Source organism: Pseudochaenichthys georgianus, chromosome 24 (genome assembly GCF_902827115.2).
Source record: "Pseudochaenichthys georgianus chromosome 24, fPseGeo1.2, whole genome shotgun sequence".
NCBI classification, from domain to species: Eukaryota; Metazoa; Chordata; class Actinopteri; order Perciformes; family Channichthyidae; genus Pseudochaenichthys; species Pseudochaenichthys georgianus.
The window spans coordinates 17839801-17958887 of record NC_047526.1 but is presented as its reverse complement, the minus strand read 5'-3'; the positions used below and the strand labels follow the sequence as shown (position 1 = coordinate 17958887).

The 119087-nt window shown below is 41.8% G+C and overlaps 2 protein-coding genes across 12 annotated transcripts in view; both read left to right on the top strand.

The window, feature by feature from the left end:
- The first annotated feature begins 11028 nt into the window (after window positions 1-11028).
- epb41l2 (erythrocyte membrane protein band 4.1 like 2) lies at window positions 11029-73374 on the top strand. Of its 10 annotated transcripts, none has more exons than XM_034075758.2 (25): window positions 11036-11183; window positions 30428-30654; window positions 31242-31421; window positions 32677-32940; window positions 43300-43404; window positions 43634-43676; window positions 48538-48613; window positions 50256-50352; window positions 50593-50717; window positions 50922-51009; window positions 52992-53144; window positions 54393-54490; window positions 55774-55946; window positions 56772-56848; window positions 60829-60879; window positions 61020-61052; window positions 63899-64069; window positions 64584-64724; window positions 66805-66876; window positions 67297-67842; window positions 68979-69107; window positions 69390-69488; window positions 70255-70335; window positions 71697-71811; window positions 73284-73374. In XM_034075758.2, the coding sequence occupies exons 2-24, from the start codon at window positions 30442-30444 to the stop codon at window positions 71799-71801; spliced, it is 3120 nt and encodes a 1039-aa protein (XP_033931649.1). In that variant the 5' UTR covers window positions 11036-11183; window positions 30428-30441; the 3' UTR covers window positions 71802-71811; window positions 73284-73374. The 10 variants fall into 10 exon arrangements, with proteins under 10 accessions (XP_033931658.1, XP_033931660.1, XP_033931654.1 ...); XM_034075760.2 differs by lacking the exon at window positions 11036-11183 and adding an exon at window positions 25123-25378; XM_034075769.2 differs by lacking the exon at window positions 67297-67842 and having other exon boundaries at window positions 11034-11183.
- A 34997-nt stretch (window positions 73375-108371) lies between these two features.
- tmem244 (transmembrane protein 244) overlaps window positions 108372-119087 on the top strand; it is a 62378-nt gene continuing 51662 nt past the window's right edge. For both annotated transcript variants that reach the window (XM_071201981.1, XM_071201980.1), the window contains exon 1: window positions 108372-108515. The gene's annotated coding sequence lies outside the window, so the exon portion shown is untranslated. The remainder of the gene's footprint in view (window positions 108516-119087) is intronic.

Here is a 119087-nt window from a genome sequence, read left to right as displayed (position 1 = left end):
CTGTGCGCGCGCTTTATGTAGTCGCCAGTTTAAACAAGCACGCGCACCTCGGGGAAGCCCTTAGTTATTGGAAGCCTGCACAAGCTCATGAGGACATTTAATAGCATAAACACTATACATAATGCTACCGTGACAGATATTATCTAGACTTTTAAAGTTACATTTCACGGAGATAGGTATGCTATGATAAATATTTAACATAGACAGGTGTTATCAGTCGTGTAATAATGTGGTGAAGTAGGCGGCCTATAGGCTACATTGGGTATAGGTGATTTTAGCCGGGCCGTTCATTTAACAGTTATTTTTAGCCGGGCCGCTGATTGGTCGTGCTTTTTACAGTAGCCTACTAGCCTACGGCTTCCACAGATGAAATGTTATGGATGTGTTGTCAAATCACTTACGATATTCATTGCTATCGGGATGTTAAGAGCATTCCATGGAAAATAACAACAAATGTATCTCGAGCCGGTTTCTCAAACGTACCTACCCCACCTTTAAGTACTAGGCTACTTAGTAGGCCTAGTAAAGTTTACATTAACATATCGATTTGCGGTTATTGTCAATACCGGTATTGCTATCCAAATAATGAATCCATTATTTGCCCCTGGGCCTGAGTAATGAAAGAAAAACACTTTTTACTAATAATTTAATTAGCAAGATGTAGTTTAGCGAATACTAATGTTTGAAACCATAGAAGAAAATGGATGAACAAAAATCCCCCTCAAGTTGTTTCTCCTCCATTTGGTAATGCAATTGTTACTTTTTATGTGAGACAATATCTATAACTGAAATATATTTAAGAAGGCCGATGTTGTTGAATTAATGTGCCGGTGTTTTGTTCCTTTTGTCCATCATTTAAAATGTGTACTTAAGGCAGCACAGTCAATTACGGAATCAGTGTTTTACTCCGCTCTCGCAATTGTTTTACGCTCAGTGTCCGAAAGAGAATTGCTTCTCAACTTATTCTTCCGATTATGAACTATTGTGATATTGTCTACCAAAATGCACATAAATCAGATCTTGCTCCACTCAACATAGCCTGCAACAGACTATGCAGATTTGTTCTTGGTTGTCCTTTTCGTACACATCACTGCACAATGTATAACCAACTTAAATGGCCTTCTTTAAATGTAAGAAGACACGTGCATTGGCTTCAGCTGATATTTAAATGCATTTATCTTAACTATCCCCCTTATTTAAAGCAGTATTTTGTACCCTACTCACCAATTCATCAAGTTAGACATTCTGTTCAGATGTATTTCTCTGTCCCCTCTGATTGGCAGAAGAGTGTTCATGTTTAAAGCCCCAACTGACTGGAATACTTTACCTGCTGCTATTAGATCTCTTGCATCATTGGGTATATTTAAACATGCATTGTTATCTCACTTTCAACTGGTCTGTTGTTATTAACTGATATTGATGAAACTGATTTGCTTGACTGTCTCAAATTGTAATGATTGTGTGCATTGCTTGAATTTCACTTAACATACTGTACCGTATGTGGTTTGTCTTGTGTGTCATGTTTTGCATTTTGTCTTTTTGTTTATGTATGTCTGTACGTTGTTGCTATTGTCGGGACCCCCTTGAAAACGAGATGGTGCATCTCAAGGGGTTTATCCCAATGAATAAAATGTCATTATGGCTGGAAATAGTTTGGGAAGGCCACATAAAAGGATTTGCTTCTAAAGAGGTCCTCAGATAACTCATGAGGGCGAGATATGGCCTTGCTCAGGTGTGGATGTAGACCTTTTGACTCAAGAAACACTTCAAGGACGGACACACCTCTTCAATATTGTACTGTAGATATGTGTTAGTGATTTGTGTAGTGGTTCACTTGGTGTTGTTTCCCAATAAATCAAGATTCAATCTTTGTTGTGGATGTTGCAACAATGGATGAGCTTGTAACCATGGATACTGGAAGATGAGATGGGTGGTTGCAGAACAAATCTTTGAGAGTTCTTCCAGCTTTTAAGATGATTTATTAAAAAAAACTGAAACAAAACTGAACTATTTACTGGAAATATCCACCTTTGGAAATAATGAATCATTTAAGTTTATAATGCAGTCAGAGCATTTTAAGGAATTGCATTGCCTCTGTTTGCAGAATGTTTAATAATCAAACTTCAATCAAACTGAATGTGATGGAAACTTGGAAACTACCAGAAAAACGATTTTAAAGTTGTCAGTTTAACGCTGTCAGAAAGTATAAATATTATAACATTGATAGTCAAAGTCATGTCAAACATTTGTGAAGTAATACACACTGTTACGTTTTGACATTATCCAACAACATCAACGTTCTTAAAATGTAATTTCATAACGTTTTAAGTCAGTTACAGGACCATCTAATGACTCGTGTCAGGGATTCCTACAAGTATAATCAGCTACAGTATTTAATAGGCGTGAGATGAGCTTCCTCTTAGCTTTCTTTGTATGAAATACACCAAATTCCTAACATTTTTCTGTTAAGTTTTGACATGACTATGTGGGAAAGAGATGCAAAAGAATGGGAAACCAAGTAAGAACACATGATCTACAAGGCTCTTCAGACAGAAAATAACCTTTACTAAGATCATCTGCTTTTTTCCCAAACATACAACATTTATTTCAGAATTAATAGTTGTACACTGTGCCCACATGCATTACATTACATGTTACTTGACGCTTTTATCCAAAGCGACTTGCATCAATACAATCCCCACAGGAGCAATTTGGGGTAAAGTGTCTTGACCAGGGACACAACGACATGCTGACTGCAGTGGGGTTTGAACCTGAACCTGATCACAACACCAACGCCCTAAGCCATTGCGCCACAGCCTCCCCACATGCAGTGAGAGTTTAGTTTTTCTGTCATGGATTCAGAAGATACTTCCTTTAATGCGAAGAGGAGCTGCTGTCCTCTAGTGGTTTCTCAGTATTATAGATCATAGGCACTGCCACTATATTTACCACTGCACAGAGCTTTTGTAAAAATGGAATAAAGAAAATACAATATGCATCATTCTTAAATTGGCCATTTTTTATATATATATAATATATATATATTTCAAAAAGTACAGCTTTATGGTATGTATTTCTACACGGTGATATTGCTACACTGAAAAAAGTGAAACGTTGACTTTAATTCAATTCATTATGTCAACATATTTCACATAACTGTAAGTTGAAAGCAATAAAGTTAAGTTTTAATAACGTTTTTTATACGTTCAACTCATACAATTATGTGGAACCTGTTGACAAAATACATCAAATTAAAGACAATGCTTGCTACAAGGTTTTTATAATGTACTATACTTTAAAATATGTATGCACTTCTTTCAGGTACCAGAACATAACTGTTCTATATATATGTTTCTATATGTAAAACCTCCTAAGCATTTATTTTTTCCATTTTAGTTGGTAATTTATGTGTATTATAGTTCTGACTGAAAATGCTCTCAATTACCAGTTTCGAATACATAACATCGTACAACACATGACAACACAGAGTCATTTTAGGAGCAGTTCATCGTTTGTGGGTGTGAGTAACTGGTCAGTTTCCATACTCACACATGTGATCACGAAATACAAACACAAACCTTGTGTATTTTTCTGCTTGAGGCTTCTTAAGTCAAGGCACACCTATGACTATACTCCACACACACACACACACACACACACACACACACACACACACACACACACACACACACACACACACACACACACACACACACACACACAAACACACACACACACACACACACACACACACACACACACACACACACACACACACACACACACACACACTAACACACACACACACACACACACACACAGACACACACACACACACACACACACACACACACACACACACACACACACACACACACACACACACACACACACACCCAGTGTCACTTATTCAAGTACACACACCGCTGAAACCTTTAATACATAAGTTGTTTCCGTCTGATCACCTTACCCAAAGTGATAAGGTGGAGGCATAAAAAACTCTCTATCAATATCTTGTCTCTTCAAGCAATATACTACATAATCGCTCTGTTTCTCATTAATATGTTCTTCCTCTTTGTTCTTTACTTCCTTAGCTGACACATGATCCTGGAGTGTAGAGTTACAACATTGAAAGACTCAAGAAGAAGAGACAGAGAGGGAGGGGAGGGGGGGCTGATTGTTGATATTACATTAAACAAACAGGTGTGAAGTAAGAGAAGTATTTGTTCAGTATCTTGGTATTTGTTCGACACTCATTAACGTACAAGAGAAGAGGAGTAATATAAGGAAATGCTCACTGCAGTCGAGCAGCTTGGCTACCGACTAGTTGTCAGGTAACAGAGAGTTGTATGTATTTATGTGTATTTTTTACAAGTATTATGTATTTTAAAGCATGTGCATGTCTCTAGCCTGGGTGTCTACATTTGTGCATGTGTCTGGCTATCTTTGCAGGCAATTGTTGAATATAATATTTTCAAAATGTAGAATGTGTTCAGATAATAGCACAGAAATAGTTTTGTCCATAAAGTAATACTAAATACCACTTAGTTTGCAGCTTTAATGTTCATTAGCAGTAATGTGTCAGACATAATGCACAATAAGTTTCTCTTTCACCCGTGAGATAAGGCGGTTTGCATTCCAGCCTGCATGTGTGGTGACGGTTTCAGTATATTTCTGTTGAACATGATTTCCCAGATATACATTTCCTCCATCATAGTGGTGTCTGAAGTAATACATGACAGTTTAATACATGTTTTGCTTCCGCATATTGTGGTTTGTATGTGCATAATTTTTGCAGAGAAAAACAAGCACACAAAGCCTCTTTGCCACACCTTCATTATGTAAATAGTCAAATTAAATATATTTAAGGAGACTTATTTGATAGGCTGATTAAAATCATCTCAAAGGCTTCTCTCAAGTAAAATATTTTGATCGTGTCTACTTCAATGACAACGTTTGTTAATTTGTTGCATACCCCAGCAGAAGAATGATCTCACTTTTAAAATTGTGGATAATTTTTTTTTTAAGTACGAGGAATGAAAAATAAGGGTGCGTTCACACCTGCCTTGTATAGTCCGGTTGAATCGAACCCTGGTGCGTTTAGCCGCTTGGTGCGGTTCATTTGGGTCGGTGTGAACGCAGTCCGAGACCTCTGAAGTGAACTAAACAACCGAACTCTGGTCCGCTAAAATAGGTGGTCTCGGAGCGCTTGCTTGCGAACTCTGGAGCGGTGCATTGCTGGTGTGAACGCAGTCCGCACCAAAACATAGGAAGCGCAGTATTTACGTGTCACAAGAACGCGGATATCTTCAAAAATCTTTAGCGAAAGAGTCTTTCAAGACATCCGCGGTTGTTTAGTTAAAGAGTAAAGAAGAATTAAGTGTTGAACAGTGTCGTGTAAAGTAAACATTCTCCGTCAGCTACATAAAAGTAAGAACACTTGTCGTCGGTGAAACACCCCTCCTCTGCAGAACGTCTCTCATGGATAAGCAGGAAAAGAACACAGACAGGCTGATCAGGAGCCCGACGTGAAGCGGAGGGATCTAGATCGGCATGAAGGTGTTCTTTTCCCCACAATGACCGCGCTGCTGCACATTATGCCGCTTATTATACGGCCACATTCTCAACAAAGTAACGACATGACTCCCAATATTAATTGAAATGCTTTTGTGGATTTAGAAAATTATTTTATTGATTTAAAAAATAGTCGTATGTATTTAAATGTACATGCATCCGCTAAGAAAAATAGTCCGTTGTTACTGTTTGAACTAACGTAGCAACGGCAGGAACTGCTTCGATAGCGTTTTTGAAGAGCTTTTTGATTACAGATTTGAAAATCGTTGCTTGCTTTAAAAGTAGCACAATTCATTATGTCAAACCTTGGGAAGTATCTAGATATCCCTGCCCTAATGCCAAAGTAACTGGCAACTGAATATGTGTCGCCGTCTGACCTATGTTTGGACCGCTGCGTAAAAAGGAGGGTTTCTGCCCGTTACTTCTCCGCTGTTTTCTTGTCAGTTAGTTTCAGCCAAACTGTATACAGTTAAATCGAACGGACCGTGGCGGAGGCTCCGCTAGAAATTGCCGGGATTTGCGTTTGTACCCCCTTAATGTCTGACCAATGGTTGAACAGCATTTCCGTGCACATGACTTGTGTTTAAAGTGTATAGTCCCTTTGAGTTTTTGCCAGTGTGAACGCAAACCGAACCTTCTGAAAAATGAAACAATGTAACAAACTGTGGTCTGGTGCGCACCAGAGAGCGGACTATTAGGTGTGAACACACCCTAAGAAAATATGACAACAAGTCCTCCAACTCATACGATCAAATGGGCAGATTGTTCAGGTCCTTATTACGACCAAATATGTCGTTTGTTCAAGCGCTTAATACGTCCTATAATTACGTTTAATTAAGTTTTCGCCCATAGTGCTCCAGTTGAATGCTAACGTTACAGATGGTCGTTTATTCACAAATAACCCTCTCTGTAAAATCCTAAATTGTAGGATAGTTTGGCCATTAAAACACTTTTTGATTAGATTTCTAGCGAGAAGTGCATATTGTACTTTTAGAATCCATGTCCAGTCGATATGTAGGATCTATAGTTGGATAGATATTACGAAGATGATTTGAGGTATGCGGCAGCCTCCATGTAAAGTTACGGGTTGAAAACAGTATTTCCGGTCTCGACGTTTTCATAATAAAACCAATGATCAAATGATTTAATAGTGATATCTGCAGTACTCATCAACTAAAAAACATCAGTTTATCCTTGTTAATTATACGACATGTATTGGTTTAAATTGTGTACAATGCTTTTGTGTTTTTCCCCTTTTTGGAAGTCATCACATAACGGCATTGTAATACGCGGTTCGGCTGCATTACATATTACATATCTGCCGTAGATATTTATTTATAGAGCCCTGATCAGAAGACCTTTTGACACACTGTAAGACATGCCGCCAAAACTGAATACGTGACGTGGATCATAAATATATCAGTAATTAAACAATATCTTCCATTTCTTTTTACACAATACGTCTCCTTGCAGTATCAACACTAATTCGGTTGACTTTTATATTTGATCCAATTGGTAGATAGGTTATATTTACACCATAACGTTGCACAGCTGATAAAAAGGGATTTTTGTAGTTTTTAAAGATATTATTTATTTACTACCTTTCCAACTCCTCATGCAGTTGACTGTTACAGGTCTATACAGGTTCATGGTACAATGCATAAGCTTCAAATCGAGTGACTGAAACTGCCTTTACCGTTCTGTTTTAATTTCAGAATAAAGTTAATAGTCATATTATGTTTGATATTATTACGTTTTAATAACTACACCACTGTTTTTTTTAACCCGCACCGCCTAGTGGTTAAAGCACGTTATTGCATTTTGTTGTTGAATACGTTTTATTTGATGAAAACATTTAAATATTAAGAGTAGCCTACATAACAAATTGGGGGAAAGTAGAAGGCATGATAGAAATATAGAATAGAAAATATCAAGAAGATACTGTGATCTCTACAATAAAACAGTTTAGTGCAGGACGTCCAGAGATATTAACAGGAGGATGTGCAAAACAGACAAACTAATAAGGCTTTATTTAAACATTAAAGAATACTTTAAGTTAAGGTCTTCTTTTGAATAAGAAAAAAACGTTGGGGTTATCCACAGATAAATATGAAGTCTGACAAAGTACTTAACGTCCAATATATTGCATAGTTTATTTTGGCACTTGACAATCACCTCCCCTGAATTTGAGTCAGGTGTAACTAAAGTCTGATTTAAGGGTTGTTTATATTTCACATCATTAATCAGAATCTGCAAAGTATCTACAATTAATGTAGTGGAGTAAAAATACCAGGTTAACCTCTGAATTGTTGGAGTAGAACAAAGTAGTATGCTGCTGTAACAAAAACATTTCCCAACTTGGGATCAATAAAGTATATCTTATCTTATCTTAAGATGATCGATGGCTACTGCCATATTTGCAAAACATGCCCCTGAACCTTGACAAATGCATGTTTCAGGCTTATCAATTCACAACAGGAGGGGTCACAGACATAAGACCAGCTGTTAAATAAAGCTCTTCTGACCTTAGGTGTCATGTGGGTATATTAATTCACCCACATGGAGCTGTTCTGGACCCGTCCAATTCCAGTTTTGGAAAGTCTGCCGGGGTTCAATATTGTGTAATTAACAAGGATAAACTGATGTTTTTTAGTGGATGAGTAATGCAAATATCACTGTGTAATCATTTGACAGTTAGGGGAATATATCCGGTTTTATTATGAAAACTTCGAGACCGGAAAAACTGTTTTCACCCACCACGCTAACTTTACATGGAAGTTGCATGTACCTTATCCTAGCGAGACCTCAAATTATCTTCGTAATATCTATCAAACTATAGATCTTACACATCGACTGGACGTGGATTCTAAGAGTACACTTCTCGCCAGAAATCGAATCAAAAAGCATTTTAATGGCCAAACTATTCCACAATTTAGAATTTTCAAGAGAGGGTTATTTGTGAATAAACGTCCCTCCGGAGCGTTTGCAATGAACGGTCCGGGAGAATGTTGTTTCTTACACGACCACTAGAGCACCTCTAGTGGTCGTGTAGTGGTCGTGTAAGAAACAACATACACTTTAAAACGTGTCTCTGGGTCGTAATAAGGGCATGAACAATCGGCCTATATGGTCGTTCTTTGTATGAGGACAGGCTGAAATATGAATAAAAACATGATTGTTTTTGGTACCCTCACTGTAGAGCAATATTACCTTATAATCTTCAAATATAATTCAACAATCTCTAAAATCTCATATCAAATAGCCCAGGCGGATAATACGTTTCTATTTATATTGCAATCACAAATAATTCAATAAATTTCAATCTCTGAAAGACTTCTACAAAATCCAATAACTCATTTTTGGCTGCAATCAACATAGCAAAAAGAGTGCAGATCACCTAGTTTAAGCATAACTTGATATGATCGTTTTTGGAACAATGCAGGGTAAGGGCTGAATTCTTGTGCTGTTCTCTGGTCAGGGTGAGAGAATGACTGAGCAATATCCTCTGATCAGGGCCCAGAGTTGGCAGGACTGCAGCTGGTCCAGTGGGCAATGTTTCGCTGTCCAGATGGCTGTGTCAGGGTAATTCCCCTCAGAAGGGCTGGCCACTAATCCTCCAGAGAATCTGTACTGGCTTGATCTCATGCCTGCATGGGAACCCGCACGGCCAGCCTATACTGAAGAACGCTGATAGCCAAGCCTGTTTAGCTTATCGACACTAGCACAATCTGTTGGTTAAAGTAAAGACACTCGGCGTTAAGAATAAGGCAACTGTTGAGAGGTTACTGTAGGGAAAAGCAGGAGGCGGAGAGACACGCTTTAGCGGAGAAGGGAGAGATCTTAGATCAGGCTGATTAGGTGATGAGCCAAGACTTATTCTCAGAGTGGGAACTATTTCTGCAGTATGGGACCTTTGACTATCAGGTACACCTTTCTGATTTCATGGCTTGTTTTGTATGATATTAAATATTAGGAAAAACATGCAGAAGCTCTGTGGACCTCATATTTCTGTCAGTACTGTCTTTGTTGTGACTACATGTTATAGCTTGTGAATAGAAGAGAAGAATAGTAGAATAAAAACAGTTGGAAATGGTATACCCATATACTCATTGATGAAAGTTAAGTTCATGTGGTTTTGAGTCACAAAAAACATACAGGTTGGAAAATATAAGCCACTTATTGATCAGAATTTTTAGCATTTATTCAGTTCTCTTTATCCTGCTTTGGAGATGCCACATTTATCAGCATTAATCATTTGATATTATTCTCTAGGCAGGCACCATGTGTTGATCTTATCATGATCCAAAGTGAGACTGATAAAAGGTCAAGCTGTTCTCCGCGTGTCCTCCTCAGCAGCTTGCAATTCAATTTAAGGACTGGTGAGGTCAAAGGGTCGAAGACTTCAGAAACAGACGGAGGAGACCTTAATTCACTTAGCCATGCATTATTTCTGTGATTAAATGTTCTAGCGTGGGTGTGTTTCCTTTAACTCCCCCTACAACAGCCAGTAAAATGTATTTCATCAATATAATGTTATTAGATAAGTCTATATGTTGATCTCTCATTACTTAAGTTTGGTTATAAAACAGATTTAGAGAAAGCAACCTTAGCATACTTAAAATAAACATGTTGATAGACCAATGGTTGAAAGAAATATCTGATTGTCTGTTCTGCTTGTCTCCATTTTTCTATGTTTGTGTGTCTCTACTGGCCTCTCTGCTGGACACTACTAATGGTGAGTCCACTGAAATAAGCCTTTTGTGTGAATAATGTGATTCTTTCTACTTACAAATTATCCTTTTCTTTCATGATTTTATTTTCACTCACTCAACGTTCTCTTGTAGTTGATTGTGTTATTGTATACATTGATGTTGTTCTTAGTGGTTGTTTACTCCTCCTGTGCATGTCAAATCTCCACGCTCCCTTACGCTATAAGCTTATTACTTGAGCTTCCCTAATCTGGGTGTGGGTATATACAGTATGCAATACGTGTGTGTGTGTGTGTGTGTGTGTGTGTGTGTGTGTGTGTGTGTGTGTGTGTGTGTGTGTGTGTGTGTGTGTGTGTGTGTGTGCGCCATTTAAGTGCCTTAAGTTATACAATGACTAATGTGTCCGTTGTGTGTAAGTAAACCCTCAACTTGTTATTTTAAATAATACAAATATGACCAGCTCTTGAGATCACACATTTTCTATTCTAATTTTGGGCCTTAAAATGTAAAACAAATAAAAACATTCAACCTCACTATAGTGCAGTGCTGCTATTCGTCCTCTAGAGGGGGCTGTCCCGCCACGCTAGTACTGCCACATCTGCATCAAACCTCCCTCCAAATCAAATGGACAGCGATGGCGACCAATCACATCTTAGATTCTAATACCGTGGCCACTCTGAGCCAATGAGAGACCGCTAAAATATATTTTTCACTGTAAGGGGCGGGTCTTGGGGATGATGGACACGTCTGCTTTGAGCCCAAGCCAGATTTTCGGTGGGGACTGTAGTGGAGATTTTTGCAGGCTGAGATAGTGGGACGTACGTTATTTTTTGGAGGAGAACAGAGTGAGAGGCCACGTTTGGAAAAGTTCTCAACACGCATCGTTGAAAAATACAACAGGTAACGTTCAATTTGACCACCTTTTTTAAATCACGTGATATATACATCAGCAACCGCGGCTGCTTTAATGCTGGTCGGGTATTTAAAGGGGTTACATGTCTATTTAGTTGCATTTAATAGGACTAGCTGCTCAACCTGTACCCACAAACACATTACCCAAAGCAGTTTTTTGAAAATGGTCAAGCAAACGGCATGTTTGCCAATCAAATCCGTTATCTGGAGTCGCAGTCATACCTCCGATATAATGTTCTTCATGGCGCCTATCTTCCTCCACATTACCCCATCACCTAAACTACTTTCATGTGCCGCGCCGTATAACGCTCAGATGGTTTTTATGTGGGTAGCATTAAAGATTGCGTGGAAACCCTTAGTACAAAACCAGCGTAAATGGCATGTTTAAAAGTCATTTTGAAAATGAATAGACCTCGTTACGTTGCTAGTGATGCCTGTATTTCCTGGTGTAGGTGAATCCCTCCGCTATGTTACGTTACCGTTGGCGGTAATGATGCTAAACGTTTGAAGACTATTCAAACATCCGTCCCTTCCGTTTTTCTGGGATAAAGACACACATGTGTTGAGAATGACGACATTATTTGATTTAAAGCCGTTTTATCGACTGTGTTCGTCGTGTTCCCTTGTGTTTAAACGGTGTTTCCGCCAGTAGTAAAGTTAGTATCACGGGAACACGTTGTTTTATGGTTTAACTGTTTTCCAAGGAATCATTCTGGAAAGTGGTTCTCTCAGATGTCTGGGAAATGCAGTCTGGTTTGTTTTCGGGATTTAAATATGTTTTAGTCCCATGTGGGGCTGTGGCAACCAAGGCATTCTTGAATTTCAAAAAAGAACATTAATCTAAATGATGGTTGTGTAAATATTCTTGTTATATTATTAATATCCATTCTCAATGAGTTTTTTATGTATTTAAAAGTTAAGGCCATGACAACCCATACCAACTTATCAGAGCCAAAACTGAGGTGGTTGTTACTTTTTGCTTGACAAAAATCCATAAAAGATAATAATCAATTTATTCACATATGAACACAGAAAAGGGATCCTTTTTTGTTTAATTTTTAAGTGAACATTTTCGACCACCATTGACCATTTAAACTGTTGTCCAAACTCATGTGAAGAAAGAGATGTAAAGCATACCATGCTTGGTACATTCCTTTTGAAAATTATTGATTTTATTGGCTTAAAATGGATTTTTGAACCTTCTAAAGTTTTAGTATTGTTGGATCTGCCTTACCACATTTTCTCCAGAATGTTCATCTCATGCTTTTAATACTATTTGAACTTTGTGTGCATTCAGAATTTAACATGTGCGTGGATTTCCCAGACAGAGCCTTTAGAAGTCATACTTTGTCTGACAGATGGCAAAGGTTCAAATAGTTCACAGGCTGATATGCAAACTGACAAACATACTGGACTGAGCTGAGATTGTGCTGCTGACGTGGAACTTGGCTAACACATCTGTTACATCCTAAAATTCAATTTTGCTGAACATAATCAATGTCTGTGTTGTGCCACAGATTTAATCCAAATGTACTACTAAAGCCATTTGTCTTCTTATTATGCATACATACAACTTGATGAACTAGCTGGGTGCTATTTGCAATTCAGAGTTGAATGTGTCTAGTGCCACCCACTTTTAGTTTTTTTTCGTCTGGGAAAGGAAGATGGTTAGATAGAAATGGAGGACTTCAGGGCAGGGACAATGTCATGGACATGTGGTGCATGTGGGACTTCAGAATCAGATATGGTCATGGTTTATTTTATGTCATTGTAACCAATGCATTGGAGGCTTCCCAAAAATAATTAGCGCAAAACAAACACCTGGTCCCATTTGTCATCAATTGGCAAAGTACATAACCTCTGTTTACCTTTGCATTATCACATATTCTGATGTGATGGAAATACACTACACAACAGGACATTTTCCCTACATATGTTTACGCATGTGTGTTTTTTTATATATGACAAGACTATAATCTGTATGCAAAAACCCCATACCATCTAAAGCTCTCTAAGAGCTGGGGGGAAGTGTGTAGGATTGAACAAGTTACATAACAGTCATCATCCACTAAGCTTACCAGTGACTGTACATTGACGACAAAATGAGTATACCCACCGGTTTACTTTTAATGGACCAATCACTTGGTTTGGTAAACTATAAGGGAAATCCAGCAGTGAATGCTGTTGTGTTTTTCCTGCCAGGCCCTCTCTCTGTGTAGTTTTTATCTATAGTGTCATCATCAGTACCATCATGTTTATTCTCAGACTCTCAGGATGAGTAGAACAGTGGCAGCTCTGTCAAAGCCACTAATGAGAAGCCCTAATTGGGTGTTCTGGTTAGAGTATCCGCTCATTAAAGCTGGATGGAACTAACTCTGTGTTAGCCAGAATGAATGCATGAATCTGTTTAAAAAAACTTAATATGACCATTGTTCATTTCCAGTCATATTTGGATCTGAGTTATTTCCTGTGATATGGTTCTTTCCAATTTCACAAAACTGGGGTGCTCTAGCAATGGAAATTAAAGTCTTTATAATTGATCAAAACCCTGTGACAATGTGGCAGTGGTACCAGGTGATACTTTGGACCTTAAACAAGTGTATTAATAGCTAAGAATAGTCTTCCCTAGGTGTTGTGCTTCAACTGTGATGAAAAAACACAAATCTGTCACTTCCCCCTAAGGGGAAAGTAAAAGTAAATCATGCTTCTTTTATTTTCCTTTTTCATATTTTGTGCAGGTGCAGTACTCCATTTGTACCTTTCTGTCTATCTCACCTTTTGGGAGTTTAAAGGACAGGTTGGTGATTCACAAGGCAACACACAAATGAAAGTAGAGGAGTGCCACAAGCAGAAAGGACGGAAAACACATACAAGCATGGAGGAAGCGAGTGAGAGTCGTACACAAGGGGGGGAAAAGAGAGGCTGAGTGAGAGCGACGGAGAGAGTGAGAGATATTGCTTAACCATTCGGAAAGGCTATGGGAACATCCCTGAGTGTGTGTTTGTGTGTGACCCTGTCGGTTCAACAGGAGCATAACACGTCACATCAACTCAGGCACACACAGATAGCCCTACTGTCCCACATTGGGCGAAGAGTACTGGAAAGAAACATACAAACAAACAAACATCTCTCAAATGTTTCTTTCTGAGTAAGATTTCCAGTTGTGTAGATTAGCAGAATGTATCCCCATGTTCTCCTCTATTAAGGCGGTTTTAATTCTATAATCACAATACAACACGCTCCTCTCCTCCATGATTGTCGCCACAACATCAGTCACAACAATGACTAAAGGTGGACATATTCTACAGTGTAGCAGTGGGCCGTGACCGGCGGGTGTAAGCCTAGAGCTTTCAGGGTTCTGCGAGTCCAGCGGGCGCCACAGGACTCGAATTCACGCAGAGAAGATCAGAGGGGCGCGCATGAATGGAAACTGTAATGCAATGTTCAGCTTATTACCGCTAGAGAGACAGTGGGGAGAAGGAGAGCAGGGGGAGAGGGTAAGGTGGGGTGAGTGAAAGGAGGTTAGAGATGAAGAGGACGTGGGTGATGGAGGGGAGGGATGTAAGAGGGTCAGCTAAATGTCAAAAAAACTGAAATGTCGAAACAAGAGGTAGTGAACACTGTATTCAAAGATCCTTTAAGTGAGGAATTAGAATTGTGTTGAAGCAACAAGCGAAAGTCTTTTCTGGAAGACTAAAAGTCATATTGTTGTTGTTTAAAGGGTCTATTAGAGAAGAATAGAAACCCCTTGAGTTGAAAGGTAAAATGTTACACAAGAGAGGGATAAAGAGAGCGCACACTGCTTTCCCCCAGCAAGTGCCCAGCTCTGAAAGAAGCGATAGAATAAAAAAACAAGGGAGAGAGCGTGGGCCTGTGGCTTTGGCAGGGGGCCAGAGGTGGTTAGAAACAGATTAATCAGCATAGGCTCACATTCTCACACAGAGGCTGAACAGAGCAGGACGAGCCTTCATCTTTGAATGCCACTTCTTTGGGAGGAACAAGAGGCAATGTTTGCTAATGTATTATATTTTATAATACTCATGTCTGATCCCACTCAGTCTTTGTACTGTGAAGTAGTGTCAAATCTCTAGCTTTGATAAAGAAAACATTGAAGCCTTCTTTGATACCACAGGAACAACTTGACACAACAATGTGGGCAAAACTTTTTTGGGGGGGGCGGAGAATGAGTATTGAAACCAGAACCAATATGTTTTGAAAAATATGTACGTTTGCAAATATTTGCAAGTTCAGAAGATCAAGATATTCCTCTCAATGTGATAAACAAAACTACTTCTCCTAGCAACATCAACCTTCCCTAGAAATCCAAATCTATACAACAATGGAAAAGAGCACCAAAAATGGGCCTACATAATTATGTCAAAAATAAAGGAATACACATTGTATACTCCAAAAAAACATCTTAAAAGCCAACACCAAAGGGTCCAACTTACTGTTTTCATTATTTATGAATCATTTAGTCTAGATAAATGATAGCAAATAGAGACAATTCTCCATTATAAAGTCACTGTGTTGGAATCATTCATTTAGCCAGGGCTCGACATTATAAATGGCCCGGAAGCACTATTTAGACACCCCGGGCCAGCATAACGTACTTTCCACTTGCCCGCTCGGGCCACTAACAATATTGTTTTAAAAAAAATGTTTCCTGTGGTATTGGTATTTTGACTTGCAATTTTGTTAAATTGTTTTGTTTATTAACGTTACAACATAGCGTTTCGTGAGTCGCTTGTCGTTGTTGGGAGAAAAGCAAACAGCTGTTTGCTGCGGAGTGCAGCGCGAGCAGGCTCCCGTGAGCGGGAGCGCGCTCCTTCACTACAGACTATCTCGCGCCACCTAACCATTCGCAAAAATGTTTTTAATACCAGCGGTAACTGGCCAAGCGCCGTGCAAAAAACAATCTTCAAATAAAAAAAAGTCACCGGAGGAGTTAAAGCCTGTGGAGAAATCCCATTGCTTTTTGTCGAGGGAACCAGCAGCTTACTTCCTGGTTTTAGGACCCGTCACTGGCTGCACCTCTCTATATGATGCCAATATAAACAAGGTCTTCTGTCGGCTCTGTACTGTACATCAATTCCGACCTATGCTGACAAGTAAGTGAAGAGTAGACAATATAAAGGTATTGGCTATAGGGAAATGTCCCAGCAGTTTAGGATAATTAAGGATCTAATCTAATCTATAGCCATTACATTTCTAACTCCTAATGACAGGAAGGCAGAAAGCGCATTATACAAATAATAATACTCATAATAGCAGCATTTTTTTAACAATGACCACAATATCATTATTTTAATAAACCAAATATGAACAATTGAGGAAAATGAGGAAGAACTGATTGTTCAAATGTTGTAGTACAAGTAGTAATGTAGCTGGTGCATAAATTATTGCAACAAATGTGTTAATTTTCTTCATTATTAGTCGATTTTTTTGGACGAATGCTCCGGGCCAGTGGTTACAATGGTGGGGCCAGTGATAATACAATTCCACCGGCCCGGAAGGACAGTGGCTTTTTACCCTTAATGGCTACCCCTGATTTAGCGTTTCATTAATTTGAACCATTAAGTTACCGTATTCATTATGTGTCAACCATTCATTGGAGTGTCACAATAACAGGGGAAGGCTTGAGAGGAGAAGAAGTGAGGAGCACAGAGGAGGGGGGATACCAGGGCAAAGAGGAAGGGATGAGGGGAGGAAACGGAAGTGAGAGGAGAGGAGTGTCTGGGGATTACGAGGGTGAGAGGGAGTGCAGAGCAACTAACTTCTTCTCATTAGTAGCCTTTGAGAGACTCAGACGTTTGGAAAAATACCTTGGAAAGGGTGTAAAGTACCCTGTGAACTTTGTGTTTGTTTGTTGAGGGGGGGTGGCAGATTTAGGGTCAATAGACGGTGTTTCCCACAGCTCGAAACTGAGAATAACTATCAAGTTACCCCAGTTGGAAAACAAGGAGAGGGGGTGGGACATGTGTGGGGAAACCTCCAAAACATATGTGAATTGTACTTGTTCAGATTGATAATAAACATGACTTTACGGATGTTTTCCACTCTGTCACTTCCTGTCTTTATTTTGACCGGTTCTTTGTGATAAACACACAGATACCGAGACGTATGTAGGGCTAAAAATGAGAACTGGAGATAGAGAGAAGGATTAACCGAGTGAAACAGGAGAAGGGGTTTGAAGTTGCCCCCTTTGCCGCACTTCCTGTTTCCTGGTTTTGGGTCAGAGGTTGGCGGTCTGGGATTAGCTGATACTGGGGGTTTAAATAATCTGTCTGGTCCTGTATTGACCTAATGGGAAGAGCCAGTTGCTGCAACATATTTCACTTGGTGACGTGTGAGTGTGCGTCTGGACTTTAGAGTCCTCTCCTCACGGCAATTGGGAAAACAGGATGATGTCCTAGAAACGAGGACATCTCACTGCATTCACAAGGGGGCTGTCTAATTTTAGAGTTGAGGGTCAAGGGTAGTATTTAGAAAATTAATGTCAGGCAGTTCTGCGTGTGGAGGGCTTTAATTGTCTTTAAAGAGCAAGTGCTGCTGACTATGCTTAATGCTTGTTGCAGTGTATCCACTGTTACGAACGGCGGGATATCTCTCCCAGCTTAGACGCGGTTTGATTGGCTACGGCTTCAGCTGTCAGATTTTGGGAAACGGGATTTGATTGGCTGGCGCTGGCTACTCCGGCATCTCAGGCGACAGAAGTTGAACATTGTTCAACTTCTGTCGCCTGAGACGGACCGCTCTGCTACCCACAATTCAGTTCGGCGAAAAAGCGCGGCTACGTGACGTCACCCCATTGAAAGTGAATGGGCAGATTGGAGCTTTCAACGCTTTCGACGCTGTCGACGCTGTAGTGTAGACGGGCCGTTACTGATATTAGGCTGGATCAGTGTTTCCGCCAGACCAGGGCTGAGAGGGCGTCCACCCCGAGAGCGTGCGTGACGTCACGTCTTGTCACGTGACTTGAATTTTGGATTGAGCCGCCCCTTATAGATACTAGCACCCCCCGTCAAGGCTCGCCGGCAGTACACTTTCCATCACAGGAACACGCTTTTCTGGCATCGAAAATAATCCCACCAGACTCCTTTGTCCCTCCAACAGAGGGATGTCCTTGTCCTTTTTCGTCATTTCAAGCGATTAAAAACTCTCAATCTTCTCTCGAATTATTTATTTTTTTGGACGGCAAGACAAACGCTGGACTGGATGATGAAGGTAAACATGATATCAAGATACCATGCGTAGACCAATTTTAAATTAAACCCATCTGCGCCAGAGCTAGGGTTAAGTGACATGGAGAAAATACATTTCTTAAATATTTGTAACCAAATTCTTGATATTGATATTGTGAAGAACTTTAAGGGTTGACTATTGGTACTTATTAACCCTAACATTCACACAATGAGATGTTGATCAATCAATCAATCAATCAATCAATCAATCAATCAATCAATCAATCAATCAATCAATCAATCAATCAATGTTTATTTATATAGCCCAATATCACAAATGTTACATTTGTCTCAGTGGTCTTCACAGTGTGTACAGAATATCAGTATGACAATGTTGATGATGTATAATCATCAGTAATGTTGATTTAAGTGGCTAAATGAAAACAATAGAATAGTTTTAACTGTTTTCTTGGTTCAGAAAAGTACATCACTTTACTATAATGAAGCCTTTAAGACGGGGGTCTCCAACCTTTCTTCATCTGAGAGCTACTTTGAAAAAATGAAAGTGGCCAAGAGCTACTTGCATCACATCGCTTACATTTATTCACATGGCACTCATCAGTTGAATTAAGCTATACTTTTGTATACGTGTGAAATTGCAATCATAAATCTTAACTTCACACCAAGGTCCAAGAAAACGAAAATGTATCACATATTATTATGGCCCACATATTAAGTACATCACTGAGAATTCACATAAATGTGCTTAATCTCCACTTTACAAGCTATGGCACTTATGGTAAAATAAGTGCATTCACTCTTTTTTACAGTTAGTGAGATGAATGGCGCTGCATGGAGTCCACCATAGGTGTATGCTGAAGTGTAACTACTTAGGTTCACTCTAATAGTCGTTTAAATGTTCAGTCGGTCTTGTTCTGTATTTAGATTTCATGACATTCATGTCAGAAAAAGCTGCTTCAAAAAGGTCTATAGAACAGAACCAAATAAAGCAGACTGCAGTGCAGTGCTGCTTGGTGAATGTTCTCATCGTTTTCTGGGTCTACAAGGCTCCAGAAATGTTGTGAGTTTTGCTGAGACTTAAGCTGAACATGATTTTGGAGATTTATAACCTCCATCTCCACAGGATTCACACTGAACAGTTCAGCCATCTTCTTCTTCCTTTCTTCCTTCTTCTTCTTCTTCTTCTTCTCTTCTTCTTCTTCTTCTTCTTCTTCTTCTTCTTCTTCTCTTCTCTTCTTCTTCTTTCTTCTTCTTCTTCTTCTTCTTCTTCTTCTTCTCTTCTTCTTCTTCTTCTTCTTCTTCTTCTTCTTCTTCTTCTTCTTCGTCTTCTTCTTCTTCTTCTTCTTCTTCTTCTTCGTCTTGACATTAAATTATAAACCATAATAAATCAATTGTATAGGTCTAGCCTCCCTATATCTGTGTGTGAAATTGCTCCATCCTCAAAAACAAAAAACTAATACTTCTGCAGTCTAGTTGCAGCTTAGCAACGGTCTTCTGTTAAAAAAGGGAGTATTTACAACAGCATTATAAAAACAAAAATAGTGCATGTGGGTGCACACTTATTCTCTGTCTTACTGTTACATAAATCCAATGAATGTATGAGATTAAGTTAGCTTCATCATATCGCAATCAGTGATTAAGTGAATAATACAGTTTCTATCGGGTCACTATCAGCCTGTCATTCATTATTTTCAGGGAGGGGGCGGGTTTGGTGGAACGGAGAGGAGACGGTGATCGCGGAAGCTTTCCTCCCGCCTTCACAAACTTTACACAAGTATTTATCAACTGAAAATAGCAAGAGGACATTCATACTCTGCAATCCAAGACTTGATTAAATCCACCAAAAACCTGACATGACGATAACGAGTGTTTTTCAAAAAACACAAATCCCTCCCTGTGTGTCTCTGAGCCGCAGCGACGCGGCCTGATTCAGAGCGGGTCATTCTGCCGTTGGTTCTGACTGGTGTTGCTGGAGAAAGCAGACTGCTCCGTGTGTGGTGTTGCTGTGCCGCTGTCACGTCTGTTCCTGACCTGTTGATCTCTGCGTCACCGACCAATTTGATATTCGTGTAATTCTAAAATCAAACAGCGTTATTGTCCAGCCGCGGCTGAAAAATCAAGAATCAACCTTACAACACTATAATCGATAATCGAGCGGCAAGCTACTGAAAAGCTGCCCGACGTGTTGGAGAGCCCTGCTTTAAGACGTAGAAAAGACACCACAAGATGATTTTTTTTAACTCATTATATATATGTGATATCAAAACATTGCCCCGCCCTAGCCTGAGGATGCTATTCCCTAGCGTCGTGTGTATCAAGTTGCCTTTTGGCAGCTGTAGTAAGGAGCCACGATGCCAATTAAGTCATTTGTTTTGCCGTGGCACCTGTTGTTATCACCCTCTATGGGATGTGCGTTGTCATAGTAACACCACACCCACGGCTGTCTCTGGTACTCGAGAGATCACGCCGAGCGACACGTTTTCACCACGAGATTTCGCCGTCTTTGTTTCTTCTTTCACTCGCTTCCTCTTTCTCTCTTCTCAGCTAATGCCTCTCTTCTTTCCCGTCTTTCTCACTCCCTCTTTCTCTCTCACGTACACACAGCAAACAGTATCTCCTCTCATGCACTCCTGTGACCCGCCCATACTCTCACCCGCACACACAGTCATTCACAGAGACAGGGCAGTTGCGCCTGACTGCTTTAATCGCTGAATAGGGGTGTTTAGTTACTAACAATGGTAGTTATGAGCTTACCCATTATTGTCTCACACACACACACACACACACACACACACACACACACACACACACACACACACACACACACACACACACACACACACACACACACACACACACACACACACACACACACACACACACACACACACACTTGCATACGCACAGAAAGAGAGATACTTAAACATTACAAGATAGGGTTTATAAAATATGTTTTAGTTTTCACCATTCTGTCGCCTACAATTTCCGCAGATTCACATCTGTTTTCATTTTAGGACATGCTAACAAAGTTAAATGATGTAGAGCCAGTAAAGTAAGTTAACTGTAAAGTCATGAATATTCATTAATGTAGCATATATAAAGAATGGAGCATCCTCGCATTTTCTTGAGAGTAAAAAGTCATTTTCTTGACATTATTTTGGAGGTGACAATAGCAGTTATGAGCTGACAGTAATGATACGGTACAAAAGTAATGACATAGTATTGGTCATTTAAACACCACGAGGTGACAATTCATTTAAGATGAGCTCAAACTGAAGGCAGCAAAAAGGTAAGTGTTCTTTACGGGCGGGGACGTTTTTGTTCGGTGTAGCTGCGAGAGACAGACAGCGATGGAGAAGAGATGAGTAGATAGGCAGGCAGACACTCAAACATACACAGGGATTATCCTTTGTGTAATCCTCAGTGTGAGGGTCAGAGTGCAGTGTAGGGACAGACAGACATGTTGAAAATGTTCACACCAACATCCTGTGTGTGTAAATGCGTGAATTACAATCCCATATCTGATGTGGTTATCATTAGTTTCGCTTGTGTGTGTTTACATGCTATGGAATCCGTTTGTGTGTGTGTTGGTCATTGCCTCGCAGACGGGCAGATCGTACAAGAGAACAGCACAGATTAGGATTCTGCACTCTGCCTGTACGCGTGTGGTTATTTGAAAACCAAACTGGGGCTCAGTGACCGTCAGCTGTTGGACCGCACTGGGCGAAACAGTTTGAAAAGCTGTTGGCTTGTTGCATCACTGTTTACGTTCGGGAGGTCCCAGTGTGATCTGCTGGATTGGATTCCTTTTCATTCATTAGTTTCAGCTGAATGAAGACCATTACATTTATAATGCTTAGTTTATTTGATGCCATTGCACCCCGTGCACACCAGTTGTCAGAAACAACCTTTGTAGCGCCATTAAAACACTTAACTGTTTAACAAATACAACATTGGATCAAGTGAACCATGGGGTGAAGTATGGGTATGTAGAGTATGGGCGGGTCACAGGAGTGCAAACAGTAATTAACTGACAGTAAGCATTGCAGCTTTAGGGTTAAATGGTTATGTTGCATTTATTTCAACACAGTTTTTCATGTAGAATTAAATCAGAATACTTTTTTCCTGGGGAAATTGGTTTTGGAATATTTGCTCCATAATTGAATAAAATCAAAAGCTAAAATGGAAGTTAAAGTTAAAATGTGCATTTCAAAAGATAGAATAATTAAAAAAAACACAAATATTTATTTAAACATAAGTAGGATCTGTACTGTAAAAAAAAGAATACAAATAGATTTATAAACCTAATATATATATATATATATATATAATATATATTTGAGTAAAAACAAGCACATTTGACTATTTATTACAACAATATAAGAAGTGGTTTATCCAGTAAAACGACAACCTCAAAGTTTTAATATTATTGTCAGTTTTTTATGCTTCTCTTGGGCTGTTGTGACACGAGGTGGAAACTATAGCTACACATTTTAAGTGTTCAAAACAAACATCCTTTGAACATATATGTAATTTGTAATTGAATGGGGAAGCACCCCTGTCTTCAGTGGGTGTTGTCCCTCAGCGAGGTTTGGGGGGAGGGGGGTGCAGTTCCTCATGTCCTGCCTCTAATATCTACTGTATTGGATGTGGTTTGAAATGGGTTTAGGCACGGTAATAATCCCCATTGTCACTTCCGCGCTCGTCCACTAATCTGTATTTTTGCTCTGGTAATCTCTTGTCTCCATGGGGATTTATTGTTGTAGTCTATGCCGTTGCCATGGAAACCAGTTCCTCCCCTCCTTGCCCCGTTCCGCCCCTAAGAGTTGGGTGGGCGGGTATGGATATTGTTTTTGTATTTTTTTATTGGACAGCTGTCATATGCCCTTTATCCGTTTGGTAAAAAGAACATAGATGTCAAAAACAACATTTTTGACTTTTGCACTCACTCCTGTGACGGTTCCTCCATAACATGTTATCTCCCGGGCTCAGGCTGGTTCAGGAAGTTGTTGTTGCTAGGACGACAACCCCTAAAGAGCCAGACAGACGGCAATAAAGTTGTAAGTAGCCAAGCTTTAGTGCTTGTGTCTGTGCACGATGGTGGTTGTGAGGGGTGGGGCTCAAACTTTTCTTCACCTCCTTCCCAATCATCTCGAAATGTAATTAAATCCGTTCCAAAGAAAAAAAAGGCTGTAAAAAAAGTTTTTCTAAAATCTAATTATTTTCCAAAACTCAAATGTTTGTGTCATAAATAAAACACCATGGAAATTATTAGATTCCTAATTAGCGCACATATTATTTGTTATCAGTATCTCTGTTATCAGAAAGGTTGTTGAATCGTGTAACTAATATTATATATTAATTTGATGGCTGAAAAATTGGGATTGTTAAAAATAAGAATTATATCAATCTTTGCTTGTATGGTATATTTTCCGCTTTTTTTAACCTTTAAATTTGAACCCAAAAAATTGAATTACAAATATCTACATCATAGGGCTGCTCAATTAATCGTATTTTAATTGCAATTACGATTATGGCGTGCAACGATTACGAAAACAACGTAATCGAAATAAAACGATTTTCTTTTTCTTATTTTTTTTTTCTTCAATTTTTAATTTTTTATTATTGGTTTTTCAGTTGAATTATACTTAACATTAAGGGTAATCAACTGTTAAAAGCATACTGTTCACATTTTTTTCTCTCCAATAAATTGACGTTGAAGTTTCAGGAAAAAAGATTTGCTGACTTTTTGTCCTGATCCATTTCTAGAAAAACCTGTCTGAAAATGAGCTGATCAGATTTTGGCCACATGATGATGTTATAATGATTTGTGGGCTTGTGTAACCATTAGCAAATAACCAACCAAGGTAACCCCCCCCCCCCCCCCCTTATCACCTGAATCTCCTCCGAGAGCACCATTGTGTTCTTTTTAACCAAACATCTCTCAGAGGGGCGTGGGGAGTGGCTCCTTATTTTCATCTAAAGTAACAGACAGAGAATCAGCACTTTTGAAACAGGGCTGAAACAGAGGGGTTTATGGGATGCTACAATGCATGATCTGTTTGGTGTTTGGAGCCAAACACTTCAGAGACATGTTTGTATTTATCTGAGACCTGTAATATATTGATGAAAACAGTGTAATAGGGGACCTTTAAACACAGCTGTGTTTATTTGGGGCTAGGTCTACCTTCTGTGTTGTGACCATCCTAATATGTATTTGTTATCGTCCCGTACCTTTTCCATCCTCAAGACCTGAAGTTCAAGCCCTGTTGAGGGATGAAAACAAACTGCATTTGGAAATGAGGACATGGACTCATTGGGGGAATCTGTACAAGTGTATATAAAAGACAGCACTCTAGCCACGGGCAGTTTGAACCAAATAGAATATCTGGCCACGGCATCTTCTCTGGTGATTGTTTAAGAGGTCTCTGTTTAATTGATATACTTGTTTTTGTTTTACTAATGATGTCTATCCTCAGAAGAATGACATTGCAAAAGATGAGAAGCCAGTGGGGTAATACTAATGACTCTGTGTTGTAGAGATGCTTCTGAAACATAGTCCATTAGCACTCTGGCACAGTAGGTGTGGTTTCTCTCCTTCGCCTTTCTCCTTCATCCATCCTTCTTTCACCTCTCGCTGTCTCTCTTCCTCCAGCACTCCCTGAGCCTCCGCTTCTCTCTTTCACACTCCCCCCACCCTCTACTTCTCTGCCCTTGTTTCTGTGAGCGAACGTCCCGAGGGGAAGCAGAGCTCCGAGGGAGAGACGAGAGAGGGAGGATGGGAGAGAGAAAATGGCAATGATAATTTGTAGGGCAGGCATTTTCTAAGATGTGGGAAGTGAGTAAGGCAGATGTAGGCAAAAGGAGAGAGAAGAAGAGTGAAAGAAAGTGAGGACTATTGGAAGGGAAAGTGGTGTAAAGAATAGAGACGAAAGAAAAGGAGTTACAGGAATAAGAGCGCAACAGAAGCAACGATAGGTAAGGACATTAGTTTGGTGTCCATCAGTTTGTTTAATCATTCATTCACCTCTTATTCTGACTAACAGAACCGGTGGTAAAGTGATGGGTTTAGTGTCTTGTGGCGGTCATGTGCTAAGGCTGTTTGTAGTGTACTTACAGCAGGTGAAATTTGCAGCAAGAAAACCTCATATTCTAATCGAGTCAAACAAATAATAACATTAAAGAATACTAACTACAACTAAAATATATAGTGATGGCTGCTTTGATGTAGCAATTATGTACGTTTACAAATGATAAGATGAGTAAATACCTTAAGATATGCTAAGTGAGAGGAACAGATATAAAGAAAGATCGGTGTTGAGAGTGAGTGTCTGACTTTGTGTGTGTAATGACTCTGCAGGCTTCTCTCTGCCTGTTTAGACAACTGCTGCTAATTGACGGTGTAATAGTGCAGGGCTCGCCTAAAACAAAGACATACTTTCTTGATGATACAAGAAAACATCTGTTAACCTCTTTCATACAGAAGTGAGTTTATGACGCAGGTCTGCTAAAATCACGTTTAACCCATTCATATGACCAGTGGTGAAAAAAGTACTCAAATCCTTTACTTAAATCAAAAGTATTAATACAACAGTAATACCAAAAAAGTATAATACCGGAGTATTATCAGCAAAATATATCAAATATAAAGGTATTCCTTATTCAAAATGTGTGTTATTCTGGTAGAATATATATATTTTTTACAATTGCATGTCAACGTTGTTTAATATAGTAATGTTTCAATACTTTCTCTACTACTGTGAATATAATATATAGATCATATAATCACATCATGTTATGGGATGTAGTTGAGCAAAACTATAAAGAAGTAGGTGATAGAAATATTCAAGACAAGTTCATGAAAATTATACTTAAATACAGTACTTGAGTAAATGTACTTAGTTACTTTCCACCACTGCATAGTACTGTCAAATATAAAAGCACTGTCATGACTACCATCCCCCATGAAGGACTTGCATTAGATGTTATGCAGACTATTTTACGATGTATATATGAAGAGAGAGCGTGTAATAATGTCACTGCTATTGTTTTAATGGACTGTGGGAAGAAGAGAGACAGAGGAGGGGGTTTAGGGGGAGATGATGTGAGTGGACGATTGAATGGGGGCCCGGAAGGAAGGGATTGAGAGAGAGATGAGTGCAGAGATTTAGTGAGGCACCCTGGGCTGGAGAGTGGAAGATAGAAAGAGAGGAGAGGGTGAGTTCTAAAGTTGTGAGGGAGATAAACAAGGCTCCCCGTTTTACAGACAGAGGGGCCGGTTTGAAGAGGAGGCCGTGACGAACGTCTTGCAGAAAGCTGCACTCTGATGCCAACTCGCACAAACACTCACAGATACACTGCTGGCTAGTCCATTGAGAAACAGGGTGTCCCTGAGGAGGGGAGCTGCAGTATGGATGGTGACTACTGAAGGGTCGAAGGAGCGCATTGGGCGTGACCCCAATCCTCATAAATAGGGAGAAGAATATGCTCAAATTGATTAATAATGTATTCAGATCGCCTGCGCACTCTTAATACTTCCAAATGATTGCTCTTTTAAAGCTTGTGTAACAGTGTCATCATGCCTGCACTGTACACAGCTATCCCCAACTGTATTGAAACATGTTATACAATGCATTGAGTATACATGTTATTGATTTTCATAATTAAAGCTCCAATAGTGCAAAAATATTGTAAATAATGTTTAATTGATGTCAAATACGTTAAAAAAATTAAAGATATATAATAATGCATGTCAGTTTATTGACATAATAATGAATCTGCCAAAACATTGGCTTTTGTACAAAATAGGTAATATTTCAATCTATGTTTGTATATATTATTTTTTACCTTTTTTCTTTAAAGGTCCCTCTGTAAATGTAACCCATTAAAAGAGCATTTACATTTTTTTTTACTTACCATAGTTTAATATTTCCCAAAAGATGCAACTGCTGTTTACAGTGAGGGAACAGCGCTACACTTGGGTCAATGACTCAGCAGAATTCAGCAGAGCCATTCAAAATCATCCATGAAATGTAAATAAACAGATGTGCGAAGTAAAGATATTTCTCTCTCAAAGCGTTAGCCTGCTGCTGGTACTAGACTGAAAGTAAAATAATCAATGAAGTCAATAGGATTCATCCTGTGGGGATCATGAATGATTTTAGCAAATGCTAATCCATCTTAAAGTATTCAAGTGTGCACCAACATAACGAACGCAATCATCTTCTGACCTAGAGGCGGATGTGTCCATCCTTAAATTGGAGAAATCCCCAAATGCATCTGTGACCTGATTTTAGGTAAACATCATTCTTAAGAACCAGAGGGCTTAGTGCTGATTGCTGTTTGTTGTGTTTTATCACTAAGATTCCCTCCTGAAAAACGATGGTATTTGTTTTTTTTCTCCTCATCTGCAAAAGAACACACTTATATTGCCTGTCTGACATTTGCACACCTCTCTCTCTCCATCCCTTCCTCCCCACCCTGCCTCATTAGCCGATCATGCGTAAGGAGACCTGTTCTCTTTTGACTCCCCTCCTCCACCCCCCCCCCCCCCACCCCCCCCCCCCCACCACTGGTGTGTGTGTGTGTGTGTGTGTGTGTGTGTGTGTGTGTGTGTGTGTGTGTGTGTGTGTGTGTGTGTGTGTGTGTGTGTGTGTGTGTGTGTGTGTGTGTGTGTGTGTGTGTGTGTGTGTGTGTGTGTGTGTGTGTGTGTGTGTGTGTGTCCTATTGAAGGTGGCAAGGCATAAAAGAGAAAGTGGGAGACGGTCAGAAAGTAAAATACAGACGACGTAATGAATAAGGGAATTAGAGGAGAGGGCCAGAGAGACAATGATTCAGAAGGAATTGAAAGGACAGTGGATGACACTGACTCAATAGAGTATGAAAGAATCATGCTTAACCCTCAACCTGAAGGCACTCGTGTGGAAACTCAATCAAAAACACTTAAAAGCAGACTGTGTGTAATGTATGTAGGTGGACTCCCTTAGCGGGCAGGTTTGCATATTCTGACCTTGTCTTCCCCTCAAGACCCAATTGCACGGGTCAACTAGTGTTATATCATAAAATTAGTGTCACGCCAAATGACGCATTGAGAGGGTGTGTGTGGACAGCACTGCCAAAGATATTTGGGTTGAAGAGTGTGTGTGTGTGTGTGTGTGTGTTGACCACAGCTGCAGGGTCAAAACAATGACTCGCATATAAAGAATTGAGTCATTTCCCCTCTTTCACTCTGTGTGTGTGTGTGTGTGTGTGTGTGTGTGTGTGTGTGTGTGTGTGTGTGTGTGTGTGTGTGTGTGTGTGTGTGTGTGTGTGTGTGTGTGTGTGTGTGTGTGTGTGTGTGTGTGTGTGTGTGTGTGTGACACTCCTTGTAACCAGCTGCTGACCCAGATGAAACTCGTTGTGACATCATGACATCCTCAGCTCTTGTGTTGTTGTGTTCTTGTGTAAAAAGAGCGAACAACAGCTAATGTTTCAAACTGCCATGAGCTCAGGTGCAAACAGCTGTGAACTAGAAGGCTGCATTGAAAAACTGATAAAACTGCCATAGATTTAATACATGTGTTATAGGGATCGACCGATATGGCTTTTTCAAGGCCGATACCGATACCGATTATTAGTAATCAAGGAGACCGATAACCGATATTTGGAACCGATATACATTTGCAGTAAAATCAGAAAATCTTGGTGTCAAAATGTAAAATAACACAAACTCCAACACAACTCAACACATGCATTTAAGCATATATATTATGTTTAATTAACTTTTAAACATCTTACAACTGGTTTCCTCTCTGTGCCCTTTTCTTTAGTGCAGTCATCTGCAATGAGTTAGAGAGACAATAAGTGGGGCTGCAGGCTGACATGCTTAACTAACAATAATGCTTAATTTATTATATCTTTCTATCTAGCATAAAATCCCATTAAGCTGCTTGCAACTGCAAAACACTAGTGCTAGCTAATGTTTTGCAAACTATTAAAAGTGAGGCTATTACAGTAGACCTAACGTTAGTCTAGTAGCCTCACTTCTAATATTTTGCTAAACATTTGCTAGATACATGTTGGCTAGCTAATGAGCTTCATATATCAACCTGAAAAACTGCGAGACTCCACTCGCAGCCCCTCCCCCCCACCCCACCTACTCCGCTGTGAGACGCTGCACACACCCCCAACTCTGACTGACTTCCCGCGTCCCTGTGTAACTGGGAAACTGATAGAATTGGATCATAAGATCGTGCTGTTTTTGCAACTTCAGCATAGGGGATTGGGATGTTTATTGAATTTCGGTTTAACACATGTATGGCTCTGCCGCTCAGCGCTGCTGCTTGCTTCAGTCTGTGTCTGGCGTTCTTTCGCACCTGCCTGTAATCTGAGAAGGTCCCGCCTCTCTGGCTGGCTCCCGCCCGGAAAATCTTCAGTAATAGCCTATCAGATAGCGCTGTGGGCGGGACATTGCTCGTGTACACAGAGTAGTGACTGCAGCCAGAGAAACGGCCGCATCAGAGCCAAAGTTTTATCGGCAATTTGATGAAAAAAAGGCCGATACCGATAATCGGTCAAATGCGGAATATCGGCCCCGATTATCGGTATAGACCACTATTATATATATTATATATTGTCTTTATCTTCCATCCTGTCTTCCTTCCATTTGAAGGGAAACATTGACAGCTCGGTAAAGAAAGAGACCATGTGGCTCATTTATAAAATATAGTCCAGACTCAAATGGAAGTTGGGTGACATAAAATATTTATATTTGTGCCAAATTCAGTGGAGCAGTCTGATTTTTCTCCATCTCTCTGTGATATACTGTACCAGTAGCCCAAAGAAAGTGATATCATTATACTAAGTATAAAATAAATATTGGAAAAACATGTATTTTTTAAATACATTTTCACTTTGGGCATATATTACAGATCCAAGTAAAGTAGATCTATGTATTATTCCTGATAAAAGTCTTAGTTTTTATCATTCTTTGTCCTGTAATACTTCAAATCTAATGCTTGTCCATCGCTCTCCTTCCTCGCTCTGCAGGTTGACGTGTCACCATGACGACAGAAGCGGGCTCTGAGACAGAGGTGAAGGAGAAAGCCGAAGAGTCAGCCGCTCAGACTGACCAATCGGAGAAGGCCTCAGAAGAAGCTCCGGAAGTAACTGCCGCCGAGGGAGAGGAGAAGGAAAAAGAGAAGGAGAAAGACGGGAAGGAGGGAAAAGGAATAGCTCGATACCTGCCAACATGGCTTAAGAAGCAGAAGTCTCAGGTAAAACCCTTACATACACCTTCTACACTTTACTATGGCTTTATCTTCTAAAATGTACTTCATTGAAGATAGCATGGCAAGATATCGCTTTACAATGTTTTCTTTTTCCATTGGATTTTAAAATACTTTTCGTGTTTTTGTTCAGCAGTATCATCTCCACACATCACTTTTAGACATTTTGAAGCACAAAAACAATTGTCAGAAGTAAATAACAAACGTAATGCCATAAACAAACCACATCCAATCACAAAGCTTCTTGTCACCAACACTGGACTGAAGGCAAACTGGTGGTGGCGTGATGATTAGTTGGCTTTTTTGTCACTTTTAATGAGGTAAACCCCTTTTTTAAGACAGGCAAACGCTTCAGAAATGTACGAGTGTGGTATTTACTGACATGAGTTATGTCCTAAAAACACAACATGAACATTTCGTTAGCTTATGTTACCGTTATTTCATTCATTTTATCTGGATGATAGAACCCAGAAGTTCTACAATGCTAACTCATTCCCGGATTACAGACTCATTCCGGCACACCTATATTTTGTTGGGTTTTAAATGTCACTTTTTTTCTCCCCTTACCCTCAAAGACCTCCCCGAGCAAGGAGGAGCCAACCAACGGGGAAAGCGATAGCAAGGACGCACAGGAAGAGGACGGGCCTGTCCCAGCAGTGAACGGTCACGCAGAGGAAGAGAACGAGGCAGTAAAGTCGGACCAAGTGAAGGAAAAAGAAGTAGAATCTCATTCCACAGCCAGCGCAGACACCGAGGTACGGCTCATACGTAGCAATAAGTAAGGGGTCTCTATCTAGTCTGCATGCAAGATCACACATGGTACAAGTTTTGGTTGAGGCATGATCTCTCACAATTTATTCTCCCAAAATATTGGTTATTAAACAACATGGATAAGGTTAGAACTGTGGAAGCAAAATGACAAACTAAACAAAAACATCAAATATATTTCAAACAAAAACAGTTATTTACAGCAAAAATACCCTGTACTTGTTGATAAAGTTACTTTTTTTTAGCTTCATGCGTAATAATTGGAATGTAAAATGGGATTATTAATACTACTTTAATATCTGTAAACTGGATATAAAGATAAAACCAGCAGCAGGCTATCGTAGCTTAGCATAAAGAATGGAAACGGGGGGAAACAGTTAGCCTGGCTCTGTCCAACTATAACAAAATCCACCTTGCCACCAATTTAAATCACACCTATTTAGATTTTATTTGTGCAAAAAAATAAATGAATAGGTAAGCGGCTATTGTAGTTCTAAGGGGGTTAATGTTGATTTCCAATGTCAATATGAGAATATGCACTGCTGACAGGTTGCACATAATCATAGATGTTAATGTGCCACACACAGTACGCTGGTGAATGGTACTTTGCCTAAACAAATGTCTTCCTTTGTCAGTCAGACATATTGCTGCTGACACACACTCTCATTTTTAGATTTAACAATAAGCCAGTGTTGATATGATGTTAGTCAAATAGCATCTCACACAATAGCAGGTACGCTGACAAACTCACAGCAGCACAGTCCATCTGTTTAAAACTGTTGCTCGGCCAAGGAGAGAGAGACACACACACACACACACACACACACACACACACACACACACACACACACACACACACACACACACACACACACACACACACACACACACACACACGGAGCCATTCTCCCTCTTACACACGTGCACACGTAAACTGTTCCATCCAGTGATCACATTAAGCCACCCAGGCCCACCCAGTGACATCAACATTTCAGTAATCAGGCCAAAAGGAACGCCTGCAGATTCAGATTAGAAAAAGGAGAGTGATAGAGAGAGCAGTACTCTTTCCTACTTAGTTTTGAACAAACGGTCACATTTTATATGATTTTTCTTTTACCACGAAGCAAAAAGTGGCTTTTGTATAGAAGATGGAGTGGGTTTTTCAGTGGGAAACCATGTGTGTATCTGTTTTAACACAATTTATCTCCTTTTTTTACTTTGCAAATCGCTATTTCCTTCAAGCCTGCAAAGGAGGAGAAGCTGGAAGAGAGTGCTGAGAAAAGTCCCGAGGAGACCGCAGTGACAGAAGAAGGAGAGGGAGCGGAGGAGGAGAAGAAGGAGCAGGAAGGAGAAGGTGAAGCACAGGGAGGAGAAGAAGGAGGAGGAGAGGAGGCCCATACATCTATTTTCCAGTCTCCTCTTCGACTGGTGAGGAAGAACAAGATGAAGCTGGCGGTGTGTCGCGTGACGCTCCTGGACGGGACAGACTTCACCTGCGAGGTGGAGGTAAGACTCCACATTTCTTTGTTGATAGTCGCAACGTAGAGCATAAACATGGAGCAGAACAGAAGATGGGGAAGGTTTACTATTGGATAATATCTGCAGATTCTGAGCTGGTTTAAAATGTTTTATTGAGAAGAGTTGGATTCTCAGCATGCATGGCCTCAAGAGAAGTAACCTCCTTTTTAACTAGGGATGCTCCGATCGCCAATTTTGAGGCCGATACCGATCGCCGATACCGATCGCCGATCCGATCGAGTGGGCGTGGCCTATGGGGGTCTTCCATTTAAAGTGATGTTTAAAACTCAGTTAATGGGGCTCATTCACTGGCACTTCCACAAACAACAACCAATATAATTATTACATTAAAATGAAGTACATTATCCAAGTTTACATTAACTTTGGATAAGAACACGGGAGAAATGAGCGGAAATGCTCTCTCTCTCCCCCGCTCTCCTCTCTCCCCCCCTCTCTCCTGACAGCCTGTCAGTATCTCCTGCAGCTCACTGATCCAGTAATGAGTGACCCGACAGTGAAGAATAAACATATTTATAACTAGTTTAGCTTCTTCCAGAGGTAGATAAAATAGCTAAGTGTGTTAGATCTAACTCTTGTGTGTTTCGCTCCGCTCACCGGTCCGTCACAGCGGGCGGAGCTGCAGGATTTCTGCTTCACACACTCAATCAATCAATGTTTATTTATATAGCCCAATATCACAAATGTTACATTTGTCTCAGTGGTCTTCACAGTGTGTACAGAATATCAGTATGACAATATGACACCCTCTGTCCTTAGACCCTCACATCGTACAAGGAAAAACTTCCGGAGAAATACCGCTATTGCACTGTCTTTTTCGGACACCTTAAAATAATGCCAGACTGGTGAAGCCATTTTGGCGAGCTTGTTTTGCCGCGCACAGAGAAAAGTGTCATGTATTTTAAGTTCTGTAGCCAAATTATTTACACACCACATCTTTCTACTCCAGTTTTCTTTCTGCTCATCTCTCAGCCTTTGGTCGATGACTAGTAGGGTTGGGTATCGTTTGAATTTCCACGATTCCGATTCCGATTCCGATTCTACTTTTCGATTCCGGTTCTTAACGGTTCTCGATTCCGATTCTTTGAGGGGCAGGGTAAAAAAATGATACATGCTTCTTCCACCAAAAAAATTACATTTATTCGAGAAACTTTTACACAGGTTAGTTTAAAGTAATATTCACATTAATCAGTCTGTTTATATTCACTGCTATGTAACTTTAACCTGAGAACCACTGAAGCTACAACAGTGCAACAGTCCAACTTTTAAAAACAGTTCTTGTTGAGAAAAACAAGCATATCTGCCTTCTCAGGCATACCGGGAAGAAATGTTTGAACATTTTGAAGTAAAATGCTTCAATCTGGTGCACACGCAGAATTACTAGAGACTAGATCTAGGGGGTACAACTCTAAACACCCATATGAAAAAGATCGGTTTACATTTTAATAATTAAATAACAAATAGCCTACATGTAACGCATTTTATTTTTGTTGTTCATTCATATCTTATTTTACTATTTTATTTATGCATATTTTTTTATCTCTCCAGTTTAAAACGATATGTCTGGTTTACTGTCCTATAGTATACATTGGAATGATTTCAAACCTGTTTTATCCCAATAATTATAAAGGAGTGCCTTGGAAATATGTGTTTACATAAATTGTGATCAAAACGTTTGAGACCCACTGAGATAACTTAGACTAAAGTGAACTATCTAAACACTCAGAGTCCTTTACCTCACTGAGCTGAAGTTATTAGCCTCTCAGTCTGACTGGAGAGGACTCTCCCTCCACATCATTGTAGAAACATCTTCTTCGGTTAGAGCAGCTAGCACCAGATGCTAATAACAACAGCGCCGGTTCCAGTGCACCCTCCCCTTCTCCCTCGCTCACGCGCACTTTGGCTGTGAGCTGCGGTTGCCAGATAAGCCAACATCCCTCATTTTCATCACTTGCAGCGCCCATCGTACAGGGCAAATGAAAAGTGTAACCGGGATGAAAAGGGTGTTACATTTACTTAATTATGAATGTTGTTACATCAAGACCGAAAATTAGGATGAGCACCAACGGTCAAAACATTTATTTTTTCTCCAAGAGCTGTCAGCGCAACGCCTCCACAGATCTGGCGCCCTAGGCGAAGATTTATAATGCCAGTGCGACAGGCCGGCCCTGGTCTCAGGTTACACTGTAGGAAATGTAGATACAACGCTACATTTCCCGCCCCGCTGCAGTCATGCAGTAGGCTACGGAGAGCGGCGAGAAACATTTCCTCAGGAATCGAAAAGCGGAACCGAAATTCACATTTCTAAATGATGCCGTTGGAATCAAAATGTTGGAACCGGTTCCGAACCGGTTCTCGGTACCCAACCCTAATGACTAGTGAGGCCTACTTTTTCCTCTTTCATAAACTGATCAAAAAGTATTGTGATTGGTGGTTTGCTGTGCATGCAGAGCCAGCATGTCACTCACAAGAAATGTACTACAATATTAGTTATGGTCAATGACAGTGGCGAGCCGTGACTTTTATACCTAGGCCCTCTGACCCCCCCTCTTCCCTCAAAAAAAAAAAAAAAAAAAAAGTTATTGCGTCACTGCGTATACTTCAGCGGAATATCAAAACAACGGCCCGCCCGGGGTGCAAAACGCATCAATGAAAGCGACCCTCTACCACACAAAACAACACCTGTAAATAGCCCAATTTGTGTTCTTTGAAATTGAAAAGGATATTGCATTGTGTTTGTTACTTTCGTTGCAGTTGTATGTCTTAAGTGTAATTTGGCATGCTTTTATTTTGAAGGCGAGTTTACGCTGTTGACAGGAAGTTGTTGTTGCTATGGAAACAAGAAAAGCTTCACAGCGGGCGAAACTTGTCATAAAGTCTGTGATAATAAAACCCACCCATTTAGAGGGAAAATATGATTGGTCAATTGTACTGTCATTTGACATTACTCTCTCATTCAGTTACTATAGCTGGCCCACTGTGAATTTACAGCAGGACCACCAATCAGCTCCTGTCTTCACAGTAACTCGCAGAGGCAGATTTGAAAGATTTTTTTTTTTAATTAAATCAAGTTATTTTGGTAAAACTAATGAAAAATATAACAAAAAAAATATTTAAAAAAAAAAATATTTATATATGAATGTTAAAGCAGCCTTTCCACATTTATATTTTTAGATCATTATTGGATGTTAGTTCATGCATCTACATGCTACCACTAGCGCAGATAATGAAGAACAACAAAATAAGTTACCATTGCTATGCAGATGACACACAAATGTACGTAACAATTTCACCAGGAGACTATGCTCCAATTCAAACACTGAGTAAGTGCATTGAACAAATCAATGACTGAATGTGTCAGAACTTTCTCCAATTAAACACAGATAAAACTGAGGTAATGGTTTTTGGAGCCAAGGCAGAACGTATAAAAGTTAGCGCTGAGCTTCAGTCTGCAATGTTCAAAACAACAGATAAAGCCAGAAATCTAGGTGTAGTCATGGACTCTGACCTGAGTTTCAACAGTCACATTAAAACAGTTACTAAATCAGCCTACTATCACCTAAAGAACATATCTAGGATTAAAAGACTAATGTCACAGCAGGATTTGGAAAAACGTGTCCATGCTTTTATCTTCAGTAGACTGGACTACTGCAATGGTGTCTTTGCAGGTCTCACTAAAAAATCAATTGGAAAGCTTCAGCTAATTCAGAACGCTGCTGCTCGAGTCCTCACTAACACTAAGAAAGTGGATCACATCACTCCTGTCTTTACACTGGCTTCCTGTGTGTCAAAGAATAGATTTCAAAATACTGCTGCTGGTTTATAAAGCTTTGAATGGTTTAGGCCCAAAATTCATTTCTGATCTTCTGCTAATTTATGAACCATCCAGATCTCTCAGGTCTTCAGGGACTGGTCAGCTTCCTGTCCCCAGAGTCAGAACTAAACATGGTAAAGCAGCGTTCAGTTATTATGCTCCAAATATCTGGAACAAACTCCCAGAAACCTGCAGGTCCGCTGCAACTCTGACTACTTTTAAATCCAGGCTGAAGACTTTTCTTTTTGTCGCTGCTTTTAATTGAACTATTCATATCTTAAACTGCACTGTAACTTTTATCCATGTATTTTTTATTTTAATGTTTATTTTATTATCTTTGCTTTTTAATGACTGATTTTAAATGCCATTTTCTTAATGTCTTTCGTTTTTTGTAAAGCACTTTGAATTGCCTTGTGTTGAAAGGTGCTATATAAATAAACTTGCCTTGTTCTGTTCTGATCACATGGGATCAAACCAATGTGTCATGGTTGACGTGTGCACCATTGCAGAATGTGTATGTTATTCTCCACTTTTCCTGGAAAAGAAAGATAAAATATTCCCTATTAATATCCTTATTTTTTAATTTAGAAAATCTTACATTTTATAATTTAAATATTACATTCCTCATCATTTTAGACCATTTTATTCTTGACGTACAGTAACTGTTTAGAAAAATGTGGAAAAGCTAGATCAGACAATACAGAAATAAAAAAACATCTAAAAGTGTAATGAACTTACTAAAGAAGTCTACTGTGGACTACATCCGTTAGATCTGGGAAGTCGTTTAGCTAGTTGTTATCAACACTGGTTTTACAACCATTTGGCCTAAGTGATGCCAAAAACTGCTTGTGTGCAAAAAGGAAGACCCTGTTATTTCTGCATGTGATGTAGCCTCAGAGTGTAAGTCTGACTGATTAGACATTGATTAACATGATAATGGAAACATCAACAAGTTGTTGTTGTCTCAGAAATGATTGGCACATTCTCCGTGTGCGTTCTCTTGCTAGTCATGTCGGCCACACGTGAGTGGCAGCGTGTCAATGATGTGATCGCTAATAGGATCAGATATGTTGTGTGTGTGTGTTGTGTTTGTGAGTGTGTGTGATTTTGAGCGTGGGGCTCTTTAACTTTCTGCCTCAAAGTGCAGCCACGGCAAAAGCACCACATAGTTTAGGGCGTGGTTTAGGGGATAAATGCAGAGCACGCTACGGGGGCTTGTCTGGTGAGCAGAACACACACACACACACACACACACACACACACACACACACACACACACACACACACACACACACACACACACACACACACACACACACACACACACACAAACCTGGCAGATTATGGGGGTCTCACCGGATTAGTTTTCTGCGTCTGCTGCTCCCTAACAAGCACGTGCCCCAGACTCCTCTACACACACTCTCGGACATACACATACGGAGCGATCACGTGCTAATGTCACAGGCTCTGGTGTAACAATTTATTAGCAAGTGATTCAAACAATAGCTTGAGAAACAAAACTAAAAACGGAGAAACCAAAAATGTTTTAGCTATGGAATTGAACCAACTTTATATCTTGAGTTTTTCTCGTTATTACCATAGTTGTGGTTAAAAACGTCTGTTTCCAAAGCAGTATTCTATTTGTTTCTAGCAATACCCCCTCCTCACATTCCCACAAGGGGAGATGCCAGGAATAGCCACATTCAAGGAGCTTGTAGAAGTTAAGGGTCTAATTCAATGGCCCTGGGAAAGAATAGAGCAATTTGTCTATAACTTTGTTGGGGTTTTAGGGATTTCAACTGGCAACTTTACCCGAGAATTTTTTTTCTTCCTAATCTGCAGCGTGCCAACGCCCAACAGTGTCCACGGTCGTTTGAACAGTAGCTGCTTTGTCTCCCAAACAGAAAACGCTGATACTGCGACTAACTGCTATTGTCCTGGAGTGCACACGCACATACACACACACACGCATACACACACACACACACACACACACACACACACACACACACACACACACACACACACACACACACACACACACACACACACACACACACACACACACACACACACACACACGCGCATATACACACACACAAACACACACACACACACACATACACACACACACACACACACACACACACACACACACACACACACACACGCACATCCATCTATCCACATCCATCTATCTCTATCTCTCAACACACTGGCATAGTTAGAGGGAGAGATGCACAATGCATTCCAGAGATTACATTTTATGTTTTGCCGGCCTCCAACACACACAATACCAAACACACACACACACACACACACACACACACACACACACACACACCAGTTCCTACTTTCCGTGTCCATTCTTCTATCATCCATCTGTCCTCCGATGATGGCATAAAATGTATTCCAATGTAATAACTTAATCTTGTCCAGACTTTTTTCTGCCTCTCTTTAACAGTGTGTGTTTTCACATGGTCTTAATGCTGTTTCTAAGAATGTCATTAGTATTGCTTTCAGCAGGATTTGGGTGTCACACGGTTAAGTAGCTCTTCATAGAATTCATTAGGTTTCAGACATGAGTCAAGTAGTGTTTGTGTATATTAGGTGCGCTTACTTTGGGTTTGACACAGAGGGGCCTTTACTGCCTCACTGATAAACAAAATGCGGACAAGCACTGCATCTCTAGCTCTTACACCATCACTGAATTTCACAAGTCAAGCAGTTTGGTACTGGTGATGTCAGGAATGAATGTTGCTAGGGATACAAACTGTAGAATGCGAAGTAGTGTTTGACCTCTTTTACCATTCCCGCACCATTTTGGCATAGATGTGGTGGACATTATCAGGAAGCTGAGAAGTTTATTTTGAGATACAGCATTTTGAGATATAAGCACAAGTTCTTCGAGACATACATATAGAAATAAAGATTATTTTAAAAAAAAAAGCTGTACAATTGCATAAAGGCTTATAACATTACAATGAAGGTATGTGATGGTCATTCCCATTCTTAATTATGTCTAGTAATTTGTTTTAGCCATTTTTGAGTAGATGCCGTTTTTATTATATAGAGAGTTAACAAATGTAACCATTTGATTGGATCAAAAATACCCCATCAAATGAAGACATTAAGGACATTAACACACCAAGAATCTGAGAAAAACCCACAGAAAATATCATGCTGGGATTTTGTATCAAGAACTTACAAACATGTGAAGACTTCTGTAAGACATCTAATTTCTGTGATTGGGGGTAAACTTTTAAGTTCTGTAAACTGCTCAGAATCCCCCTTATTGTAAATATATATATATATATATATATATATATATATATATATTAGGGCTGTCAAACGATTAACATTTTTAATCAGATTAATCACAGCTTAAAAATTAATTAATCATGATTAATCACCATTCGAACTATGTCCAAAATATGCCATTTATTTATGTATATTGTTGTGGGAATGGAAAGATAAATGAAAGAAGGCGGATATATCCATTTAACATACAGTATCTATGTATCTCTGCGTGTCAAAATGAAAGACAACCCACACACCTATCAATCATCAAATCGTGGGGTCTTAATTCATTACGTGTTGATTTCTATCAACGAGGGAGTACTTCAGGAAAGTCGACAGAGGGGGGGGGGGCTAGTGGAGTACTTCGTGACCACAGAGTGTGAACGTTGTGATCAGCTATTTAGCGCAGTTCTCCAGTGAAGCGGGGAGTCTCCCTCCGCTGCCGGTTGGCATAGGCCCATTCCCAAACCGCCCCCTACACCCTACCCCTACACCCTACCCCTCCGTTTGCGCGTTCACGCGGAGGGTCCGCCATATTGAGGGCTGTTCCAAAGCAACGAGTGTGGAGGGGGAGTGGGCTATCAAGCCCTCAAACAGCGAGTCTGCAGCGGTGCTGACTTGAGACCGGTCTCTACCTGACCGGAGTCACGCTGTGTGTGTCCGTCAGGAAACACGCTGTTTACAAGTAGTTCCAGCAAACATCCACTGATAAATTGCGATGTTAACAACCTCATGATAACCTCATATGTTTTTAACTTAGGATCATACCTGTGTTTAGTCTAGAAAAAGGTAAATGTGTGCATTTTATTATAAAGTTGTGTATATTTACAGACCGTTGCAAAAACTAAGAAGCTTATAAACATCAGGTTTAAAACTAAAAGAGCTTTGAAACACAATGAAAGATGTTTGGAGTTTTATTTGAGTTATTAATTTAAACTTTTTGTCTAAGAGATGCTGATTTGAAACCGTTGTTACATACAGTTACGGCATTTCCTGTTTCTGCCGGAGAGAGGGGAGGCCGTCCCAAAGCTTGCTGCTGTATTTACTCCCTCCATCTGACAGGAGGGAGCCGCGTTGAGCTGCGAGTGTGGCTGCAGACGGAGTTCACTCCATCACGGAGGGGTAGGGTCGAGGGAGTGGTTTGGAATTGGGCCGTAGTGTTGGCACAGTTCCGTTGTACAGACCGACGTTAACAGCAGCCCTGTCTGTGCACACGGAGACCGACTCTGTCGTCCGGTGATCTAACCGCCTTCTGGAAAAGCTTCACAAGTACGTCGGTACGCAAATGCGCTTTGTGACACAAGTGACGGTACGCATTTCAGATTACGAACATAACCTGCGTACCAGTTATGTGCACCCCTGTACCAGAGCCATATTATTACTATTATATGGCTCTGCCCTGTACTACAGCAAGAGTATTCTGCGTCGGGACTTCCTGCAACAACACCACGCCGTTATCAAAGATGTTCTATTGAGAAGACGATCACTACGCGACAAAAGTTTTCAAAACCGTGGCTACTGAAATCAATCTGACTAACTGCTGTCTGTGCAATTTACTCCGCGCGAGTTGGCAGACTTTATTTTGCTTACTTTAACATCATTTTTCATGGTGGGGCTAAGCCATTTCTTGGTATGGGTGTAGCCTACCCCAGCCATACCCTGGCGCTGCCACTAGTGGCACGTATGGGGCGGGCCATTCTGCACATGCGTTAAATGCGTTAAATATTTTAACGCAATTAATTCAAAAAATTAATTACCGCCGTTAACGCGATAATTTTGACAGCACTAATATATATATATATATATATATATACGAAAGCCATTCCCTCTCTGTATGTGCTTTGTCTCGAGTTTGTGATTGTGAAGTTTCATAAGGCTGTGATTATCCAAGAGGTCAAAACAGCTCCAGCTCCAGTGAGTTCAGGTTTCAAAACTGCTCTCAATACAATTAAATAGCTACTATGGGATAACATCATCACATAAGAATGCAGTTGGGCTCGGTGAACTCACAAGAGCCTCCAAGACCGCTTGGTGAACCCACTGTGGGGAAACAAAAATATCATTATTTGCCCTAAACTTAGTAGGATTTCAATACATTTTCTCTGATATCTCGAGGTGAGTGGGCCCCTTTTTATCCTTGGCTAAATGTAGCCTTTCTTTGGAGCATTGTTTTTCCTCCTTCTTGATTGGTTGGTACCAATGGAGCCCAAAGACAAAATGTCAGCTCTGCCCCCTGGCAAGCTGTATCATTTTTAAAAGGGTGAAATATGTTTTTGCATGTAGTCCAGAGTACATCAACAGTTCCCTTGGCAATATGTCCTGATATGGGAAATCATGCTAATTTCCCGAAACCCCTCCCTTGATAATGTCTATGAATGATAGGCATCTACAGATTTTGTGACAATTGTTGTTAAGCTGTGCCTTGCTTGGAGGCACGCTGGCACAGAAAGGTCACATTCTTTGGGCGTTCATAATGCAGCTACACTGTGAGAGGAGCGTGAATGCGACCAAGTATAGGAAAATACCGCAGATGTTTTCAGCTTTCCCAGGACGAGAAGAGAAATGCTGTCTTTCATCCTCTTTCCTTCCACTTTCACCACGCTCCCTGCCCTGTCTGCAACTCTGTGTGTGTGTGTGCACGCCGAACGCTGGACTGAAGCTGTGCTGACTTATTGAAATTAAATGAACATTATTTCATTATTTTCTCATCTTTTTTCCCCTCTTTCCACCCGCTCTCTGTCTGACCTTCTATCCGTCTAAAGGTCGCAGCTGTGTGTGTGTGTGTTCGGGTGCATGGATGTGTGCTAAATGTCATTGTCATAGCTGAGTGTGGAGGATTTTATGGCTAAAGCCCCTATCAGGCCTTTGAAGGAATGTGTTGCCCGGAGACAGATGGGGACACAGGGAAATAAAGGGAGAGGTGTAATGAAACAGATGAAACAAGGACGCATTGAGAGGATTGAGCAAGTGTTTAACTGCTATTCAAAATTAGTGTTTTACGAGTTTTTAAATGGGTCTTCTCAAACTGTAGAATAACACTTGACAACAACAGTTAGTTCTCTAAAGTTAAATCATGTAGACATGTTCTGGCTATAACCCAACATTAAAATAAGACCTGAAAATGAGTACAATATGTCCCCTTAAATATTGTTTCCCCATCAAATGATACAGTACAGTACACACTCTAATCTAAAATCCTCTCTCTCTTGCTGCAGAAACGTGCCAAGGGCCAATTCCTCTTCTTTAAGGTGTGTGAGCACCTTAACCTCATGGAGAAAGACTACTTTGGACTCGCTTACATTGACAGCCATGAACATAAGGTATGCACGCACACACACACACACACACACACACACACACACACACACACACACACACACACACACACACACACACACACACAGGATGTACTGTACGCCCGAAAAGTCAGTAATGTACACATAAAGGAACTCCAGACATGGATGTCTGTACTGTGTCTTGTAACATACATTATTTCACAGCGATTTTTCTTTCTTTCTTCCTGCTCTGTGTCTCTCTACCTCTCTACAGTGTTGGTTGGATCCCACTAAGGAAATCAAGAGACAGATACGCAGTAAGTTTCTTTTTTTGCCTTCTTTAAGTTTCATACACACATCTATCCATTTATCGACCAATACATCCATCCACCCATGTATCAATCCATCCCTTCCTCCAACCATCCATCAAGCCATCAATCTTCCATCTACCAATTGTCCATCCATTATCCATTCATCCAACCATACACACATCTATCAATCCATTTATCGACCATCCATCCATCCCTTCCTCCATCCATCCCTCAAACCATCAATCTTCCATTTACCAATTGTCCATCCATTATCCATTCATCCAACCATACACACATTCATCTATCCATTTATTAACCCATCCATCCATGTCTCCCTCTGCCTTTATCAACAATATATTTCAGATAACACAGTAGCCCCAACTTCTCTGCCAAAAGGTAATACATTAAATATATATATAATGAATTAATGAAAGAATTCAAAACAAACAGCTTCACAATAAAGACAAACAAAGCCGGAGACATTTGAAACCTCACGACAGCAGTCTTATCAGAGTTGGCAGAATAGATGCAGTTACCAAGGTGTGGCCTGTTTACTTCATTATTTATCGCTCGCTTAATGAAAACAGCTGTTCATTTATAAATGCAGGGCAAGGTGCGGTGTGGTGTCTGTTGTTGATCAACAGCTATCAAGTGTGTGGAGCAACCAAGCATAGTCAAAGCTTTGTTTTGTTTTTGAATGGACGCATGTGTTGGTAACGATACAAAAAGGTGTCCTCCATTTGTGACGACGTCTCTATATTACGTTCAGAGCACAGTTACAAATGACATCTTTTTAGAATCACGACAAACTAGCTTGGTGTGTCTCCACTTTGTCATTGTATTTGTTGAGGATTTAATTAGAAGTTGTGAACTTCTTTTGGTACTTCTTGCTGTACAATGGAATTCTCTTTAGAAGGGTTTTGAAGAAAATGCCCAAAACTTTGGCTGACTTCTCTTCAGGAAAAGCTTAACTCTTGCTGTTTTTGTCTTGCTCTTCCTATTTGAAGTAAAAACAGGCTTTAACACCCAGCCTCAAACTTCCAAGTTGCACTTGTAAGGGAAAGGCTTTGTAAAAACATATACTTTTGGCTCATAAAGTGTTATTTTTGAGTGTATGTGAGGTAGTTGGCTGTGTGTGTGTGTGTGTAAGCGTGTGGTGAACATTCATGCCTCATTGGCTTGTGGCTGTTTCACTGTGTGTGCCTGTGGTTTGTGGATCAGCGATGTGTGTGTGTGTGTGTGTGTGTGTGTGTGTGTGTGTGTGTGTGTGTGTGTGTGTGTGTGTGTGTGTGTGTGTGTGTGTGTGTGTGTGTGTGTGTGTGTGTGTGTGTGTGTGTGTGTGTGTGTGTGTGTGTGTGTGTGTGTGTGTGTGTGTGTGTGTGTGTGTGTGTGTGTGTGTGTGTGTGTGTGTGTGTGTGTGTGTGTGTGTGTGTGTGTGTGTGTGTGTTGTATCATGCGAGTTGTATATTTGTGCCCGTGTGTGTACAGACACAGCACCACACAAATGACAGGTTTGACACCAATCTGCTCTAATCTACCGACGGTTTACACCCAGCAGTCGCCACGCTACGTCACTACATACCCAGCTGGGACCTAAACAGTTGGTTTTTTTGGGTCCTTGTTTCATTTTTGGAACGGTTTTAAGCTGTACCACATGCAAGCCTTAAACCTTATGATGTAAGGATTTAAAAGAGAGCTTTCTGAAATTGTTATTTTGGTGGACTGACAAATGAAACAAAGTCAGTCTACAGGGTTTGTTGTTTGGTGCGGTAGGTTAGACTCCTTCCCACAATTCAGATTACCATGACCAACACTTTGTGGGTGTGTCTGTTGTTTGTGTCTGTGGAATCATGACTTGAGCATTAGGTCAAACAATAGAGAAAAATCATGTAAAACTTAGGTTTGACACAATGAAAACACACGAGCTAAATAGAGAGAGGATGAAGGAAAAACTAATACAACTTGAAAAAGAAATTAGAAAAATAAGAGAAAAACTTGCTTCCAAGAAACTTGAACCCACAAATCTGAGTTGTTGGAAGTCAAATCCATTGTAACACAAAAAACATTCAGAGCAGTCACACATTAATCCCAGCCAGTGAGCCCCTTCTAAGATGTCACTTTGACGGATAATGAGAACAAGATTTCCTCTCGCTCTCTGAGTCGAGCTGACAGCCGAGCAGAAAGGCTGGAGACTCTGGATTTAGTCCAGTGCGTGTGTCTGTTGTTAATGTTTAACAGCAGCGCGCATGTACTCTCCACAGCCAACCTTTATGGTGCTTGGTGTCTTACTGTGCTCATACAGGAAGTACTTTAGCAGCCAATTCAGTTATAAAAGCAAACAGCAACAGTCTACGCTAAAGTATAGGATCATAAGTGAAAGTGTGCTTCACTAAAATCCTATATTTTTTGCAAGGTATACATTTTTCTTTACATTTGTAAGAATATAAACTACAGCCTTTTACATTCATATGATATACATGTACCACGAAGCAGAGTCGCTGTATTCACTTACAAAGGGGACACACAAAAAGTTAGGAAAAAAATCACAAATGCTAAATCTGTATTACAAATGGAAATTGGGTTCATAGTGGACTATTTTAATGGAATATAATAATCGTTAAAGATTGAAAATATAATTTGTTTATAATAAAATATAAACAAGCTTGCAAAGTGCATTGTCACTGCAATTGGTTGCCCATTTGATTGTCAGTTAAATCCAGAAATTCACATAAATATAAATGGCCTCCGACCTCCGTATATTCTCAAATATATGCTGGCTTAAATGTAATATTTTAGATATTATTTCTAAGGGAAGGCTTGATAATATCTGTCGTAACTAATAAGCAATGCTTGGGCTGTTTCTATTTCTATTGCTATTTCCAAACAATGCAGTCCTTCTCTGGATATAAACCCAACAGAAAAAGTTTGATAATAAAAAATAATCTTTTCTATTTTACATCGTACTTCCTACAGATTATTGAATCTCTGTGCAATACCATTTTCAACAAAACAGTGTTCCTCTATTTTCTGTGACAAGTTATCAATATACTCAAACATACACAGAATCTCTTTTGAAAGTAACCCGAAGAAGCCTGAGTGGGAACAACCTGTGGATGACACGGGATGAATTGTTGCCAGGAAGAGAGTAGTGGATGTAGGAGAGGGGGGGAGGGATAGCATGTGTGTATTCTATGCGTCATGGGGAGTATTGATGGGCGGCATGTGGGTGTGCAGGAAGATAGCGGAGAGGAGAGACTCACAAAGCACTTAACGCTGCCAACAAAACATACAAACTCAATTCACCCCCACACACCGACATACAGCCAGACGCACTCGATATTTTCCATTTCTGTACGTTAAGCTACTAAAATGGAATCAGTGAAATGGAATAGTGCTGTACCAAGGGTTTTCATTTGAACCATCTGTTAGAATGAAGCTTTAAATGTCATCAGTCGAAAAAATGAAGGAATAAAAAAATATATATAATATTTATTTATGGTGCTGTGAGATTGGCACTTTACTGCCCAGTTTTACCAGGTGAGTGCTTCGTTTCGTGCACAGCAAGCAGATAGAGGATAATTTTTTGATGGCAGTTAAAAATGATGTTTGTGAAAGGCAAAATGCGAGCATCTATGCAATAAAGTGACATTTTGTATGAATAAAACCAGCCAGTAAGCGTTGTACTCTCTTGCATCCATCTGTTTTTTATCCGGTTTTGACGCTAAAAGTTATTGGTATTGTCCTTACCAGCCATAAATGAATATCATTCTATGAAAAAAATATAACACTACTACAAATTAAGATGAATTTTGCAACTGTGCAAAAATGGTGTGTGTGTGTGTGTGTGTGTGTGTGTGTGTGTGTGTGTGTGTGTGTGTGTGTGTGTGTGTGTGTGTGTGTGTGTGTGTGTGTGTGTGTGTGTGTGTGTGTTTGTGTGTGTGTGTGTGTGTGTGTGTGTGTGTGTGTGTGTGTGTGTGTGTGTGTGTGTGTGTGTGTGTGTGTGTGTGTGTGTGTGTGTGTGTGTGTGTGTGTGTGTGTGTGTGTGTGTGTGTGTGTGTGTGTACAGTATGTGTTACTGTGGACTTGGTTGTGACCTTGGAGGATGAAATAGTCTCGATACAGCTTCTCCCTGATGGAATTTTACACACGACGTGATCGTAATCTTTATATTGAGTGTGTGGGCATGCGTTGGTACATGTGTGTGTAGTTGTTAGGAAGAGGGACGTAGAAGGAAGGGGGGGGTGGTTGGCATGCAGGGAAATTTGGCCTCCTGTGGGAAGGATAACGGGACGTTTTATTTTATTTATTTCGAATGTAAGTTGATAGGAAATCCAAAAGGAACGATATTATGATGATGTTGCGTGCTTTTGTTTATGATGATGATGGAGATAATGTTTTTTATTTTTTTAAGATAAAGACAGGATGAGGTTATGCAATACCAGTTCTGATCTGCTGCTGTATTTGTGTGTGTGTATATGTTTGTGTGTATATGTGTGTGTGAGATGGACCAGGCTTAGCACTATCTAAAAGCTGTTTTGGATTAGCTGCCCTCATTCACACACACTTTCACACACACTTTCACACACACACACACACACACACACACACACACACACACACACACACACACACACACACACACACACACACACACACACACACACACACACACACACACACACCGCTGATATAGGCAGAAGGATGAATGGATGGATTGGCATACAAATATAAAACGTAATGCTGGGTTTACCATTTTACACTCTGTCTTTCTTGTTCTCATATATACTTACTTCCATTGTACTTTTTAAATATGTAATGATGCTGTGCTGTAAATCAATAATCTAATTAATAATCTCTTTTCCTCCAGGTAACAACTGTCAGTTTGCATTCAGCGTCAAGTTTTACCCCCCCGACCCCTCACTGCTCACTGAAGACATTACCAGGTACACACACACACACACACACACACACACACACACACACACACACACACACACACACACACACACACACACACACACACACACACACACACACACGCCCATCTTAGATTTGTACCACCTTTTCCCTAAAGCTACATTAGTAGTTTCTTATGAGACAATGTAAAGAAAGAAAGGAAACTGTAAAAAACATTTATTCCCTTTTTAAGTGAATTCTTTAGCAGACAGTTCTATTTAGACATTCTGCAGACACGGAGTTCTGTTTCCTGTCTACCTGGTGATTTTAAGTCCAACATACACTTTTTCTTTCAGCCCCTTTTATGGTCTTTACTAAATCTTTAGCTGCAGCATTAAAATGTCACTTTGAAAATGGATTATAAGGCCTATAGCAAAAGTTAAGAAAAACACAAGTTGGCATGGCGCACATTGCTAATTCATTTATATTTGTACATTTGAATGCACACACACAAACCTGGGCATGCTCAGGGCACTCATCATTTAGGTTGGAGTGTTCGGCTAATGGGGCGAACACTTTCTCTGATGGTTGTGGCTGAAGGCTAATGAGGACACACACTCACTAAATCGCATACACTCACCTAGAGTACAAACAACATTTTTTATTTTCAATATAATTGTATTTAAAGGGTCCGTATTATGCTCATTTTCAGGTTCATATTTGTGGTTCCATGCTTTAATGCTACAGCACCTCTTTTCACCCTCTGTCTGAAACCAGCACCCAGTTTGCTCTGATTGGTTAGCTGGCCAACTCTGGTATGATTGGTCAACTGCTTAGAGATGTCCCGCCCCTTGGCCTATCACATACAATGTGTTTGATTGCTAGCCAAAATAAATGGCGTGTTACATAGTGATGTCACTTTGTTACCGAATCAATCTAAGGATTACAATCAAAGTGTTTCAGGCATGAGAAACTTTTGGATTTTAGCCTTTGCAGACCATTTACACACAAAAAAACCTTTAAAACATACGATGGGAAAGCCGAAAAAACATTTTATGGCCCCATTGAATGTCTCTTTTCACAGGGTTTGCTCCAGGCTTTATTATTGTACACTATCATATTAAAGAATCAATATGTTTTACACCATATTAACATACTGGATTAAAGTCCTGAGGCCACATATTCCTAAGTATAAAGAAGCCCTGTATTTGGATGAGTGGTGTTAAAGCCTCCATATCAGCAAGTCCCGCCAAGGTGACTTTGAATGAGATTTTCAGACTCATTTACCAGCACCCTGAGGTGTCTGAATCAGTCATTTACACAGAAGCTCTATTCACATAATGAACTCTTCCACAGAGGTTTTACATTAGTGGGGCAGCTCACAGCTCCGGACAATTCACTTACCCAAACTCGTAACATGCAGTTATGTCATGGCGAGGATTAGACGCAAGGTTATACCAACACACCAGTGTACCAGCAACCTAAAAGAAATCCTACAACAGACACGGCGCCAACAAAGACATTTAATCTGCACCAGCTGACCCCGTCTGCTCGGGCCTCACAGGAGGACATTTGGCTGATCTTTTTATCATTATCACGGACAATGGAGCCGGTTTGAGTCCAAAGTCTGGATTAGAGTTTTTGATTAGACTTAAGCCCAGACTCATTCCCTTCTTTCCTCTCATGCAGGTACCTGTTGTGTCTGCAGCTCCGTGAAGATGTGGCTTCTGGACGACTGCCTTGCTCCTTTGTCACTCACGCTCTGCTGGGGTCGTACACACTGCAGGTACAATACATGGTGTATGGATACAAGTTTCCACATGTTTTCAAAGGGTTTACCTACAATCTTACAAATCTGCTCAAAGATGGTGCTCAAACTCTGTGAATCAACACACCATAATAACATGTAATGGCTTGCCCACAACACTGGCTATGACCCCAACGCCCTTCTTCTGAACTACAAATATCATTGTATCGTTTTAGGTGTCACTAAGTATTATTTTACCGTCTCCTTTTGGTTTTTCAGGCAGAAGCCGGTGACTATGAACCCGACCAGCCTCGGCCTCTGGACAACGTCGGTCAGCTGACCTTTGCGCCCAATCAGAACAAAGAGATGGAGGAGAAGATTCTTGAACTCCACAAGTCTCACAGGTCAGAGATACAGGTTGTCGAAAGTAGACCGGGACAAGGATGTATGTTTTTTGTGTGTTATTTTAAAGCTGTACATCGTTTCCATATTGTAGTAAATGGACCATGACTCGGTTATGTCCCTGTTCCATATATTTGGATTTATGCTACCATACTATTGTACATGTTTGGGTGTTTGTAGTCATTTGCCTTTTTCTGGGTGTTTAGGGGAATGACACCGGCACTAGCCGACGTCCAGTTTTTGGAAAATGCCAAGAAGCTTTCCATGTACGGGGTGGACCTGCACCATGCTAAGGTTTGAAGAAATAAATGCCATCTCCTTTTCCTCCTCTCCTCCTGCTATGTTCTTTCTCTCCTTCACTTCTCCTCCATCTCTTATCTCTTTTCCTTTTTTTTTTGCACTCTCCATTTATGTTTTACTTTCTTCTCCTATCTTTTCCTCTTGATATCCTCTGACCTTCCTCCTTTTCCTCTCCTTTCCTCTTCATCTCCCATTCCTCTTCTTCCCCCCTTCTCCTCTTTTACCTCTCTTGTCCTCCTCATTTTCTCTTCTCCTTTCACCCCTCATATTTCCTCATCATTTGCTCCTCTCATCTTCTTCTCATCTTTTTTACCTGCTTCTCTGCCTGTTCCTCTTCTCTCATTCTTCCTCTCCTCTCCTTGTCCTTTCCTCACCTCTCCATTGTTGTTAACATCAGGGGAGTAGCACCATTTATTTGATGTCGAAAGAGTGTGTCTGCATGTTCGTGTCACTGCATCTGTGTGTTAGTGTATGTGTGTATCAGCTGTACAAACATGGAGGCCATTACCATGGGAACAGCCAGTCTCTCTCACAGGGAGAGCAGGTCATCAGCAGAGTGCGTGCATGTTTCCATGTGCGTCCGAGTATTTTTGTGTCTGAAAAATGGGGGGAATATGCATGAGAAGAGAGAGAGGGGGAGACTCTGAAAATAGAAGGAAAGGATGTGAGGCGGAGGATGCAGAGGAGACAAAGACATAACATGGGGACAGATCCTTGAAAGAAAGAGGCGAGTGCCCTTTAAGAGCATGCTCCACTTGTTTGCAACACAGAGGGACAACCAGGGGTGGGGGGAATGAGAGCAGCGCAGACAGCGTTTCCAATGTTGCAAATCTTTTTTCTGGCAAAGCAAAGTTGTGGGAATTCAGGGGGCAGAGCTATTTCTGTCCTGTGTCATCAATTTGTGGTTTTGCAAGTTTCATGACGCCAAGACCCACAGAGGAACCCTTTCAAATGCTATATGTCATACTAAATTATCATTATCATATTGAAACAAACACTAATGCACTTCGATATGTTTAATTCAAATAAAAAAAAAAACTGGCAGTTTCATTCTGAATCGGAAAATAACATTGGTCATCATAAAATGTGTGTTTCAACCATAGACGTATGGTTTCAACCCAAATTTTTTTTCAAAATATTGGATTTTCTGGTCCAATTGAACTCAATTTAAATGTATGAATCAGGTTGATGGGGGAATGATGAGTTGTAAATGTAAAGCGCTTTGAGAAGTCGTAAAGACTAGATACAGCGCTGTACAAATCCAATAAAAAAAACTTTTACCTTATAACAATATGTTCATTAGTGAAACTAATCTTTTCACTGTCTTTATTACAGAAAATGACTGCACATCTGCAAATATTCTAGGGTGGATGTTTCATATTTCAGTTCAGTTTTTAATACTATTTATCAATATTTATTCATTTACCGTATGTCAATTTAGATTGTTACACCATAGCTGGCAAGTAAATATATAAAGAGTTGAGGACAGACTGAGTGTGAAGTAACTGCAGTCCTTATTTACTCACAAAAAGTGTGGTCAATTTGATTTCCATTCTGTCGGTGCCAAAGTGCTAACATGTCCCATGGCAGCGATCGACGAGCCGCTGACGGCATGTGAAGGCCATGTGATGCGTTTATGTGTCTCGGTCAAACTGGCCATTATCAACTTCCTCCATTAGTCCCGACTCCCAACAGATTTTCCCTGTGTGCATGCACTACTGTAATCAATACCATTACCACACGGCCTTGGTCTTAAAAGCTTTGTCAGTGAGTTAGTCTGTCTGTAACCATGTTAGAGTTGTACTGAATGTTGTGTGTGTGCTAATTGAGCTCCTGTTGAGCTTAAGCAGACTACTTTAAAAATCAATCTGTGTGCAGCATGATCTGATATAGACGAGCAGGCGGCGCACCCACACATGTTTCACAGGGATTCATGAACTATTTCATGATATTATGTGTGTTTTTGATTCCTACAGGATTCTGAGGGCGTGGACATCATGCTAGGTGTGTGCGCTAACGGACTCCTGGTTTACAAAGACAGGCTGCGGATCAACCGCTTCGCCTGGCCCAAAATCCTCAAGATTTCATACAAGAGGAACAACTTCTACATTAAGATCAGACCAGGAGAGGTGTGTGCTCAGAGACATGTTTTCTACACGACAAAATGACCTGGACCAAACCCAAAAAGTGTGAAATGAAAAACCCATAGAAGAAATTTGAGTTTGATATTCATTGTGTCAACTATTGGATTCTTGGTGCTTTGGAGAGTCTTGAATATACGTATTTTGGTTTTCGCACAAATATTTGTAGGTTTGTAATGGTTTCTAATTATCATTGAGGTTTTTTTACTTGGTTTTTATTTCTGTTTCAGTTTCATTATACAAACATATTCACATTTATGTCAACCGTTTTTCTCCATTTTCATTCAGCTCCATTTATGAAAGAAAGACATGAAAGTATAGAATACAAAGGGAAATAAATAAATAAGTCGAAAAATATCCCAAAAGGTAGATATGAAAAAGAAAATAAGATAAAAGAACATTTAATACAAAAATAAAAGGGGTGGGGGGAGATCTTCAGAATCAGAATACCTTTATTCGTCCCACAGAGGGGAAATGTACGTTGTTACAGCAGAAAGAGAGCCACACAGCTTAATGTTACATAATGTTACATGCATTAAAAAGCACTAAGTTAAACAAAAGTTAGGATATACTTTGGTCAGGAGGTTGAGACACTGGGATGGCTCAGAAGATGTGGAAGAATCAACTCACTGGATCAGCACCGTTATGGCGGGACCCAAACATCCTCAAAGTGTCTGTTATTTGTTCCATCTGAAAGATTTGGTGTAAACATTTCTGAAAACTGTGACTAACGATCTTACATTCCAGGAGAGAAACCTAGCTGGCCCTCTGACTAAAGTCAAAACAACACAACATACTTAGATTTACTCGCCCCGACACAAAATAATTCATAACAGGGATCTGTACTGCACGAAGCGTGAGTTTCTTTTGCGGTGGATAAAATGACATCTTTTCTGTTGTACTTACATTTTAAGGGAACAAATCTAGTTCTGGAATCCCCTAAAAATAGCCTCTTTTATTATATATATCAAGTAATATATCTATCTATATATATATATATATAGATATATTACTTGATATAACCTAAAAATAGGCTAATTCAAAACGTACATAGCTAGATTTAAGAAAGAAGGATATCGATCACCTATTAATGTATGTTTGGTAAAAAGTTATATTTGAAAATGTTCTGAGTGAACTCCTGGAAAATGAAAACATAGTGCTTTACAAAGTACTCGTTAGTCTTTGAACTTAATTTTCCAATGTCTGCATTAACCCCGTTTCATGTTCCTTTGACAGACGGAGCAGTTTGAGAGCACGGTGGGATTCAAACTCCAGAATCACCGCTCTGCCAAAAGGCTGTGGAAAGTCTGTGTGGAGAATCACAGCTTCTTCAGGTACACACACACACTCTGCGACACACACACACAAGTCCTGCGAATGCACGTGGGTTTCAGAGACTGCCTGTCTGGAGTTGAGGATATTGAAACGGCTTGTTGGGTAGCGTTCAATAAAGGAATGTGTGCTTCATCAGGCTCAACAAAAGGCTGCCTCTCCTTCCAGAAAATAAGTCCACAGCGTGTATCTCGTGGTTGTTTAACCAGTCTGATGCCCGGGGCGATGCATACACACTCACACACACACAAAAGACCAACCAGGTGCTCATCAATGTTGCGTTTGTAGTCGCCGCGAGTGTGTGTGTGTGTCTGTGTGCAGGAGAGAAGAGGGATAAGCTTTCATATCCTGTTGAAGAGTCGCCTGCAAACATGTTGTTTCCCTCTACTGCACATGTAGTCACATCACAAAACGTTTTGAAAACAAAATGATTCAGATGTATTCGTTGCTTTTTGTAAACACTCTCACTGTTGGCCCTTCCTCCTTTGACCCAGGTGTAAGCTATGGGTGGTAACTGGTGGTAACCTATAAACAATTATTTTGTTCTATTTGTTTAAACTGTCTTTACACTCTGACAAAAATATTAACCGTCCAATCATGTCATCCTTCAACCTACCTGTCTGTCTACCTGCGTGTAATCTTCCCGTGCAATCATTTCTTCCCACGCTGCCAGCTTGATAGCTATGAGTACTTATATCAGCCATTTGTTTGTGTGTTGTCATTAATAATGATTATTTTAGGGGAGTGGCCTAAAGAGTCCGTTTTTGCCAAGTTTGCAATATTTTCAACAGATTAGTTATGGGTATTTTGGGTTATTTCTAAATGTACCCTCCTCTTGCTAATCCCTCAAGATCACAATCCTTGCTTTTAAGTTTCTCGCCACTTTTGTGTGTTTTTCTCAGTCATTTTGCCAATGTTTGTGTCGTTTCCTCTGCTTACGATATAGCAACAGCTTGCTGTGTTCTTATAGAGGTTTAGACCTACTTTTTTAACTAAGCAAAGAAGAAAAATGCTGCCACACACTTCTAGTCAAGCCTTTATTAGAGAGAGATAGATATGGATGGGGGAGATAGAGGGGATCACATGTGTAAAAGGACTGCAGGCCGGATTCAAGTCAGTACATGGACATCCATCTCCACCAGTGAGCTATGTGGCAGCCGGAGTCACTTTTGTGACAGTCTAGTCTATACATTGTTTCTCTAGGTCTCATCCTACTGTACCTTTTTTTTAAATGCACTCTCCTTTTCTCCCATCCCTTCCTCCTTCTATCTCTGTCTGTCTGTAGATTGAACGCACCCGAGCCCCCTGCCAAGGCCCGCTTCTTGACCCTGGGCTCCAAGTTCCGTTACAGTGGGCGGACCCAGGCCCAGACCCGCATGGCCAGCTCCCTCATAGACCGCCCCGAACCCTGCTTCGAACGCACCGCATCCAAACGCAGCAGCCGCAGTCTGGATGGAGGTAACAGAAACATGGCATTACAGCTTCACTCTGAACTATTTAAATGAATGGACATACACACGAAAAAGATTTAGTGGAAGGAATGACAGGCAGATGGAAGTGGGGGCGTGGATGGTGGGTTTGCTGTGTGTGTATGTATGTGTGTGTTTCTGTTTGTGTTTGGATGTAAAACGCTAGTGTCTGACCAGATACAGGAAATAGCTGCAGCATATGTTTCCTGTCACACGGTGAGAGACAGAGGGGCGAGAGAAAGAGATGGAAAGAAAGAATGTTTTGTGTATCTTTTAAAGGGAAAACTAAAAATGAAAGAAATGGAGCATGAAGTCACTCTCGGATAACATACATGTCATGGTGGAGAGAGAAAGCTTGCTAAGCAGTGATAACATTTAATAATGCACATAGATGAACACCTGAATAATATCGTTGCTGATTAAATATTTAAATGATTCATATCAAATACATATTTGAATGTCTTTGGTTGAAGGTGCTCTGTTTCTTAGTTATTTGTTTGGCCTATAGAGCCCACTTGATGCAGCTGTGCACTGCTGTATCACATCTGTGCGGTTACTTAACGATCTTACATCGCCCCCTGCTGGACACATTATTCCACTGCAAGCCAACATCTTTCTTATTGTTCTTTATAAATCAAGTATTTTTTTCTATACCAAATATCTACTTTGTACAATGCTCAATCACACGTTGTTCCAGGTGTAAAACAAACCAGTGATCTTGATCTGAACAAGTACATACAGCAGCTGCCAGTGGATAAGGGTTCAATAATTAAGTTAAATAATCACGATTTTTTTCTTGTTTCTCATTTTTTAGCACCAATGATCAGCATTACTGAAGCCACATCTGAGAATGGACGTGATTCCCATCTGGATCTCCACTCAGACTCTAAGGTGTGTGTGTGTGTGTGTGTGTGTGTGTGTGTGTGTGTGTGTGTGTGTGTGTGTGTGTGTGTGTGTGTGTGTGTGTGTGTGTGTGTGTGTGTGTGTGTGTGTGTGTGTGTGTGTGTGTGTGTGTGTGTGTGTGTGTGTGTGTGTGTGTGTGTGTGTGTGTGTGTGTGTGTGTGTGTGTGTGTGTGTGTGTGTGTGTGTGTGTGTGTGTGTGTGTGTGTGTGTGTGTGTGTGTGTGTGTGTGAGGATTTCATCCTGTGTAGATATGCATTTCCGTGTGTCGAAAAAGAAAGAATGAGAAAAACGTATTTATTAATGTTTTACAGCAAGTCATGTTTCCTTGTTGTCATTATACTATAGATGGGGGGCTGTATCCCCCCCGGGAACTGTTAATATGTTTACAGAGAGAGACATTTCATGTCTGTGGGTGATGGGAAAACCCCATGTCTCTAGATGGGACCCTTTTTTTGCTTATCCTAGTGTTTATAGAAGAATCCTGATACATTTAGCTTCTAAGAGTGTTCAAATCAACATATTTGTCATAACTTTATAAAAACATGCCTTTTTCCTGGGTTACTACATTTATATTGTAATAAGTGATAACACATTTAGATACTTAACTTCTGCCTCCTCTGGGACCACAAGGTTTCTAACACTTTTCCCATTAAGGGGAATGTGTCAAATATTTTAAATAATAGACGAACCATGAAACTTCCCAAGTTGATAACCTACATGAAGACAATGCTTTAAGTAATTGTTAAATGTTATTTGAATATGCAAATTAGGCATACATAGTCTTATTCATTTGCATACATATTCAGGACTACATTTGAATATTAGATAAAAGCATTTAATTTATGTTTGTACATTTTCTTGACATATTAGAGGTTTCTAACAGATTTTCTAAAATCTCTTTGTTTTACATTATAATGTAAACTGTACCAAAACAAACCCAGAAAAAGTAGCAAAAGAAACACCTTAATGTGTATTTTGAAGTTTTTCTATCCAATAGTCGCAAAATGCTCTCATTGTTCTCCAAATGTAACAATGTGTTGCCTGTAGGGTCTCCCTTTATGCTGTAAACATTTTAGCGAGAGAAATCGGCAACACAGACCAACAACACCAATCTTCCCAGATACATATGATCATCTTCCTTTGGATGTTAACCTCATTTGACAGCAGTTATTATAGGCAGGTGAACACCACGTTGACATGTTCTGGAGCTAATGACTGAGGGATGTTCTGTACCTCAACAGGGATGTATGCCCACTACTTGGTACATACAGTATAAAGTGTATATATTATGCATGCGTCCTGTTCCAACCCCTCCCCCCTCTTTCCCTTTCCTCCCTGCTCTCACCCGGCACTGTGGAGCTGACCTCTCTTAGCCTTTTTCCAGTAGTGCCACTGTTTGTGCACACTGTTCTCCGCCCTGCTATGTTCACTTGAACCTGTTCTTGGTGTTCACTGACTAATGTTATGTCTCTTTCCCTCTCTCTTTTTTCAATCACACCCTTTCTTTTGTTTATTTCACTTTCCCTTTGCATGCTGTCATTGATGTCATTTCATGATACAATGACATGATGTTCTGAACATGCGTCGGTTGCTTTGGTTGAACTTCTTCACTGCTTGCTGATGCACTCTGGATGTGTGTGCACTGCTCCACTGGTTCCTCTTCTTCCCTTTCTTTCTTCCTCTCCCTCTTCTCTCCTGCAATCCGCCCCCATCAGTCCATCTTCATGTTCCCTCTCTCTTTCTCCTCGTCATCCTCCCTCTCCTCCCTCCCCCCTTCCCTCGACACCATCTCCGAGTTCGACCGCGGCCTTTCCGACATTTCCGAAGACGACGACCTTACCGACGACCTCACAGCGTCTCACTCGCTGTGGGCTCTCCCCTCGAACACCTTCTCTCTTTTCTCCGATCAACAGTCTGCCGATCTCGCACTAAACCCTCCGGCCTCCCCTCGAAGCTCCCAAACAATTGTTTCCTGCGTTGAGGAAGGCTGTGTGGCTGAAACTAAACCTCTGTTTACAAATTGGTGCAGCTGGTTCTCCCTCAGGGGTGTCGTTAAATATGTCTCTTTCGTCCTGTGTTTTCTCTCCATCGAGGGGAAAAACGGCAACAGGTTTCTGCCCAAAAAGCTCATTTCAGGATTAACGAAGAAAATACGCTTTTTAACCCTAAAGCTCACTCCTAGGGATATCGTCACTCCCAGTTTACGCCAAATTCGTAATGGCTTGGCTCTAAATTGGACCAGTTTCTGGGCGTTTCTAACAAGCTATCTGCCGGCTAAAGCTACTAGCTTGGTTCCAGCTGTTCTTTGGCGGCCAAAACGACTGCACCTGCCCTCCATTTCTTCTCTTTCCTGTCCTCCAATTGCCTCTTCCTTATCCTCCCTCCCCGCGCTTTCCTCTCTTCCCTCTTATTTATTTTCTGTTCCATCTCTTTCCTCCTTCTCCCGCTCCAATGTATCCCCGTCCATCCATCGCTACCTCCTAAATCCTTCCCCTCTCTTGTTGCCCTGCCTGCTCGTCGTCTTCCTGTTGGTCGTGATGCTAACAGCGAGCCAGTCTTTAGTCCTAGCCTTAGTTTTAGCCACACCCCTCGGCCTGACCCTGTGTTACCTGGAGAACCTTGTGTCCAGTCAGCGAAAGGCAGTTTTGCCAACTTTTAACCCTGAAACGGCAAACGATCAGTCCGAGCATCCGCTAAGCTTTCCTCTCACGCCGACACACACACCTCCGCGCATCAGGCACCACACGAGCGCTACCAGGACGCAAGAGATGTGCGATCCCGCCGCATAGATGAACAGAAACCCCCCGACAAATCCTTTCCCCTCTCCGTTTACATCCTCTATTTATAAATGTTTAAACTCTTATCTCTACAATCATTCTTTCCCTGAATATTTTCTTATGGCTTACCATCCCTGCACCCCGCCACTGTATTGTTTATAATAAAGTTATATTAAACAAAGTTATATTAAACAAAGTATAAAACTCAGAGTTTATAAAGGATAAACAATGTTAAAGTATATATAAGGAATAAAGCTTCTCTACTTTATTCCTTATATATACTTTAACATATAGTAGGCTTATTAAGTTATCTAAAAACTGTACAGAGACTTTTAGGGATGCACAAAACACACTTTACGAGTTATTTCAAATGCTTAACGTGTTTCAGATCTTTTAAAGTAGTCATTATACATCCCCTATGTGTTTGACACGCAGCATATTAATGTCACGCGCTTCAAATATAGCAACATCGTGGTGTAAATTGGTATGATGCAAGATAATCAAGCGAGAAACGTGTTTTATTTTTGACTACATTTGCTGCATTCTGCCTTTGTAGAATACATGATATAACTGTACATACAGTTCGTTACAGTACTACATCAAGGCGGAGCACTTAAAGCTTATTCATTTGTATAATATTGCGAATAAATGTTAAGAGTAAACAGTGTTACACTCACCCTGATCCCTAAGGTCCCTCTCGAACCCCCATACGTTGTTCGCTTAGTTTTAAGTCAAAAATGTAATGGCATTTTCATGATGGCCTTTTGTCTTTGTCCTGCTCGATAAAGCTGTAGATGCCGATAAAAGGGATAGATTATCATAAGACAGTTCTAAATAATATCAGAATAGTTCTATAATTGTCCTGTTTGTGTCATAAATACACATACTATCTCTAAAGTATTGATAGAATTGTACTTACAATAACTGTACTACAAAGAAAAAGGTTTAGGAAAAAGCTGAACTTTGTGTCATGTGTGACGGACTGTGAATCTTTTTTGTATTATGCAATGAGAAAATCCATTTATTGACCATCTCAGACTTTTTTTTTGTTACTGGGGCAAAGGTCACATGACCTCCCTATGGCTGCTAAAGGGAAGAAACGTTTCCCATCATCCATTTCACCTTTTGCTTTCTCCGTGCCCCATTACCCTGCTCATTGTCTCATGACTGCCGTTCGCCGCAACATTAAAGGTTATGGAGGTGGACTTAAGCCCTGGTGATGCGGAAGCCACGCCCACCCAGGTCTGTAGGGTCCGACTTTACCCAGCATGCTTTCCAAAATATCGAGAATTAATCATAGGAATTAATTACTAAGGAGTATTGTAAAGGTGGTTATAGTGTAACCTGTCCTTCCTCTCTCCCTTACGTCACCCCATCAACAGTCACTGGGAGCCAGTGAGCCCGCCCCCTCTCAGGTTCACACATTATTATTGGTTGTTTGATTCTTTTGGTCTGTCAATCAGCCCAGCACACATCGGTTTGGTTCAAGCCTCTTTTACGGTGATCTAACACGATCATACAGTCAGTTTTTTTAATTTCTCGACCCAATCTGGAATTTGTACCGAATAAATATCTAAGTAACATTGACTACCGATGATATAAAGTTATAAATATGTTTGAGATAAGACCCTTTGTTTCCAGATTGGGTCTGAGTGTAAACACTGAACCTGAGTGGGTACTTTTTACCCAGAAATCCTCACTTTCGGTTGCTCTGCTGTGGGTTTTTGGTTTCCACTTTCTGTTTGGTTGCTGGTTCATATTTGTGGTTTGTTATGTTTTGGGGTTTTCCTGAAAGCACGGTTTTGTGGGTTTCTACACATGTCTGTTGGTGTTGTTTTGGATTTTGCATGAGTCAACATGGGTACGAGTGCGAGCATAATGACATTCAATGAACCCCAAAATGTTGTTAATTTGTGCTTGTACCCACCTTCCAGCCTTCATCACAGTTTGAGACATGTTGGCTGTGTCACCGCATTTTATTTGTATTCAATTTTTTTGTTGTATACTTCATTTTATATATTTTGTATTATGATTTATTTTTTGTTTTCTTATTAATTTTATTTACTTTTTTTTTACTACAGATTTTCTTATTTTTATAGAGTTAAAACAAAATGCATTTATTTTACTTCTTTTTTAATACATTTTTCCATTTATTATTTCTTGCTGTATGTCTGCCTTCCAGAGTCCAAACAGAGTGCATGGGGACAATATTTATGTGAGGCACAGTAATTTAATGTTGGAGGTTGGTACTGGCGTCGCCTGATGGCCGAATATAAGAACTACATGTTTCTGTGTACTCTGACGCCATCAGAACTACAAATCCCTCTGTGCTGTACACTGTACAGGACTGCTGCCCTCTCGCACTCTCAGGCTCTGTTGCATGCCTGCGTGTGTTTATGTGTGTGGAAGTGTACACTCAATGCCAGCTATTTCCTGTTGTTGTGGTATGATTGAAATAGTTTTGGTTTAAAGTGGTTTCAGTGCTCACCGTCCTAATTCACATGGCAGCCATTCTGAACACATGGGCCTGGAAACATTGTTATAAATTATATATCAAACGAATGTCACTTAAAGCTGTACTAATCAACATTTTTAGACTCTAGCCAGATTTTTTACAAAAGTTTTGAGGGAGACATTTTTTTATTCAATTAGCTGTTTTATATATATATTATTGATTCCTAATTGGCAGCATGTAAACAAGGCATTGCATGTAAGTAAAACATATAATAAAACATCTATAGAATACACAATATAAAATGTATACAATAAGTTGGAATCCACTGTAATCAACCTACTATGAAAAAATGTATTGCTTATATATTGTATTGAGCTTGAGTGGCCAGAAACACAGATTTAATGAAAGCTAATGTAGCACGTTAGCCATATCAGCCATTCAAGCTGAACACATCTTAAGAAATCCATATAAACAATATTTTCTGCCAACTCCCCACACTGATGTTTTGGACAGAAATCGGTGAATCAAAGGCATTTCCAGTGTTTAATCTCTGAAATGCCAAATATGTATTTGATGTGTATCTTTCCACACAACAGTAAGGTCCTTCTCCTCCAGGACATTTCCCAAGCTGTTCACAATGGCTGCTCTGTGTGTTGGGTCGGCGTTGTGTGAACGTGACTATGCATGCTCCGTGCATGTTTTGTGAGCTTTGTTTTTATCTTGTTCCAATCCTCGATTGTTCAAAGAGTTTGATTATTGCCAGGCAGCTGCGACTAACCCCGACTAACCCTGCTGCCTCGCTAACAAACACGAGGCGCTTTCCTCCTGTTTCTGGTGATTGGTTGCCAGCGTTGTGTGATGCTTGGTTTGATAACATACTAAAACAACAACAATACTTTTTGTATGCAACGTGGGACTGATAGTGATAGTGATATTCTAAGCTGCGGGGTTGAAAGGGAGACTCATATACGGTATAAAGAGAACAAGTTAGTTTCAAGAAGAAAAATCTCCTTAATTTCTGGTCCAATCAGTCAACTTGTAAAGCGACAAAAACGTCACATTCTCAACGGTTTCTAATTGTATCCTGTGATCTCTGACAGAAAGACAGAAAATATAAGAGAGGAAAAAGAAAATAACCATATTAATAAATGAGAATGTGCTTAATTACTAAATATGGATAAAGAGTCCGATGGGAGTGCAGTGAAGGAGACCGTTTCATCACCACTATCAGCTCCATGCTCTGCAGCCTGCACTGCTGTCCCTGGCCTGAGAACGATGGAGAGGCCCTGTTTCACTGCAGCCTGCTTATTTCAATCCACATTCACACATATTATAGAGAGAGAAAATGCATGATTTAAGATTGAACAGCAAACAAGGCTCCAGTGAGGCATGGCATCCATGTCCTCCTCCTCCTGATTGACAGACTAATGTTCCTATGACCTGTTGAACCAAGTGTCCCCCTCCCCTATCCCTCTCTTGTTTAATCCTTCCCTCCTCCTTCCTCCCCCTTTTCCGTCCTCCTCCTACCCTTACATTTGTTTTGTTGTATTCATTCTTCCTTCTTTTCTTTTAAAACCTTTTTGTACTTCCACCTTTACTTATCATACTCTTTGTTGTCATTTTTCTTCTCTCTATTTCATTTCTCTTCCATCACCCTTTCCCCTCATCTTTCCCATGATCCTCCACTCCCCACCTCTATCCCACATTCCAAAATGTTATATTTTATCCCCTACCATCCATACTCATCCTATTTACTCTCCACTCTTGTACCCCGCCCTCCTGTCCTCCTCCCCCTCCCCTCATTAGGACCATGATAAGACCACGGACGAGGTTCTGAAACACCAAGCTAGCATTAGCCAGCTAAAGCGCTCCTTTATGGAGGCGCCATCTCCCTCTCCTCCTCAGCCCAACCAGTGGGAGAAACGTCTCACCTCCTCCCCCGCTCCAACGATACGTATTCAGCAGCAACAGCAAGTGGTACGTCTGTCTGGGTGTGTCTGTCCGAGAGGAAGCATGGGGCATTTTTACTTTCAAACTTTTGTCTGGTGGAAGGCTTTCGTTGCAGACAGTTGCAGTTCTGCAAAACTGTTGCAAAGAAACAACAAAGTCAGTTTCTTGCGTCTTAAGTGGGCATTTTCATTTGATGCTTTTGCTTTGTTGTGGTTTTCATCACCTGTTTTTACCTCATTCTCCACTTGATGCACTATATGGGTTTCTTCTTCTCTCTAGGAACTCTCGCTTTGCTCCATTTCTTTATTTCCTTTTTCAGCTGGACTCACGTTTTACATCTTATTCCTGAAGTACAACTGTTTTATTTTGTCAATGATGTGATATTCTCCTGGTATCCGCTCTCTTAATCTGTTCTGCTTGATATAATCAGTATTAGAGGCGGAGGTGTGAAGCATGGCTGCTCTTTGTGTTCCTTTATTTCTTCTCTGTCTCCTCTCAAAAGTGTCTTCTCTTCTTCTCTACGTTCTGTGTGTTGCTGTAGAGTCTCGAGGAGGAGATAGCTTCTGTACTCCTCAGTAGACACTCTGGCTATTGTTCAGCTCCTCCTGCCTGCTGTACACCTGAACCGACTCTAGATGCTGATATAACCCCAGGCTCTACTTCCACACTCGCTGCCACTGAGGTGCTGCTGCTGAACCTTTAGGAGTCACTCTACTTTCAGTTCAGTCGATGAAAGTAAATCCATCTAACTCTAGATGCTTGCAAGATGTGTTCATCAAACACTAAATACATGCAAGCTGTCCATATCGCCTGCTGTGGATGGTGGATGAATGATTTGTAACAGAGACCATTCATCCTGAATAATAGGCATGGTAAATCTAAAGTAAATAACAGATGATGGGACATCCCCTGTTTGTTTTGTTGTACTTCTGTTTGTGGATTGAATGCAAATCCGCTCCATTTAAATATAAATATCTTCTTTACCAGCTACTTTAGGAACAACAGGTTTATTTTTTATACTTTTTGCTACAAAATCAGCAAGTATTGAAGCAGTACTTTGCACCAAGCTTAAAAGAAATCAAATTAGATTCACAGTGTTTTCCTTTTTTTACATATGCTTTTAAAATGGCACACAAAACCGCTTGCATTACATGTAACATCGGTTGAATAAAAGATTAAAAAAGTACAACAAATATAAAACGACATGGACAAACTGATGATGGCACGAACAGAAACAATGTCCATGATTTGAACTAAATTCATTTAAGTATCCCAGGTTTTCTATGGTCATTCATCTCAGAGAAACTGCTGACTTCAAGGCTCTTTTATCTTTCAAATTGATGGGATATTCTCTTTAAACCTATCAGGGATCTTCTTATCTTCTCCTCATCTTAAACTCTTTTCATCCCGGCTGCCTGCAACCCGATTCCTCATCGATTGATCACTTTGCATGAAAGATGGAGAAACTATCATATTCAACCCTTTTTCCCTTGTGCAAGCATCGCTATAGAGTGCCACCGTGACGCGTCCTAAAACCCGGATGTAAACTCCTTCCGGTTCCTTCGTCCACAACCAATGCAATTTCTCCATAGGATTTTGGAAAATAGCTGGAAATAAGGTCTGTGGTTGACACACATTTAAGAAACGGATCACGTTTTGTTCAGCCGGATAATATCCACATGCCTACCATACTTTTATAATTTTCTAATCGTAAATCTAATCGTCAGAAGCAAAATGCTAACGTTATGCTATAAAGGAACTACAGCAGGGTCGCTGCTCCAACGTCACGCCAACTTAAGATCCATATTAAAAACTACAGATTCTAAATTGTACAAGTTGAAGCGTTTGTTTGAACAGTTTGAAGGAGGCAGGAACTTGCTTTCAAGCAGAACACGGGGAAAACAAACTTAGCGGGAGTGTTTACGTGTTCGGTGTAATGACGTACAACGGCCTCGACAACTTCTGTAGTCCTATTCAGCCACTCGGTAACAACCATCGTTTTTCAGACACGTAAACTCTTCAAAAATCACCAGTGGGGTCTCTGCTGATGTATTTAATGTCGTAGAACAAAACGTGATCTGTCTCTTCAATTTGTGTCAAACACAGACTTTATTTCCAGCTATTTTCCAAAATCCTATGGAGAAATTGCATTCAGGGTTCTTACGGTCATTAAAAACCTGGAAAAGTCATTGAAATTCAAAATGCTAATTCCAGGCCCTGGAAAAGTTATGGAAAACAATATTTTCCCCAACATTTTGGAAAAGTCATGGAAATGTAACTAAAGTTGCATCAAATATAATTTATATTTTATCTAATCGCCAAAATATAATAATGATAATAAATACTGTATCGTATAGTAATGAAACGTAAAATGGCATTTAACTGTCGAGGTATTTTGCTGGTGAGAGATTGTAGTTGCTTTAGCGTGTTTTAGATAAGCACAACATGTTTCATATGCAGACCTTATTTTCCTGTTCCATGTTCAAATAAACCATTTTCAGTGGTACCGCTGAGAAAGAGTCATTTCTTTGGTCATGGAAAATTAGGTAAAGGTCATGGAGAAGTCATTGAAAATCATTGGTGAAAAAGTGTATGAACCCTGTGCATTGCTTTTTGTCGAAGGAAGTGGTAAAATGCTAACTTACTTTTGGGTTTTAGGATGCGTCACTGTGGCACTCTATACGGCTATGTTACAAATTCTATGCTTTGTCACGGTCAGTGTGTATGATTGATGGTTGTCATGGTAACTTTCTGTCACGCAGGAGAGCGCGCCCCAACTGGAAGATGTCCCCGCCGCAGAAAACTTGATCTCTGAAACCAAAGAACCTGCAAAGGTGGTCCTAAATTAACATCCAGCCTTCCATTCACGATCCTTTTCCTCCATTTCCTCCTGGCAGCTTGAAATGCTACAATCATCAATTTATGACTTTTCATTTGTCTTCGTATCTGTTCCGCTCACTGTCTTTGTGTCTCTTTATCCACAGTTGAACATCTTCATCTTCTTTTATTTCCGTTGTGTATTATTTATCTTTTTATTTATGTTCAATGATCTTGTTATGCTTATTTTATTTTTGTGTCCCCATGCGTTTGTTGTGTATGTGTGTGCACTTCCATTGCGTGTGTCCGTGCACTTCGTGTACGTGTGTGTGTGTGTGTGTGTGTGTGTGTGTGTGTGTGTGTGTGTGTGTGTGTGTGTGTGTGTGTGTGTGTGTGTGTGTGTGTGTGTGTGTGTGTGTGTGTATGCATGTGTATAGACGGCCGAAGTTGAAATCGAAGAAACCGTTGTCGTCCAAGAGATTTCCATAGCGCCCAAACCTGGACTCGTCTCGGTTACGAGCCCACAGGAAGTGACGGCGGAAAAGGAAGTAGTTGTAACGGTGGAAACGAAAGAGGCGAAGCAGGAGAGCGTTTCTTCGGAAAGCGAGAGCGAGGAAGAAGCGGAGTACCATCCGAATGTTTCTATCTGCCACACACAAATACCAGAGGAGGAAGAGGAGGAGGAGGAGGAGGAAGAGAAGGAGGAGGAAAAGGGTGTGTCGGTTCCAGATGCTCCCTCCCTTCCCGCTGAAGTAGAAGAAGAGGAGATCGAGAAGAAGAAGAATGTAGAGAAGGAAGTAGAAGCTAAGAGCAACGATGATCCAATCACAACACAGGCTACAAACGGTCACACCCTGCCGAAGGAAAGTGGTCTCGCCCCGGAAGAAGAAGAGGAGGAAGAGGAAGAGGAAGAGCTGAAAATGAACGGAGAAGCCTCTGTGGTGGAAGCAGAACCCCGGCCGCATGTTATTTGTTGCTCCGAGGTAAAGTCTTCACTTTGCTGACTGCAGAGCCCCCCCCCCCTCTGGGCTTTCATCCATCCTACCAGCCGTAGAAACACCTGCCATATTCTCTCCTTCCTGCTTTCCACAGTGCCGGTTTCCTTCCTGCTTTTGCGTGAATATTAAAGCCCCATGTACATCCTTACACTTCCTGTTTGTCCTATAGAGTTAAAACCGACTGAGGAGTTTGTTTTTTGTGCGTTGGTGTCAAGTTACCATCCACTACACCGTTAATTTCAGTCTTTATGTGGATTTCCCATATTCATATAAGTTCTGTGACATCATCATACTCCACATCATTATCAACATTATCATAGTGTGGTGTTACTTCCTCCTTCTCTGTAGTTGAAGTAAATGGGGCCTGCATGATGCTTTTAGGTGTACACTTGCTGTTTTTGCTTTGCATGCCGTATTCCATTTTTTGGTGTGTATGTACTTGTGTGTGACCTCCATGTGTTTTGGCAGTGATGCTTCTCTCCCTCTGTGAGTGTTTAATTGGCTCGTCACGGTCACCATGGTAACGCTATTGTGGAAATCATCATTGCCAACCACTCAGGAAATGCCACCCGCTCATCTGAATGTCTTTTTTTGCATGCCGTCGAAACATCAATTTGCCCGTCTTGTTATATTAGCATGGCTTTTTAAAAAAATAAATAATCTTACCGGCTTTTATGCATGTTTGTGCCGTGTCGTACTTTTGAGTCGAAGCCAAATATGTTGTCGTAGTTGTGTGCTGCTGTTGTAGCTGTCACCTGTGCATTGCTGGAAATAGTCGTTGTCGTATTCTGCGTTTTGTTGTGGTGTTGTTGCACGAGATTGAAAAAACTTGCATGAGCATTCCTGCCTAGACTCAAATGTTTTATACAACTACTGCTATGTGTACCACTGGACAACTGAATCACTTCCCTTTCAGTACAATAAGTACTTTATTTCACATTAACAAATCACTCATTTACACTTTTACGATATTTTACCAAAAAACACCTCAAACATTGATTTGGAAGTGATTTCCTAAGCTAGTGCTAGTACATGTGTCTTTATGTCTCCTTAACTGTCTCAGTATTAATTGACCCTCTTTGTATTAACTCCTCCCTCACTTCTCTCTCGTCCCTCCCTAGCCACCTGTGGTAAAGACAGAAATGGTGACTATATCAGACACGTTTGCAGCCCAGAAAACTGAGATAGCTACAAAAGAAGTTCCCATCGTACACACGGAAACCAAGACCATCACATACGAAGCCGCACAGGTGCACATTTAAGAAACACAAGGGAGTTTTTGTGTTTATTTTTGTCCTTTCGTGTGTCAGTATTCTTGTATTTGTGTGAAATTGTATCATTATTTAAATGTTTTGTTTTAAAAAAGCACATCCCAAAAAGCTTCCTTCCTAGAAACAGTGCATGCTGTGGTTATTTCACTTCTTCTTCCTCAGGGAAATCATGTTTTAGTTTGTAACAAAACTTTCTTTGGAGCAACAGGGATATTCTGTGAAGTTCAGCTAATGATCTCTTTTTGTCTCCTCTGTTATCAGTTGGATGGTAACGGCGATGGTGAGCCCGGTGTGCTGATGACAGCTCAGACAATCACCTCTGAATCTCTGTGTACTACTACAACCACACACATTACCAAGGTACACACACACACACACAAACACAATTATTCTTACGCCTCTGTGTTTTTCTGTCTCTTTTCTGCTTGTATGGAAGGTAAGCGAGAGCGAAAGAAAAAAAGATGTTCTCCCCGAAGCTTAAGACCTCAGAACAGTTGGAAAAAAATAGGATAATTTAACAGTTTTCTTTTCTCTTTTTATTTCATTTTAAAAACAGATGGGAAAACATGTTTTGTCAGGTGTTTTCTTTGTTGTTTTCAGGATCAAGTGTTTGTTGTTGTAATACTAATTTCATTCATTGTACAACAGTGTACAACAATCCTATCTTCTAATTTAGACTAAAAGCATTGTCTTACTGGTATGTTTTAAATGAAATAGCTTTCCAACCCACTAATATATACAGAATAGCAATGAAAAACTACTTAAAAATGTATGCTTTTATTCCTATTTAAAAACAATTGGTTGTGGTAGACTTTTATCTCTTGTGGCCAAAATAAGTATTGCAACAACAAACACTTGAAAAGGATCCAGACAAAAAAATACAAATTCACCTGGCAATTTTTTTGGATGAAAACAACCTCAAAAGATTATCCTTGCAAAATCTCTTTTACCTTATTTTGAAGTCCCAGTTTTTCATAAACACAGAAATGTATTTAGACTCGGACTTTAACTCAGACTCGTGCGCCTCTCAGGGCTTCCATAGGTTTGACCCGTTATATCCCCCAGGGGGGATTAACCAATTTGACCAAACATCAAAGCCTTATTGTTGTTGTGTATTTTGTTACAGATGTTAAAGGGCGGCTTATCAGAGACGAGAATTGAGAAACGCATCGTCATCACTGGAGACTGTGACATCGACCACGACCAGGTTAGTGTTCCAGTCGCAAAACCCAATCTCGTTTCTTTACTAAGTCAGCTAAATCTTTCTGTTAAATCAACAAAGAGAGGTCTGGTGACATGTCTATCATGTTGCTCATAGTCTGGATGCTAAATTAGATTTATAAATCGCATAATAGAGATGCCGACATGCAATTATCCGCTACATCCTTCTCATCACGTATTCATCCATACTGCTGGACAATGGCCACCCCATGTCTGATTGTGTTGCTCGTTTGTGTCTTTGTCTAAGATTGTCAGATTATAACGTTTTTTGTTGCCCTAGATTTAATAAATACAGAACACCTGTGTACAAAGTCCTGTTGGATTTTAAATAACAGATCATTATGAGCTTAGAGTGAATTCCCCTAATAATAACCAACTATTAGTCCCTTTGTCACCGAATTGTAAGTATAAAATGGGCGAAAGCTCCTGCAATGTTCATTCAATATAAGGGGAAACAAGATGCTACACTGTCCCTGTACACCAGGGGTGGGGAACCTTTTTCCCCTCAAGGGCCATTTCAATTTTTACAATATCCTCCGAGGGCCGTATACAAGTTATTGACCTCTGCTTAAAAATAGTAAAATCACAGATTAATTTCTCCTTTCTTTCATGCTGTGCAAAGAAAAAACAACCTCTTAATCCAGATATTTTACCATGACTCACTCACTCACGCACGCATGCATGCACGTGCACGGTTGTGGCATGACCACCAAAACAGAAAGATATGGACACCAGATGTGTGCAAAGGTATTTAGTTTCCTATCCATGTGGACATGATTTAAGTGGGGGGGGGGGGGGGGTCTAGATTTCTCTATTTTTTTTTTTCTTTTTTGCTTGTGTTTATAAATTACCTCGAGGGCCGGGGGCCGGAGGTTCCCCACCCCTGCTGTAAACAATGGCCTTCTCATTTAGGAAAAAGAAGATTGATAAACCCTGCCCTAATTTAGTTTAAAGACCCAATCAAATATACCTCGAATATTTGACAAAACATTTTTATTTAGCTCAGGTCTGGATCTTTATGCATGATCCCTCATCCACTGCTTTGTTTAAGTTACCTTTTTCATTTGAGACGCTGGATTTACATTTATTTTTTATTGGAAATAAGATACAAAAGTATTTTATTTCCACTTGATGTGTCCAAAGCCATTTTACTTCAACTCGAAGAAGTGAAATAGCGCATCGATCGTAAATCCAGCATTATTGTCCTTTTTCTTTATGCTTGTTATTTAACTTTTCATTTAACTCATTTTTTCCACCCTTCCCTCCTCCTCCCCTCCCCCCCATCACCTCCTCCACTGCACGCCCTGCTCGGTGCTGCCTCTGTGTGGTTACCCCTTGGTACTGCAGGCACTGGCCCAGGCCATTAAGGAGGCCAAAGAGCAGCATCCTGACATGTCTGTTACCAGAGTGGTGGTTCATAAAGAAACTGAGCTGGCTGAGGAGGAGGATTGACTGAACGCAGGTAATAATAATAATAGTAAGGCATTATTATTATTATTATTATTATTATTCACGGTGAAAGTGCTGGAGGTCTTTGTGTTGCTCGAAAATGTTGAACTTTCCATTTATATCAGGAATGAAAAAAGTATATATTTTGTTCTGTTCTCACCTGTTTTCGCCTTGGTCATTCAAATCTAACAAAAAAGGGTGTTTTACTTAAAGGTGACCGATCATGCAAAATGCACTTTTGTACGTCTTTTATACATGAATATGTGTCCCCGGTGTTCCAGGGAACTCACCAAGTGTCAGAAAACACAACCCTCTCTCTTTTCCTCCATACCCAAATCTCTAAAAACGGGGCTGCAACGGATCTGATACAGACTGATCCAGATTTGAATTATTTTCTACGTCACAGAAGTGGTGCTCCGCCTATATGGCCAATTCTCCACCTATCAGGGGAATGTGGGGTTGGGCCACCGCCGGCCATTGCCACTCGAAAGCGCTGGAGACGCTGTAGTACATATGCCAGGCCTGTAAGTGGCGCTGTAGTCTCCCACAAAAGCAGCAAAGAAGACTCTTTTTCTCCCTCCCGAGGCAAGCGTTTGCTCCTGCTGCTGTTATTCAATGCAATCCCTCCCTCGCTGTAATTCTCTCCGTTAGTCCACTCGGGATTTGACAAACACCCACCTTTCCGCCTCTTCCAAGGAACCAGGGACCGTGCGGCAGAGTTTCAGTTCGATCTTTTTTCGCCGGTCAACATGTCCGTTAAAGTTTAAATCTTCCGGACACAATTAGAAAAGTGCCGGTCTTCTTTGTTATTTATTGAGCTTTAAAACAAATGAATAATGACTCTATATAATCATATATAAGAATAAAACACGGAGGACGGAGATCTCTTTTTGTCCCCCTCTTCTCCCCGCTGCAGCCTAACAGCTGATCTCAAAGCATGCTCCCCTCTCCTGCAGGGGGGCGTGGTCAGCTGCAAAATATATATATATATATATATACTTTATATAGGTATGGCCCTACAATATATTGTTCAAATATAGCATGATAGGTCACCTTTTAAAAACACGGTTAAACACATCTATTTACAAAACACATGAGAATTAAATATTGAAACATGTGAAATAATAAATGAATACAAATATGAATAGAGAAATTAAGGGGAAAGAGAAAAAATATTACAAAAAATGCTAATTAATCATTTATAAATGATTAATACAAATATGTCACCTAAATACAATGTAATCTTAGCAGTGGGGTGCATAAAGTGGTTGATTTACGAAAGCTGAAGGAACAAATAATCCCACACATGAAGCTGCTAAAGCCATCATGAAACATGAAAAGATTTGAAAGAAAAAGGAATATTACATTTAAGGAAGGTAGGCAGTGACCGATGGAGCACAAAGGAAATATTTTGAGTAGGAAAACTGATGTTGAATGCCATCATCCCACCACCCCGGCTCACTGCCCCCCCCTCTGTATTCCCAGAGCTGAAGGACCCATCGTGACTGTTTCCTCCGCTGACGTCGAGCGACCTTCATCACCCTACGACAACCCTGACTGACTGAGGAGGAGGAGGAGGAGGAGGAGGAGGAGGAGGAGGAGGAGGAGGAGGAGGAGGAGGAGGAGGAGGAGAGCTGGAAAGGAGACAAACGGAGAGAAGTCGCTCACCTCTTCCCTGTCCATCGTTCTTACATTTCTGTGGTGCATCTGAATCCCTCACTCCCAAAACGAGAAAAAACAAAAAAAAACGACATCTTCCGAGGGAACAAAAAAAAGAACCACTTTGTTAGCTTAACATTTGTAGCGTGTTTTAATTTTTTGTAATAGTGTTTTTTTCTTTTAATTGTTTTACAAAAAGAGAGGTAGAGTGTCTGTCATGTATTTCAAACTCAAAAACTGAAGGGATGCACCGATAACCAAAAAATGAGTCAACGCATTGATTATTTCTCTAAAGTCAAAGTATGTATTCCAGGTTTTTTCAGATGTAGAGGTACTGACAATCACAAATATCTTTATCATTTTTTTTATAAAAAGTAATAAATATGACGCTAAAGCTTTGTACTTTTTTTTACTGTATCAGCAGTGGAAAAGTGGAATTGGTGCATTCCTTAGAAAAAAGTAAGAAAAAAGTTCTGTTTTAAATAACAGCTCCCTCCCTCACTGACTGTGGTGTAAATGGAGAGGAACACAATGTAACAAAGTACTTAAATATTTAACAATAACAAGTAAGAACTGCTCATTTTTTTAACAAAATCAAACAGTCTTACTCATAAAATCCTTTTCACAGTCAAATGAAGAACCAGGCGTGTCACGTTATCACATTTTATCACTAACAATTTAAAAAGAAAAAAGTAGGGAGCTGTAACTTAATCTATCGCAGTAAAAACAAATCAACAATGTTTTGTTTCAAATTTTTATGATTGTGTCTTTTTTTTCTGTAAGTATAGTTGTTATTCATCCACATTCCTTGTGTGTTGGCTGGCTGCTGAGTGAGTTCATTTTCAGTTAAATCCACTTAAATCTAAGAAGAGAATTTACATGTTGCCATTCACTGTGGACGGGAAAGAAAAGGAACATTTATTAAACGTGACACCAGACAGGTGGAATTACTTCCTTGTGATATATTTGTAAGTTTTACTGTATTTAAGAATTCATTTTTACTAAATTGACTGAAAATGAACTGACTTTAAAGCTATACAACTCTCTGTACAGTAAAACTAAAGGTTATTAGACGGGATGCAGCTTTTCATTAGCTAAAAGCTCTCCCTGGGCCCGCCCACTGTACGACACTAGCCATTCCTATTGGGCCGCAGGGAAGCAAGGGAGCAGTCTTTTGATTGGGAGAGAGGATCAGTAAACTGAAGGATAATTGGGAGATAGAGGTGGAGCTGCGCAGTGCCAACTAACAACTTTGGGAAAAAACATTTAAAGCATAATGGCCTTTACTCTCTGACAAGGGTATGTTATTCACTCGTGATTTTATTTTAATACTTTTAGGACAATCTTTAATACAAAATCTGCAAATTAAGCACAGGTACCAAAACGGAGGACATACAGTAAACTGAAAAACAGATTTATTTTTGCTAATTTTGCAGCAGTTTGTCATCATAGTTCAGCACTTCATTTCATTCACAGCTTCGTTTCATAAAAAGCCAACCAACCCTGCCAGATAAAATAAGATCTGGGATTTAATTGAGCATGTCTTCACATATTTGTTATCTTAAGCGAGTCTAGGTGGAAGGCTAATGTGTTTGATTGGTTTGAGAGTGTGTAGATAACAGATTATCCTACAGTACGTCGAGATAAGATTCTCGACAGCGGCTTATGTCGTAACTGTTTCACCGCAACCAAAATATTCTTCAGCATTAAAGCGATTTTGATATGTTCCTGACCTATTTTACAATCAGTTGCCAGTACACTACAATCAGACAGTTACAACCAAAAAAGTAAAATGCTGCTTAAAGGGAAACATATCCGACGGTTTGAAGTGCTCTTGAAACCCCTTGAATCTCATGTTTTATTCAGTTTTTGGTGTCATTTTACTGCAAATATTCCACAAAAATGTGACTGTAAATATTGGTGGCATTAAATGGGATAGAGCAAGGGGTCGACAACGATTTTCAGTGTGAGCTGCGGAAAAACAAATCGTCCTGAAATGTAAACGTTTTTAGTGCCACATATTAATTTGAAAACACTTCCCGACTAACTGGACATAGAGGGATTTTGAATTAGAGACTTTTATCGTTAGGAAATGTTAACACACATTCTCCACGTATATCACTTGATTGAGTGGCAATGACTGCCTGGGCATTCTATGGGGACACAATGGTCTGACCTTTTCTATGCAGTTAAATTATGTTCCAGATGAGGGGGAAGCTTCAACCTTTAACCCCCTAACGCCACAAAGCAGCAGAAAAACATTTTATAAAAATCAACCGTGAAACGCTAGGCAGCTTTGGAACTTTCGCTATCAAAAGAAAAATCACACTTTGAAAAAGGAATTGCTTGTATCACAACAGCTATATTTGTAGATTTGCTCATTGTCTTATCTCTGTGAAATTGATGTAGTTGGGATCTAATGGCGCCCTCTCTGATATTTTTAATATTGTCTCAGTGTTTTTGACATTGAAGGAACACACCACTACAAGCCACCATTTATTTTGTGTACTTCTAGCCCCGGGTTTAACCTCTTTTTCGGGGGTCTGGGCTCTTTTAACCAATCACAGGGGCTTTGGGGAGGCTGCGGGGTCTAGTTTTCCAAAATGTGGACATTTTATTTGAGGTTCATTAAAGAATTGTCTCAACTGAACGCGTTTCTATAAGTAACTTTATTAACATTAAACACAGTATAGACAAACCGATGAAAGTTATTAGTTACAGTCCATACAAACATGGTAACATTAATAACAGAAAGAGATGGTATTAATAATATATAATCAAAAGACAGTATGTTGTTGTTTTCTTGTATGAGGCTGATGAAGTAGATGATTATCTCATGCTTTGTACCACAGATTTGACCAATAAAACAAGCATCATTTTGTATTTCAATGACTTAAAAACTCAAAAGAAAAACTTTGTATAAAACAAAAAACACTTTGGAAAACCAACCACAGCTGCCTCATTGTTCTCTATTTAGCCAACCAATTATCATCAGAAGGGTTTTTCTATCTAGCAGCTTATTGTCTTGTGTCCCCCACGCACAGCCACTCCTCCCCTGTGTAACACTGTTTAAATAAAGGATTGTTATACTCTGAAATCTGTTGGTCACATCATTTTTTATTCTTTCATAGGTTAATTTGTTGTATAAAATGTAAATCCTGCATGCTAATTCTCATAAAACTAGTTTTCTCGGTTGAGGTATGTTTGTTAATGAAACATAAAGGTAATACAAACAAATCTTTTCAACAGTTTCTCAAACTTTCTCCCAAGCTTTAAAGAAAAATACAGCTTTGATGCTTTTAGCTTCATAACGATGACAGAAAAGGCAATATTCAAGATTACCATGAAGTTTAAAACTGTCATCATTATCACATCTTTTTTCGCTTCAACATTCATCATCTTAAGGCACTTTTATGATGGCTGAGATAAAGTCTCTTCCTGATTGAGTTGATATTTATTATCACACTGATTTGTAGAGATGTCCGTGCAATCTGACAGAAAAGTGATGATTTCAGAAGGTTTATGCTTCTGTTTTCAGTGTGGTTGGTGAAGAAAATGTGTGTGCGCGTGCTGACAGCTGAGTGCTACCGGTGCTACCCAACACTCCTCTTGCTCCGGTCTGCACTCCTCCTGTTCATCTGCCGGTAGATGGCGCTTCTGTTTTCCACCAGCACATCCTCCTCAACTGGGAAATAGTAGGAGAACAAACTTGAGCACGGTTTGAAACATAAAATCAAGGACATAATACAAAACAGACGGATAATAGTCCTCATACATGTTTTTTCTTGCATAGATGTGGAGGTATTTACCTCTAGTCATAGGCCTACACTATGTTTCATACCCTTTTCCTTTGGTATATTGCTTGTTGCTATTGTTTGAAACTTTGCTAAATGAATAATGAACTAACAATTTATGTTATCATCGTCAAATTATAAATTCAGTCATCCTTTAGGTCTGCCAATCCTTGATTTTATGTGTTTCATTACGAAGGAAACGACTTTTGAAAACTGTCCATTCCATTGTGCGCATGCGCAGTGTTAATCACTCGACTCGTCCTCATCACGCACAGCGGCACAGGTGTGTCAAAAGTTGATGAAAACATTGTGAAAATCAACTTCCATCAACTTCCTGACTTACCATTATGAACATTTTAATATATATATATATATATATATATCGTTTTTTCCCATTCATAAGCTACCCTAGACATTTTTGCTAGCTAACTTTAATAGGCTATTGTAGCGCCAGGAAAAGGGAGTCGGAGGCGGTGTATTCAGAACGGAGTTCCACTCTTTATTATCCATTAAATATAGAGAGGTCAACACATCGTCTGCTCTGCTTAACGAGCTAGCAGGAATGGAGGCTAACTCTCCAGGTGTTCCCACTAAAGGGTCCGTGTGGCAACACAATAAGAGAGGTGAATTATGTCCCATAACGTGTCACCACACAAGCCCCCCCAGAATTCACGTGTAAACAAAATCCGTATGGCGGGGAGGAACAATCCGCCTGCCCCCACGAGACCTGCGCACCGGAGTCGGTACAGCGACCTCCGCCCGTGCGGCCCCTGACAGAGGAGGGACCGGAACAACAGGTCCACACTCCCTGACAGGAATCAAAGCCGGGGGTCGGCCCCGTCTCGGCGGCCGAGCCAGCACCATCGGCCGGTCCACGTCCAAGTGAGCAGCCTTCACCCGGTCAACCGAGACGTGCTCAGCCTTACCGCCCATGTCGACCACCAGGTGTTTTTCACCGTGTTCCAAAACCCGGAAAGGTCCGTCGTAAGGGGGCTGCAGGGGGCCTCTGTGTGCGTCGTGACGGATGAAGACGTGCCCAGCTGAGCGTAGCTCCGCGGGAACTTGAGACCCTGGCGCACCGTGCTGAGTAGTCGGGACTGGAGCGAAAGCCTCCGCCGCGTCACGCAGAAAAACTCGCTGGGCCGTGGCAGACCAGGGAGCTGAAGCATTTGGGAGGAAATCCCCCGGAACTCTCAGCGGCTGACCGTAGACCATCTCCGCTGTAGAACACTGCAGATCTTCCTTAGGTGCGGTCCTCAGGCCCAGCATCACCCAGGGCAGCTTGTCGACCCAGTTACCGTCCGTAAGGCCGGCCTTGAGGGACGCCTTCATGGAGCGATGAAAGCGCTCGCAGAGGCCGTTAGCCTGAGGGTGGTAAGCGGTAGCCCTGTGCAGCTTGACCCCCAAACCGCCTGCCACAGCGTTCCAGAGCTCGGACGTGAACTGAGAGCCCCTGTCTGAGGAAATGTCTGACGGGGTGCCAAAACGACAAACCCACGTTGCAATGAAGGCCCGGGCAACGTCTGCGGCTGATGTCGAAACGAGCGGAACTGCCTCCGGCCAACGGGTCGTTCTGTCCACCATGGTGAGGAGGTAGGAAAACCCCTGAGAGGAAGGCAACGGACCAACCAGGTCAATGTTGACGTGATCAAACCTCCTCTCAGGCACCAGGAAACGCTCCAACGGGGCCTTCGTGTGGCGGTGCACCTTAGCGCGTTGACAAGCCACGCACTCCCTGGCCCAAGTCCTCACATCCTTTTTCAGCCCATGCCAGACGAACTTCGCGGCCACCAAGCGCACCGAAGGTTTAACGCCGGGGTGTGATAGGCCGTGCACCGCTTCGAACACAGAGCGCCTCCAGCTGGCAGGGACGACAGGCCGCGCCAGGCCCGTGGAAACGTCACACAGGAGGGTAATGCCCGCGTCGCCGAACACTACGTCCTCCAAGCGCAGCCCCGCGCCCTCCACCTTCAGAGCCTGGACGCCGGGATCTGTGACCTGGTCCGCCACCATGCGAGTATAGTCCAGGCCCAACTGGACGGCACCGATGACGACTCTGGAGAGGCAATCAGCAACCAGGTTCGACTTGCCAGCCACGTGCTTAATGTCCGTAGTGAACTCTGATATGTAGGAAAGCTGCCGCTGCTGACGTGCCGACCAAGGCTCCGCCACTTTTGACATGGCGAAGGTGAGCGGCTTGTGGTCGACAAACGCCGTAAATTCACGGCCTTCCAGCATGAAACGGAAGTGCCGCACGGCCAAATAAAGTCCAAGGAGCTCTCGGTCAAAGGCGCTGTACCTGCGTTCTCTGGGCGTCAGCTGGCGGCTGAAAAAGGCGAGCGGCTGCCAAGCGCCCTCCACCCACTGCTCGTGCACTGCGCCGACCGCGTAGTCCGACGCGTCCGTGGTGATGGAAATGGGAGCCGTAGATGATGGGTGTGCCAGCAAAGCCGCCTGAGCCAACGCGGTCTTGACCTCAGCAAAAGCGACGTCCGCCTCTGCTGTCCAGTCGATCGCCTGGACGGGGGTCTTGCCTTTCAACGCTTCATACAGCGGCCGCATGATGTGTGCGGCCCGGGCGATGAAACGGTGGTAGAAGGTCACCATCCCCAGAAACTCACGGAGCGACCGGGCTGTGAGCGGTGGAGGAAAAGCCGCAACAGCCTCCACCTTCGCTGGCAGAGGTGTCGCACCGCCCTTGGTGACGCGGTGCCCCAGGAAATCAATGTCAGACACCCCGAACTGGCACTTTGCCGGATTGATGATTAATCCGTGTTCGTTGAGCCGTGTGAAAAGGGCTCGGAGGTGGGACAGGTGCTCCTGCACTGAAGCGCTGGCGACGAGTATGTCGTCGAGGTAGACAAACACAAACGGCAGGTCCCGCAGTACCGAATCCATCAGGCGCTGGAACGTCTGAGCGGCATTCTTGAGTCCAAAAGGTGTTATCACTGCCGTCTTGGGAATGTCCAGGGGGTGCATGGGCACCTGGTGGTATCCACGCACCAGGTCCACCTTGGAAAACACCCCTGTACCGGCCAGATGCGCCGAAAAGTCCTGAATGTGCGGCACTGGATAGTGGTCAGGCGTAGTGGCGTCGTTGAGTCGGCGGTAATCCCCGCACGGGCGGAACCCGCCGTTCGGTTTGGGGACGATGTGCAGGGGGGAAGCCCAAGGACTGTCAGAGCGGCGGACAATGCCCAGGCGCTCCATGGTTGCAAACTCCGCCCTCGCCACAGCCAGCTTAGAAGGGTTCAACCGCCGGGCCCTGGCGTAGACAGGAGGCCCCTCGGTAGTGACGTGGTGCTCCACGCCATGCTTAGTGGTAAGCGCAGAGAAGGTGGGCAGCGACAGGTCTGGAAACTCGGCCAACAGTCTGAGAAACGTGTCTGCCCCTGACAGCGAGCCTGACAGCCCGTCGTACGCTGCGCTGCCAAGTGTGCACACGAGGGAAGAAAACGTCAAGGCATCAATCAAACGCCTATTCTTAACGTCCACTAAGAGTCCATGAGCACACAAAAAATCCGCTCCGAGGAGGGGAAAAGAAATGTCCGCTGTCACGAAATCCCAGCTGAAACGCTGTCCTCCGATGCACAAACACATAGGCCTCACGCCGTACGTGCGAATGGGACCGCCGTTAGCCGTCGTCAATCGCGGTCCGTGCCCTCCCCGGGTGACGTCTTCACTCGACGCGGGAACTACGCTCCGTTGAGCACCCGTGTCACACAGAAACAGGCTCCCCGAAACGCTGTCGCTGACGAAGAGGAGCCTGCACGTGCCGCCGACGCTCAGGGCCACTACCGAGCGCCGGCCCCTCCGTTTCCCGGGGGTTTGTAGCTGCACGGAGCGATGCATCTCTTCGCCCTTGTCCCGAAACGTGCGTGGTAAACGCACTCTCCGGCGTCTCCACGCCGGCTTGCCACAGCCGTGTCCGGCCCCCGCCATGCTGTCTTGACTGCAGATGGGCTGCTGCGCGTCGCGGCTAACGTCTCTGCACCGGGCTGTTGTGTAGCCAGGAAAAAACGATCCGCTTCCTCAGCCAAGGCACGCGGCTCCGTGACAGGCGTGTTGGCCAGCGCCGTCTGGACCCGGGGAGGCAAGTGACGCAGGAAAATCTCCGTGAATAAAATCCGGGGATCTTCCCCCCCTAGCAGATTTAGCATTTTCTCCATTAGCTGAGATGGCTTGCTGTCTCCCAGGCCTTGAATATCAAGTAACTGGCGGGCCCTCTCCTTAGCAGATAAGCTAAATGTCTTAAGGAGAAGGGCCTTAATCGCCTCATATTTGCCATGATGTGGGGGGGCTGCGATGAATCCCACCAACCTGGACGACGTAGAGCAGCCCAGCGCTGCTACCACATGGTAGTATTTCAGGTCCCCGTCACGGACCTGTCGGCAGGCGAAGTGCGCCTCCACATGTGCGAACCATGCCTCCACGGCGTGCTCCCAGAATTCCGGCAGCTTTACGAACACATCGCGTTCAGCCATGCTCGTTAATTTTCCGGAAACTTTCTCGGAAACGTCAGGGTCACCAGTGTAGCGCCAGGAAAAGGGAGTCGGAGGCGGTGTATTCAGAACGGAGTTCCACTCTTTATTATCCATTAAATATAGAGAGGTCAACACATCGTCTGCTCTGCTTAACGAGCTAGCAGGAATGGAGGCTAACTCTCCAGGTGTTCCCACTAAAGGGTCCGTGTGGCAACACAATAAGAGAGGTGAATTATGTCCCATAACGTGTCACCACACTATACTGCTTTGATATCAGAAATCCACTTAGTTAGCTTAGCTATTGCTTACAGCTAGCCTGAGCTAGGCTAGCTCGGAAAACGTAAACAATGTTTTCAACTCATTGTTTTATACATTTTGGAGCTTAACTAACATTATTTTGTTCACTTCCTGTTTCTGAACAAAGACCTGTAGTATTAGAAAGTTGTCAAAAGGTGTTAACTGTGTTGCAGAGTTTCCCCTTTTAGTGGAGCAGATAACAAGGTCAATCGTTCAAATGATGATACAAGTATGAAACTTGGCAGGAATATTTATTTTATGTCACTTTATGAGAAAAAAGTGCTCGCCACTTGAAATTCCAAGATGGCCGCCAGATGACCACCCCATAGGTGACATTTCCTGATAACTTTGGATAGATCTGTCTAATTCAGTAGGTCATGGTGGCGATTTATATGTTTTCAACACTGGCGAAACCGATTATGATATCAAAACACATGTATGATGTGGTATTAACCCCTTACCTGCCATATGTGGCTTTAGGTGCAAAAGTATTACTTTAATAGGCCTATACGTTTAGATTCACCCAAATTGTCTTTTTCTGTTTTGAAAAAGCAATGGGGTATAACTCTTTACCTGGCTTTTTGCAGCTCTGCTCTTGCATAATCAAATTATGATGGGCTCGTTCTCGATTGTATACAGCTACAAGGCAAGCAGGATGATATTTCAACTCCAGCGCAACAGCATCGCCGGCACTGAGCTTTGCGAGGAGCTTTCCATCATTCAGAGTCCTGGCACACTCATTGAGTCTTTCATTCAATTGCATTGTCATTGCTTGTCGTAAAGTTGATGTTTCGGCCTCTTCTTCACACAAAAAGCATACTGATGACGCTTTTGGTGGATCTGATGTTCTTTGCCTCTTACTGCGGTTCTCTTCTCTGCACGTAGAAGTACTTGCAGTCGCTCTCTTCTGTGTCCTTTGTAGCTTTGTGTTATTGAACAACAATCTACAGCTTTGGTGATATTTTGCTCTGTTTCGCATCAGTGTTTCTTTTATACCACCACCTTCATCTAGTCTGGCTGGGTTAAGTGGAATCGGCATATCATTGATGGCATGAAACAATGGCACATTGTTTGCAATGTTGGTATAACCAGCATAGTCCTGTTCCCTTTGGAATGAACTTAGTGGTGACATTCACTTTTCCTCTGTATCATTCTGACAGAGGCAACATTTCGTCCAGTTTGTTTGTGGTTTTGATTTTGCTTGAGTATCCATAATTTGTGACTAAGAATGGCAAGGTCGAGGGTTCATCCTTTTACCACCTTGCGTTAGTGCAAATTGATGTATGGGATACAGCTAGGTTCATGCACTTGCCCTACACCTAGCCCGATCATTCATCCAATGTCATTTAAATCCCGTGCGATCTGTACACCATCCGGATAACTACATGTAAAACCCCCGTTATCCTTGGCTCTCCCGCGCTGGCACATCCTGTCGGTTCAGGTGCGGCTATCTAACATCTGAGGGGTTCATTAGATAGCATTTGGGATACTAAACCCACGGTTTAGCTGACATTGAACCCCATGCTGAGTTGCACAGCAGTGTATGCCACCAGTGTACCACTCTCTTTTTCTGTGTTTAGTTGATATTGGCTGGTGTCCACCATCATCGCTGGTTACACTGTGATGTCTGGGTCCTATATATCCTTGTGGCTGCATTTCGGTCGCAAGTGGTTTTATTTCGGAGTTTTCCATCTCCTAGATGAATTGCCTTTACCTGGCTAATGAGCTTCATCTGCCCAGAGCTGTCTGGTTTTCAGGCGCCAGAGACTCGCCTTTCGCACCACCACTATTTGTGGAAACACCCCCGCCACGAGAAGGCTAGGGTTGGAGCTTGACTGCCAGAGGCTTTGTTTCGCTTGCCATTTGGGGCATTTAGTAGGCAAAGAGAGCTCATCCTCTTTGCCACCCCGGCATTAGCAGTCCTTTGGAGGGGCAATTCTAACCTTCCCCGTCTATAACGAGAACCAATTTACTTGTATTCGAAGCCTGCACAATAGTTGTCATTTGACTTCTTTATTGTTACACAAGTCCTAAAATTGATTTATTGGTTCAAGAAATCGATCAATACACTCAGGAATCAGCTCTAGCAAGGTCAAAAACCTATAAATCGACACCAAGATGAAATAAATCCGACATCTCTGGCGATTTCTATGGTTAAAAGTTGTTTTTTTCATACCCTGGCGGCCATCTTGGAAAAAATGGCCGCCATGTTGAAAATCCACGTGGCTAACACTTTTTTCTTGCAGAGTGATCCTAAAGGAACGTTCCTACCAAATGTCATGCTTGTATCACCATTTGAACGATTCTGCCAAAAAATCACACTTATCTGCTCCACTATTTGGATTGTTGAAGATGGACCTCTCTTTGTAAAAATTAACCGGGCAGAGGGAGCTAGGAGGACCACCATATTACTGAGTAAGTGTATAGTTAAATTGCATTAATGTGCTATTTAACGCATCAATTAACATCCTGAAATGCAGCTTTAGGCTCTATATTATGGTGATTTAATGACTGGACGACAGATGCAGCCATGTTTCCTATAAAGTCAGTTAATACTAAAGGCTTAAAGAGAAAGTCGTAAACTCCTAGTGTAAAATAACACTAGTCTTAATTGATTATAAGTTGCCTGAGAATAAACAGCAGTTGATGAACAGAAAACTACAAACACAGACACACTTCCTAGTTTTACTACATGGCCATATGGGAACTTAATCTTTAAAAACAGGTCACAAAATACTAGATAAAATGCCAGCACTTGTATTATGCCTCACCAAGAAATTGATGAACACATCTTCTTTATATAGATGGCTGCAGTGCACACAGTATACATCAGGGCAAACTGTGAGCTGATTTAAGGCTGTGGTCCTTTTTTAAGCAGAATTTGAGGCTTATCTAGTGAAAATCTCAATAAAAGAAATCTTTACTTTCATATATCCTGTCTGTGGTAGTGGGAGAGGATGATTTCGGTAGACCTATAACCTTTACTGGATGTGTTGATGACTGAGTGCCTGAACGTTGTGTCAAAGCAAAGCCCAAAGGGGTCAAGTTCAGTTATCAAAACAACGCTTGTTATCAAAACACACGCACACGCACGCACGCACGCACGCACGCACGCACGCACGCACACACACACACACACAGATGAAAGAGAAGCCATTTCTGCAATGTTTCCACGCTTTGATGCTCTGACCCTCTTTAACACACACTGTATCTTTCACACATTCACATGTAAACACACAAACAAAATAGGCCACTATAGATAATCAAATCAGTGACCTGGTCCTCAGTCACACTTAGTTTCATCATATAAATGTCATTTTGCCAATTTGTTGCAAATTTGTTTCTTGCAGCCTATTTTGGATATTTTTCATTATTTAGAGTGTAGCTTGTTTACGGGGCCTCAAGACATTTTTCTACATGACATGAGCTGTCGGGTATTGTTAAAAAGACATAGTGTATGAGTGCGTTTGCAGAAAGTATGGTGCAATTCATGTATTACTTTTCTGTAGATACTGGTATGAATACAAATATGTGCGTGACATTGGACTGATAGTGGTAGTTTTAGTGATTGATAGCATGCGATAAAACCTCCTCTTTGGAGTACTCTTTTATCTAGAAATCCTTTCAATGTGTTGATGCGTTTATTTATAGTTAGCGTAGCCCCGGAGAAAGACACGTCCATTTAGTTACACAGCACCATGGTAAATATAACATTAGCAAGAGATGTGGACATGGCCTAGACATTTAAAGTGAATGACGTTGCCTACCCTGTCTGATCTTCCAGCTGAGGTAGACGATCAGTTGCAGCAGCAGCAGGCAGACAGACAGGAACAGCAGCAGACCAAACAGCCAGAGAGGGAAGAAGCTGTCTGTCTCTCTGTCTGTCTGCACCATGGTCTGTCGAAGGAGCAGAGCCAAATCAGCCCAGGGGCCGCTCAGCACCTCCATGCTGCTGCTGCACGGGAGGAAACATTTTAAAAGAGGGTGCCAGATTAATGTGATTATATGACAAATGAGGCCCAATGGGACCACCAAATGACATCAAGGTTAAAAAGGGATTACATTAAAAGTCCAATTCTCTCACATATAAGACTTAGTTTTAATAGCAAGTAAATCAACGTTTCTTCGACTTTTATGTCATATACTACAGTTGTTCTAATATCATGTAAAAACAAACTTAAATTGGATGAGGTCTTTCCTTCATGTTGACATACAATGTAGTTATTAGTAGAGTTGGTAACATGGTAGTACCTCCTTCAAAGTGCCTTTTATAGTATTTGCAAGACATAATTAAGTTAAACAAACCAAATCTTTTTGAGTGTACTTTAATCAATTTGAGTAATTTCAGCATTTTAACAGTAATTGTTAAATAAGGAAAAAAGTCAGAGCTCTTGCAGGCTTGCCCATTGTTTTTTTGAAAGTCCCAAATGTATTTACAATTTAAAGTGGGATGGAGAAAATAATGTAGTTTTTGTATATGCACATTAATCATACAATTACCATTCTGTTTTCAATAGTGGTGACACATGATGTAAAGTTATTTTCAAAGGAAAATGCATTTTAAAGAATGCATTTACATTCTTTGTTTCGATGTTCGCTAACATTAGCATCCAGATCAGTTCAATGTGTCCATATATGGTACATTAAAACATTCTGAGTTAAAAATTAATCATGCTAATAATATCAACCCTATCTGTTTTTGCTGATGGTCAAGTCATGTGTGTCATTTCCTTTACGTTTGAATGGAAACACAAAAGGAAAACACAGCTCAGAGTACCCCAAAACAAGCAGCTACATTCACAGAACACTTTTGTGAACACAGCACAGACGGTTATTAGTATAAATCAAAAGATCTACTTACAGTTTCAGGTTCCCCAGAGACAGGTTTGAAGGGTTGCAGGTGGTAATGAGTTACAGATGGCTACCAAATGTTATCAGTGAGCTAAAACATAGTTGTCCTGGCAGCTGTCGGTACTCAAATGAAATTGTATCATAGCCAGGAATTAAGTGGAGGTCAAAGGTGACATATTTGCGATGGCTGTCACATAACTTCAAGACCTAAAAGTTTTAAAACTCAGTCAGCGTCGGGGTGTCACATCAGCTTTCACCGGGGAAGGAAGTGAGATAATCCACAGAATAATTCCTCAGGGAGATATGGTGGGTGTAATCCAGAGGTAAAGCAGGTACTGTGAGTTTCTCTCTTTCTGTCTTTCTTTTGCTCCCGTCCCTCTCTCTCATTGGCAGAAATGCCCCCACTGTTGTTGTTGACGATGTGAACTTTGTTCTCTTTCAACGGTCAAACCTTGTGATTGCTAAGAAGATTAGCTCTACTGGCCAGGTCTGAGTGTGTGAATATGTGTGTGTTACAGTACAGAGAGAGTGTTACTGCACGTTAATCCCAAACGGGAAAATGTGTCTAAATCCGATTTTGTGTTCGTGTGCTTTGGGAGCTTGAGTTATGTTTTGATCATTGCACCTTAGACCTTTGCTCTCACTGTGTCATAAAACACACAACACACACTACTCACTGACACACACACACACGCACGCACGCACGCACGCACGCACGCACGCACGCACGCACGCACGCACGCACACACACACACACACACACACACACACACACACACACACACACACACACACACACACACACACACACACACACACACACACACACACACACACACACACACACACACACACACACACACACATTATTCCCCCTCAGATTGAAATGAGAAGTCTCACTCCCTGACACCTTTTTGATCAGTGAATCTATTGAATACTTTAAAAGAGCACTGATGGCATCAGCCTTGACTGAGTCGTCACAACAAAAAGGGAGGGGGAGGGGGAAATCAGTTTGACACTTAAGCTTACATACTAACTGTAGTGTTACACCCTGTTGGAAGTCACATGAACACATTACTTTTAAGGTTGTTGAAAATATTTGTAATGTGCACAGATATCAAATCAAAGCACATTTTAATTATACAGCCCAATATCCCCAACTACAAATTTGCCTCAGGGGATTTTTCAATCTGTACAGCAAATGACTCTGTCCTTAAAACCTTTTAATGAACTAGTAAAAAAGATACCCCACTATTAGTTTGGGAAATGTGGATATGAGATGGATTAATATGAGTTTAAACCGTGCATTGTCCTGTGTATATACGTTTAATATTCTCAGCTAACAGCTAACACTTATTTTACTCATCCAACAGGCATGGAGCAACATAGACATTGATTTGGAGTCGTGTATCAGACCACCCAGCGAAGGAAAGTACATTACACGCTCTCCTATTTGCTCCCTTTTGGTCTCCACCATCTCCTCTAGGGAACAATCTGACGTTATAGCTGCCTAATGCTCCACAATGTTCACCAGCTATGCTAACTGTGTCTGTCTACCAGTTGGTGCCGGCGGCCAGTTAGCGTACCTTGTGTATTTGACCTTTCCTTTGTCAAAAACATGTATCAATTGTTGAAATACAAATAAGGATGAGAGCAAATTGAACCAGTAGCTTTTTTTCTCTCACATATTTGCATTGAACTGTCCAATTTATTGTTTGCTTACAGTACCCAACTTTCCCTGCCATTTTTGTATAAGATACAGGGTTCGTACGGGTGCTTGAAATCCTTGAAAATGCTTGAAATTTGACGTGGTGTTTTCAAGGTTGGGAAAGTGCTTGAATTTGAGATAAAGTGCTTGAAAATGTAAATGCTTTACTTTTACAATAAATTGCTGTCTGACTGAATAGTTTGCTTTTTAGATTAAAAGAAAATAATTGCTTCGCTTCTACATAAAACAGCTCCGCTGCCTGCGGCCTTCCCGCGCTATGCGCGCGACCTGCAAGTGTTTGTGTTAGGTGTGACCTGGGCATTCTGATGAGAGTGATAGATGACAGTGTGCCAGGAGGTTGCCGTTTCAACGAGCGTTGGCTAGCAGAAGACAAATACAAGCCATGGCTAAGACGAGGGACAAGCCCAGGAGTAGCCTCCTGCAAAGTTTGCAAACATAACGATGGGAGAGTCTGCGCTGACAAGCCACATGAAAGGTACGCCGTAGTAGAGCATTTTAGATTAGGCTAACGTTGCATGTTACGTTTGTTTAAGCTAACGTTAGCGAGCTGAATAGCGAACTCGATGAATGATAATAATAATTGCAGGGGACAATCATTTCAGGCTAATACGCTACCAGAGGTGGAGAAGTACTCAGATATTGTACTTGAGTAAAAGTAGAAGTACTCAGATATTGTACTTGAGTGAAATTATAAGTACTCAGATCTTGTACTTAGTAAAAGTAGAAGTACTCAGATCTTGTTCTTGAGTAAAAGTAGAAGTACTCAGATCTTGTACTTGAGTAAAAGTAGAAGTACTCAGATCTTGTAGTGAAATTATAAGTACTCAGATCTTGTACTTAGTAAAAGTAGAAGTACTCAGATCTTGTACTTAATAAAAGTAGAAGTACTCAGATCTTGTACTTGAGTAAAAGTAGAAGTACTCAGATCGTGTACTTGAGTAAAAGTAGAAGTACTCAGGTCTTGTACTTGAGTAAAAGTAGAAGTACTCGGGTCTTGTACTTGAGTAAAAGTAGAAGTACTCAGATCTTGTTCTTGAGTAAAAGTAGAAGTACTCAGATCTTGTACTTGAGTAAAAGTAGAAGTACTCAGAGTGTAGGAATACTCTGTTACAGTAAAAGTCCTGCATTCAAAATGTTCCTCAAGTGAAAATAGAAAAGTATTCTCATCAAAATATAGTGAAAGACAGTAAAAGTAGTGGTTGTGCAGATTGGTCCATCTCAGAATAATATATATGATATGTTTTATAATGATTGATCATGAAAGTGTTCTCAAAGCTGGTAAAGGTGCAGCTATTTTGAATGGCTTTGTAGACTGCAGGGTAGCTGGTGGATTTACTCCAGGTGGAACTAAAGTCTGATTTAACACTTGATTACATTTACCATCATTCATCCACATCTGTGAAGTAACTAAAGGTATTAAATACATGTAGTGGAGGAAAAGTACACCATGTACCTCTGAACTGTAGAGGAGTAGAAGTACACCATGTACCTCTGAACTGTAGTGGAGTAGAAGTACACCATGTACCTCTGAACTGTAGTGGAGTAGAAGTACACCATGTACCTCTGAACTGTAGTGGAGTAGAAGTACACCACGTACCTCTGAACTGTAGTGCAGTAGAAGTACACCATGTACCTCTGAACTGTAGAGGAGTAGAAGTACACCATGTACCTCTGAACTGTAGTGCAGTAGAAGTACACCATGTACCTCTGAACTGTAGTGGAGTAGAAGTACACCATGTACCTCTGAACTGTAGTGGAGTAGAAGTACACCACGTACCTCTGAACTGTAGTGCAGTAGAAGTACACCATGTACCTCTGAACTGTAGAGGAGTAGAAGTACACCATGTACCTCTGAACTGTAGTGGAGTAGAAGTACACCATGTACCTCTGAACTGTAGTGGAGTAGAAGTACACCATGTACCTCTGACTTGCGTTCACTACCAACCTAAAAGTACCTCAACAATGAATCAATAATGTATTGAAAAGTTATTTGGCTGATTGTTTTATATCGGCTCAGCCAGGTTATATGGGAGGCCCAGTCTACGTACAGATCACTAATTTTAAAAATATTAAACTTAGTTTTCTTTACTTTAATTTTGATTCCTCGTGTAGAATGCTATCACGAAACACACATTTGATTGTTTATAGCATAAAGAACATCTGATTTAATGTGAGGTAGGGAAATAATCATTTGAGTATGTGTATATAAATATGTAATTTACAACAGCTGTAAGATCCTTGCAAAGCTGGAAAATGCACCTTGAAAATGCTTGAAAAGTGCTTGAATTTGACTTTGGAAAAGGTGTAAGAACCCTGAAGATAAAACAAGATAAGATGTACTTTATTGATCCCAATTTGGGAAATGTTTGCGTTGCAGCGGCATAAAACACAAGACATTGCACATTAAGAGAAATTAAGAGTAGAAAAAAACAATTCTAAAATGTAAACATCTCAAAATAGAAATAAAACGGCAATAAAAAAAAGTAGAAAATATACACGTTGAAATCCCAATTTACAGTAAACAAAATATAAAGCAGGATATTATATACATTAAGTGTGTGAGGAATGGAATATTGAATTAAATAGAGGTGTACAATGAACAGTATGAGTTTAAGTCCAGTTTATTTTGTACTTTTACATCTGTAGTTACGTCATTTCTTATTTTCGTATCTTATCATGGAGATCAAATCGTTTTCAGTTCAGTTTCTAAAGTACTAAAAGTTGTACTGAAAAGCGTATGAATATCTAAGAAGGCATTTTATTAATACAAATGTAGATTCTTCAACTCTTCCTAGCTTTGTGGCTATACCAGGCTAACCACCTTGATGTTTTGATGCTGCTAGAAGTCTCTACATACTGACACACTGCTGGTTTCCAACTGTAGTTTTATTTGACCACATCTTAACAAGCTAACAAGCTGGCAGGAAACCAAACGAGGTTGTGTTCGCTCTGAAGTCCTCCGGGAACGTCAGGAGACTGTGGTTTTTATATTCACTGCCAGCACGTCTTAGTTCTCGCAGCACGTACCCCTGCCCTCGGTGTGGTCTGACACCCGCTCAGATCCCAGCATCAGCTCTCCTGTCATGGGAAGACCGATTTAAAAACACACCATTAGTTTTTTCTCAGAGGAGAGAAAGCAGGCTTTATATGAGATCAAATCAAACAAACCTAATTTGGCTCTGGTTGCTGAGAAGGGCCGGCTATTCAAGAGATGCTGTCATCCACATCAATGGTATCGATCCGCTTTGTTGTTTCTCCGATTGATCACGAGATAAAGGGTTTATTCTCGGAGAAGAAGAGCATGTGTGTCTCTGTCTTCTTTTGTGATTGTTTTCTGATTGACTGGGTCACAATGCAGCTATTTCTGGAGGATTTACACACTGTTTTTCTGTGATCAAAGACATCATTATTTTGTGTGTGTGTGTGTGTGGTCTAGCATTACTATACTTGTGGGGACCTAAATCTGTCTACACAGTCACGTGTGGGGACTCGCCTCCCTTATGCCCCACCCCGGAACCTGCGGTCCTCAGACTCTGGCCTGCTTACCACCCCCCGCACCAAACTGCGACCCTTCGGGGACAGAGCCTTCAGTGTGGCAGCCCCCACCCTCTGGAACGCTCTCCCTGCGGAGATTCGCAACATCCCCACACTTGACGCCTTCAAAAGGGCCCTCAAGTCCCATCTGTTTGCCAAGGCTTTCGGCCCCTAATCGATCTGTTGTTTTGTCTGTCTGACTTTTGTTTTGTTTGTTTTTGCCCTACTACTTGTAAAGCGACCTTGGGTCCCTTGAAAGGCGCTATATAAATCAAAGCTATTATTATTATTATTATGGGGGAAAAATAGAGGTCCCCATAAGGGGGATCATTAATTTTAGGGTGAAGACTTGGTTCGGATTAGGGTAAGGGTAAGGTGTGTGTTGGTTATGGTTAAGGTTAGGATAAGTCTCCAGGAAATGCATGTAAGTCAATGTAATGTCCCCTGAAGTGATGTATACATGGTGTGTGTGTGTGTGTGCGCGTGCGTGCGTGTGTGTGTGTGTGTGTGTGTGTGTGTGTGTGTGTGTGTGTGTGTGTGTGTGTGTGTGTGTGTGTGTGTGTGTGTGTGTGTGTGTGTGTGTGTGTGTGTGTGTGTGTGTGTGTGTGTGTGTGTGTGTGTGTGTGTGTGTGTGTGTGTGTGTGTGTGTTCTCATTGATCAGCTTAATGGAGGCTTGTGATTATGTGATATTATTGCCTTTTATATTCCAAAATGGCATGTTTAATTAAAGCAGTAGAGTAAGAAAGTAAATAACCAAAAAAGAGACAATTTGCATAATTTATGAAACATGACTGATGAAACATTTAAGGGGCTCTTGCGGATACAGGAAGTGAAACTCTTGTATAAAATCTCTCTGTAAATCTCTTCTGAGCAGCCATAACTCTGGCTAAATGTTTCCTCCAGATCAGATTAGACTTCTCCCATGATGGGAGGACTCTTGGAGCGTTTAGCAAGCTTGTCTGCGAAGAACAACAACATTGCCAAGTGTTTCTGTTTCTCTGCAGCTCCAGTGTTTCTATTGGGATTTTCTTCTCTCTCTTGTTATCTCCTATTCTCTCTCGTGTACTCGCGCCACAAAACAGAACCACACTTTCAACTTATAAGTTATTTACTGACAAAAGTTTGGAGAACAAAATAAAGCAGATATGAAGCTGCTGCAGGATCAGGACTGTTGGGTGATGGAGAAAGAGAGCTCAGTGTTAACCTCAACCCTTTTCTCAGGCTTTTTACCCTGTATCTTTCTGCTGGTTGCCAACGCTCAGAATCCTAATGCTCCCTCCTCGTTGTGTGTCTGCTGGTGTAGTTAGGCTGCCGTCTCCACTTTGTATCTGTGTGTGTGTGTTTGTGCAGTCCGATGTGTGGGTGGATGGTTGTCTGCGTATGTCTTCAGCACTGTGGGAACGGATCCTGGGTTTCATTGATTGTAAACAGATGAAATCACCTCAACTCCCTCTGTCTCTTCCTCATGATACCAAGGCTGTTTAATTGATAGAAAACACAAATAGAAATTAATACAGCCCAGGGGTTTTTCTAGAAAAATATAATGAGGGTAATACTGTGGCGCTGATCTTGTATACAAGATATATACATTCTCATAAACAGACGCCCGTATACAAGCTGATGACGTGAACAACAATGCTACGTCGGAGCGCCGTAAAAACAAAGCTGTCTTTGGGTCTAACATTCTATTTGACACATTTTTTGAGTAATTATACAGTTTTTGACTAACAGAAATATTGTTTTTGGCATCACTTTAAAATCGCACGCTGAAAGTAAGAGGGCACAGTGCCCGTTACCCGATTTAGACAAATCCCTTCTGCCCACTCGCTAAAGAGGCATTTGCTTTGTGTTTATCGTGGCTGTTGATTGTTAAAATATCAGACCTACATGTGCACAAATCACATCTTGCTGTCCCAGGTAATGCTACATTTCAGTTTGAGTTTGATTTTAATTTGTGATATGCATCCTCCAAAACCCCAAATGCTAATTATTGTCCTAAACCAGGGGTCTCCAACCTTTCTTCATCTGAGAGCTACTTTGAAAAAAATGAAAGTGGCCAAGAGCTACTTGCATCACATCGCTTCCATTTATTCACATGGCCCTCATCAGTTGAATTAAGCTACTTTTGTACTCGTGTGAAATTGCAATACCTAAAGCTTATCACAAATCTTAACTTCACATCAAGGTCCAAGAAAACGATAATTTCTCACCTATTATTATGGCCCACATTGTAAGTACATCACATACGTGTCCTTAATCACCACCTTACAAGCATCTTATGGCATGTGTCAAATAAGTACATTCACTCTTTTTTACAGTTAGTGAGACGACTGGCGCTGCATGGAGTCCACCATATGAGTGTGCTGGAGTGTACCCACTTAGGTTCACTCTAATAGTCATTTACATGTTCATCAGTCAGTCTTGTTCTGTATTTAGATTTCATGTCAGTAAAAGCTGCTCACAAAGTTATGTAGAACAGAACCAAATAAAGCAGACATAAAGCAGACATGTTCAGTGCTGCTTGGTGAAAGTTGTCTGGGTCTACAAGGCTCCAGAAATGATGTGAGTTTTCCTGAGACTTAAACTGAACATGATTTTGGAGATTTATAACCTCCATCTCCACAGGACTGACACTGAACAGTTCAGCCATCTTTTTCTTCTTCTTCTTTGTCTTGACATTAAATTATAAACCATAATAAATCAATTGTATAGGTCTAGCCTCCCTATATCTGTGTGTGGAATTGTTCCATCCTCAAAAACAAAAAACTAATACTCTGCAATCCAAGACTTGATTAAATCCACCAAAAACCTGACATGACGATAACGAGTGTTTTTCTAAAACCACAAATCCCTCCCTGTGTGTCTGAGCCGCAGCGACATGCGGGCCTGATTCAGAGCGGGTCATTCTGCTGTTGGTTCTGGACTGGTGTTGCTGGAGAAAGCAGTATGGTCCGTGTGTGGTGTTGCTGTGCCGCTGTCACGTCTGTTCCTTGATCTCTGCGTCACCCACCAATTTTATATTTGTGTGACAGAAAACCTTCTAAAATAAAAAAACGTTATTGTCCAGCCGCGGGCGAAAAATCAAGAAGCAACCTTACTACGCTATAATCGATAATGGAGCGGCGAGCTACTGAAAAGCTGATCGACGTGTTGGAGAGCCCTGTCCTAAACAGACTTCGGTTTGATAAATATTTTGGAACACTATTTAATCGTGTAAAGAATAATTCATTTATATTCCCTGCAGGACTAACACAACTAGTTTATCCTCTCCAAACTTGCTTTCAGGGATGGATGAGTTCCACTTTGATTGATTCTCTGTACTGTCTTAACTTGATAAAACGCTGATTTGGACCCAAAATGTTGTACTCGTCCAAACCTACTAGAGGGAGACTCAAAGTCCTCTTGGAGATAGAACTGGCACAGGATGGATGTGAATGACTTTTTCCACACAGACCGTGTAGAAAATGTGGTTTTTTTGCAGCCTCCCGTAGTTGCTGTTTACTCGCAGGATGGGACAATTCGCTGCAGGGGAAGTTATGGATTTATTTGAAGTGAAAATAAGTGCCATGTTTAGTAGCTTGAGTAATGTTTTCATGCCCCTGGCTATTGTTTCTATAAATGCTTTAGTCATTTAGAATTCCTGTTAGGAATGATGTTTTTAAAAGACTGGTTTGTCCGTCTGTCTTTCTACCATTTTGTCTAATTATTCAAGTACTGAGTTTACAGAGTAGTTAATTTATGAATTAGTCAATCAACAGACAATTCCACTGATAGTGGATTAAGCATTATAAAAAAAAAGTCTGTTTTAAAAGCAATTCATTAACAATGTAATGTATACTTACTGCGTTTTGTCTATCATGTAAACATCAATTGATACAGTATATTCTGTATATAGTCCGTATTAAATACAGATATTAGAAGAAAACACAGGCCTTTTAATTGTAATGATATTTACCTCAAATGACCTCTCTTCCCATCTTTCTTTTGGAAAAAAAACGTTCATTGGTTTTCATAAAATGGGTTTTTAGCCCGTCTGGTTTATATCCTTTTCTAGATTACTTCTAGAGTTGTAGCTGTGAATCACATGTATATTTGAGTTGAAGCCGCTAAAGTTAAGTAGGGGCAGAAATCAATAATATGCCCACTTACAACAATACAGAGCATTTTCAGAGTGAATTATTACAAGAGAGCGGAGACACTTGCTTCACTCCAAATGGGCACACACACTTGCCAGGAGACTGCAGACACCTGACCAGAGAGCAGAGGTCAGAGAGTGCATTTACGCTCAGTAGAGGACACAGAGATGGACTGATATACTGCAGGAATAAAAAACACTGATGACAGGATGGATCAGGTTCTGACAAAACAGAACAAAATGTTCAGATGTTATTCCTGATCAGCATGCATTGTGAATGGGCTCTGCCAAGGTGCAGTCAGACTGTCACTACAGTCTCACTGCAGTCTGTGTCTGTGTGGGTGTGGAGGAGAGAGGGGGGGGGGTATACATGTTTGAGGATGGACCTGGAGCACAGAATGAGAACGATGATGGAAAGGGACTGGAAGTGGACATTTGGGCCGATGCATGATGGCGATGGCTGAGGATCATAGACCACACACATTGTGTATTCAAAGAGTATAAATGTTGATATATCGACTGTGAACAGCTCATACAAATGTTAGTTTTATCATAGATTCACTTCTTATTAGGGCTTAAAGGATTATTATAATGCAATAAAAAACCCTATTTGAGTTATATATTCAATATATATGGCAGGGGGCGCTATGTTTTCTACAGGTAAAATATAGGTAACCTTTCTGAATAAGGATCGTGTTGCATAGACGTGTCGGCCTACACATCGTATTCAACCTACTATATCAAATGTATTTGTTTGGTATAGATCCCCTTTAAAAATTCACTTCATGAACATTTTAAACCTATTTCATTATGAGAAAAATAATCAATCTCTGAAATATCGTGAATCATTATTCAAATTGCAACATCACTCAAAGTAATTGTAGTTATATTTTCCCATCGCCCAGTAATGTTTTTATAGCTTACAGAGGGTGTTTCTTTACTTGAGTGTCTCTTACTTTCTTTCTTTTCTCTCTTGTTTTTCTTCCAGTTGTCATAGCAACCTCTTGGCCTTTTTAGCATAAGTTACATCGGTGGACGCCGATGATGCTCATTTCCATAGTTACCGGGGCTTTGTTAATGAGATTTGGAGCTTCCGGCATTATGTAAGAGATGTGACATTTACCTACAATCACAGACACTCAGCTGGAGTGTGTGCTCACTAATGTATTGATGGGTATTGATACACACACACACACACACACACACACACACACACACACACACACACACACACACACACACACACACACACACACACACACACACACACACACACACACACACACACACACACACACACACACACACACACACACACACACACACACACACACACACACACACACACACACACACACACACACACACACAAAGGAGCACATTCATATTTCCTACAGTATAGCTGCTCTCAGTGAATGCCTCAAGGGTTTAACATTCATTTGCTCTATCTCTCTCTCGCTCTCTCTCTCTCTCTCTCTGAAGAAGCCTCCAGCGCAGGAACTGATTTATCGTTCAGGGTGGGATTTAACATGCTAATTGATGTATTGCCTCAGCCACATTTGACATCATATCTCGAGTAATTACTTTTATACATTAGTGTATTCACTTGCTCTTACATCAGAGATAATATATTTCTCTTCAGCATGCTGCATAGAGTGATGATTCTTTCTGCATCGATATCAAGTTGTGAACCAATCACAGATTTACCATAATGTATGTTGGGTTCAGCGTTTTTGTGTTATGCATAATTCTACTGATGGAGATTGAATTCGTTATACAGTCCTCCTATCAATTGTTTTCAAGCTCAATTATAAAATAATCAACCCGACATTGAAATGTTCCCGGATGACCGTTGAACAGAAACGCTGGTCTTGTTGTGTTATTGTGGGAAAGGTTGCATATCACTTTAAAATTGTTGCATCAATATGAAGTGCCCTGATTATCCAGGTTTTTATTGTTGGTTCAACCAGAATTCCTGTCTGTTATGTTATCCTTAACAAGTTGATTCTCAACAACATGCATATCACTATTGCAATATGAAATGAAATGCTCCTACTGTCTCTACTGGCATCAGAAATGTAAAATAAGCTTCCCTCCCTGATTGATCACAGTTCTTGTCTCTGTGTGTTATCTCGGTGTTACCATGAGACTGTGGTCACATGTTTGATGAACTCTGTAACTGCAGAGCTTTGAGTGGCGTGTGAACAAACAGCCGCTCTGAAATGTACTGAGTGTTGGTTTCTTGTTGTCACGCCATCAAACTACATGAAAGAAGGTATATTCACTTCAGCACTTAGAGATGATGAAATGTTCTATATAAGCCAGACTTATCTGTCAATCTATGAGGTAATTAGGTAGCTCAGTAAAAAAGTGTAGTTGTTTTGTCAGTGTTGAGGCAACTCCTCCTGGTTGCTGATATGTATGATGTGTTTTACATCATTAAGTCATATAAAGATGCTTCTTCTTTGATCTCCTTGTCTTTAGACAACTGTTACTTTGATCTATGCAGTAGTAGCTCAGTCCGTACAGACTGAGCTTGGAAACCAAAAGCTCGCCAGTTCAAGTCTCCGAACGGACCATGTATGTAGTGTTGACCGATACTTTGAGAGATACAAGTTTGACACCTGCCGAGGTGCCCTTTAGCAATGCACCAGACCCGCACACCACCAAATGTCACCATGTGTGTGGTAATGTGTGCATGTGTGATGAATAAAGTTTATTTGATTTGAATCCTCCATTTAAATGTAAGTACTGCAACGGATACAAATCACATCTCTTCGTCTCTAAACCTCCTTTTTACTTATTTACATATTAATGTAGGGCTGGGCAATATGAAGAAAATGATATATCATGTTATTTTTGACTAATTAAATCAATATTGGTTATGTAAAAATATCATAGTGTTGACCATCAATGCTTTGACAGAATATTTACACAATGAGAGTTTGATACAGTACTGTGGATTTAAAGACTCGCTTGTGAAGTAATGAATAGTACAGCGAGAAGAGTCAATTCTGAAAATCGTTGTACTTTAATGCATTATTTAAAACCAGGAAAAGACTACACTTAAGATATCAACGATTTCAATATCTAGTCTCATAACCCGGCATCAATATAATATGGATGTATTGCCCAACTGCATGTTAGCGTATTGGAAAGTGATCAGAATACTTAATCTTCAATGATAAGTTGTATATTTATTTTTACTGTAGTAAAGATACGTCTATAGTTAGTTCTCTTTCATGACATCTCACTCTTCAATCCGTTCTGTTTACACAGTTTGCCCTTTGGCTGTTTCTGCCAGTTGTCAGCAGAGCATGAATAAGGAAAGAGCAGAGCAAAAATCTAGGCTTGAAAAGAGTAGAAAGCACACCGAGGAGAATGAGCGGTCAGACAAAGGCGAGCAGAGAGAGACGAGACAGAGAGAGGAAATGAGTCCAATGTTCCCCTCGCACATACATTAGAGTACACACTGTTCAATACTGCTCGTTCTCTCTCTGACAGCATGTCCTGACGCCTAACTGTTAAGCTGGCATGAAGGAGAAGGAGAAAAGTGAGGGAGATAATGACAAATTAAATGTAACAGTAATTAGCTGTCAGTCTGCGATATAATGAGATTGACAGGTCTCAGGTTGAGGGAACGCAAATTAGGAGAAGGAATCAAATCTCTTATACATACATCTGCCTGCGATTGTAATGGAAAAGGAGAATGATAAAGTGTGTTCAGAGAGATTAGAGCTGCCGGAGACTAATAGTGAGACAAAAACGAGAAAAGGATGGCGGGTGGAAGTGTGAGACAGAGGGAGAGGGAAGGAAGTGGAGAAAGAATGGAAAGCATGCAGAGAAATATTTGGCGTTTTATCTCCCGTTAATTAAATCTATCACATAGTCAGTCAGGGAGATTGAGAGCAGGATTGACAGGTAAAGGGGGGGGGGGGCAAGGGGAGAGGAGTCTGAAAACTGTTAACAATGATAATGAATCCATTAATTAAGACATTGTTCAAAGGGAGATGGATTGACAGGCAAATAGTGAATAGGGAAAGAGAGGAGCAGACATGAGCGGTGGAGAGACCTCGTGGGCGGGGGAGAGAGAGAGAGAGATGTGATGAAACAGACCTGAGGGAATAGGACACAGGGGAGGAGGGGTGAGGAGAGGGAAACCAGTTGGAAGTGAGGAAAGTAGACGATAATGGGGGAGAGAGAGAGGCACAGTGGACTTGCATGTAATCGAAGCTCGTTTATATTGAATTCAAACTTAGAGAAGTGAGGATGGAGGATAATAAAGCTGAGGAGGGAGGGGGGGCTTTGCAGCAGCTAATTCTGTTTCCATGGTGACGATTTAGCATCAGGGTCGACAGGGCTGTTACATAAGAGTGGCGAGTGGCATCGTTTATTATGTTTACACACACAAACATGCACACTGCAAGCATCTTCAGTGTGACACACTCCGACACCGCAGACATGGAGTTATCATTTCATACTGCAGGTGTCATTCTTTAATCTGCACTTCCTGGTCACAGATCTACGTCTGTAAACCCTGTGATTAATTACAGCTGCGGTGCAGATAAACAGTAATAATATTATTCCAGTTGGGAATGCACGATATTGCCCCGAGCGGAGACGCAGATAAATGGATAAACAATGAGCTCATATGAGAAACTCAAATCTGATCAAAACATGACTGTTCGTCTTAAAGCCTGTTGATGACATAATGCAGGACAGACGGCATTTATCACATACATATCTCCAGAATATTTACCTACTGTCTCCCATTCGACATATTATAACCATTGCCCATATTCAATAGATTTTAATATCTGTTTTTGAGATAAAAAGAAGGTTTAACACTTACTCTGCATAGTAAATATCTATATATTGATAAGTAGTGAGTGTTAGGGAAATTATTGACCTAGACTCCTAGATATGACGTACAGGACCAACCCTGACGTTTGTTTATCTCCTTTAAGGACATAGGCTGCTTGAGCCATAATGTTATTGTTCCCATTCTGTGACCGGTCAACACTAGGTCACAGATGGTCTGTTGTGGGTGCACTGGGACACTTCCTTCTTTGTTGTTTGTGGACTCCAAGGTATGACATCTTCGAGGCCATAAGTGACGGACGCAAGTGACTCAGTGTGCCCAACTGGTTAAACTATCTTATCAAGATATGTTGATTACTCTGTGAAACCAGTTAAATGGGCTAACAAGAGAGAGGTTCTCCAGAATTGACGTGGCAACTCTCCCGTGCAGTCTCACCGTGACTGCTGTGACTTGTGATGTGAATGCTCCGGCCGTAACTCCAAATAAACCTCCAGTGTTTGACATCAAAGCTCCTGCTCTACCGTGTCTCTTTCCTGAGTTGGTGACTCCCACTACATTGCTACACAGAAGTTTCCCGTACAGTGAGCAATATGGATAACTTGATCTATTACAGTGCATTTTTAATCATGGTATTGATACATGTCATGAATAATATAAGTCTTTTTATTTTTAAATTGAACTGGGAAACCATTTACAGATACAATAACCAGATGGGTCGTTCTGGTTAACCAGTGGATTACACACCTGACCTCATCACATAGATGCAACAATCCTCTAATGCCAATATTGTCATTAAAGAGATTGCTATCTGGGTAAGCAGCATGGACATCTAGTTATGTATACACTTCATTACAACCTGATGTTTTGACAAAGCATGATGTTTCATCAGGTTATGGTTTACATTGGAGAATGCGCCTACCCCTCCCCCTGTCTTTTTCTAAATGAATAAAGTGTTCTTTTCTAAAGATATGCTGTAATCATCTATCAGGCTGAATTTGAGTAAGTAGCTAAAAAGGTCCACTAGTAGTTTTTTAGCATGAAAAAGGAGCCTGGTATTTACTGTCTGTCACTCGCTGTAAAATGTCTGTTCAGTACTTGATTATTTAATCAATTGGTTAGCTGGCCTGCTCTGTGGGGATTGGTCCACCACTTTAGCCTATCTTGTACACTGTGTTAGAGCGCTAGCCAACATAATTGAGAGTCTTACATAGTGATGTCACTATGTTATAGAAGTAAACAAGTGAGGTGGAGAGAAACTCCCTCTAGAGCAGGGGTGACCAACAGGTCGATCGCGATCGACTGGTCGATCTTCAAAGCCTTCACTGTCGATCCCTAGCATTTAAAAAAAATAATGCTAATATTTTCCAAAAAAAAAATATTCATGCTCTGGTTTGTTGATTTGAATCACGCACAGGTCATTTTACAAACTCCAATTGGTTATTGGATATGTTGACGTCTATGAATTACTGCATGCAATTGTGGGTGGGGTTAAAAATCGTATCTTAACGGTCATCTTGAGGAGTAACTTAAACTGTACCAAGTTCTGCTAATCTTTAACCAACATCGATATGGCTGAGGGTCTGGCGAAAAAGAAATCAAAAACGTATTATTTCCACCCGGAATGGGAGCATGAATTTCTTTTCACATCAGCTAAAGAGAAGACTATATGCCTCATATGCCAACAGGCGGTAGCCTTGGCGAAACGGGGCAACCTGGAGCGCCATGATGCGAGCACCCGTTAATGAATCGAATGACTTTTTTGCGTTTGCGTTTTACTGTATGCGTCCTCGTGGGGCCGGGGTCTAAGCCAAACTATATCCGGTCACAGAGATCTGCTATTTTAAAGTAAGGTCAACACATATCGACCCTAAATATAGTCTATATTAAGAACGAGAAAAGTCTTAACATATATATCGTTTTTTGTAAACATATGACAAATGTGTGAGGGCGATGACGTCAGAGCATCGTCCTCTGTGCCGGTCTTAGCCCCGGACAGCCCCAGCCCAATTTAACCCCTGGGTATTTGTGAGGGAGCTCCTATGTGGCATTACCCCGCTGAAGCTCACCAAAGTTGAATATATTTCATAGTTCAAAGTGTTGTCAATTGTTTTGTTTATTGGTCACATACTGGTTTCTGAGAAGTTTTACTGGAATGAAAGAGTACAGAGTACAGAAGCAACATACTGCATTAAACCTGACCTTCACAGAGAGGTTGAAGTTCATGTGGAGAGGAGGCTTCAGTAGTCTGTCTGCACTCTGTTTAGTCAACACATCCTCACTCCCAGGTCGGCCTATGTTGACGTTATGTCAAGTCCCCTGCCGGCTTTTTCCAACGCAAGGGGGGGGGCCTTAGCGTCCATTTTCAACGCGAGGGGGGGGGGCCTTAGCGTCCATTTTCAACGCAAGGGGGGGGCCCTTAGCGTCCATTTTCAGCTTTCCGGGATGTCCATGTGCTTCTATGGACGCTCATGGAAGCACGGCATTCGTTTGTGTCAACTGCCCTTAAAGGCAATGAAGACACTACACTACCCAGAATCCCCAGCTATCGTTTGGACTACACCATGTGCTCTGTTTGACAAACCCCGTGATAGTCCTCAAGCTCTGTGATTGGAGAGTGTGCTCCGAGGGTTACCGAGCCTCGAACAGCACTTGAAATGGGATGGAACCTCGGCAGACTGTCCAAAACTGGATTTGAACGGGTCCACCGCGTCCCCCCCCTCCCCCACCCCGTCCCCAGAACTACACATGCTGGCTATTCTGTTTCGCAACATGTTCTCTACAGCGGCGTAGCTGTGGGTGGGCCCGGGTGGGCCTGGGCCCACCCACATGCACGTCTGGCCCACCCACAGCCAATCAGCGCTTCATAGCGCAGAGCCGGGAAGCCCAGAAGGAAGTGCCACAAACTGCAGTTCATCTAGTGGCCGACAGGGGATGGATGCAAAAAGGAGCAATTCCCATAGACCCCCATGTTAAAATGCCCAACTTTACAGCAGAAATAAACATCTTTCTTGCCTGGATCCAATAAAACGTATTCTGGATATAGTTAGATTCCACCTTCATGACAATGGAATAGGGAGTGCATTTTTTTACCGTGAGTTTTTATAGTAAGTAAAGTAACTTTTGCCGTGAGTGAATGAAAGTATTATTTCATCTTGAGGTCTGCAGTTTAGCATGTACACATTTGCTGAATATGAAAACACTCAGTGTGTGCCCATTGTGCGACTGTCAAGGATAAACAACCTGTGCCCCCGATATATGTTGTATGTATTATTGCTACACAAACATTACATTGCAGTTTAAGTGTCGCCAACTCCGTTTAAGAGATCTCGCCCCCGTCTGTGTGAGAGGGGGCGGGGCAGTTTACACACACGCAGCTGCTACAACATGCAGCAACACACACACACGGAGGAGATGGCGGAGAGAACGCGCTCCGAGGTGTGGTTAAACTATAGCCGTGTCTATGTGGACAATACTCGTTATCAAAAGTGGAATAAGAGTTTATCATGTGAGGGCGGTAACACGAGCAATTTGTCTAAACATTTAGCAAAAGTGCTCCACATCCAGACGGAGGAATGCACCGGGTTCCACTGTCTTTCTAGTAGCTCTGTAGCCCCATCCACGAGGAACGTTTCCACGTCAGGTGTTATGTTTGCTAGCAGCGACACACCGAGTTAACTACATTATACAAACATGGGTTAATGATTAGAGGAAACTGAGTTATTTATTTTGTTAAAGTTTCAGCTATTCTGTTTACAATTCTGTCATCACATTATTTAATATGATTTGTTAAAACATTGTTGTTTCTTTTGATGTGAAATATTATGTATTTAATTTAAATAAAAAGCAATGTTAGTTTTGTTCACAATTTGTTTAGTTAGTTTACCTTCTTTTTTTCTCCAAAAGAACCGATAAAAGTAATGTTAAAGGACCGGATCGATAAGACATAGACATAGACATACTTTATTGTCATTTCAACAAGACACAGAGTGTACTATTAAAACGAAATTTCGTTGTACTGGCTTACAGGAACAGGACAATATAAAAACTTGCTAAAATTGTACATATAAATAAATAATAGTGACGTGGTGCTGATACAATTAAAGATAAAGTGTGCGTTTAAAATATAAAGACTTACTATACATATAAATAAAATAGACATACTATATAACAAATATGTGCCCTTTACACAGCGTAATGTAATCTTTATGTTACTGGTCTACTTGCTGTTCAGCAGTCTGATGGCTTGGGGAAAAAGCTATTGCAGAATCTGGCTGTTCTGCTCTTAATGCTGCGGAACCTCTTGCCGGAGGGCAGCAGGGAGAACAGAGCATGGTGAGGATGAGTGGGGTCTTTAAAAATGTTCTGGGCTTTTGTTAGGCAGCGTTTCTGAGCGGTGTCTCTGATGGGAGGGAGAGAAACTCCGATGATCTTCTCTGCTGTCCTGACCACTCTCTGCAGAGACTTCCAGTCTTTGGCGTTGCAGTCTCTCGACCAGATGGAGATGCCGCTGGTCAGCACGCTCTCTGTGGTTCCTCTGTAGAACGTGGTGAGGATGGGAGGGGGGAGCTGTGCAGGAAGTGTAGGCGCTGCTGTGCCTTCTTAAATAGTGATGTAGTGTGAGTGGACCAGGTCAGACTGCTTGTGATATGCACCCCCAGGGACTTGGTGCTGCCTGTAGTCTTCACTTGCTGTGCCGTTGATGTGGAGTGGTGGGTGCTTTTTGTTCCTGAAGTCGACAATCATCTCTTTTGTTTTATCGACATTCAGGATCAGGTTGTTGGTGTTACACCAGTCTGTCAGATGTTTCACCTCCTCCCTGTAGGCCTGTTTGTTGTTGTCCCTGATGAGTCCCACCACTGCTGTATCGTCCGCGTACTTTATGATGTGGTTGGTACTGAACCTGGAGCATAAGCGTAAGCGCTATCGATAAAAGTAGTAGTACCGTTAAAGCCTTAACGATAGCCATCCCTATGTGGATGTCAGTTTTACACACATTCTGAGGCCGCCGTGCCTATGTTTTTGTTTTCACTGCTAATTTATGCTTAAGTTCTATTGGTGCATTAAAAAATCATTAATGAAGTTTCAGCTCAGACCCCACACTTAATGTCTCCCCCTGGCCTACCTACATTTCTCCAGGCCCACCCACACAATAATTCCTGGCTCCGCCACTGGTTCTCTATGGCACGTCTCTACTGGGAGTTGTAGTTTTAAAAGACGTTTTCGTATTTCCCATAATAAGAAGTTGCCAGTATTAAACTGTGTACATCCCTGGAGGTTTAGGGGACAGGAAACACTCACATTTAAAACATATAATTAATAAATGGGTGAAAATTGCTGGTGCCCATAATGGGCAGTATTAATATATATACCCACACGCCAGCTAAGGTCAGAAGAGCTTTATTTAACAGCTGGACTTATGTTTGTGACCCCTCCTGTTTGTAATTGATAAGCCTGAAACATGCACTTGTCAAGGTTCATAGGCACATTTTGCAAATATGGCAGTAGCCATCGATCAGCTTAAGATAAGATATACTTTATTGATCCCAAGTTGGAACATTTGCGTTACATCAGCATGTGTAACAGTTAAATATGCAGTGGTGTTTATTTGAAAATCATTTAGTATAATCACACAAATTCTGTGTTTTATATTTAACAATTCTGTGTTCTTTATTTATTGATTGTTCAATACCTGACAAGGCCAGAGATGAAATATCTGCATACATCTTATAAGAGCATAATACATTATGTATAATATCAGTTAAAATAAGTGCTTCAACATAGTTAACATTGCTGGAGGTATGCACAAATATTGATAGATGTCTTGTAATGCACTATTGAGGAACCTGCGACCCAAGTTTTTCATTCAGTGCAGAACTACACCATAGTTGTGTAGGCCTATATGATCTGTCAATAAACCTTAGAAAATCTTGAAATCTTGAACGGGATGTGCAAAATAGTCATTACATACAGTCTTTAATTAACTATTAGTAGAGAATAACGAGTAATGAATATACTTTATAGGGATCCTATTAATATCTAATAATAAAAATAATGAAATTCAATAACATGCTTTAACCACCAGGTGTCTTTTTATATCATCTGTGCACTTTTATGTAAATACAGCCTATCTACCAATTGGATCAAATATAAAAGTGAGCCGAATTAGTGTTGATACGGCAAAGAGACGTATTGTGTGAAAAGAAATGTAAGATGTTGTTTAATGGCTGATATATTTATGATCCACGTCACGTTTTCAGTTCCTCATGTTTGTCTTCTCATCAGGGCTCTATAAATACAGAACTACGGCAGATATGTAATATTTAATGCAGCCGAACCGTGTATTACAATGCTGTTATGTGATGACTTTCAAAGAGAAAAGCAAGCACACTCGGAATAAGGTATTATTTTATTTTCTTTAAACGTTTTCGGTCTGTTTCCGGTATTTGTTAATGACGATGTGCTGTGAGATGTGAGACTGGAATTGCACAGGGGGAAATAACGTATCTTTAGATGCGGATTTTGTTAACTAATATGTTTGCGCTGTGGACCAACACTATACATTGACGGGGAAGGGGGTAGCAATAAAGATAACACCATTAAACAGTTACACAACATAACAGAAATAATATCGATAGCAGCGTCCCTAGCAACCACCTTGGTAACAATGAAAACGTTGGACGCAATTTCCTGAAGTAATCTTCGTAATAACTAGCAAACTAAAGATCATGTACATCCACTGCACACATAATCTGAAATAACAACTCATATTTCTCGCATCAAATGACATCAAAACGCATTTTAATAGCCAAACTAACTTTAAAATAGGCATTTTACACCCAGAATAAAACGAAGTTCGGCCATGTTTTCTTTTTCTGCAGGGAGAAATGATAGCTGGGGATTCTGGGTAGTGTAGTGTCTTCTGCCATCATTTACTCCGAAAAAAGATTTGTTTCTCCGAATCGAAGGGGAAAAATACAAAAGCATTGCACACAATTTAAACCAATCAATGTTGTGTAATTAACAAGGATAATCTGGTGTTTTTTAGTCGATGAGTAGTGCAGTTCTATTTTGTCCCTACTGACCGCCAGAGGCGGTGCTTTAGCACTGGATATGTCCATCGCGCGCATGCGCAGCTCGAGTACCAATAACAACAAAGTCACCTGTGACCCACGTGACACCGGCTATATCAGCCGGTATTGTCAGAGGATCTGTTCCTTGTCATCTTCTCGCTGCGCGAGGGTACCGTGGCTACGTTTTCGTAGCCTACAGCGTTCAGGTTTGAACGTTTGATCGGAGGGATTTCTCTGCAAACAGCTGGCCGCGTGAAGCTTCGCGACTGACAGTCGGAGCTACGGGTCGTTAGACGCGTCCTCCAGGAGCTGCGCCGGCTGTGCAGAGCCGCGACAGACAGGTTTGTGTCAGCTTGTTGCTAGTGATGGCTGTGTTTCCACACCCGCTCCCAGCCAAGTTGTCCTGATTACCGTCTTATTGTTTGTGGCTTAGACTTTCTGGTGACGACAGTGTTCCGCTTCCTCTCCCATAAAGTTGCCCTTATGCTCTTTTGAAAGTTCTGGTTGTGGCGTTGTGCCCGAGCTATCATTAGCATTTGAGTCCCAGCTTTGGCTGCGTCCCTCATTCGATTTAGTATGGAAAGCCAAGAGTGTCTTTAAACCCGTTTTTCGTTTAGATGCAGAAAGTAAGGTAAGTACTTTCTATTTTCTAGAAGCTATTATCTGGTCTTAACATTTGTGTTCTGACTTGGTCGCTTGTTTGTTAGCAGCAGCCGCTTGGCTAACACCTTGCTGTTGAGCTTAACTATTAACTCAGGGCAGTGCTCCCGCTCCCTGTAGCATAGGGTTTGATTGCAGTAGCGCTAGTTCGTTGTATTACTGCTCCTAGTACTAGACTCCTAGCACTAGGATGATCTGCAGAGAACATCTTCACGGCGGGTGCTGTGTGCTCGGCATGTGCGGTTACTACTGTAACCAGACACGGTTCTATGTGGGCTGTTCTCTTTCTTAGAAGCTAATTATCTGGTCTTAACATTGTGTTCTGACTTGGTTGCTTGATTGTTAGCAGCAGCCGCTTGGCTAACACCTTGCATGTACGGTTAAGCTTCATTATTTAACTCAGCCGGTGAGGGCAGTGCTCTCGCTGCTGCTCCCGGTAAACGCATGGTATGGTTGCAGTAGCGCTATATCGTGGTATTTACTGCTCCTAGTACTAGACTCCTAGCACTAGGACGATATGCAGAGAACAATCTTCACTGTGTGCGTGTGCTCTGCATGTATGGCCATTAAGGAGGATTTCATCCTCCCAATATTATATTGTCTAGTGGGCAGCCGTTGGCTGACACTTTTAGGCACCGGCCACAGTTACTATTGTAACTAAGGTTCTAAGCCGTAAGTACTGGCCATAATTACTACTGTAACTACGGTTCCAAGCTGTGTAAGTACTGGCCATAGTTAATACTGTAACTACGGGGTTAAGCCGTAAGTACTGGCCATAGTTACTACTGTAACTACGGTTCCAAGCCGTGCACGTACTGGCCATAGGCAATACCGTAACTACGGCTCTATGCCGTGTAATGGCCATAGTTACTACTGTAACTACGGTTCTAAACCATGTAAGTACTGGCCATAGTTACTACTGTAACTACGGTTCCAAGCCGTGCAAGTACTGGCCAGAGTTACTACTGTAACTACGGCTCTATGCTGTGTAAGTATCCAAGCCGTGCAAGTACTGGCCAGAGTTACGACTGTAACGACGGTGCTAAGCCGTGTAAGTACTGGCCATAGTTACTACTGTAACTACGGTTAGATGCCGTGTGAGCCCTGGCCATGGTTACTGCTGTAACTACGGCTCTGTGCTATTCTATTCTTTAGAAGCTAGTTATCTGGTCTTAAACATGTGTGTTATTTGACTTGATCTCGCTTGATCGTTAGCAGCAGCCGCTCGGCTAACGTCTTGCGTATACTGTTAGCTTCTTTATTTTACCCAGCTAGGTGAAGGCAGTGCTCTCGCTCCCGCTCCCTCTACCGGTAATGCGGATGTAGCTACATCCCTTTTTCTGTTCGGCGAGTAGTAGCACCGCTCTACTCTTCCCGTTCAGCAGGTAGCCGGTGAAGGCTGTGTTCCCGCTCCCGGTTACACTGCATCTGGCGTTCGACTCTAACTTAACCAGTGAAGGCAGTTCTCGCCCCCACTCCTGGTAGACGCCAAACGGCCTCGTTTTTCCGTTAAGCAGGTAGCCTGTGAAGGCTGTGTTCCCGCACCCGCTCCCGGTTGCACTGCATCTGGCATTCGTCTCTAACTCAACCAGTGAAGGCAGTTCTCGCCCCCGCTCCTGGTAGACGCCAAACCGCCTTATTTTTTCTGTTAAGCAGGTAGCTGGTGAAGGCTGTGTTCCCGCACCCGGTTACGCTGCATCTGGCATTCGTCTCTAACTCGACCAGTGAAGGCAGTGTTCTCGCCCCCGCTCCTGGTGGACGCGGAACTGCCTTGTTTCTCCGTTAAGCAGGTAGCCGGTGAAGGCTGTGTTCCCGCACCCGCTCCCGGTTACACTGCATCTGGCATTCGTCTCTAACTCAACCAGTGAAGGCAGTTCTCGCCCCCGCTCCTGGTAGACGCCAAACTGCCTTGTTTTTCTGTTAAGCAGGTAGCTGGTGAAGGCTGTGTTCCCGCACCCGCTCTCGGTTACGCTGCATCTGGCATTCGTCTCTAACTCAACCAGTGAAGGCAGTGTTCTCGCCCCCGCTCCTGGTAGACGCTAAACTGCCTTGTTTATTCTGTTAAGCAGGTAGCTGGTGAAGGCTGCGTTCCCGCACCCGCTCCCGGTTACGCTGCATCTGGCATTCGTCTTAATTTAACCAGTGAAGGCAGTGTTCTCGCCCCCGCTCCTGGTAGACGCTAAACTGCCTGGTTCCGTTAAGCAGGTAGCTGGTGAAGGCTGTGTTCCCGCACCCGCTCCCGGTTACGCTGCATCTGGCACTCGCCTCTAGCTCAGCCAGTGAAGGCAGTGTTTTCGCCCCCGCTCTTGGTAAACTGCCTTATTTACTAATCCAGCTAGGTGAAGGCAGTGATCTTGCTCCCGCTCCCTCTGCCGTAACGTGGGTGTAATTACATCCCTCTTTCTGTTCGGCGAGTAGCAGCAACGCTCTACTCTTTCCATTAAGCAGGTAGCTGGTGAAGGCTGTGTTCCCGCACCCGCTCCTGGCTACGCTGAATCTGGCTACCTACAGAATGGTTCATTCATGTAGCGCCTGTAGGGTTTCTCTTGAGCCCGAGGACGGCCACGACCGCTGCCCCTCCTGCCTCGGCCGCTTCTGGCGGTCAGTGGGGACGAAATTCGAGCATCTGAGGGAGGTTCTCACGGTAAACGCCTGCATGAGCTGTAGCTGCATGCCTCGGGTGCTCAGAGTGGCTCGAATCACTGAGGTGGAACGTCTGGCAGCAGCCAACAGACACCTCTCCTTGTCACGTACTCCTCCAGATCAATTCGGCCGTTCCCGGCGACTTGAGGGAGTGATGGCTTTGTGTGCTCCCCCCAATAGAAGGACTAGAAATAGGCTGTCCTCTAAAGTGGATCGGCTAGCTGCCGATAGGGGCATGATGAAGTCGCCTCTTGGCCCTTCAGCCTGGGCCCGGTGTAGGGGCTGCTAACCCCCCCCCCCCCCTTCGGTGGGCGCCCCTCCTTCGGTTGGCGCCCCTCCTTCGGTTGGCGCCCCTCCTCCTCCGGTTGACGGAGAGTCCTCCGTCGCGTACCAGTCGAGCCAGGGGAGCTGTTTAGATCAGCTGCCCTCGGAGGCACTGGAGTGTGCCGACCCAAGCTAGGCAGACCAGGCAGCAGCACTCGGGTCCTCGCAGACCTGTGCCCACTCCCAGCAGGCCCAGGGGCCACTCTAGCAGCCGCACTCAGCCGCTGGATTACAGGGGTGGTCTGCAGAGGTCTTAGCGGCCCACTCAACCGCCTCCCAATGACTTTCGTGCCCCATGTCGCCCGCCTTCCAGGCGGTCTCGTGCCCCAGAGCCTGACCGGAACCCCCCAAGAGGCTCCAGGGTCCGGGGGGCTGGGCTCTGAAATCCCGAGGGTGGTCGGCGGCTGCTTTCCCAGCAGCAGCTCAGTTTCTGGGCAGTCTGTACTTCCGTCCCTTGGGTGGTTTTCACCTTAACCCAGGGGTACGGACCGCAGCTCCGGCCCCTAGCCTTCGGCTGGGTCTAATTGACAGTCGTCAGCGATCCGGCAGGGGCCCTACCTCTGGGCCAAGAGTTGTCCGTCCTTTTGTCCAAGGACGCAATCAACCCAGTAAGACCCTCTGCTTAGCCAGGGGGTTCTACTCGGCATACTTTCTCGTGAGCAAGAAAGTCGGCGGATTTCGCCCGATCTTGGACCTCAGAGGAATCAACAGATTCCTGAAGGTGCTGCCATTCTATATGCTGACTACTGCATACGCACAGGTGGAGTGGTTCCCAACCGAGGGATGCCTACTTCCACGTGGGCCGGGCAAGAGGGTGCCTTATATTCAGTTCCTCCGGCCCTTGGGCAGACTGGCAGCTGCCTCGGCCGCTGGGCCCTTAGGCCCGCTGTCGTTGCGCCCCATGCAGATGTGGCTGAACAGCCTTCACTTGGACGCCAAGTGGCACAGGCACAGTGAAGTCAGGGTGTCGCAGCATTGCTCCACTCTCCGTCACGCTGGAGGGGCAGGGCCTATCTCTGGTAGGCGTGCCCATGGGCGCCATCCCATCCCGCCAGGAGACCATCACCATAGGTGCATGTCTCTCAGGGTGGGGTGCAGTGCGGCAGGGCAGGACCGTTCAGGGTCAGTGGTCTGCCCAGCAGAGTGCGCGCCGGGTCAACGTGCTAGAGCTTCGGGCCGTGCAGCTTGCACTCACGCACTTTCTACCCCAACTGGGGGGCAAGAATGTGCGTGTTCCTTGGGGACAGCATGTACGTTGTTGCTTAGACAACAGTCCCTTCTAGATAGTGGACGTTCTCACTCCACTCTGAATTTATGTGGCTGCGATTCTGCCCGACATGTTCGGGTCGACGGCGCCACGGCGGGGTGCCACAGGTCGGTGTCCCTCTTTATGAGAGGGGCTTTACGGCAGCGTCCCCCTTGCACCCCGAGGGCTCCGGCTTGGGACCTGCCCTTGCTGCCGGATGCCCTATCACCTCCTCCCTTCGAGCCCCTGGCCCAGGTGGGGCTTAGGTGGCTGCCCACAAAGGCAGCATTTCTGCTTGCCATAGCCTCAGGGAAGCGAGTCGGGGAGTTGCATGTCCTCTCCATAAACAATACATGCCCGAGGTGGGACTCTCATGCGTTGCCCTTTGGGAAAATGTGGCATTCCCGCCCGGGGTCCTTCCACAAACTCACTTCAATCAGCCTGCCCAGCTGGCACGCTTTGACATTCAGGAGTACGGCACATCGAAGTTGCTGTGCCCGGGGGGTGCCCAAAGGGCGTATATCAAGGCTACTGCCTGTATACGGCAGGAGGAGCAACTCTTGAGTTTGCCCTGGCGGCACTAAAGGAGGTTAGGCCCTCTAACCAGTGGCTTCCCCACTGGGTTGTCGATACCATCTCACAGGCTTACGGGGCCAGTGGCCGCCCCCTGCCACCAGGCTGAGATGCCACTCTACAAGGAGCATCTCAACATATTGGGCTGCCCTGAGAGGGGTGCCCCTGGAGACCATCTGCGCCGCGGCGTCGTGGGCGTCTTCTGGCACATTCTCCAGTTGTCATCAGGTCAATGTCGCCACTCCCCATTCTTTGGGCGTGGTCCTTTTGCCGAGCTCCGCTGCTTCCAGTGGTGAGCAAGGGCTTGGATTCTTCATGACATTGTTGGTATAGGTCATCCAGTGCTAAAGCACCGCCTCTGGCGGTCAGTAGGGACGAAATAGAACGATAGTTACGGCTGTAACTACGGTTCTATGAGTCCCGGATGACCGCCAGAGTTCCCTGTCACTCAGAATTCTTGTGTGCTCGCGAGAAGATTCGGGGAACAGATCCTCTGACAATACCGGCTGATATAGCCGGTGTCACGTGGGTCACAGGTGACTTTGTTGTTATTGGTACTCGAGCTGCGCATGCGCGCGATGGACATATCCAGTGCTAAAGCACCGCCTCTGGCGGTCATCCGGGACTCATAGAACCGTAGTTACAGCCGTAACTATCGATATCACTGTAAAATCAATCGTCAGTAAGGGGAATATTTACTTCCGGGTGTACAATTCTCCGCTATCCAATGAGAATGGACGCTCACATTGCCTTTAAGGGCAGTCGACACAAATGAATGCCGTGCTTCCATGAGCGTCCATAGAAGCACATGGACATCCCGGAAAGCTGAAAATGGACGCCAAGGCCCCCCCCTTGCGTGGAAAATGGACGCTAAGGCCCCCCCCCTCGCGTTGGAAAAAGCCGGCAGGGGACTTGACATAACGTCAACATAGGCCGACCTGGGAGTGAGGATGTGTTGGTTTAGTTGTGCTATCTTACAATCAATATAGTAAATGTGAGGTAATGTGTGTCGCCAATGTAACCGGTTAGAACTCGAAGTTGCGATGAGGTCTTAAAATGTATGGAAAGGGTCTTAAAAAAGGTATTCAATTTGACTTCAGGATTCCTGCATACTGTATACCCTGGCTTAAACTAAAGGCCTACTTTGGCTCCACATACTTATGTGACACGGCCTTTTCACAAATGAAAATAATTAAATCCAAGTATAGAACTCGTATGACTGACGCACATCTTACTGACTGCCTCCGGCTGGCAATCACTAACTATCAGCCAGATTTCAAAAGGCTTACAGATAATGTGCAGTCACAGCAGTATCATTAAAGGCAGGCTGATAGAGCAACTTGAGCATTGAAGATATATTGTGCATTGAACAGAGAAATTTAATATGGATTACATTGAACTGTAGGCTAATATCTGTACATGTGAATACTAATTGAACTGAGAAACTAAATATAGTGCATTGAACAGATACTGTAAATATTAATAGTTTGTATTGAACAGATAACTGTGCATAACTGTGTCTTTCTTTGTGTGCATCTTTACACGTACATTGAGCCTGTTGTAACATAAATTGATTGCAAAAATAAATATGACGATGAATAGTCTTACTCCTAAGTGGGTTTTTTGGAAGATATCGGATTGGTAGATCTCGGTTTACATTTTGGAATAAAAAGTGATCTTGGGCTTGAAAAGGTTGGTTACCACTGCTCTAGAGGGAACTTTGGGATTTTAGCCTTTGCAGACCATTTACATGCACAATAACATATATAACACACACACAGCAGGGGTGGGGAACCTTTTTCCTCTCAAGGGCCATTTCAATTTTTACAATATCCTCAGAGGGCCGTACAAATTATTGACCTCTGCTTAAAAAAAATAAAATCACAGCCCATTCATTTCATTCTGTGCAAAGAAAAAGCAACCTCTTAATCCAGATATCTAACCATGACTCGCGTATGCATGCACGTGCACAGTTGTGGCGTGACCACCAAAACAGAAAGATATGGACACAAGATGTGTGCAAATGTATTTAGTTTACTATCCATGTGAACATGATTTAACTGGGGGGGGACCTAACCTCTTCTAGGGGGGTCCGGGGGCATGCTCCCCCGGGAAGATTTGTTTTTAAATGTTGAAGTTAAAAGCATCAATCTGGTGCACTTTGAGAGCAAAATTAGGAGATCTATGGAAACATCTCTCAACACCCATATGAAACAGAACTGGAAGCAGATTTATTTTTCTTTATGAATATTTGACAAATCACTCCCCTTTCAAACTGTATTCTTCTTTATTAATAACAACTTTTTTTTCAAGGAGTCTTTGACAGCTGAGGGGGGTCTGTAACAACTCACTACCATGACCTGTTGACCCTTTGCCACTTCTATATTTAAGGCTAAAAATTCAAATTTCTTACTGATCGATTTGGAAACTAATGTGGTTACACTGAACTTATTCTTAACATAAATGGCAACGCCACCACCTTTATTAGGCCGGTCGGTACGATACACATTATAACCATTTAAGGCAATGTCAGAGGACAAAATAGACTTATTTAGCCATGTTTCAGATAAAACAATGACGTCAGCATCAGTCGAGCTCGCCCAGATACGGACAACATCTAGTTTACCTAACAGACTGCGCACATTCAAGTGGATGAAACCCAACCCAGACCTAGCTTTAAAATCAGCAGGAGTAGCGATCTGACTACTACTACTGGGCGGACCAGGGTTAGGTTGTACATTTCCTGACAGTAATAACAAAAAAAAAAACAGGCATCTTTTCCTCTTAAGGCGAGACACGGCAGGCAAAAATATCGTTTTTCAAGTACTGGTCAAATTTGAGCTATTTTGATTCTATAACATGTTTTCTTTCAGGCTTTTGGAAGGAAAACGTACAAAATACACATTTAAGTGTTTCTTTTACTATAGTTTGTCTATTTGCGTCTGTAGATTTCTCCTAAATTCACCAAAAGTTAGCATTCTAATGTAACATAAAGTACCGCGACCGCTGTGTGCACCATGTCAACAGAGGTATCGCTGGAAAGCTGTGTCTCTCCTGCACAATCTCATCGGATCCAAATATGGTCATTTCCTTTGTATCAGCAACCAATCGTGAAAGCACAAAGGGGTCTTAAACCAAGAAACGAAATCTCATTGGCTGGTGTCAATTTCGGACAACGTGATTCGTTCAGATGCGTCACGTGGTGTGCTAAAACACTTCCTGGTTAGCTTTCCGCTAGAAATTGAAATCTCAAATTGGCAAAAGAACGGTGAAAAAAACGTTCACAGAGAACACGACAACAATTGTCACTTGCACGAAGCAAGGTTATACAAAAAACAAATGACCCCGAACATGAAATACCTTCACGGAGTGCGTCGAGGTGCAAGCTATCATCCAAAGAACAGGAGGGTTTAGCTAGCGCCTCACTGCAATCTTTAAAGGTCGTTTTCTCAAAATGAGTTTTTTCTCCTACTCTGAGTTCGAAATTTCAACTTCAGTAGCACCTAGATACACCAAACCTTCCAGTTATATTCCTATCAATATTATGAAGGCTTTTACAGAAGGGTTTGTTCATATATCATTCATAGCCTGAATTATACAACATTGTATACCTAAAAACATGGCGAAAATTGATATTTTAGGGCTGTTGACAGTATTTTCTGATTTATGGAGTGATAAAAAGAGATATCCAATATCCCTTCTGTAAAAGCCTTAGATACTAATATGACTACAAAATGAAACAATAATTTTGATTCCTGAAATGTGTTAAAATATGTGCATATTTAATGAGATAATGGATAATTTGTATATTTAAACATGCTATTTCAGAAAACTTGTAATAAAAAAGACAATTGCCTTATTGTAAGTAATTAACTGGAGAAATTTCTAGCTGATACCTTGAAGTTAAAAAAATTACCCTATTCACCTGGGGTGTCTCGCCTTAAACGACACATACATTGTCATCTAATTTAGAAACACCGGAAAAGTCTGCGAGAGTGTGATTTGAGCTTAAGAAGCAGACCTGAAGAACCTTCATTGCAGGAAAACAAAAAAGACAAACATATTTTGTCGAGCAGATTGTCTGTGACAAGGCAACCGGTAATTGTTTGAGCAACACATCCGAGACTTTGCAGGGGATGCCCACTGCGGGTGGCAGAACAGACCTGAATCCAGTAGACTTCTCAGAATGACTAGAGATCTTCTCATAGTCCAAAACAGTTAACAGGCACAGCAGAATCCCGATATGGGACATTTTCCCAGATCAGCACACAGAAACCGCGATGTTCCTGGAGCAAAATCAGCACAGCAGCAAAGGACAGGCGAAAACAGCAGCGTGGAAGCACTCCGGTCCCTCCGTGGTATCCCCGGGGTGAAAGCAGGCCTCTGCAACAGCAGAACCAGGACAGGTGGAAAGCAGGCCCCAGCGGTGGTAAAATCCTCCTCCGCACAGCAGCACACACCCGGTGGAAGCAGGCCAAGCCCGAAGCGTGGATCCACTCCGTTTCTCTGCGACGACTCCGGGGTAAAAACCTCTCCAGTACAGCCGTATTCTACAGGTGGGAGCAGATCGCAGGCAGCAAACAGGTTGAGCCGCTCCGTCTCTTCGCGATGAGCAGGCCTCCGTAAATCGCAGATCGCATGCAGCAACAGGTGGAGCCACTCTGTCTCTTCGCGACGTCTCCGGAGGAAAAACACCTCAGTACAGCCGTACTCGACAGGTGGGAGTAGGCCTCCGCAGATCGCAGACAACTAAAACTACTACTTGTATAAGCAGGGATGGCTAAAAGTTTGTAAGCAGGAGAGCTAGATGCTAACAGATGCTAGATGCTAACAAATGCCAGATGCTAACAGGTAAGTGCGAGCCTGTAGAAATTGCGACTGCCTCCAATGACAGCGTAGGAAGAGTGGAACCGCGGAAAGAGGGTCTTCACACCGGAGAGAGAAGGGGCTTCAGACCAGATTCAAAAACTGCTGAGACCAGATTCAAAAACTGCTGTATGATCAGTATGACAGATGAACAGATCGCCACTGGGCTTTCAACTAAAGACACAGACACGCAGAAACTGCGGCATGTGTAAGGTTCCTTATCGGTACTGCAATTTCTGAAGTGCTGGAGTGGCGTTCTGGTGCTCTCCGTCAGAACTGCACCCCTGTCAGTCATATTTTTGGTGTAACTATGGGACCCTCTATTGCATGTGCATTAAGCAGTGACGTTAACATTTTGTCGTAGATCACACAGACAGATTCACAATACAAGAATGGACTTTAACGACAGCCCACATGAGTTATTCTGCTAACATCTCCTTTGCATCTAAATAACAAACATGAACACACATCTTATTCCTGCACCTTGGCTGGTTGGACGAGCCCAATCAGACCTGCATGGCTAATGCTACTCTGCAGGTTAAACAGCTAATTAGCTTCTGAGCTGCAGCCCATTAAAGAGCATGTAAACATACATGCTAAT

Excerpts from the sequence above, each read along its gene's own strand:
- epb41l2 (XM_034075758.2), top strand. The coding sequence starts at position 30,442 with ATGACGACAGAAGCGGGCTCTGAGACAGAGGTGAAGGAGAAAGCCGAA. Across the intron at positions 43,677-48,537 it reads AATCAAGAGACAGATACGCA|GTAACAACTGTCAGTTTGCA; the intron begins GTAAGTTTCTTT and ends CTTTTCCTCCAG. Across the intron at positions 48,614-50,255 it reads CTCACTGAAGACATTACCAG|GTACCTGTTGTGTCTGCAGC; the intron begins GTACACACACAC and ends CCTCTCATGCAG.